Source organism: Haematobia irritans, chromosome 4 (genome assembly GCF_050003625.1).
Source record: "Haematobia irritans isolate KBUSLIRL chromosome 4, ASM5000362v1, whole genome shotgun sequence".
In the NCBI taxonomy this organism is placed as follows: domain Eukaryota; kingdom Metazoa; phylum Arthropoda; class Insecta; order Diptera; family Muscidae; genus Haematobia; species Haematobia irritans.
The window spans coordinates 151,312,164-151,456,342 of NC_134400.1; the positions used below are offsets into that span (position 1 = coordinate 151,312,164).

At 34.6% G+C, this 144,179-nt stretch overlaps 2 protein-coding genes and 1 long non-coding RNA gene across 3 annotated transcripts; 1 reads left to right on the forward strand and 2 right to left on the reverse strand.

Annotated features, from left to right (window-relative positions):
* Positions 1-10,173: 10,173 nt before the first annotated feature.
* On the reverse strand, positions 10,174-21,191 carry LOC142235812 (cytochrome P450 4d8-like). Its single transcript, XM_075307071.1, has 4 exons — positions 21,026-21,191; positions 18,422-18,878; positions 10,591-11,159; positions 10,174-10,523 (listed from the first exon to the last, which is right to left on the reverse strand). The coding sequence occupies exons 1-4, from the start codon at positions 21,189-21,191 to the stop codon at positions 10,174-10,176; spliced, it is 1,542 nt and encodes a 513-aa protein (XP_075163186.1).
* A 13,252-nt stretch (positions 21,192-34,443) lies between these two features.
* On the reverse strand, positions 34,444-77,754 carry LOC142235815 (uncharacterized). The gene is made up of 9 exons (XM_075307072.1): positions 77,562-77,754; positions 77,051-77,507; positions 68,809-69,380; positions 68,403-68,742; positions 49,299-49,305; positions 46,211-46,391; positions 45,681-46,137; positions 35,001-35,569; positions 34,444-34,931 (listed from the first exon to the last, which is right to left on the reverse strand). Exons 1-9 carry the CDS (start codon positions 77,722-77,724, stop codon positions 34,585-34,587), a joined length of 3,093 nt encoding a protein of 1,030 aa, XP_075163187.1. The 5' UTR covers positions 77,725-77,754; the 3' UTR covers positions 34,444-34,584.
* Positions 53,092-53,485, forward strand: LOC142234707 (uncharacterized). The gene is made up of 2 exons (XR_012721690.1): positions 53,092-53,227; positions 53,290-53,485. It is a non-coding gene; the product is annotated as an uncharacterized LOC142234707 (long non-coding RNA).
* Positions 77,755-144,179: the final 66,425 nt, after the last annotated feature.

Consider the following 144,179-nt stretch of genomic DNA (forward strand, 5'->3'; position numbering starts at 1 on the left):
TGTTAAAAAATTTGAGTTCCAAACATATAATTTTTACACCCAAACATATGAAACCCAGTCTTTTTCGTCCGTGTATGCTCAAATGATAATTAACACGAAATTTCTGATGTTATGAGATTGCTTTCCATTAAACCCAAATCACAAGTTCAATGACTCTATTCGTACCAAGCGTCAGCTTTCGTTGAACCGTTTAATTAGAGAATATCAGATTGGTCAGTGAATGTGGCGGCAAGTCACTGAGTTTATTGTTACTCGTATAGTATTCTGATTGGTAAGATAACCAAATGAGAGGGGCTATTACATGTCATTTGGATTAAACATGGTTTCTCCAATGTTGTTGAGATTAGATGAGTCCACCGTGATTTGGTAATGATGCGGGTACACCCAGAAAAAAGTGCTTTCGAAACTAAAGGAAACCATTTTCATCAATTTAGTTAAGTCATTTTATTTCCATTAATTTAATTTCTGTGTTAATAATAAAATTAACATGTTTCAGTAAAAAAATCATTAACAGAAAGTTAGAAATCGCTCATTAACTAGAATAATGTATGGAATTTGACTAGTCCTGATTTTTTCTCGGGGTATAAAAATTTACAAACTGAACAAGAAAGTTTTATTCGCTGATAACAATGCATTCATAGAAATGAACAAAAACTTTTTTCAAAATTGGTTCATATCAACTTTTCACGTTTTTCTGGGTGTATATGCACAGAGATAATATGTTTGGATATGTTTTCACTGCAGGCATTTAAAGCTCATTTAGACCATTTACAGAATGGATGATATGTAGTGCAACAAACTTCAGGGAGCTATCGTTTTTGAACCTCTCGTCTGATAGATAATAGACTGAGTGTTAAGTTCATAATAACCACATACACAGAATGAAAAAATAGTTTTATATGATTAAACAATACGAAGATCCAAATGAAATATTATTCCATTTTCCTGCATGGAATAATATTTCTCTTTTATAGAGATTCAACGTCCAGAGTTGTAGGTGTTTTATCGAAAACATTTTCTACTTTGAACTGATAAAAAATCCACTATTCAACAAAAATAACGTAGGCATTTTATTATTTACAAAGCCGATAAAGAAATCCACTATTCAACAATTATGTCGTAGAAGATAAAAATCCACTATTTGATAAATAAATATGGTAAATGATTTATCAACATTTAAGTTGATTAAAAACAAACACTATTTGATAAACAAAAAAAAAAACAAGTATATACCCCCGTAAGTTCGACCAGGCCGAATCTTATGTACTCTCCACCATGGATTGCGTAGAAACTTCTACTAAAGACTTCATCCACTTGACAGATTTGCAGTAACACTTGACGATGACAAGGTATCTTAAAACTTCTTACCACCGTCTTCTCAATTGTAAGTTAGTCCCTACGGGGTATATATTAAACAAAAAAAAACCGATTAAATACCTATATAATTCAGTTTGAAAAAATTTTCCATAGTAATAATATTTTGAAAAAATTTTCTACAGAAATAAAATTTTGGTAGATTATTTCTGGGGATCGGCTATATATAACTATAGACCGATATGGACCAAATGTTGCATGGTTGTTAGTGGCCATATACCAGCCGATCGGGTGAATTTTGCTCCTTCAATAGGCTCCGGAGGTCAAATATGGGAATCGGTTTATATGGGGGCTACATATAATTATGAACCGATGTGGACCAATTTTTGCGTAGTTGTTAGATACCATATACTTACACTATGTACCAAATTTCAGCCGGATCGGGTAGAATTTGCTTCTCCTAGAAGCTCCGCAAGCTAAATCTGGGGATCGGTTTATATGGGGGCTATATATAATTATGGACCGATATGGACCAATTTTCGCATGGTTGTTAAAAACCATATACTAACACCATGCACCAAATTTCAACCGGATCGGATGAAATTTGCTCCTCCGAGAATCTCCGGAGATCAAATCTGGCGATCGGTTTATATGGGGGCTATATATAATTATAGACCGATATGGACCAAGTTTTGCATGGTTGTTAGGGACAACATACTAATACCACGTACCAAATTTCAACCGGATCGGATGAATTTTGCTCCTTCAAAAGGCTCCGGAGGTCAAATCTGGGGATCGGTTTATATGGGGCTATATATAATTATGCACCGATATGGACCAATTTTTGCATGGTTATTAAAGACCGTATACTAACCTTATGTACCATTATTCAGCCGGATCGGATGAAATTTGCTTCTGTTAGAGGCGCCGTAAGCCAAATCGGGGGATCGGTTTATATGGCGGCTACATGTAATTATGAACCGATATGGACCAATTTTTGCATGGGTGTTAGAGACCATATACCAACACCATGTACCAAATTTCAACCGGATCGAAGGAATTGTGCTCCTCCAAGAGGCTCCGCAAGCCAAATCTGAGCGTCGGTTTATATGGGACCTATACGTAAAAGTGGTCCATTTGCAATAACATCCGACCTACATCAATAACAACTACTTGTGCCAAGTTTCAAGTCGATAGCTTGATTCGTTCGGAAGTTAGCGTGATTTCAACAGACGGACGGACGGACATGCTTAGATCGACTCAGAATTTCACCACGACCCATAATATATATGCTTAATGGGGTCTTAGAGCAATATTTCGATGTGTTACAAACGGAATGACAAAATTAATATGCCCCCCAACCTATGGTGGAGGGTATAAAAAAAGACCGATTAAATACGTATATATTTCAGTTTGACAAAATTTTTTATAGAAATAAAATTTTGACAATATTTCTATAGAAATAAAATTTTGACAAAATTTTCTATAGAAATAAAATTTTGACAAAATGTTCTATAGAAATAAAATTTTGACAAAATTTTCTATAGAAATAAAATTTTGACAACATTTTCTATAGAAATAAAATTTGACAAAATTTTCTATAGAAATAAAATTTTGACACAACTTTCTACAGTAATAAATTTTTGACAACATTTTCTATAGAAATAAAATTTTGGTAGATTATTTTTGGCGATTTGGAGCAATTTTTGTGTGATAGACCATCGGCTATATAGAACTATAGACCGATATGGACCAATTTTGGCTATACCAAATATTTCTATACCAATATTTCTATAGAAATAAAATTTTGACAAAATTTTCTATAGAAATAAAATTTTGACAACATTTTCTATAGAAATAAAATTTTGACAACATTTTCTATAGAAATAAAATTTGACAAAATTTTCTATAGAAATAAAATTTTGACACAACTTTCTACAGTAATAAATTTTTGACAACATTTCCTATAGAAATAAAATTTTGGCGATTTGGAGCAATTTTTGTGTGATAGACCATCGGCTATATAGAACTATAGACCGATATGGACCAATTTTGGTACAGCCGTTAACGGCCCTATACTAGCGCAACGTACCAAATTTTAACCGAATCGGATGAATTTTGCTCCTCCAAGAGGTTCCGGAGGTCAAATCTGGGTATCGATTTATATGGGGGCTATATATAAATACGGATCAATTTTTGCATGGTTGTTAGAGACCATATACTAACACCACGTACCAAATTTCAACCGGATCGGATGAATTTAGCTCCTCCAAGAATCTCCGGAGGTCAAATCTGTGGATCGGTGTATATGGGGCTATATATAATTATGGACCGATATGGACTAATTTGTGCGTGGTTATTAGAGAACATATACTTACACTACGTACCAAATTTCAACCGCTTCGGCTGAAGTTGCTCCTTCGAGAGGCTCCGGACGTCAAATCTGGGGATCGGTTTATATGGGGGCTATATATAATTATGGATCGATATGGACCAATTTTTGCATGGTTGTTAGATATCATATACTAATACCACGTACCAAATTGGAATTTGGTAATATACCTCCATCCTATGGTGGAGGGTATAAAAATATCGTGATTTTTCCTTAACCTTAAATCGTTAAAAAAAATCCTTTATATCAATTTTTTCTTAATTTTACACTAAAAAAATGAACCCTTTATTTCACTTAGGCCGATTTAATTCTCTTTAGTTCATGGAATTATTGCCATGTCTTTAATAATTTTTTGTTGGTTAAATTAACGTTGGTTAAATTAGTTAAAACAGAGGAAAAAGTTATACACGAATAAAGTTTAAAGAATAAGTAAATTCATGTCACCCACAAAATAGTTCAGAATTTCTTACATTTTGTAAATTTTACCAATAATGCGCCCATCTTGAATTTCTTATGACACTAAAGACAATTTTGCAATTGTGAACTGTAATTTTTTCATACAAATTACGAAAATTTTTCTATTAAGCGAAAAACAATAATTTTGTCTAATAAATTTTCTTGAATTTGTCGAAAATTATTTACTTACGAGTATTTTTGTGAAATCGATGTGACATCTGCGTTTTTAATACAGTTTAGATAACATTTTCTACATTAAATCCATTTTTTTCAAAAATATGCTAAAATTTTCTTTTCTGATAGGTTGACTTTTTTTTACAGTGTAATTAATGAATATAACCGCCATGTGATAAAACTGTCGTAGTCAGTTAATCAATATTCAACAACACAATGTGTTTGACAGTTTTATTATGTATGTGCGCAACAACTGAAAACAGAAAAAACAGATAAAACACATACGATATTTTTATCAATCAGCGCTGATTCTGTTGTTTTGTAAGCACACGCTCACAAAAAATCGCTTCTGTAACATATACTCCCAAACATATTTTGCTTCAAGCATATACATTTTTGGGTATTGCCCAAACATTTATATGTTTGATCTCTTCCAATATATAATATGTTTGAAAGCATATTGGTCTAAACAATATATGTTTGGGTAGTCTAAGTTCCAAACATTTTGTATTTTTGCATCCAAATTCAATAATGTTGTCGTCCAAAAAACAATATGTTATTATGTGAACATATAATATGTTTGGAAGCATTTTGCACCCAAAAATATTATATGCTTAAAAAAAATTCTCCCAAACAATATTGTGCTCAAAATTTTATTTATTTATATATTTACAATCATAATGAATTATGAAAATAAACAGGTAATATAGGTGCTAACAACATAGGTTTTCGACCTGAATGCTCAAAATTTTGTTTCTGCCTAATTGTATATTCCCCCACATCTTTCTCACTTCCACGAGATTTTTTAGTTCTTAGCACCTTTTTCTGTAATACAAACATTGGAGAAGAAATTATTCAATTTTATGATTTTTTTTATTTTTTTTTTGTTCGAACAGCGGACCACACAGTTTGTAAGGATCAAAGAAGTAGCTGATCAATTGCCCAAGGAAAAATAAAATGTTAATTTTGGAATAACAAGCAACAACCACCAACTTAATTCAATATCGCTCCCTGTTAAATAGCGCTCCAAGCTACTAAACACATATATGTTTATAGGCTATTTCTAAATTAATATATGTTTGCATCCAAGCATATTATATTTACAAACATTTTATGTCCCAAACATAATATGTTCTAACATATTAACATATATGTCCCAAACATGTTATGCTAGTTTATGAACATTATATGCTTGCATTCAAAAATATTGTGTTTAAAAATTTGTGTTCCAAACATATAATGTTTATAGCCAAACATATGAAAAACAGTCTTTTTCATCCGTGCAGTTGGTACTGCCTCTCTCCCTTACAGTTGTGCTGTAATAGTGCTCCATTTTTATACCCTCCACCATAGGATGGGGGGTATATTAACTTTGTACTTCCGTTTGTAACACATCGAAATATTGCTCTAAGACCCCCATAAAGTATATATATTCTGGGTCGTGGTGAAATTCTGAGTCGATCTGAGTATGTCCGTCCGTCCGTCTGTTGAAATCACGTTAACTCCCGAACGAAACAAGCTATCGACTTGAAACTTTGCACTAGTAGTTGTTATTGATGTAGGTCGGATGGTATTGCAAATGGGCCATATCGGTCCACTTTTACGTATAGCCCCCATATAAACGGACCCCCAAATTTGGCTTGCGAATCCTCTAAGAGAAGCAAATTTCATCCGATCCGGCTGAAATTTAGTACATGGTGTAAGTATATGGTCTCTAACAGCCACGCAAAAATTGGTCCACATCGGTCCACTTTTACGTATAGCCCCCATATAAACGGACCCGAAATTTGGCTTGCGAATCCTCTAAGAGAAGCAAATTTCATCCGATCCGGCTGAAATTTGGTACATGGTGCTAATATATGGTCTCTAATGACCATGCAAAAATTGGTCCACATCGGTCCATAATTATATATAGCCCCCATATAAACCGATCACCAGATTTGACCTCCGGAGCCCCTTGAAGAGCAAAATTTATCCGATTCGGTTGAAATTTGGTACGTGATGTTAGCATATGGTATCCAACAACCATGCAAAAATTGGTCGAAATCGGTCCATAATCATATATAGCCATTAGTGTAGCTAGACAATTTTCCTAGGGGGGGGGGAGGGGGTCTATAGCCCCCCTAGCTAAAATTTATAGACTGAACCTATAGGTTCAATTAATGTTTTATTTCATAAAATTGAATAAAAAATTAGACATCAAAATAACTCGACAAACAATTTATAATAAAGCAACTACAAATAGTTCCACACTTTTCCCACCAAAAAATTTGTGAGTTGTTCTAAAGGCACAACTTTAAAAGTACTTCCAAAAATGTCCTCAATTATTTTAACTACACAGGAAGTTTTTTTACTTAATTTTTTTCATATTTTAATGTGTAATTTTTTGTTTTTTTTTTTTTTTTTTTCAAATAGTTTAAAAAAAGAGTAAGAATAAATAAATTGGTACAAATTATTCAAATTTTGCCACAAAACTGCTAAATCCATTATAGAAAAATCGATAATTTTGGAAATTATTCAAGGAAAAACGTTTCAAACAAGCGTCAGAATGCATTAAAAATCATAAAAACAATATAAAAATTATTTATTTGGAAAACAAATTTTTAATTCACATTCAAAACACTGAATTCGGATCTCACCTTAAGAAGTGATGCAAATTCATTGCAACGGCTGTTGAAACGGTGGACATTTGTCCTATGACAAGCTCATATTACATTCATTGCTTCTCCGCCAATTTTGCACCACTTCTAGACCCAAAAAGAACATTTTCACTACTTTTTTGGAAACGCTTTTTCGCAGCATTATTAAGATATTAATTTATCAAAGAATAGTTTTAATATCAATTACTATTTTTATACCCACCACCATAGAATGGTGACGGGGGTATAATAAGTTTGTCATTCCGTTTGTAACGCATCGAAATATCGATTTCCGACTATATAAAGTATATATATTCTTGATCAGGGAGAAATTCTAAGACGATATAACGATGTCCGTCTGTCCGTCTGTCTGTCTGTCTGTCTGTCTGTCTGTCTGTCTGTTGTAATCACGCTACAGACTTCAATAATGAAGCAATCGTGCTGAAATTTTGCACAAGCTCGTCTTTTGTCTGCAGGCAGGTCAAGTTCGAAGATGGGCTATATCGGTCCAGGTTTTGATATAGTCCCCATATAAACCGACCTCCCGATTTGGGGTCTTGGGCTTATAGAAATCGTATTTTTTATCCAATTTGCCTGAAATTTGAAATCTGGAGGTATTTTATGACCATAAAGAGATGTGCCAAAAATGGTGAGTATCGGTCCACGTTTTGGTATAGCCCCCATATAGACCGATCTCCCGATTTTACTTCTTGGGCTTATAGAAACCGCAGTTTTTATTCAATTTACCTGAAATTGGAAATCTAGAGGTATTGTAGGACCACAAATATGTGTGCCAAAAATTGTGAGTATCGGTCCATATTTTGGTATAGCCCCCATATAGACCGATCTCCCGATTTTACTTGTTGGGCTTATAGAAACCGCAGTTTTTATTCAATTTATCTGAAATTGGAAATCTAGAGGTATTGTAGGACCACAAATATGTGTGCCAAAAATTGTGAGTATCGGTCCATATTTTGGTATAGCCCCCATATAGACCGATCTCCCGATTTTACTTCTTGGGCTTATAGAAACCGCAGTTTTTATTCAATTTACCTGAAATTGGAAATCTAGAGGTATTGTAGGACCACAAATACGTGTGCCAAAAATTGTGAGTATCGAGCCATATTTTGGTATAGCCCCCATATAGACCGATCTCCCGATTTGGGGTCTTGGGCTTATAGAAACTGTAGTTTTTATCCAATTTGTCTGAAATTGGAAATCTAGAGGTATTTTAGGACCATAAAGAGGTGTGCCGAAAATGGTGAGTATCGATCCATATTTTGGTATAGCCCCCATATAGACCGATTCCCCAATTTTACTTCTTGGGCTTCTAGAATCCGAAGTTTTTATCCTATTTGCCTGAAATTGGAAATCTAAAGGTATTTTCGGGTCACAAAGAGGTGTGCCGAAAATGGTGAGTATCGGTCCATATTTTAGTATAGCCCCCATAAGAACGATCTCCCGATTTAACTCCTTGGGTTTCTAGAAACCGTAGTTTTTATCTGATATGCCTGAAATTGTAAATATTCTGGTATTTTAGGCTCACAAAAACGTGTATCGGATTAAGTTTATATCGGTCCATTTGGTAATGCCTCCATATAGACCAACTTCACTTCTTGAGGGTGTAGAAGGCGCACTGATCATGAAAATTGCTTGAAACTCAATGTAAAATTTCCAGATTTTACTTCTACAGATTTAAGATTTCAAATCAAGACGTTATTTTATAATTTTCTTGCACACTTACAAGAGATGTTAATGATTCCTCTAAACCTCAAACAAAAATGGTTCTTATAAATCCAGATTGTGATATAGTCCTCATAGGTGAAATCTTTATATTTATCTTCGGTTTGTGTCCTCAAGTCCTCAAGCCCTCCTGAAATTTCAAAAGGAAACCCTAATATTTGGTTCATGGTGGTGGGTATTTAAGATTCGGCCCGGCCGAACTTACTGCTGTATATACTTGTTTTAATTAAATTGACTAAACTAAATCAATCATAAGTTCAACCACAGCTTTATTTCATAAATATCTGACTTCAAACATTGCCATCGGCAACTGCTACCACAACCCAAGTAATTCGTTTGTTCATAAAAGTCTTTAGCGGAAATTTGTGCGATTGTATATACTTGTTTAATTTTTATAAAAATTAAAAAAACTATTGACATTTATTGAAAAATGGAAAATCATAAATAGAGTTTCAAATTCTGGGGGGGCTAAAATTTTTCTGGGGGGGTCTAAGCCCCCTCCCCAGAGGCCTTCCTACGCTTATGTATATAGCCCCCATATAAACCGATCCCGAGATTTGGTTTTGGAGCCTCTTGGAGGAGCAAATTTCATACGAGTCAGTTGAAATTTGGTACATTGTGGTAGTATATGGCCGTTAACAACCATGCTTAACTAGGTCCATATCGGTCTATAGTTATATATAGCCATCAGTTAAATCGATCCCCAATCACACAAAAATTGGTCCATATCAAGTTCATAATTGTATATAGGCCCCATGTAAGCGACCCCCATATTTCAATTCTGGCTCTCTACGTATTGTCTAATACATACCACGTATGGACTAACTCACAATTTAGAAAACGATGTTAAGAAGTTTTAAGATACCACAACCCAAGTAATTCGATTGTCGATGACAGTCTTTCGTAGAAGTTTCTACGCAATCCATGGTGGAGGGTACATAAGATTCGGCCTGGCCGAACTTACGGCCGTATATACTTGTTTTTTTTTTTTTTTTGTTGGGTTAGGTCTTCTGTACATTTGAAGTAAATCGGACCAGTTAAGAGTTTTAAATTTACTTTAAGAAAGCATGGCGCAAAGGATGTGTCAAATCGGACAAATTAGATCCAAGTTTGAAAAGGTCGGGCAAAGGTGACCATATATATAAAAAAAGGGATATCCTTTTTTCACCACATGATAACTCTAAACGTTCCCCAAAATTTCAAGTAAGTTGGGTCGGTCGTTTCGGAGCTTAACCGGGACGTAGAAACATAATTCGAATTTTATATAATTCTGTGGTTGATCCTATAATTTTCGTAACTAAAGGAATATTAAAATTAAATAATTCACTGAAACAATCAATTGATTTCGTGATTGAATCAGAAAACTTGTCTTTCTCTGTATCCGATAAAAAAAAAAAAAAAAAAAAAAAAAAAACATTTCAATTTTAGAAATATTTATTAGGTTTTCTGTAAATTTCAAAGTATATTTCTCTTTCGTAGACCTAGTTGCATGCCGTTCTTCGAACGTAGAACAATACCCAAAGCTGGTTGGACAGCCTCACCCAATGGTAACAATTCATAGGAACGAACAATGTGACATAGGGTAACTTTCAGTTCAAGCATAGCAAATTTCTGTCCTATACAATTACGTGGTCCAGCACTAAATGGCAGATAATGAAAACCCATATTGGCATTGGGATCCTCATGGCGTTCTGGCAAAAATTCCGAAGGATTTTCATACGCCTCTGTATCTCCTGCCATAAAGGCAATAGCAATCATCATTTCAGTTCCGGCCGGTATAATACCTTCTCCCAGCTTAGAATGGTCTGTGGATGGAAAAAGGAGTTAGTGGTGAATAATTATGCACTTTGGAATTATTTACTGCATTCTTACTGTATCTTAAGTCATGTTTAATCTGTCGACCTATTATGGGAACTGGTGGATACTTGCGTAGGGACTCCCTTATAACACAATCTAAATATTTCAATTCATTCAAACTTGATATGGTACAATCTTCGAGTTCACCAGTACCATATACCTGATGAATTTCCGTCAATAGTTTACTCTGGACATTTGGATGCCTTGACAAGAGGTAGAGGGTATAAGCCAAAGCCGTTGCTGTGGTATCATGACCCTCGAACATAAATGTATCGACTTCCTCTCGTATATCTTCATCGGATAAAGGTTCACCATTTACAGTGGACTGTAGGAGAACATCGAGTAAAGCCATTCTCTTCTTGGAGCCAATATCATCTTGATCTGGCGTAGCGATGCCAGAATTGTCTTTCAGAATTTTTTCCTTCAAATATTCTCGTCTCTCTCGAATAACACCTTTTGTAAGTTCATGCATAATGCGTAGATTTTGTACCAGTCTCCACTTTTTGAATGGATGAAGAATGGAGAACACCACATCATTTTGCAAATGTGGTCGCAAAAATCGCCATGTCATTATTCTTGTTGTTCTGAAAAAGAAAAACGAATAACGAAATTTGAATATTATGCGACATTTTTGAAATTCCATAATTGCGAAACAAATTAAATATGGAAAATATTCAACATTCAATCTTTTGCATCCTTGCGTACAAAGTTCTACTACATATCTACATCCAATTAAATAACTTAACCTACCATTGCGATGTCCGTCCGTCTATTGAACTAATTTCCGTACGAAACAAACTATCCACTTGAAGTTTCGCACAATTAGTTGATCGGACCACTTTTAGATATAGCACCGTATAATGGTAAGACCAGATTTGATTTACAGAGCCATAATTTTAATAAGCGAAAATTTTACCAATTAAAATCTTAATTGAGTTTTAAAAAATATTCAATTAAGATTTTAATTGATTCAACAAATTTTTTAATTGAAATAAAAATCAATCGCAAAAATTAATTGTATTAATTTATTATACCCTTCACCACTACTGTGGTACAGGGTATAATAAGTTTGTGCATTTGTATGTAACGCCAAGAAGGAATAATCATAGACCAACCGTTTAGTATACGGATCGGCTTAGAATTAATTTCTGAGTCGATTTAGCGATTTCCGTCTGTCTGTCTGTCTGTCCGTCTGTTTGGCTGTTGGTGTATGTTTGTGTGCAAAGTACAGCTCGCAGTTTTAGTCCGATTGTCCTAAAATTTAGTATAGGGTCCTGTTTCGGCTCAAAGACGATCCCTATTGATTTTGGAAAAAATCGGTTCAGATTTAGATATAGCTGCCATATATATTTTTCACCGATCTGGTCATAATTTGCGTGTATATCAACCGATCTTCCTCAAATTCCGTACATCCGAATATTTTATGAGTCTCGCAAAACTTGCAAAATATCAGCCAAATCGGTTCAGATTTAGATATAGCTCCCATATATAGCTTTCGCCCGATTTACACTCATTTGCCCACAGAGGCCAATTTTTTGCTCCGATTTAGTTGAAATTTTGCATAGGGAGTAGAATTAGCATTGTAACTATGCGTGCCAAATTTGGTTGAAATCGGTTCAAATTTGGATATATCTCCCATATATAACATTCGCCCGATTTACACTCACATGACCACAGAGGCCAATTTTTTGCTCCGATTTAGTTGAAATTTTGCACAGGGAGTAGAATTAGCATTGTAGCTATGCGTGCCAAATTTGGTTGAAATCGGTTCAGATTTAGATATATCTCCAATATATAGCTTTCGCCCGATTACACTCATATGACCACAGAGGCCAATTTTTAACTCCAAATTAGTTGAAATTTTGCACAGAGAGTAGAATTAGCATTGTTGCTATGCCTGCCAAATTCGGTTGAAATCGGTTTAGATTTAGATATAGCTCCCATATATATGTTTTTCTCATTTCGACAAAAATGGTCAAAATACCAACATTTTCCTTGTAAAATCGCCACTGCTTAGTCGAAAAGTTGTAAAAATGACTCTAATTTTCCTAAACTTCTAATACATGTATATCGAGCGATAAATCATAAATAAACGTTTGCGAAGTTTCCTTAAAATTGCTTCAGATTTAAATGTTTCACATATTTATACCCTTAACCACTACTGTGGTACTGGGTATAATAAGTTTGTGCATTTGTATGTAACGCCAAGAAGGAAAAGTCTGAGACCCATCGTTTAGTATACCGATCGTCTTAGAATTAAATTCTGAGTCGATTTAGCGATGTCCGTCTGTCTGTCCGTCCGTCTGTCTGTCTGTCTGTTCATGTATTTTTGTGCGCAAAGTACAGGTCGCAGCTTAAGTCCGATCGTCCTCAAATTTGGCATAGGGTCATTTTTTGGGACAAAGACAATCGCTATTTGGGACAAAGGCACTCGCTATTTTGGAAAAAATCGGTTCAGATTTAGATATAGCTGCCATATATATTTATCCCCGATCTGGTCATAATTGGCGTATTGATCAACCGATGTTCTTCAAATTCAGTAGATCCGAATATTTTATGAGTCTCGAAAAACTTGCAAAATATCAGCCAAATCGGTCCAGATTTAGGTATATCTCCCATATATATCTTTCGTCCGATTCAGACTCATATGACCACAGAGGCCAAAGGTTACTACCGATTTTCGTGAAATTTTGCATAAAGAGAAGAATTGACATTTTACCAATGCTTGGTAATTTTGATTGAAATCGGTTCAGATTTTGATATAGCTCCCATATATATCTTTCGTCCGATTTGCACTTATATGGCCTCAAAAGCCAGAGTTTTGCCGTGATTTAGTTCAAATTTTGCACAAGGAGTACGTTTAATAGTATCGATAAGTGTACCAAATTTGGTTGAAATCGGTTCAAATTTAGATATATCTCCCATATATATCTTTCGTCCGATTTGAACTTACATGGTCTCAAAAGCCAGAGTTTTGCCGTGATTTGGTTCAAATTTTGCATAAGGAGTACGTTTAAGAGTATCGGTAAGTGTGCCAAATTTGGTTGAAATCGGTTCAGATTTAGATATAGCTTCCATATATATCTTTCGCCCGATTTATACTCAAATGACTACGGGGGCCAAAGTTAAACTCCCATTTACGTGAAATTTTGCAGAGATTGCAGAATTATTATTCTAACTATGCATGTCAAATTTAGTCGAAATCGGTTCAGATTATATATAGCTCCCGTTATATGTACACCAGAGTTGGGAAAATATGGTAGACTATTTCATATTTTAGACCCATTTTCAATGGGATTTTCCTCCAATTGACTGCACAGTTTCCACGGAGAATATATTTAATATGATATTTAAGTGTGTCAAGTTTGATCTAATTTGGTTCAGAATTAGATAATATATGGAGGATATATTCGTGTTTCCGGTTTATACATATGGTCAAATGGTATATATATATGAATATATATATATATATATATATATATATATATATATATATATATATATATATATATATATATATATATATATATATATATATATATATATATATATATATATATATATATATATATATATATATATATATATATATATATATATATATATATATATATATATATATATATATATATATATATATATATATATATATATATATATATATATATATATATATATATATATATATATATATATATATATATATATATATATATATATATATATATGTGATAATTTCCCCATATCTTAGTCATATCCTACACACTGTAATGCCAGACTTGCCACAGAACGGTTGAGTTTTAAATGAGGCTCCAAGTCGCCCGACTTGACCAAATAATATATCACAACCCACACTTGACCACATATCTAGGTAAGATCTAACCAATATCCTTGTAAAATCGTCACTGCTGAGTAGCAAAAATTGTAAATGTTACTCAAATTGTCCTATATCTCGAATACATAAGTATCGCCTGATAAATCGCAAATGCTCTTTTGTACAATTGCCTAAAAATTTCTCTCGCTTCACATATCCCATATTTTTATACCCTTCACCACTACTGTGGTACAGGGTATAATAAGTTTGAGCATTTGTATGTAACGCCAAGAAGGAGTAATCATAGACCAACCTTTTAGTATACGGATCGGCTTAGAATTAAATTCTGAGTCGATTTAGCGATGTCCGTCTGTCTGTCTGTCTGTCCGTCTGTCTGTCTGTCTGTTGATGTATTTTTGTGTGCAAAGTACAGCTCGCAGTTTTAGTCCGATTGTCCTAAAATTTGGTATAGGGTCCTGTTTCGGCTCAAAGACGATCCCTATTGATTTTGGAAAAAATCGGTTCAGATTTAGATGTAGCTGCCATATATATTTTTCACCGATCTGGTCATAATTGACATGTATATCAACCGATATTCCTCAAATTCCGTACATCCGAATATTTTATGGGTCTCGAAAAACTTGCAAAATATCAGCCAAATCGGTTCACATTTAGATATAGCTCCCATATATAGCTTTCGCCCGATTTACACTCATTTGCCCACAGAGGCCAATTTTTTGCTCCGTTTTAGTTGAAATTTTGCATAGGGAGTAGAATTAGCATTGTAACTATGCGTGCCAAATTTGGTTGAAATCGGTTCAGATTTGGATATATCTCCCATATATAGCTTTCGCCCGATTTACACTCATATGACCACAGAGGCCAATTTTTAACTCCGATTTAGTTGAAATTTTTCACAGAGAGTAGAATTACCGTTGTTACTATGCGTGCCAAAATTGGTTTAAATCGGTTCAGATTTAGATATATATCCCATATATAGCTTTCGCCCGATTTACACTCATATGACCACAGAGGCCAATTTTCAACTCCGATTTAGTTGAAATTTTGTACAGGTAGTAGAATTAGCATTGTAACTATGCGTGCCAAATTTGGTTGAAATCGGTTCAGATTTAGATATAGCTCCCATATATATGTTTTTCGGATTTCGACAAAAATGGTCAAAATACCAACATTTTCCTTGTAAAATCGCCACTGCTTAGTCCAAAAGTTGTAAAACTGATTCTAATTTTCCTAAACTTCTAATACATATATATCGAGCGATAAATCATAAATAAACTTTTGCGAAGTTTCCTTAAAATTGCTTCAGATTTAAATGTTTCCCATATTTATACCCTTCACCACTACTGTGGTACAGGGTATAATAAGTTTGTGCATTTGTATGTAACGCCAAGAAGGAGTAATCATAGACCAACCTTTAAGTATACGGATCGGCTTAGAATTAAATTCTGAGTCGATTTAGCGATGTCCGTCTGCCTGTCTGTCCGTCTGTCTGTCCGTCTGTCTGTCCGTCTGTCTGTCCGTCTGTCTGTCCGTCTGTCTGTCCGTCTGTCTGTCCGTCTGTCTGTCCGTCTGTCTGTCCGTCTGTCTGTCTGTCTGTTGATGTATTTTTGTGTGCAAAGTACAGCTAGCAATTTTAGTCCGATTGTCCTAAAATTTGGTATAGGGTCCTGTTTCGGCTCAAAGACGATCCCTATTGATTTTGGAAAAAATCGGTTCAGATTTAGATATAGCTGCCATATATATTTTTCGCCGATCTGGTCATAATTGGCGTGTATATCAACCGATCTTCCTCAAATTCCGTACATCCGAATATTTTATGGGCCTCGAAAAACTTGCAAAATACCAGCCAAATCGGTTCAGATTTAGATATAGCTCTCATATATAGCTTTCGCCCGATTTACACTCATTTGCCCAAAGAGGCCAATTTTTAACTCCGATTTGGTTGAAATTTTGCACAGGGAGTAGAATTAGCATTGTAACTATGCGTGCCAAATTTGGTTGAAATCGGTTCAGATTTGGATATATCTCCCATATATAGCTTTCGCCCGATTTACACTCATATGACCACAGAGGCCAATTTTTAACTCCGATTTAGTTGAAATTTTGCACAGTGAGTAGAATTAGCATTGAAACTATGCGTGCCAAATATGGTTGAAATCGGTTCAGATTTGGATATATCTCCCATATATAGCTTTCGCCCGATTTACACTCATATGACCACAGAGGCCAATTTTTTGCTCCGATTTAGTTGAAAATTTTCACAGGGAGTAGAATTAGCATTGTAGCTATGCGTGCCAAATTTGGTTGAAATCGGTTCAGATTTAGATATATCTCCCATATATAGCTTTCGCCCGATTTGCACTCATATGACCACAGAGGCCAATTTTTAACTCCGATTTAGTTGAAATTTTGCACAGGGTGTAGAATTAGCATTGTAGCTATGCGTGCCAAATTTGGTTGAAATCGGTTCAGATTTACATATAGCTCCCATATATATGTTTTTCGGATTTCGACAAAAATGGTCAAAATACCAACATTTTCCTTGTAAAATCGCCACTGCTTAGTCGAAAAGTTGTAAAAATGACTCTAATTTTCCTAAACTTCTAATACATATATATCGAGCGATAAATCATAAATAAACTTTTTGAAGTTTCCTTAAAATTGCTTCAGATTTAAACGTTTCCCATATTTTTTTACTAACATTGTGTTCAACCCTAGTGCATTAACCGACTTAAATTTTGAGTCTATAGATTTTGTAGAAGTCTATCAAATTCTTCCAGATCGAGTGATATTTAAATGTATGTATTTGGGACAAACCTTTATATATAGCCCCCAACACATTTGACGGATGTGATATGGTAGCGAAAATTTAGATCTACAAAGTGGTGCAGGGTATAATATAGTCGGCCCCGCCCGACTTTAGACTTTCCTTACTGGTTTTTTACTAAAATTGTGTTCCACCCTAGTGCATTAGCCAACATAAATTTTGAGTCTATAGATTTTGTAAAAGTCTATCAAATTCTGTCCAGGTCAAGTGATATTTAAATGTATGTATTTGGGACAAACCTTTATATATATGATATGGTATCGAAAATTTAGATCTACAAAGTGGTGCAGGGTATAATATAGTCGGCCCCGCCCGACTTTAGACTTTCCTTACTTGTTTTTTACTAAAATTGTGTTCCACCCTAGTGCATTAGCCAACTTAAATTTTGAGTCTATAGATTTGTAGAAGTCTATCAAATTCTGTCCAGATCGAGTGATATTTAAATGTGTGTATTTGGGACAAACCTTTATATATAGCCCCCAACACATTTGACGGATGTGATATGTTATCGAAAATTTAGATCTACAAAGTGGTGCAGGGTATAATATAGTCGGTCCCGCCCGACTTTAGACTTTCCTTACTGGTTTTTATTAACATTGTGTTTCATTCCAGGGCGTTAGCCGATTTCAATTTTAATTCTAGAGATTTTGTAGAAGTACAAAAAATTGTCTCCATTATAAGTATTTGTATCTGGAAATGCAAACCTTTATATAGCTCCCAGCAAATCTGAAGTAGTTGAGATGGTAACACAAATGTTGGTCTACATAGTGGTGAAGGGTATAATATAGTCGGCCCCGCCCGAATTTAGACTTTACTTACTTGTTTCTTACTATATTTTTATAAGAAAATGCATTCTCAAATAAATTGTCAAAAACTAAGTATTTTACGAAGGTTTACGACGTTTTTGACGTATGGTAAAATACGTCGTGAATGTATGTCAAATACTTTACAGTTTACGACAGATCATCTCCGCTCCTTATGGACTAACTTAAATTTTAGAAAACTATGTTAAGAAGTTTTAATATACCGCAACCCAAGTAATTCTATTGTGAAGGACAGTAAAACTTTCTACGCAATCCATGGTGGATGGTACATAAGATTCGACCTTGCCGAATTTACATCCGCGCACATGATTGTTCTTCAGTGAATTGTTTTCCCAAACAAAATATAAAAGTTACGCTCACTCTTCAACAGCAGATGTATAATCCAACTTTGAACCGGCTTGGGCTCCCAACTTAGTACCCATGGCCGTTTCAGCTATAATATCCAATGCGGCCGAACACACATATGGATAGATATCACAGACCGTCATACCATCAGCTTTAGCCTCCAAACGGTCCACAAGAATTTTCGACTGGTGATTAAAAATCTGAACAAATTCTTCCAAAATTTTAAAATGAAATGTTGGCGTTATTATCTTACGACGAGTATGCCATTTGGCCCCATCACTAAATAGCAGGCCAGATCCTAGCCAATAGTGCAGAACATCGTACAGGTGATGTTTGCTTATGTGAGTGCTACTGGTGAGTAGATATTCGTTAATTTCTGCATCACCACATACCACAATTAGTCGGTTAAACACCCACATTTTAAACAAATTGCCATAACGATCATTTAAAACGGATCCTTTGCTGAAAATGTCTGAAATGAGAAATAAAAGTTAAATAATAATAATAAAATAACGTGAGCAAATAATTTTTAAAATGTCTCCTTTTGCCAGTGCCTTCATCAAAAAATATGTCGTTTTTATACCCTCCACCATAGGATGGGGGTATATTAACTTTGTCATTCCGTTTGAAATTCTGAGTCGATCTGAGCATGTCCGTCCGTCCGTCCGTCTGTTGAAATCACGCTAACTTCCGAACGAAACAAGCTATCGCCTTGAAACTTGGCACAAGTAGATGTTATTGATGTAGGTCGAATGGTAGTGCAAATGGGCCATATCGGTCCACTTTTACGTATAGCCCCCATATAAACGGACGCCCAAATTTGGCTTGCGATTGCTCTAGGAGAAGCAAATTTCATCCGATCCGGCTGACATTTGGTACATGGTGTTAGTATATGGTCTCTAACAACCATGCGAAAATTGGTCAATATCGGTCCACTTTTACGTATAGGCCCCATATAAACGGACGCCCAAATTTGGCTTGCGATTGCTCTAAGAGAAGCAAATTTCATCCGATCCGGCTGAAATTTGGTACATGGTGTTAGTATATGGTCTCTAACAACCATGCAAAAATTGGTCCATATCGGTCCACTTTTACGTATAGCCCCCATATAAACCGATCCCCAAATTTGAACTCCGGAGCCTCTTAGAGGAGAAAAATTCGTCCGATCCGGTTGAAATTTGGTATGTGGTGTTAGTATAAGGTCTATAATAACCATGCAAAAATTGGTCCATATCGGTCCATAATTATATATAGCCCCCATATACACCGATTCCCAGATTTGGTTTGCGGATCCTCTAAGAGAAGCAAATTTCATCCGATCCGGCTGAAATTTGGTACATTGTATTAGTATATAGTCTCTTAAAACCATTCAAAAATTGGTCCATATCAGTTCATAATTATATATAGCCCCTATATAAACCGATCCCCAGATTTGAAGTCCGGAGCCACTTGGACGAGCAAAATTCATCCGATCCGGTTGAAATTTGCAACGTGGTGTTAATATATGGCCGATAATAACCATGCCAAAATTGGTCCATATCGGTCTATAGTTATATATAGCCGATCCCCAATCACACAAAAATTGGTCCTTATCGGTTCATAATCATGGTTGCCACTCGAGCCAAAAATAATCTACCAAAATTTTATTTCTACACGCAGAGAAGGAATATGTTCACCTCAAACATGTTTCAAGAGCAAAATGTTATTTTTGTATGGTGACCATATAACATGTTTGTCACTAAAATGTTATTTTCTCGTCAAATATAACCTGCTTGCCGAAATCAGACACATGATTTCCGAGAAAATAACATGGTTGCGAAAACCATGTTACATGGTCACCACCCTAAAATAACATTTTGCTCTTAAAACATGTTTGAGGTGATCATATTCCTTCTCTGGGTGTATAGAAAATTTTGTCAACATTTTATTTCTATAGAAAATTTTGTCGAAATTTTATTCCTATAGAAAATTTTGTCAAATTTTATTTCTATAGAAAAGTTTGGCAAAATTTTATTTCTATAGAAAATGTTGTCAAAATTTTATTTTTATAAAAATTTTGTCAAAATTTTATTCCATTTTGTTGTTTTTGATTTCAGCGTGAAACCATGCATTGACTAAACTACAAGTGTTGCGGAACCAACAGAGGAAAATAATTTTATCTCTATTTTGTCAAGATTTCAGTTTTTTTTCTATAGAGAATGTAGAATTTTAAATCTTTTTAAAATTGTGTAAAAATTTTATTTCTATAGAAAATTTTGTCAAAATGTTATTTCTGTAGAAAATTTTTTTAAAATCGTATTTCTATAGAAAATTTTGTCCAAATTTTACTTCTATAGAAAATGTTGTCAAAATTTTATTTCTATAGAAAATTTTGTCAAACTTAATTATATACGTATTTAATCTGCCATTTTAAGTTTAATATATACCACGTATGGACTACGTGGTATATATTACTGTATTAGGAAATTTTAAGATACCTTGTCATCGGCAAAAGATACCTCAACCCAAGTAATTCGATTGTGGATGACAGTCTTCAGTAGAAGTTTCTACGCAATCCATGGTGGAGGGTACATAAGCTTCGGCCTGGCCGAACTTACGGCCGTATATACTTGTTCTTACTCTGAGGATTCATTTGATATACCAAATGTACTGGTCCAATAAGCGGTATACAATAGGGCCCATTTATATTCTTAACGGCTTCTCGCATATGCTTTTTCGATGCATATTGAAAATACGCAGACACCAAAAGGGTAATGAATAAAATACCGATAGCTAAAATATACATGACCCGACAATTGTTTTTCAAGAACTGATTAGGAAATCCAATTTTAGCTTCCTACTTATTTACCACTCCAGTATGCATTCTGCTAATCTAATCTGGAGTTATGTAGTTATTTAAAACAACATCCAAATGTGTGTATTGTCGATGACATATACCCTCCATCATAGGATGGGAGTATACAAACTTTCTCATTCCATGGGTAACGTAAAAAGTTGGTCACCTATGATTTTGTTTTAGCTATCAAATCCCCAATTATGAACCGATGATTTTTTCTTTGCTGGATAGAACTTGTAAAACCCTACAAATAATTTTGCGTGTGTGTCTTTTAGACACCCAGAGCAGGAATATGATCACCCCAAACATGTTTCGAGAGCAAAATTGTATTTTTGGAGATTAACATGGAACATGTTTGTGGTAACCATGTTATTTTCTCGAAAATTATGTATCTGATTTGTCGAGAAACATGTTTTCGACAAAAATGTTCCATGTTCACTGTCACGAAAACTGATCAGGGACAAATTTTGAGACGATCAATAATGGCGCTATCATCCTGAAATTTGGCACAGATATGTCTTTTGTCTGCACGCAGGCTAAGTTCGATGATGGGCTATATTGGCACAGGTTTTGATATATCTCTCATAGAAACCGATCCGCCGGGTCTTGAGTACCTATACACCACATTTTTATACCCTCCACCATAGGGGGTATATTAACTTTGTCATTCCGTTTGTAATACATCGAAATAGTGCTCTAAGACCCCATAAAGTATATCTATTCTGGGTCGTGGTGGAATTCTGAGTCGATCTAAGCAAGTCCGTCAGTCCGTCCGTCTGTTGAAATCATGCTAACTTCAGAACGAAACAAACTCTCAACTTGAAGCTTGGCACAAGTAGTTGTTATTGATGTAGGTCGGATGGTATTGCAAATGGGCCATATCGGTCCACTTTTACGTATAGCCCCCATATAAACCGACGTTCAGATTTGCATTGCGGAGCTTCTTGGAGGAGCACAATTCATCCGATCTGGTTGAAATTTGGTACATGATGTTAGTATATGGTGGTTTAACGAACATGCAAGAATTGGTCCATATCGGTATATAATTATATATAGCCCCCATATACACCGATCCCCAGATTTGGCTTGCGGAGCCTCTAAGAGAAGCAAATTTCATCCGATCCGGCTGAAATTTGGTACATGGTGTAAGTATGTGGTCTTTAACAACTACGCAAAAATTGGTCCATACCGTTCTTAATTATATATAACCCCCATTTAAACCGATCCCCAGATATGAGCTCCGGAGCTCTTGTAAAGGGTGGTCAAATTGTAAGGGCCGATGTTGAATGTGAAACACACCTAAACGCCAAGTTTTTTTCCGAATTTTATTTGACATTTCTCTATTTCAGACTTACTCAATTTGAACCATGGACATCGTGAATGGGAAGAATGGTACCAAGAAATGGCAACAGTGGATGATCAATTTTCGAAGAAAATCATCTTCAGTGATGAGGCACATTTTCACCTCAGTGGATTCGTCAATAAACAGAATTGCCGCATTTGGGCGAATAAGAATCCAAGAGTGATTGTCGAAAAACCAATGCACCCACAAAGAGTGAGTGTTTGGTGCACTTTATGGGCTGGCGGCATCATCGGGCCGTATTTTTTCCAAAATGAGGCCGGTCAGGCAGTTACTGTGAATGGTGTTCGCTATCGTGAGATGATAACGAACTTTTTATGGCCCGAATTGGAAGATATGGATGTGGACGATATGTGGTTTCAGCAGGACGGTGCCACTTGCCACACAGCTAACGAAACAATGGCTCTTTTGCACAACAAATTCAATGGCCGTGTTATCTCACGTAATGGCGATGTTAATTGGCCGCCAAGATCATGTGATTTGACACCGTTGGACTTTTTTCTTTGGGGTTATTTGAAAGAAAAGGTGTACGTCGATAAGCCAGCAACAATTCAAGAGCTAAACGATGAGATAATTCGGCACATTAACGGCATAGAACCTCCATTATGCCTCAGCGTCATCGAAAATTTGGACCATCGGATGAAGGTGTGCCACCGAGGTCGCGGCGCCCATTTGGCCGATATTTTGTTCCATACATAATTGAGTAATACCAATATATCATAATAAAATAAAATTACAATAATTTCCTAAATAGTTTGTGTTTTATTCAAAATCAACATCGGCCCTCGAAATTTTAACCACCCTTTATATGACCGCTAACAATCATGCCAAAATAGGTCCATATCGGTCTATAGTTATATATAGCCGATTCCCAAAATAATCTACCAAAATTTTATTTCTATAGAAAATTTTGTCAAAGTTATATTACTATAACAAATATTGTCAAAATTTAATTACTATACAAAATTTTGTCAACATTTTATTACTATAGAAAATGTTGTCAAAATTTTATTTCCATAGAAAATTTTGTCAAAATTTTATTTCTATAATCGGCCTTTTTTGTTTAATATATACCCCGTATGGACTAACTTACAATTGAGAAGACGGTGTTAAGAAGTTTTAAGATACCTTGCCATCGGCAAGAGTTACCAAGTAATTCGATTGTGGATGACAGTCTTTAGTTTCTATGAAATCCATGGTGGAGGGTTCATAAGTTTCGGCCTGGCCAAACTTACGGCCGTATATACTTTTCATGCTGTTTTCTTAAAATAGGAAATCTTGCAATATTTTATGTCCACAAAGCGGTGTGCCGAATATGGTGTATATCGGTCCAGGTTTTGGTGTAGGCCCCACATAGGTCGATCTGGCGATTTGATTTCTTTTGGATTCTACACACCGCAATTTTTATCAGATTTGCTCGAAATTCAAAATGTAAAGGTACTTTAGGTATTGGTCCATTGGTCCATTTTTTATACCCTCCACCATAGGATGGGGGGTATATTAACTTTGTCATTCCGTTTGTAACACATCGAAATATTGATCTAAGACCCCATAAAGTATATATATTCTGGGTCGTGGTGAAATTCTGAGTCGATCTGAGCATGTCCGTCCGTCCGTCTGTTGAAATCACGCTAACTTCCGAACGAAATAAGCTATCGACTTGAAACTTAGCACAAGTAGTTGTTATTGATGTTGGTCGGATGGTATTGCAAATGGGCCATATCGGTCCACTTTTACGTATAGCCCCCATATAAACGGACCCCCAAATTTGGCTTGCGAGGCCTCTAAGAGAAGCAAATTTCATCCGCTCCGGCAGAAATTTGGTACATGGTGTAAGTATATGGTCTCTAACAACCATGCAAAAATTGGTCCATATCGGTCCATAATTATATATAGCCCCCATATAAACCGATCCCCCGATTTGGCTTGCAGAGCCTCTAAGAGAAGCAAATTTTATCCGATCCGGCTAAAATTTGGTACATGGTGTTAGTACACGGATGAAAAAGACTGTTTTTCATATGTTTGGCTATAAACATTATATGTTTGGAACACACATTTTTAAACACAATATTTTTGAGTGCAAGCATATAATGTTCATAAACTAGCATAACATGTTTGGGACATATATGTTAATATGTTAGAACATATTATGTTTGGGACATAAAATGTTTGTAAATATAATATGCTTGGATGCAAACATATATTAATTTAGAAATAGCCTATAAACATATATGTGTCTAGTAGCTTGGAGCGCTATTTAACAGGGAGCGATATTGAATTAAGTTGGTGGTTGTTGCTTGTTATTACAAAATTAACATTTTATTTTTCCTTGAGCAATTGATCAGCTACTTCTTTGATCCTTACAAACTGTGTGGTCCGCTGTTCGAATCCCCGTCCGGCAAAAGGTAAAATTAAAATAAAAAAATCATAAAATTGAATAATTTCTTCTACAATGTTTGTATTACAGAAAAAGGTGCTAAGAATTAAAAAATCTCGTGGAAGTGAGAAAGATGTGAGGGAATATACAATTAGGCAGAAACAAAATTTTGAGCATTCAGGTCGAAAACCTATGTTGTTAGCACCTATATTACCTGTTTATTTCCATAATTCATTATGATTGTAAATATACAAATAAATAATTAAAATTTTGAGCACAATATTGTTTGGGAGATTTTTTTAAGCATATAATATTTTTGGGTGCAAAATTATATGTTCACATAATAACATATTGTTTTTTGGAAGACGACATTATTGAATTTGGATGCAAAAATACAAATATTAGACTACCCAAACATATATTGTTTAGACCAATATGCTTTCAAACATATTATATATTGGAAGAGATCAAACATATAAATGTTTGGGCAATACCCAAAAATGTATATGCTTGAAGCAAAATATGTTTGGGAGTATATGTTACAGAAGCGATTTTTTGTGAGGGTGTATATGGTCTCTAACAACCATGCAAAAATTGGTTCACATCGGTCCATAATTATATATAGCCCCCATATAAACCGATCCCCAGATTTGGCTTGCAGAGCCTCTAAGAGAAACAAATTTCATCCGATCCGGCTGAAATTTGGTACATGATGTTAGTATATGCTATCTAATGACCATGCAAAAATTGGTCCATATCGGTCCATAATTATATATAGCCCCCATATAAACCGATCACCAGATTTGACCTCCGGAGCCTCTTGGAAGACCAAAATTCATCTGATTCAGTTGAAATTTTGTACGTGATGTTAATATATGTCCTCAAACACCCATGCAAAAATTGGTCGAAATCGGTCCATAATTATATGTAGACCCCATATAAACCGATCCACAGATTTGACCTCCGTAGCATCTTGGAAGAGCAAAATTGTATATATGGTATCCAACAACCATGCAGGAATTGGTTCCTATCAGTCCATAATTATATATAGCTCCCATATAAAACGATCGCCAGATTTGACCTCCGGTGCCTTTTGGAGAAGCAAAATTCATCCGATCTGGTTGAAATTTGGTACGTGGTGGTAGTATATGATATTTAACAACCATGCCAAAAGTGGTCCATATCAGTCCATAATCATTTATAGCCCCCATATAAACCGATCCCGAGATTTGGTTTTGGAGCCTCTTGGAGGAGCAAAGAACTACAGATGAAAAAAGCTTTCTGCAAGATGGGTGCCGCATTTGTTAACAGTCGATCAAAAACGCATAAGAATGAACATTTCTCACGCTTGTTTGGATCGTTTTAAGCGAAATAAAATGGATTTTAAGCGTCGTTTCTTAACTGTTGATGAGATATGAATCCACAACTATACTCTATAGACAAAAGAACATTCCAAACAATGGACTGAAGCTGGAGCAAGTGCCCCAAAGAAGGCAAAAACAATTCAATCGGCTGGTAAGGTTATGGCAACGGTTTTTTGGGAATTCAATAGTATTTTATTGATTGACTATCTGCAAAAGTATAAAACAATAAATTCAGAGTACTATTGCAACCTTTTGGATCAATTAAATGTAAAAATTCGAGAAAACATCCTGGCTTACAACAAAAAAAAATAATTTTTCCTTAAGACAACGCACCAGCGCACAAAAGTGTTTTAACAATGGCTAAAAGCATCGAATTGAAGTACGAGTTGCTTGACCACCCATCTTATTCTCCCGATTTAGCTCCCAGTGACTTTTACTTGTTCCCAAATCTAGAAAAATTCCTTGCTGCCAAGCGTTTTAACTCAAATGATGATGCAATTACAGTTGTAAACCACTATTTTGAAGACCTTGAGGAAAACTATTTTAATCAAGGGATAGAATTGCTAGAAAAGCGTATTGAAGTTTCAGGAGATTATATTGAAAAATAAAAATATTTTTGAAAAACTAGCTATTCTCTTTCATTGATAGGCTAAGAAGTTCCCGAATCGCCCTCGTAGTTACCATAATTGTATCACTGTTCAACTTCACCACTCTAAACAAGTAAGTAAAGTCTAAAGTCGGTCGGAGCCGACTATATTATATCCTTCAGCACTATGTAGACAAACATTTGTCTCACATCTCAACTACTTCAAATTTGCTGGGAGCTACATAAATTCTCTGTGGAAACTATCCAGTCAATTGGACGAAAATCCCATTGAAAATGGGTTTAAAATATGAAACAGTCTACGATATTTCCCCAACTTTGGGGAAATATGGAGCTATATATAATAATTTTGACTAAATTTGACATGCATAGTTAGAATAATAATTCTGCAATCTCTGCAAAATTCTACGTAAAATGGAGAATAACTTTGGCCACCGGGCGCAAGATATATATGGAAGCTATATCTAAATCTGAACCGATTTCAACCAAATTTGGCACACATAACTACACCGTACAACGTACCTCTCGCGCAAAATTTTAAGCAAGTCAGGGCAAAACTCTTGCTTTTGAGACCATATAAGTGCAAATCGGACGAAATATATATATATATGGGAGCTATATCTAAATCTGAACCGATTTTAATCAAATTTACCAAGCATTGGTAGAATGTCAAATTTTACTCTTTGTGCAAAATTTCACGAAAATCGGTAGTAAACTTTGGCCTCTGTTGCCATATGAGTCCAAATCGGACGAAAGATATATATGGGAGCTATATCTAAATCTGAACCGATTTGGCTGATATTTTGCAAGTTTTCGAGACTCAAAGAATATTCGGATGTACGGAATTTGAAGAACATGGGTTGATAAACACGCCAATTATGACCAGATCGGGGATAAATATATATGACAGATATATCTAAATCTGAACCGATTTTTTCCAAAATCAATTGCGATTGTCTTTGTTCCAAAACACGACCCTATGCCAAATTTGAGGACGATCGGACTTAAACTGCGACCTGTACTTTGCGCACAAAAATACATGAACAGACAGACAGACAGACGGACATCGTTAAACCGACTCAGAATTTAATTCTAAGATGATCGGTATACTAAACGATGGGTCTCAGATTTTTGCACAAACTTATTATACCCTGTACCACAGTAGTGGTATAAAAATACCAAAAAGAATATGTATTGTCTTCGTTACAGTCAGAGCGGTCAGATTTCTCCGATTTACCTGAAATTGAAAATCTAGAGGTATTTTATGACCACAAATAGGTGTGCCAGAAATGGAATGTATCGGTCCATGTTTTGGTATAGTCCCCATATATACCGATCCCCCGATTTTGTTTCTTGTGCGTCTACAAACTGTATTTTCTATCCGATTTGCCTGAAATTGAAAATCTAGAAGTAATTTAGGACCACAAATATGTCAACCAAATATGGTGTGTATCGACCCATGTTTTGGTATAGCCCCCACTAAAGGGTGATTCTTTTGAGGTTAGGATTTTCATGCATTAGTATTTGACAGATCACGTGGGATTTCAGACATGGTGTCAAAGAGAAAGATGCTCAGTATGCTTTGACATTTCATCATGAATAGACTTACTAACGAGCAACGCTTGCAAATCATTGAATTTTATTACCAAAATCAGTGGCAGAAAATCCGCTTTTTTATCGACAAATTTTGTTCAGCGATGAGGCTCATTTCTGGTTGAATGGCTACGTAAATAAGCAAAATTGCCGCATTTGGAGTGAAGAGCAACCAGAAGCCGTTCAAGAACTGCCCATGCATCCCGAAAAATGCAATGTTTGGTGTGGTTTGTACGCTGGTGGAATCATTGGACCGTATTTTTTCAAAGATGCTGTTGGACGCAACGTTACGGTGAATGGCGATCGCTATCGTTCGATGCTAACAAACTTTTTGTTGCCAAAAATGGAAGAACTGAACTTGGTTGACATGTGGTTTCAACAAGATGGCGCTACATGCCACACAGCTCGCGATTCTATGGCCATTTTGAGGGAAAACTTCGGAGAACAATTCATCTCAAGAAATGGACCGGTAAGTTGGCCACCAAGATCATGCGATTTGACGCCTTTAGACTATTTTTTGTGGGGCTACGTCAAGTCTAAAGTCTACAGAAATAAGCCAGCAACTATTCCAGCTTTGGAAGACAACATTTCCGAAAAAATTCGGGCTATTCCGGCCGAAATGCTCGAAAAAGTTGCCCAAAATTGGACTTTCCGAATGGACCACCTAAGACGCAGCCGCGGTCAACATTTAAATGAAATTATCTTCAAAAAGTAAATGTCATGGACCAATCTAACGTTTCAAATAAAGAACCGATGAGATTTTGCAAATTTTATGCGTTTTTTTTAAAAAAAAAGTTATCAAGCTCTTAACAAATCACCCTTTACACTTTTTCAAAATGGAAAAATGGGTTTAGATTTAAAAATTTCCCATATCTTGCCACTACCATTGTGCTCTGCCCAGGGCATTAACCGATTTTCAGTCTAAAGCTTTTGTAGATTTGTATTAGTACAAATCGTTTCAGTTTTCAATATATGGGAATATAAACCTCTATATATAGTTTATAAGCCCATGAAAAATTCATTGCTTCAGAGTCAATTGTGCATTGTACTTCCGTATGCAAAGATATCTTTTTATACCCTCCACCATAGGATGGGGGTATATTAACTTTGTCATTCTGTTTGTAACACATCGAAATATTGCTCTAAGACCCCATAAAGTATATATATTCTGGGTCGTGGTGAAATTCAAAGTCGATCTGAGCATGTCCGTCCGTCCGTCCGTTTGTTGAAATCACGCTAACTTCCGAACGAAACAAGCTATCGACTTGAAACTTAGCACAACTAGTTGCTATTGATGTAGGTCGGATGGTATTGCAAATGGGCCATATCGGTCCACTTTTACGTATAGCCCCCATATAAACGGACCCCCAAATTTGGCTTGCAGACTATCTAAGAGAAGCAAATTTCATCCGATCCGGCTGAAAGTTGCTACATGGTGTTAGTATGTGGTCTCTAACAACTATGCAAAAATTGGTTCACATCGGTCAATAATTATATATAGCCCCCATATAAACCGATCCCCCGATTTGGCTTGCGGAGCCTCTAAGAGAATCAAATTTCATCCGATCCGGCTGAAATTTGGTACATGGTGTTAGGTTAGGTTAAGTTAAAGTGGCAGCCCGATTAAGATTCAGGCTCACTTAGACTATTCAGTCCATTGTGATACCACATTAACTAAAAGTACCTATTACATATGGGCACTTCTAGTTTTAACCGTTGAACCTTCTCGATTATTTTCTTCTGTTGAACCAACCAGATTGTTCCAAAAACATTAGCAGACTGCATAAGTTAACGTTTTCCAGGTCCGCTAGTAATCTGAAGCTATATGCCCCTAAAATTTGCTTACGCCTTACACAAAATGCAGGACACTCACACAAGAGGTGTTTTATTGATTCCTTTTCCTCCGCATCATGACAGCTCATACAATAGTCATTATACTTCGCATCAATAGTTTTTGCAAAATCGCCTATCAGGCAGCGACCCGTTATAGCAGATATCAGGAGTGATATCGCGTCTCGAGAACACTAGCATATCTAGTGTGCGGTTTAAGTTTAAATGGGGTCATATTTGCTTGGTGTCGTTACAACCCTTACAATTCTCCCATCGAACATTTGCCATCATGACAGCCTTCTCACGCAGTAAGAGCTTGCAGGTAGCCAGAGGCACACCAACAGATTCTAGTTCCCCTGGAATATGTAAGGTAGTTCCTAGCCTTGCTAGCTCATCTGCTTCGCAGTTCCCCGGTATGTGCCTGTGGCCAGGCACCCTTTTCGCTATTCGAAGTTCCAGATCTTTAGAATATACTTCGAAACCCACTTGGCCATCCAATTTGGAGCCATCAGTGTAGAAAAACTATATATCTTTTATTCCCCGGGGTCCGTGTACACCACGCCTCACTGTTGGGAATTAGAGTCTCAAACTTTTTGTCGAAAAGTGGACTCGCCAAAGTGTAATCCACTACGTTGGGCACATCTGGCATTATTTTGAGGACCGAACTGTGACCGTACATTTTTTCCGGCCACAGCGATAGCTCGCGCAACCGCACAGCCGTTGTTGCAGCTGACTGTTTGGCCAAAATGTCTAAAGGCAATAGATGCAGTATGCCATTAAGGGAGTTTGGTCCTGTCTTGCTGAATGCACCTGAGATACACAAGCACGCCATACGCTGAACTTTGTCTAAACTTGTCGGCTGGTGAAGTGCCGGCCACCAGACTACAACACCATATAACATTATAGGTCTAACCACTGCCGTGTATAGCCAATGTACAATTTTGGTTTTAGTCCCCACTTTTTCCCTATTGCCTTTTTGCACGAGTATAAAGCTACCGTTGCTTTCCTCGCCCTTTCTTCAATATTAAGCTTAAAGTTCAGCTTCCTGTCCAAAATAACGCCAAGGTATTTTGCACACTCCCTAAAGGGAATTTCAATACCCCCTAAGGAAATGGGCCTAACCGTGGGAGTTTTGCGATCTTTGCAGTACATGACTAGTTCTGTCTTTGCAGGATTTACCCCAAGACCATTATATTTCGCCCATTTCTCAGTCATCCGGAGGGCTCTCTGTATAATATCTCTAACTGTTGATGGGAATTTTCCCCTGACTGCTAGCGCCACATCATCTGCGTATGCCACCACTTGTATCCTTTATTTTTCTAGGGAAATCAGAAGGTCGTTTATAGCAACATTCCAAAGAAGAGGTGATAGAACTCCTCCTTGAGGAGTGCCTCTGTTCACATACCTTTGTATGTTTGCTTGTCCTAGTGTGGCTGAAATGCGTCTCTTCCTTAGAAGTTCGTCTAACAGCCTAAGTATACCTGGATCAACATTCAGAGTTGTCAGTCCATTTAATATCGAGCTCGGATGGACGTTATTGAACGCCCCTTCGATGTCTAGAAATGCCACGATTGTGTATTCTTTGACAGATAGTGAGCTTTCAATAAAGCTGACTAGTTCATGTAATGCGGTCTCAGTAGACCTGCCTTTCGAGTATGCATGTTGTCGTTTCGAGAGCAAACTTGAATCGACTCAAGTTCTAAGATAAATATCTATCATCCTCTCCAGAGTCTTAAGTAGGAATGATGATAAGCTGATTGGTCGGAAATCCTTCGCATTCGAGTGAGAGGCTTTTCCCGCTTTAGGTATGAAAACGACTTTTGATTCTCTCCACTTTCGTGGAATATATGCTAAGTTGATACATCCTATATATATCGCCGACAACCAGGGGATAATTCTGTCAGCCACCGCTTTTAACTCCGCCGGAGTAATTCCATCAGGTCCGGGGGATTTGAATGATCCAAAGCTATTTAACGCCCATTTTATTCTAGATTCTGATACAATTTCCCCGATAGGAAACGACCGCTGAGCCACTGTGGCACCGCCAGTGCATGGTTCAACCGTCTGATTTCCGGGAAAATGTGTGTCCAATTGTACCTCCAGCGTCTCCTCACTGGACGTTGTCCAATTGCCCTCCGATGTTTTAATGAAACCTGGAGCGGAGCTCGTGGATGCTAGCACCTTCCGTAGTCTGGAAGCCTCGGACGTATTCTCAATACTGCAGCAGTAATCATTCCAAGAGTTATGCTGAGCCTTTCTCAGTTCTCGCTTGTATCCTCTCAGATTCTTCTTGTAAGCGTCCCAATCCACAGGAGCTCTGGTGGACTTTGCTTTGTTAAAGAGCTTCCTGCACGATTTCCTCATATTACCTAACTCCGTGGTGGTCTACTAACTCCGTGGTGGTCGATTTTTCCCCCTTGGCTTCCCTTTAGGGCATGCAGCTTTCAGTGAAATGTTGAAGGCCTTAGTAATCCTCTCCACTGCGTGTTCGATAACTTGCACAGTGCTCATATTTGTCTCTGGTATTCCCGGTATCATCATATTGAACGATTCCCTATACCTATTCCAGTCAGCTTTCCTAACATTTGGCGGAAATATGGTCTTGGTGGTATGAACATCAAATTTGAAACTGATGTAGCGATGATCTGAGAAGCTGTGTTTACTTAAAACATGCCACTCAGATACCATTTCATTCAGTTCTTGCGAGGCCAAGGTGATGTCCAAAACCTCTTGCATGTTTTTAGTGACAAAGGTTGGGGCATCTCCCTTGTTGCAAACTACCAGATTAGTACGCAAAATAAACTCTATTAGCGACTCTCCCCTTGCATTAGTATCACTACTTCCCCAAATACTATGATGCGCATTCGCATCGCATCCCATAATGAGTTTCGTCTTTGTTTTCAGTGACTCCTCAACTAAGGTCTTAACGGCACATGGAGGCATCTCCCTGTCATGTCCCATATAGACCGAAGATACCCAATATATAGTGTTAGTATATGGTCTCTAGCAACTATGCAAAAATTGGTTCACATCGGTCAATAATAATATATAGCCCCCATATAAACCGATCCCCCGATTTGGCTTGCGGAGCCTCTAAGAGAAGCAAATTTCATCCGATCCGGCTGAAATTTTCTACATGGTGTTAGTATATGGTCTCTAATGACCATGCAAAAATTGGTCCATATCGGTCCATAATTATATATAGCCCCCATATAAACCGATCCACAGATTTGACCTCCGGAGCCCCTTGGAAGAGCAAAATTCGTCCGATTCGGTTGAAATTTGGTACGTGATGTTAGTATATGGTATCCAACAACTATGCAGGAATTGGTTCATATCAGTCCATAATTATATATAACCCCCATATAGACCGATCCCCAGATTTGACCTCCGGTGCCTTCTGGAGAAGCAAAATTCATCCGATCTGGTTGAAATTTGGTACGTGGTGATAGTATGTTAGTATGTCCATATCAGCCCCGATCCCGAGATTTGGTTTTGGACCCTCTTGGAGGAGCAAATTTCATCCGAGTCAGTTGAAATTTTGTACATTGTGCCAGTATATGGCCGTTAACAACCATGCCTAACTAGGTCCATATCGGTCTATAGTTATATATAGCCCTCAGATAAATCAATCCCCAATCACACAAAAATTGGTCCATATCAAGTTTATAATGGTATATAGTCCCCATATAAGCGACCCCTATATTTCAATTCTGGCTCCCTACGTACCGTGCAAAAGTCCATATTGATTCGTAATTATTTGTAGACTTACCTACACCTTTTTTGTCTAATATATACCACGTATGGACTAACTCACAATTTAGAAAACGATTTAAGATACCACAACCCAAGTAATTCGATTATAGATGACAGTCTTTCGTAGAAGTTTCTACGCTACCCATGGTGGAGGGTACATAAGATTCGGCCTGACCGAACTTACGGCCATATATACTTGTTAATTTTTTTTTTTGCTGGGAATGTCACAGCCTAGCTAAGAGAAAAGAAATTTCGACACCTTAAAATCATTTGGTAGTTGTTGAAATAAATAAAATTTTGCAAAAGAGTCAACAACATTTTGTTCTAATAATTCATTATCGTTTAAAAAATTTTAAATAAATAAATAAATAATAAAATTTTGCGAAATTTACTACTATTATTTAGCACAACCAGATTTATCTTAGACAGCATTGCAAGGTGGCTTATCAAAGAATACATTACGTTGTTCTCCTCCTCATACCCAATTGCATGCCATTGACGGAACGTAAAACCAATCCTAAAGTGGGTTGAATATTCTCTCCCAGGGGCAATAGTTCATAAGCTTGAATAATGTGACTCAGGACAACCTTCATTTCAAGCATGGCAAACTTTTGACCAATACAATTTCGTGGACCAGCACTGAATGGAATGTAATGGAAGTTGGTGTTGGAGTTCACATCCTCATGACGTTCTGGTATGAATTCTTTAGGATTCTCATATATATAACTAAACTCAGCCATGGCAAATATGAAAAGAACAACTTCAGATCCTGCCGGTATAACTCCATCACCCAGAGTTGAATGTTCTATAAAAAAACAAAACATCAGTAGACTTAAATTATCCGAAACTTAGAAGAGCCAAATCGTATACTCACTATAGCTAAAATCCTCATTCATCCTTCGAGCTATGATTGGAACAGGAGGATACAAACGTAAAGATTCCTTAATGACACATTCTAAATATTTCATCTCATGTAGGGTCATCATGGATGCCGAAGCCACATTATCATCTCCATACACTTGACGAATTTCCGCCAGAAGTTTATTCTGCACTCTAGGATTTCGTGCCAGGAGGTATAGAGTAAAGGCCAGAGCCGATGCTGTGGTATCATGTCCTTCAAACATGAAGGTATCAACTTCTTCTCTGATATCTTCATCCGTCAGGGGTTGGCCATCAATATTCGATTGTAGAAGTACATCAAGCAAAGCCATACGTTTCTTAAGGCCAATGTCATTATGGTCATCTGTATTTTTTTGCTCGGGCACTCCGTTTAGTTTTTGTTCCAATGCCTTACGCCTTTCCTTTATTACTTTGTGTGTAAATTCTCGTAGAATTCGAAAATTTTTCATCATGCGGATTTTTTGGAATGGATGAAGAATTGAGAATAGCAAGTCATTGTGTAAGTGCATGTTTAGGAATCGCCATGCCATAACTTGTGTCATTCTGGAAGAAACAAATTGAAATATTCCATTAGAACAATATTAGGGTGGCGATTAACAAATATTAGTAGAGAAAAATATCAGGCAATGCAAGGGTGGATATTTGTGTGTATGTATCAAAGGTTGTCTAAGTGGTTTTACCATAATGTAAAATGCAGTCCGCTTAGCAAAAGTTTTCCGGTGTGACTAAGGCTATGGTCACACCGTAATTTTCTATAGAAATAAACTTTTAACATATGTTCTATAGGAATAAAATTTTCTTTAAAAATAAAATGTTGACAATTTCTATAGAATTCTACCAAAAATTATAGATTTTTTACGGTTTGGTAAAATTTTGACAAAGTTGTCTATGGAAACAAAATCTATATAAATAAAATTTTAAGAAAACTTTCTATAGAATTAAAAATTTGACAAAATTTTCTATAGAAATAAAATATTGACAAAATTTTCAACAGAAATAAAATGTTGACAAATTTTTCTATAAAAATAAAATTTTGACAAAATTTTCTGTAGAACTAACATTTTGAAAAAAAAAAATCCATAAAAATATAATTTTAAGAAAATGTTCTATAGAAATAAAATTTTGACAAACTTTTCTATAGAAATAAAATTTTGACAAACTTTTCTATAGAAATAAAATTTTGACAAACTTTTTTTTGAAATAAAATTTTGACAAATTTTTCAAAAAAAAACTAAAATCTTGACAAAATAGAGATAAAATTATTTTCCTCTGTTGGTTCAGCAACACTTGTAGTTTAGTCAATGCATGGTTTCACGCTGAAATCAAAAACAACAAAATGGAATAAAATTTTGACAAAATTTTTATAAAAATAAAATTTTGACAAAATTTCTAAAGAAATAAAATTTTGGCAAAATTTTCTATAGAAACAAAATGTTGACAAAATTTTCAACAGAAATAAAATGTTGACAAATTTTTCTATAAAAATAAAATTTTGACAAAATTTCTATAGAAATAAAATTTTGACAAAATTTCTATAGAAATAAAATTTTGGTAAAATTTTCTATAGAAATAAAATATTGATAAAATTTTCAATAGAAATAAAATTTTCAAAAAAAACTAAAATTTTGAGAAAATTTTCTATAAAAATGAAATTTTGACAAAATTTCCTACAGAAATAAAATGTTGGTTGACAAAATTGTGAACAGAAATAAAATATTGACAAAATTTTTATAAAAATAAAATTTTGACAAAATTTCTAAAGAAATCAAATGTTGGCAAAATTTTCTATAGAAATAAAATGTTGACAAAATTTTCTACAGAAATAAAATGTTGACAAATTTTTCTATAAAAATAAAATTTTGGCAAAATTTCTATTGAAATAAAATTTTGACAAAATTTCTATAGGAATAAAATTTTGGTAAAATTTTCTATAGAAATAAAATATTGATAAAATTTTCAATAGAAATAAAATTTTCAAAAAAAAAAAAATTAAAATTTTGAGAAAATTTTCTATAAAAATGAAATTTTGAAAAAATTTCCTACAGAAATAAAAAAATTGTGAACAGAAATAAAATATTGACAAAATATTCTATAAAAATAAAATTTTGACAAAATTTTCTGTAGAAATAAAATTTTGACAAAATTTTCTGCAGAAATAAAATATAACAAAAAAAAAAATTCTATAGAAATATTATTTTGAGAAAATGTTCTATAGAAATAAAATTTTGACAAATTTGTCTATAGTAATAAAATTTCGTGAAAATATTCTTTAGGAATAAAATTTTGACAACATTTTCAATAGAAAAATTTTGACAAAATGTTCAATAGAAAAAAACTATTTACAAAATTTTCAATAGATTCAATATCTTTAAAATATTTTAGTTTCGTGTTAGGTCATACTATCAAAGTGCATTATGAGTAGGTTCACTCTTTTTGTAGAAGAAGTAACTTCCATTGTTGGTACAAGCTAAAATCGTTAAAACCTTTAAAATTCAACACATTTACAATTCAAAGGATATTTGTACATACATTTAAATATCACTCGATCTGGACAGAATTTTATAGACTTCTACAAAATCTATAGACTCAAAATTTAAGTCGGCTAATGCACTAGGGTGGAACACAATGTTAATAAAAAAAACAACAAGTAAGGAAAGCCTAAAGTCGGGCGGGGCCGACTATATTATACCCTTCACCACTATGTAGACAAACATTTGTGTTACCATCCCAACTACTTCAAATTTGCTGGGAGCTATAAAAGGTTTGCATTTCCAGATGCTTTTAATGGACACAATTTTTTGTACTTTTACAAAAACTCTAGAATTATAGTTTAAATCGGCTAATGCCCTGGGATGAAATACAGTGTTAGTAAAAACAAGTATATACAGTAGTAAGTTCGGCCGGGCCGAATCTTAAATACCAACCACCGTGAAACAAATATAATAGTTTCCTTTGAAAACTCTTCGTCGGTGCAGGTATCTTGACAATATATGTAGGATTTAAGGGGGTTAGATGACAGATATTGCCCCAAGCAGATCAATTCAACCAGTACACTTCCCGCATATAAATTTAAAGATTCTACCTATGAATACCAGATCAGATTCTGGATTTATAAGAACCAATTTTGTTTGAATTTTAGAGAAATCGTAAACATATGTTATCGTTTAAATGATCAAAAAAGCCTTGATTTGAAATCTTAAATCCGTAGATTTTTACCGCCATTATTTAAATGATAACGAGGAGTAAAATCTGGAAATTTTACTTTTAGTTTTAAGCAATTGATGTGATCCTGCTATACCCTCAAGAAATGAAATCGGTCGATCGATAAATGTCTTACATAATGGACCGATAGAAATAAATGCGATACAAATTTTTGAGGGTCAAAAATAACAGTATATTAATATTTTCAGGCAAAGTGGATAAAAAATACATATTCTAGCAGCATAAAAACTAAATCCGGGAGGTAGGTCTACATGGGGGAGGTAGGTCTATATAGGGAGTCACCGTGGTGCAATGGTTAGCATGCCCGCCTTGCATACACAAGGTCGTGGGTTCGATTCCTGCTACGACCGAACCCCAAAATTTTTTTCAACGGTGGATTATCTCACCTCAGTAATACTGGTGACATTTCTGAGGGTTTCAAAGCTTCTTTATGTGGTTTCACTGCAATGTGGAACGCCGTTCGGACTCAGCTATAAAAAGGAGGTCCCTTGTCATTGAGCTTAACATGGAATCGGGCAGCACTCAGTGATAAGAGAGAAGTTCACCACTGATACCACAATTGACTGAATAGTCTAAGTGAGCCTTATACATCGGGCTGCCACCTAACCTAACCTAACCATGTGGGCTATACCAAAACATGGACCAATACTCAAAATTTTCGGCACACCTCTTAATGTTCCTCAAATACCTCTAGAATTCAAATTTCCGACAAATTGGGTAAAAACTACGAAATCTAAAATCGGGCGATCAGTCTGCACAGCTATTTGTGGTCCTAAAATACATCTCCATTTCCCATTTTAAGCAAATCGAATAAAAACTACGGTTTCTAGAAGCTCAAGACCCCAAATCGGGGAATCGCTTTATATGGGAGATATATCAAAACTGGGACCGATACTCCCCATTTTCGATTTCGATTTGTGATCTTAAAATACCTCTAGATTTTCAATTTCAAGCAAATCGGATAGAAAATACAGTATCTAGACGCCCAAGAAGTAAAATCGGGAGATCGGTCTATATGGGGGCAATACCAAAACTTGGACCGATACTCCCCATTTTCGACACCCCTATTTGTGGTCTTAAAATACTTCTAGATTTTCAATTTCAAGCAAATCGGATAGAAAATACAGTTTATAGACGCCCAAGAAGTAAAATCGGGGGATTGGTCAATATGGGGGCTACACTAAAACATGAAACGATACTCCCCATTTTCAACTCCCCTACTTATGGTCATAAAATACCTCTAGATTTCAAATTTCATGCAAATCGCATAGTAAATACAGTTTCTAGAAGCCCAAGAAATAAAATCTGGAGATCGGTCTATATGGGGTCTATACCAAAACATGGACCGATACTCACCATTTTTGGCACAACTCTTTATGGTCCTAAAATACCTCTAGATTTCCAATTTCAGGCAAATTGGATAAAAACTACGGTTTCTATAAGTACGACAAGTAAAATCTGGAGATCGGTCTATATGGGGGCTATACCAAAATATGGACCGATACTTCCCATTTTTGGCACACGTCTTTATAGTCCTAAAATATCTCTAGATTTCCAATTTCAGACGAATTGGATAAAAACTACGGTTTCTATAAGCTCACGACCCCAAATCGGGAGGTCGGTTTATATGGGGACTATACCAAAATATGGACCGACACTCAAAATTTTTGACACACGTATTTGTGGTCCTACAATACCTCTAAATTTCCAATTTCTGGTAAATTGAATAAAAACTACGGTTTCTAGAAACCCAAGGAGTTAAATCTGGAGATCGGTCTATATGTGGGCTATACCAAAATATGGACCGATACTCACAATTTTTGACACACGTATTTGTGGTCCTACAATACCTCTAGATTTCCAATTTCTGGTAAATTGAATAAAAACTACGGTTTCTAGAAACCCAAGGAGTTAAATCTGGAGATCGGTCTATATGGGGGCTATACTAAAACATGGACCGATACTCACCATTTCTATATTTCCAATTTCAGACGAATTGGATAAAAACTATGGTTTCTATAAGCTAAGACCCCAAATCGGGAGGTCGGTTTATATGGGGACTATACCAAAACCTGGACCGATATAGTCCATCTTCGAACTTGACCTGTCTGCAGACAAAAGACGAGTTTGTGCAAAATTTCAGCACGATTGCTTCATTATTGAAGACTGTAGCGTGATTACAACAGACAGACAGGCAGACAGACGGACAGACAGACAGACAGACAGACGGACATGGTTATATCGTCTTAGAATTTCTCCCTGATCAAGAATATATATATACTTTATATAGTCGGAAATCGATATTTCAATGTGTTACAAACGGAATGACAAACTTATTATACCCCGTCACCATTCTATGGTGGTGGGTATAAAAATATGGGAAATATGAAGCGAGAACAATTTTAATGCAATTGTACAAAAGAGCATTTATGAATGACAATTAGAATAATATTTACAATTTTTGCTACTCAGCAGTGGCGATTTTACAAGGATATTGGTTAGATCTCGCCAAGATATGTGGTCAAGTCGGGCGACTTGGAACCTTATTTAAAACTCAATCGCTCTGTGGAAATGCTGACACTACAGTGTGTAGGATATAACTAAGATATGGGGAAATCATCACAAAATTTTGTGTAAAGTGTGGACATTTTGGCCATATTTGTATAAACCGGAAAAACGAATATATGGAGGCTTTATCTAAATCTGAACCAAATTAGATCAAACGTGACACACTTAAATATCATTTTAAATATATTCTCTGTGGAAACTATCCAGTCAACTGGAGGAAAATCCCATTGAAAATGGGTCTGAAATATGAAATAGTCTACCATATTTCACCAACTCTGGTATACATATATATGGGAGCCATATATAATCTGAACCGATTTTGACTAAATTTGACATGCATAGTTAGAATAATAATTCTGCAATCTCTGCAAAATTTCACGTAAATGGGAGAATAACTTTGGCCCCGTGGCCATATGAGTGTAAATCGGGCGAAGCTATATCTAAATCTGAACCGATTTTAACCAAATTTGGCACACTTACCGATACTATTAAACGTACTCCTTGTGCAAAATGTGAAGCAAGTCAGGGCACAACTCTGGCTTTTGAGGCCATATAAGTCCAAATCAGACGAAAGATATATATGGGAGCTATATCTAAATCTGAACCGATTTTAACCAAATTTGGCACACATAACGACACCGTTAAACATACCTCTCGTGCAAAATTTGAAGTAAGTCAGGTCAAAACTCTAGCTTTTGAGGCCATATAAGTCCAAATCGGCTATATCTAAATCTGAACCGATTCCAATCAAATTTACCAAGCATTGGTAGAATGTCAATTCTACTCTCAGTGCAAAATTTCACGAAAATCGGTAGTAAACGTTGGCCTCTGTTGCCATATGAGTCTAAATCGGACGAAAGATATATATATGGGAGCTATATCTAAATCTGAACCGATTTGGCTGATATTTTTCAAGTTTTTCGAGACTCATAAAATATTCGGATGTACGGAAGTTGAAGAAAGAATAGCGGTTGTCTTTGTTCCAAAAAACGACCCTATGCCTAATTTGAGGACGATCGGACTTAAACTGCGACCTGTACATTGCGCACAAAAATACATGAACAGACAGACGGACACACAGACGGGCATTGCTAAATCGACTCAGAATTTAATTCTAAGACGATCGGTATACCAAACGATGGGTCTCAGACTTTTCCTTCTTCGCGTTACATACAAATGCACAAACTTATTATACCCTGTACCACAGTAGTGGTGAAGGGCGATTTTACAAGGAAAATTTTGGTATTTTGATCATTTTTGTCGAAATGAGAAAAACATATATATGGGAGCTATATCTAAATCTGAACCGATTTCAACCAAATTTGGCACGCATAGCTAGAATGCTAATTCTACTCCCTGTGCAAAATTTCAACTAAATCGGAGTTAAAAATTGGCCTCTGTGGTCATATGAGTGTAAATCGGACGAACGATATATATGGGAGCTATATCTAAATCTGAACCGATTTCAATAAAATTTAGCACACTTGACTACGCTACTAATTGTACTCCTAGTGCAAATTTTCAACCAAACTGGGGTAAAACTGTGGCTTTTGGGTCCATATAAGTCCATATCGGGCGGAAGATATATATGGGAACTACATCTAAATCTGAACCGAAAATTTGTCGATTGGACTAAAACTGCGCCCTAGACTTTGATTACAAAAATGTGTTCACAGACAGACGGACATGGCCATATCGACTCAGGAGCCCACCCTGAGTATTTTTGCCAAAGACACCATGTGTCTATCTCGTCTCCTTCTGGGTGTTGCAAACATATGCACTAACTTATAATACCCCAGCAAAAAAATGGAGCAATGTTTCAGCAGGATTGTAAGGGAGAGAAGCAGTACCAACTGCTCAACAACTCTTACTGCTGAAGTATTTTTTCGAAGAAAAAATTTTGTTTTTTCATACTAACCACAAACATTTAATCAAAAACTTCAAAATAAGAGTATTTTAAATTTTGTAGATTTTTGGTAAAATTTTATTCAAATTTTGGTAGAATATTTTGCCACGAGTGACAACAGTGGTCTGAATTTGGAAATTTAGTTGTCTTTAGCTCGCATAAGCAATGTATCAAGACATTATTTAGGGAATCTGACACTTAACTCAAACAATTTACAATATTTTTAAGTGCAAACATATAATGTTCATAAACTAGCATAAAATGTTTGGGACATATATGTTAATATGTTAGACCATATTATGCATATATGCGTTTAGAAAAAGAGACCTAGAGAGTATGCTGCAAGTAAAAGAATGGAAGTAACCAATTGACGCCTTAAAAATATGTATATACAAAGAAAATTTCATTAAAAGTTTTTTCTAACAGTGTATACTTAAGGTGAAACATAATATGTTTGAACAATATAAATAATATTTCGACCAATCCTGAAGATATATATGCTTGAAGCAGAATGTTTTTGGGAGTATATGTTACAGAAGCGTTTTTTTGTTTCTTTTGAGGGTGTATGACACCTATTACAAAACATGGACCGATGCACACAATATTCATCACACCTATTTGTGGACCTAACACACCTTTAGATTCCTAATTTTAAGCAAGTCGGACAACAATTGCGGTGTCTACACCCTCAAAAAAATTGCTTCTCTAACATATGTTCCAAACATATTTTGCAGGAAGCACATACATTATTGGATACTGCCGAAACATTAATATGTTTGTTTTGTGTGAACAAATTATATGTTTGGAAGCATTTTGAGCCCAAAAATATTATATGCTTGGAAGAATTTTGCCCAAAGAAGATTGTGCTCATTCCCTCGCATAATTTTCACTTCCACGAAATTTTTTAGTTCTTGGCACCTTTTTCGGTAATACAAATAATGTTGAAGAAATTATTCACTTTTATAATTTTTTTTAAATTTTACCTTTCGCCTGCACTGAGAATCGAACCGAGGACCATACAGTTTGTAAGCCAACACACTATCCACTGGGCTACGTAGCTGTTATAGTCACCAGTAGAAAATTATGGTTATAAGTTACATTTATATAGCATAGTTTGCAGCGCCCACGAGCCCATGCAAACAACATTATTTAACAGAAACATACATTTGTTGGCCACGTGGAGCAGTGGTTACCATGTCTACCTTGCATGCAAAGGGTCGTGGGTTCAATCCCTGCTTCGGCCGAACACCAATTTTTTTTTTTTTATTTACACATTTACAGAAGACGTTGTTTCGTTAAAAGAAATCGTACGTTCCGATTTCTTTTAACGAACCAAGTAAAAAATGTTGCCCATAATACCAAAATGATGAACAAAACACATGTCCACACATACATAAAATGCTGCTCTCAAGGCGAAAATACATGCTGTTTTTTTTCAAATGTCTATTCTCTTGGTTCCGAATGTCTATTCTCTTTACTCCAAATACTCATTCTAATATTCAAATTAAATAATATTTAGACTTAAGCATATCAATTTATTGGCCTTATCATAAAACAGTTTTCCGAAACAACATACAAGCGGTTTCACAGAAATTGCTCTCTTTTGATTCTTTCGCTGTGTTATGTTGATATCTTTCGTCAACTCTCCCGGTTTCCATCTCTATTTCGTTCTCTGTACTCTCTCTCTCTCTCTGTCGCTCTCTTAATAAAATAGCACAACATATATATGTTTACTCGAAATTTGTAAATTTATATATGTTTACATTCACACATATTATTTCTATGAAACATTCATGCCCCAAACATAATATATTCTAACATATTAACATTGTGTCCCAAACATTTATTGTTAGTTTGAGAACATTACATGTTTGCACTTAAATATATTGTGTTTAAAAATTGTGCCCGAAACACATTTTGTTTATATCGGAACATATGAAAAACATATTTTTCTAACAGTGTAGGACCCGAGAACACAAATCGGAAGATTGAACCATATGACGGCTATATGAAAACATGGACCGACGCACACCTTATTCGCAACACCTATTTGTGGACCTAACACACCTCTAGATTTCAGGCAAATCGGATGGAAATTTTGCCTTCAGTATCAAGCAATTTATATGATTAGTGCGCCTTCCATACCCTCAAGAAATGAAATCGGTCTATATGGAGGATCTAGAATATAGACCCCAAAATGGAGAGCCGGTTTATAAGAAGGCTATATCAAAACCAATGTATTCACCACACCTATTTATAACCCTAAAAAACTCCAGACTTTCATTTTCAGGCAAATTGGGTAAAAACTATGGTTTCTAGAAGCACAAGACCCCAAATCGGGAGGTCGGTTTATATGAGGACTATATAAAAACCTGGGCCAATATAGCCCATCTTCGAACTTGACCTGCCTGCAAACAAAAAACGAATCTGTGCCAAATTTCAGGACAATAGCCCCATTATTGAAGGCTGTAGCGTGATTACAACAGACAGACAGACAGACGGACATGCTTATATCGTCTTAGAATTTCTCCCTTATCAAGAATATATATATATATATATATATATATATATATATATATATATATATATATATATATATATATATATATATATATATATATATATATATATATATATATATATATATATATATATATATATATATATATATATATATATATATATATATATATATATATATATATATATATATATATATATATATATATATATATATATATATATATATATATATATATATATATATATATATATATATATACTTTATATAGTCGGAAATCGATATTTCGATGTGTTACAAACGGAATGGCAAACTTATTATACCACCATCATCATTCTATGGTGGTGGGTATTAAAACTATTTTGCAGAATATTTCTTTTGCTGGGTATCTAAAATTTTGCCTTGCCGGCCAAGGTTCTATTAGTGCATGTACTTACTCATGTACAGCTTTGGTGTATTCCATATTTATATCGGTTTGAGCCATCACCTTAGTACCCATGGCAGTCTCTGCTATAATATCCAATGTGGCAGCACAAACATAAGGATACACATTAAATACTGTGACACCATCTGCCTTCGATGCTAAACAGTTGACGAAAACTTCGGATTGTTGATGGAATACATCGAGAAACTGTTCCAATATCTTAAAATGAAATGTTGGCGTTATAATCTTACGACGCGAATGCCATTTATGACCATCACTAATGAGAAGACCATTACCCAGCCATTGATGGAGAACACCATACAAATGATGTTTGCTTATATGTGTTGTACTCGACAAGATTTGTTCGTTCATTTCTGGATCAGCACTGACAACGATCAGACGATGTAACATCCAAAGCTTGAGCATATAGCCATACTTGACACTTGTTTCAAAGGCCCTTTTGAAAATATCTGCAAATCAAATCAAAATATCTATGGGAGAGGGTATTCTTAGTAGTAAGTCATGATCATATTTACTACTTACTTTGAGGTGTTATGCCAAGTACGAAATGTACCGAACCCAGCAATGGGATATGTAAAGGGCCCGCGATATTTTTGACAGCATCGCGCATTGGTTTCTTGGACACATGAAACCAATAGCCTGCCACACAAAGGCCTATCACAAATAAACTCAAGATGTACATTGTCCAGTTCTTTTTGCCGCACTAATTCATGTTTTCATTGATACAGTTGTCGTTTGGAGTTTAATCAGCTTTAGAACATAATTTTGTTTTTGTTAAATTTATTAAATGTATGTTTGCATTAGTGATGTGAGCGTGAGTAGAGTTTTACTCAAGCTCAGAAAAAAACAAGTAAGGAAAGTCTGCACCCTGCACCACTTTGTAGATTTAAATTTCGATAGCATATCACATCCGTCAAATGTGTAGGGGGCTATATATAAAGGTTTGTCCCAAATACATATATTAAATATCACTCGATCTGGAAAGAATTTGATAGACTTCTAGAAAATCTATAGACTCAAAATTTATGTCGGCTAATGTACTAGGGTGGAACACATTGTTAGTAAAAAACAAGTAAGTAAAGTCTAAAGTCGGGCGGGGCCGACTATATTATACCCTTCACACCCCTATGTAGGCCAAAACTTGTGTTACCATCTCAACTACTTCACATTTGCTGGAAGCTATATAAAGGAGAACATTTTTTTACTTCTACAAAATCTTTGGAATTAAAATCTAAATCGGCTAACGCTATCCAGTTAATTGGAGGAAACTTCCATTGAAAATGGGTCTAAAATGTGTAACAGTCCCCAACTCTGTGTACGTCTGAACCGATTTTGACTAAATTTGACATATAGTTAGAATAATAATTCTTCTATCTATGCGAAATTTCACGTAAATGGGAGTACAACTTTGGCCCCACCTGGTCATATGAGTGCAAATCGGACAGAAGATATATATGGGAACCATATCTAAATCTGAACCGATTTCAACCAAATTTGGCACAATTACCGATACTACTAAACGTACTCCTTGTGCGAAATTTGAAGCAAATTACAGCAAAACCCTGGATTTTAAGGCCATATAAGTTCAAATCGGACGAAAGATATATATGGGAGCTATATCTAAATCTGAATCGATTGTGACCATATTTGGCACATACAATAGTATCGTTAAAAGTACCGCTTGTGCAAAATTTGAAGTAAGTCTGGGCAAAATTCTGGCTTTTGAGACCATATAAGTCCAAATCGGGCGAAAGATATATATGTTAGCTATATCTAAATCTAAACCGATTTTAACAAAATTTGACACACTTAACGATACTATTAAACGAACCCCTTGTGCAAAATTTGAAGCAAATCACGGCAAAACTCTGGCTTTTGTGGCCATATAAGTTCAAATCGGACGAAAGATATATATGGGAGCTATATCTAAATTTGAACCGATTTCAATCAAATTTACCAAGCACTGGTAGAATGTGAATTCTACCCTCTTTGCAAAATTTCACGAAGATCGGTAGTAAACTTTGGCCTCTGTGGTCATATGAGTCTAAATCGGACGAAAGATATATATGGCAGCTATATCTAAATCTGAACCGATTTTTTCTAAAACCAATAGCGACTGTCTCTGTCCCAAGAAACGGTCCTATGCCAAATTTGAGGACGATCGGACTTAAATTGCGAGCTGCACTTTGTGCACAAAATTACATATACAGACAGACGGACGGACATACAGACAGACGGACATCGCTAAATCGACTCAGAATTTAATTCTAAGCCGATCGGTATACTAAAAGATGGGTCTATGACAATTATTTCTTGGCGGTACATACAAATGTACAAACTTATTTTACCCTGTACCACAGTAGTGGTGAAGGGTATAAAAATATGGGAAACATTTAAATCTGAAGCAATTTTAAGGAAACTTCGCAAAAGTTTATTTATGATTTATCGCTCGATATATATGTATTAGAAGTTTAGGAAAATTAGAGTCATTTTTTAACTTTTCGACTAAGCAGTGGCGATTTTACAAGGAAAATGTTGGTATTTTGACTATTTTTTTCGAAATCAGAAAAACATATATATGGGAGCTATATCTCAATCTGAACCGATTTCAATCAAATTTGGCACACATGACTATATTACTAATTGTACTCCTAGTGCAAAATTTCAACCAAATTGGGCCAAAACTCTGGCTTCTGGGGTCATATAAGTCCATATCGGGCGAAATATATATATATGGGAGCTATATCTAAATCTGAACCGATTTCTTCCAAAATCAATAGGGATCTATTCTGAGTCAAAACACATACTTGTACCAATTTTGAAGTCTATTGGACTAAAACTGCGACCTAGACTTTAATTACAAAAATGTTTTCACGGACGGACAGACGAACATGGCTATATCGACTCAGGAGCCCACCCTGAGCATTTTTGCCAATGACACCATGTGTCTATCTCGTCTCCTTGTTGGTACAATCCAAAAATAGTTAAAACTTCGACACGTTTACAATTCATAGGGTATTTATACACCCAAATAAATTGTCGCTATTGGAAGTGATCATAAAATAATAAACCTCCAAAATAAAATATTAAAACATTTCTTTCGAAGAAACAATTTTTTTAATAATAACCACAAAAGTTCGATCAATTACTGCAAAATAAACTTTATTTATTTGATTGTTTTATGGTACAAATTCTTTCGAATTTTTGGTAGCTTATGTTTGGCTCGAGTTGCAACAACGCGTCATGAATCCTCTTATATTTTTTCACCTACTCATCTCTAATCTAAACCATAACAAATACAATCGATAAGGTGGGGTAAGTGGAAATGCTGATAAAAAATACAAAAATAACAACATTCACTAGAAGTCAAAACGATAACAAGCTAATCTAGACGTAATATTAAAATACTAAATACGATTAAATCGTTGAGTGCAATTAACCTCCCATATTAGGGTAAAGTTCTTGCAGATTCCCACACTGCCAAAGAAATAATGGAAAGTTCCCACAATTGGCGAGTTCTCTAGGCATGGGATGGGGGTATACTAATTTTGTCATTTTGTTTGTAAAACAAAAAAATATTGATCTCCCGCCATATAAGGTTCTTGCTTACGTTAAATCTACAAATATATTGACAATTCTTTTAATTAAGCTTTCATTATTTTAAAGAAATTTTTCCTTAACATTGTGCAAATTGTCCTTTAATTTAGTTTACATTATATTTCATAGGCCTTTTTTCAGTATGTTTCTGTTAAATAAAGTTTGTTTAATCGGCTCGATGGCGCCGCAAGCTATGCTATATAAATATAACTTATATGGATAATTGTCTATTGACGACAATAGCAGCTATATAGCTCAGTAGATAGTGTGTTGGCTTACAAATTGCATGGTCCGCGGTTCGATTCTCCGTCCAGGCGAAAGATAAAATTTTAGAAAATTTTAAAATCAAATAATTTCTTCTACATTGTTTGTATTACAGAAAAAGGTGCTAAGAACTAAAAAACCTCGTGGAAGTGAGAAAGATGTGAGGGAAAATTCAATTAGCCAGAAAGGATTATTATTATTATTATACCCTCCATCATAGGATGGGGGTATATTAACTTTGTCATTCCGTTTGTAACACATCGAAATATTGCTCTAAGACCCCATAAAGTATATATATTCTGGGTCGTGGTGAAATTCTGAGTCGATCTAAGCGTGTCCGTCCGTCCGTCAGTCCGTCCGTCCGTCCGTCTGTTGAAATCACGCTAACTTCCGAACGAAACAAGCTATCGACTTGAAACTTGGCACAAGTAGTTGTTATCGATGTAGGTCGGATGGTATTGAAAATGGGCCATATCGGTCCACTTTTACGTATAGCCCCCATATAAAGGGACCCTCAGATTTGGCTTGTGGAGCCTCTAACAGAAGCATATTTCATCCGATCCGGCTGAAATTTGGTACATGGTGTTGGTATATAGTCTCTAACAACCATGCTAAAATTGGTCCACATCGGTCCATAATTATATATAGCCCCCATATAAACCGATCCCCAGATTTGGCTTGCGGAGCCTAAAAGAGAAGCAAATTTCATCCGATCCGGCTGAAATTTGGTACATGGTGTTAGTATATGGTCTCTAACAACCATGCAAAAATTGGTCCACATCGGTCCATAATTATATATAGCCCCCATATAAACCGATCCCCAGATTTGGCTTGCGGAGCCTAAAAGAGAAGCAAATTTCATCCGATCCGGTTGAAATTTGGTACATGGTGTTAGTATATGGTCTCTAACAACCATGCAAAAATTGGTCCACATCGGTCCATAATTATATATAGCCCCCATATAAACCGATCCCCAGATTTGGCTTGCGGAGCCTAAAAGAGAAGCAAATTTCATCCGATCCGGCTGAAATTTGGTACATGGTGTTAGTATATGGTCTCTAACAACCATGCAAAAAGTGGTTCATATCGGTCCTTAATTATATATAGCCCCCATATAAACCGATCCCCAGATTTGGCTTGTGGAACCTCTAAGAGAAGCATAGTTCATCCGATCCGGCTGAAATTTGGTACATGGTGTTGGTATATGGTCTCTAACAATCATGCAAAAATTGGTCCACATCGTTCCATAATTATATATAGACCCATATAAACCGATCTCCAGATTTGGCTTGCGAAGCCTCAAAGAGAAGCAAATTTCACCCAATCCGGTTGTAATTTGGAACATGGTGTTAGTATATGATCTTTAACAAGCGTGCCAGAATTGGTCCATATCGGTCCATAATTATATATAGCCCCCATATAAAACGTTCTCCAGATTTGACCTCCGGAGCCTCTTGGAGGAGCAAAATTCATCCGATCCGGTTCAAATTGGGAACGTGGTGTTAGTATATGGTCGCTAACAACCATACCAAAATTGGTCCAATCACACAAAAATTGGTCCATATCGGTTCATAATCATGGTTGCCACTAGAGCCAAAAATAGTCTATCAAAATTTTATTTCTATAGAAAATTTTGTCAAAATTTTATTTCTATAGAAAATTTTGTCAAAATTTTATTTCTATAGAAAATTTTATTTCTAGAGAAAATTTTGTTAAAATTTTATTCGGTTCATAATAAAATTTTCATCATTGTCAAAATTTTATTTCTATAGAAAATTTTGTTCAAATTTTATTCGGTTCATAATCATGGTTGCCACTCGAGCCAAAAATAATCTACCAAGATTTTATTTTTATAGAAAATTTTGTCAAAAGTTTATTTCTATATAAAATTTTGTGAAAATTTTATTTCTATAGAAAATTTTGTTAAAATTTTATCTCTTTACTTTGTCAAACTGAATTATATACGTATTGGATCGATCTTTTTGATTTAATATATACCACGTATAGACTTACATACAATTTAGAAGATGGTGTTAGGAGGTTTTAAGATACCTTGCCATCGGCAAGCGTTACCGCAACTTAAGTAATTCGCTTGTGGATGGCAGTGTTTAGAAGAAGTTTCTACGCAATCCATGATGGAGGGTACATAAGCTTCGGCCTGGCCGAACTTACGGCCGTTTATACTTGTTATTATTTTTTTTTTTTTTTTTGAGTTAATCTTTATCAAATTGTTTTTACATACTGGAAAAGAATAAACGTTTATCACAAAAAGTATATACTTTTCTTCCAAATAAACTTCCTTAAATCAAACAGCAAATGAGAAACGATCTTTGTTTGTCTAAAATATCATTTGGAAGGAAAGAATTATTTTTTTGCGTGGGCTACCACTTTAATCAAACATTTTAAAATTTGAGTTTTTTATTTGATGGTAACTTGAGCTTCCCGGTGTTTATTGTATGGAAAAGATCTATTTGCTACAAAATAAGAGGAGAGGCAATTAATTTAATGCAAAGTCGCCAACTACAGGAAAAAAGAATCTATTTTTAAAATAATAAACCAATTTTGGTTTATTATACCCACAACCATAGGATGGGGGGTATATTAACTTTGTCATTCCGTTTGTAACGCATCGAAATATTGCTCTAAGACCCCATAAAGTATATATATTCTGGGTCGTGGTGAAATTCTGAGTCGATCTGAGCATGTCCGTCCGTCCGTCCGTCCGTCTGTTGAAATCACGCTAACTTCCGAACGAAACAAGCCATCGACTTGAACCTTGGCACAAGTAGTTGTTATTGCTGTAGGTCGGATGGTATTGCAAATGGGCCATATCGGTCCACTTTTACGTATAGCCCCCATACACCCAGAAAAAAGTGCCTTCGAAACTAAAGGAAAAAATTTTCATCAATATAGTTTATCCATTTTATTTCCATTAAGGTAAATTTTTGTGAAAAATAATAAAATTTACTCGTTTCAGTAAAAAAATCCTAAACTGTAAGCAGTTAGGAATAGTTCATTAACTAGAATAAGGCATGGAATTTTACTCATACTATTTTCTTCGCTGGGTATAAGAATTTACTACTGAAAAAGAAAATTTTATTCACCGATAACAAAGCATTCGTAAAAATAAACAAAAACCGAACTAAAACCAAGTTTTCTCAAAATTAGTAAAATTTCTTATAAAATGATAATTGCGACTTCCTTTATAATAGAAAGTTTTTCATACATACGAACAACACTTGGCATAGAAAAATATTTTAGTTCATTCGTACTAAGAAGTATTCAATCCTTTCAAAACTTAAGGAAACACACTTGTTAGAATATAGGAAATTTTCCTAAATTTCTATTGTCTACCTGTAATCGATACCTGTCATCGTAATCGATGTGTTTGCGCGTGGGTGTAATCGATATATTTGCGCGTCGGTTGTTTTTTTAGTTGGAATCGCGTTGTTTTGGTATACGGAGAGATTGTTAAAAAATAATATGGTAAAATAATATAATAAATAACAAATAAAATATATAAAATATATAAAATATTTGTTATTTTAAATTAGTGAGAAAAATTTTCGTTTTTTTTAAATAAATCTATCAATGTTCGTGATAGTGTATAAAGAAAGAAAACACCAGCAGAATAACAACCCTTTCATTTGTCTTCATTTTGGAATCTTCAATTATCAGGTAATATTCAGTGACGCTAACCTTTTGCAACAAAAATGTTTTATGATTTTTTATATTTGTAGGTATTGAAATTGTAAAAGGAGGACAAAATCGATAGGCAGCAACTTATTAAAAGTGAAAAGTACAAGAAGAAGAAAAAGTGCGTTTTACAGTTGATAATATCACACGGAAATTGGAAATAGTGGAATAATAAACTAATATTTCAAAGAGATTCGATGCTGTTGATTCTTAATAAATATATTCAATATATTAATAAAACATGTCTTTTATTGAAGATAAAATTGCTTATAGAAATAAATAAAATTGTATTTAAAAACGAAGGTAAGCAGTTCTAATTATGAAGTAAAAGTTTTATCACAAATGTGTAAGATTTGTCGAAATGAATGAAAAAATTTCAATAAAATTATTCCATATATGAATTCAAATTAGTTAAATTTTTTCATTCTGTAGTATAGTGGTATATAAATATAGGAAAATGTTAACTAATATATGGAATGCATTATTCCTAATTTCTACGAAAATCACATCGTTCAAACAAATAAAAATGTCTTTGGCGCCATACGAAGTTCAACTTTCTTCACAATGAGTTCATTTTAACTTAAAGAAGGGGTCACTTTTTTCTGGGTGTATAAACGGACCCCAAAATTTGGCTTGCGGAGCCTCTAAGAGAAGCAAATTTTATCCGATCCGCCTGAAATTTGGTACATAGTGTTAGTATATGGTCTCTAACAACCATGCAAAAACTGGTCCACATCGGTCCATAATTATATATAGCCCCCATATAAACCGATCCCCCGATTTGGCTTGCAGAGCCTCTAAGAGAAGCAAATTTTATCCGATCCGGCAGACATTTGATACGTGGTGTTAATATATGGTCTCTAACAACCATGCAAAAATCGGTCCATAATTATATATAGCCCCCATATAAACCGATCCCCCGATTTGGCTTGCGGAGCCTCTAAGAGAAGCAAATTTTATCCGATCCGGCTGAAATTTGGTACATGGTGTTAGTATGTGGTCTCTAACAACCATGCAAAAATTGGTCCACATCGGTCCATAATTATATATAGCCCCCATATAAACCGATCCCCCGATTTGGCTTGCGAGGCCCCTAAGAGAAGCAAATTTCATCCGATCCGACTGAAATTTGGTACGTGGTGTCAGTATACGGTCTCTAGCAACCATGCAGAAATTGGTCCACATCGGTCCATAATTATATATAGCCCCCATATAAACCGATCCCCCGATTTGGCTTGCGAGGCCTCTCAGAGAAGCAAATTTCATCCGATCCGGCTGAAATTTGGTACATGGTGTTAGTATATGGTCTCTAACAACCATGCAAAAATTGGTCGACATCGGTCCATAATTATATATAGCCCCCATATAAACCGATCCCCCGATTTGGCTTGCGAGGCCGCTAAGAGAAGCAAATTTCATCCGATCCGGCCGAAATTTTGTACGTGATGTTAGTATATGGTCTATAGCAACCATGCAAAAATTGGTCCACATCGGTTCATAATTATATATAGCCCCCATATAAACCGATCACCAGATTTGACCTCCGGAACCTCTTGGAAGACCAAAATTCATCTGATTCAGTTGAAATTTGGTATGTGGTGTTAATATATGGCCTCAAACTCCTATGCAAAAATTGATCGATATCGGTCCATAATTATATATAGGCCCCATATAAACCGATCCCCAGATTTGACCTCCAGAGCCCCTTGGAAGAGCAAAATGCTTGCCATTCGGTTGAAATTTGGTACGTGATGTTAGTATATGGTATCCAACAACCATGCAGGAATTGGTTCCTATCAGTCCATAATTATATATAGCTCCCATATAAACCGATCCCCAGATTTGACCTCCGGTGCCTTTTGGATAAGCAAAATTCATCGTGGTGGTGGTAGTAGTATATGATATTTAACAACCATGCCAAAAGTGGTACATATCAGTCCATAATCGTACATAGCCCCATATAAACCGATCCCGAGATTTGGTTTTGGAACCTCTTGGAGTAGCAAATTTCATCCGAGTGAGTTGAAATTTGGTACATTGTGCTAGTATATGGTCGTTAACAACCATGCCTAACTAGGTCCATATCGGTCTATAGTTATAAATGGCCCTCAGATAAATCGATCCCCAATCACACAAAAATTGGTCCATATCAAGTTCATAATTGTATATAGCCCCCATATAAGCGACCCCCATATTTCAATTCTGCCTCTCTACGTACAAAAAGTCGATTCGTAATTATTTGTAGACTTAACTATACATAACTTTTTTGTTTAATATATACCATGTATGGACTAAATCACAGTCTTTCGTAGAAGTTTCTACGCAATCCATGGTGGTGGGTACATAAGATTCAGCGTGGCCGAACTTGCGGCCGTATGTACTTGTTTTTACCTACATTAGTACATAGCATCGCCGGCATTTTTTAGTGATATGGAGTTTGTAACGGCTCTCACAGTAGATCCTAACTTCTACCGACCGTTGCTATCGAATGTTCCGACCTTGCTCAGTGGGGGTGTTCCTGTCGCCGAAGTTAGATCCCAGCCTCTTACACAAACAATACAATTTTAATGGTAGCATACACATTTGCTTCTCATAATGACAGAACTATTTAAAAGAAAACGGAACCGGACCCGGAAAATGGATATCTAGGTGTCATTGATATTCGATCGGTTGTCCCATCTTGCCTTGTCGACCATGGTGTTTATCAGCCCTAATGACACTCTACACGCTCAAACCTTCAATTTCGAACATTAAACACTAATACTTTAGTGGTGCATATTTTTAAACATCAATACAATTATTTCTAGATAACCAAAAAATTACATACAACAAGTATATACGGCCGTAAGTTCGACCAGGCCGAATCTTATGTAGCTTCCACCATGGATTGCGTAGAGACTTCTACTAAAGACTGTCATCGAATCGAATTACTTGGGTTGCGGTAACACTTGCCGATGGCAAGGTATCTTAAAACTTCTTAATACCGTCTTCTAAATTATTAGTCCATAGTTCGTCCATACGGGGTATAATTACACACAACAAAAAAGCCAATTAAATACGTATATAATTCAGTTTGTTAAAATTTTCTATAAAAATAAAATTTTCACAAAATTTTCTATAGAAATAAAATTTTGACAAAATTTTCTATAGAAATAAAATTTTGATCAAATTTGTTATAGAAATAAAATTTTGCCAAAATTTTCTATAGAAATAAAATGTTGACAAAATTTTCTATAGAAATAACATTTTGACAATATTTTCTATTGAAATAAAATTTTGACAAAATTCTCTATTGAAATAAAATGTTGACGAAATAAAGCTGAAAGCAAAACAACAAATAAAATTTTCTATAGAAATACAATTTTGACAAAATTTTCTATTGAAATAAAATGTTGACTACATATACTAACACCACATTCCAAATTTCAACCAGATCGGATGAATTTTGCTCTTCCAAGAGGCTCCGGAGGTCATATCTACCCAGAACATATATACTTTATGGGGTCTTAGAGCAATATTTCGATGTGTTACAAACCGAATGACAAAGTTAATATACCCCCATCTTATGGTGCAGGGTATAACAAGATAAAAGTGTAATTAAAAGTTACGAAATTAAAATTGAAGCTAATTTGCAATAAATGATCTATCTCTGAATGTTAAAATTAAGTCACACAAAAATAAACACAATATAGGAAATGCCTTAAATAATGAAATATCCACATATATCAATATAATAAGAAAGGATTTAATAATACTCACAAAGTTAGTTGAATTTGCTAAGCCAACAAGCGCATATGGACCAATATATGAGAGTTTCTTACTAAATTATTGTAAAGGAAAATTTAAATTAAAACAAGTAAGGAAAGTCTAAAGTCGGGCGGAGTCGACTATATTATACCCTTCACCACTATGTAGACAAACATTTGTATTACCCTCTCAACTACACGGACGAAAAAGACTGTTTTTCATATGTTTGGGTATAAACATTATATGTTTGGAACTCAAAATTTTAAACACAATATTTTTGAGTGCAAACATATAATGTTCATAACTAGCATAATATGTTTGGGACATATATGTTAATATGTTAGAACATATTATGTTTGGGATATAAAATGTTTGTAAATATAATATGCTTGGATGCAAACATATATTAATTTAGAAATAGCCCATAAAAAAGAGAGACAAAGTGTATGCTGGAAGTAAAATAATGAAAGTAACCAATTGGCGCATTAAAAATATATATACACAAAGAAAATTTCATTAAATATAGGAAAAATACTACGTGTGAATATAAACAAGTATAAATTTACATATTATGAGTAAACATATATATGTTGTGATATAAGACTTCGCCAAAAATTGTATATCCTTAAGTAAAATATTAAAATGAGTATTCGGAGAGAAAATTCATTCGGAACCAAGATAAAAATATATTTGAAAAAAAGAGCATGAGTTTTGTTTATCATTTTCGCATTACGGGCACAATTTTTTTGTTTCGTCAAAACAAATCAGAACGTAGGACGAGTAAGTCAAAATATTCAAACAAAGGTAATTAAAGGGATCTTCATAAAAACTAACGAAAGGGCACTATACACTGAACAAAAAGCATGTCCGGTTCCAAAGATTGTGTCTCCACTTTAACAATTTTTGTATTGATTCCGAACCAAAGAAGCGGAGAATACAAGTAAGGATGCTTTTAAGACACAATTCTCTTTTAAATGGGGTTTTGTGTACTTGACTCTACGAAGCACATTTAAATTTTTCGCTTTTTCAGTTTTTTTTTGATATGCTATAAAATGTCCGTTAAAAACAAGACTTCCAGTAGAAATTATGCTATGTTTCAAGTAAAAAATGTCTTTAAAATAAAGTATTGAAGAACATATCCTATTTTTTAATGATTTTTGCCTTGTGGTCAAGATGCAAAAAGGCAACATTCATTTCATTAATGTTAAAGAATTTTTCTGAATTATTAAAGTCAAGTTGACCTTAGTCCAAAAATTTGTTCTTTCATGTTATGATACCCATTTTTAAGTCAAATCACTTAATTATAACGACAACACGACTTCATTGAAAGTATCGACCTTTGAACATCGAAAAAACTTTATATTAGAGAAATGCGTCTTCTAAGCTAAGCAAAAGTTGTATTCTTATTTTAAGGACACGAACTCTTTGGCCTCACGACAATATTTTTTCAGTGCACTCTTTTTAGTGCTGTAGTAAAATTACTGTTTAGAATTTAAATATAATGTGCTTTTGAATGGTTATCGTTAACCTTAGGATTCGATGGAAAAATATTTTTATATACTCGAATTCACGTTCTTCTTTTGTAAGAGTTTTTGAATTTCTTCGAAAATTTTAAACTTGTATACAAAAGCCTTTATTTGTTACACAATTTTTATTTTTGCAATAAAAAAAATAATATTTGATTTGAACACAGTCCATTTCGTTTATATCAAGCATTTTTCTTTTCTGACTTTAAGTCTTTTATAAAACACACTTTACAATTTCGTAGTAAAAATTTAATATAATAGTATGTAATGCTGAACACCTTTTCGGGAACTTCCGAACGAATCTGGAATATATGTTAAAAAATATATTTAAAAAAAAAAATGGTGTTGGTCGAAGCAGGGATCGAACCCAGGACCCCTGTCACGCAAGGCGGACGACCAACCACTGCTCCACGCTGCCAACAAATGTATGTTTAACAATGTTATGTTGTTAAACAATGTTATGTTTGCATCGGCTCGTGGGCGCCGCAAGCTATGCTATATAAATATAACTTATAACGATAATTATCTCTTGATGACCATAACAGCTACGTAGCCCAGAGGTTAGTGTGCTGGCTTACAAACTGTGTGGTCCGCTGTTCGAATCCCCGTCCGGCAAAAGGTAAAATTGAAAAAAAGTATAAAATTTAATAATTTCTTCTACAATGTTTGTATTACAGAAAAAGGTGCTAAGAACTAAAAAAACTCATGGAAGTGAAAAAAATGTGAGGCAATATACAATTAGGCAGAAAAAAAATTTTGAGCACAATATTCTTTGGGAGAAAATTCTTCTCAGCATATAATATTTTTGGGTCCAAAATGCCTCCAAACATATTATATGTTCACATAATAACATATAGTTTTTTGGAAGACAACATTATTGAATTTGGATGGAAGAATACAAAATGTTTGGAACTTAGACTACCCAAACATATTATATTTTTAGACCAATATGCTTTCAAACATATTATATATTGGAAGAAATCAAACATACAAATGTTTGGGCAATACCCAAAAATGTATATGCTTGAAGCAAAATATGTTTGGGAGTATATGTTACAGAAGCGATTTTTTTTTCAGGGTGTACTTCAAATTTGCTTGAAGCTATATAAAGGTTTGCGTTTCCAGATACCATGGAAACAATTTTTTGTACTTCTTCAAAATCTCTAGAATTAAAATTGAAATCGGCTAACGCCCTGGGATGAAACACAATGTTAGTAAAAAAACAAGTATATACAGCAGTAAATTCGGCCGGGCCGAATTTTAAATACCCACCACCATGAATCAAATATGATAGTTTTCTTTGAAAACTCTTCGTCGTAGTGGGTACCATTTGCTACTCACGTATTTGTTATCTTAAAATACCTCTAGAATTTCAAACAAAGCGGCTAGAAAACATAGTCTCTAGACGCCCAAGAATTAAAAATCGAGAGATCAGTCTATATGAGGGTTATACCAAAAAATGGACCGATATACCTAAATTTCGGCACACTTATTTGTTGTCTAAAAATACCTCTAGATTTCGAATTTCAGGCAAATCGGGTAATAAATACAGTTTATAGAAGGTCAAGAAATTCAGGCAAAGCAAATCGGGAGATCGGTCTATATGGGGGCTATACCAAAAAATTGACCAATAGGCACCATTTTCGGCACACCTTTTTATGGTTCCAAAAAAACTGTAGATTTTCAATTTCAGGAAAATTGGATAGAAAATATAGTTTCTAGAAGCCCAAGAAGCAAAATCGGGAGATCAGTCTCTATGGGGGCTATATCAAAACATGGACCGATGAGCACCATTTTCGGCACACCTTTTTATGGTCCTCAAATACCTCTAGATTTCCAATTTCAGGCAAATCGGATGGTAAATATAGTTTCTAGAAGCCCTAGAAGCAAAATCGGGATATCGGTCTATATGGGGGCTATACCAAAACATGGACCGATGGGCACCATTTTCGGCACACCTTTTTATGGTCCTCAAATACCTCTATATTTCCAATTTCAGCAAATTGGATAAAAACTACGGTTTTTATAGGCCCAAGACTCCAAATCGGAAGGTTGGTTTATATGGGGCTATATCAAAACATGGACCGATACGGACCATTTTCGACTCACCTCTTTATGATCCCAAAATACCTCTAGATTTTCAATTTCATACAAATCGGATAGAAAATACTGTTTCTAGACGCGCAAGAAGCAAAATCGGGAGATCGGTCTATATGGGGGCTATACCAAAACATGGACCGATACGGACCATCTTCGACACACCTCCTTATGGTCCTAAAATACCTCTAGATTTTCAATTTCAGACAAATCGGCTAGAAAATACTGTTTCTAGACGCCTAAGAAGCAAAATCGGGAGATCGGTCTATATTGGGGCTATACCAAAACATGGACCGATACGGACCATTTTCGAGACATCTCTTTATGGTCCCAAAATACCTCTAGATTTCCAATTTGAGTTAAATGGGATGGTAAATATAGTTTCTAGACGCCCAAGAAGCAAAATCGGTAGATCGGTCTATATGGGGGCTATATCAAAACATGGACCGATACGGACCATTTTCGACACACCTTCTTATGGTCCTAAAATACCTCTAGATTTTCAATTTCAGACAAATCGGATAGAAAATACTGTTTCTAGACGCCTAAGAAGCAAAATCGGGAGATCGGTCTATATGGGGGCTATACCAAAACATGGACCGATACGGACCATTTTCGACACACCTCTTCATGGTCCAAAAATACCTCTGGATTTCCAATTTGAGGCAAATCTGATAAAAACTACGGTTTTTATAGGCCCAAGACCCCAAATCGGGAGGTCGTTTTATATGGGGACTATATCAAAACTTGGACCGATATAGCCCATCTTCGAACTTGACCTGCCTGCAAACAAAAAACTAATCTGTGCCAAATTTGGGGACGATAGGGCCATTATTGAAGGCTGTAGCGTGATTACAACAGACAGACAGACAGACAGACAGACAGACGGACAGACGGACATGCTTATATCGTCTTAGAATTTCTCCCTGATCAAGAATATATATACTTTATATAGTCGGAAATCGATATTTCGATGTGTTACAAACGGAATGACAAACTTATTATACCCCCGTCACCATTTTATGGTGATGGGTATAACAAGTAAGGAAAGTCTAAAGTCGGGCGGGGCCGACTATATTATACCCTGCACCACTTTGTAGATCTAAATTTTCGATACCATATCATATATATAAAGGTTTGTCCCAAATACATACATTTAAATATCACTTGACCTGGACAGAATTTGATAGACTTTTACAAAATCTATAGACTCAAAATTTATGTTGGCTAATGCACTAGGGTGGAACACAATTTTAGTAAAAAAATATGGGACACATTTAAATCTGAAGCAATTTTAAGGAAACTTCGCAAAAGTTTATTTATGATTTATCGCTCGATATATATGCAATAGAAGTTTAGGAAAATTAGAGTCATTTTTACAACTTTTCGACTAAGCAGTGGCGATTTAACAAGGAAAATGTTGGTATTTTGACCATTTTTGTCGAAATCAGAAAAACATATATATGGGAGCTATATCTAAATCTGAACCGATGTCCGCCAAATTTGGCACGCATATCTACAATGCTAATTCTACTCCCTGTGCAAAATTTCAACTAAATCGGAGTTAAAAATTGGCCTCTGTGGTCATATGAGTGTAAATCGGGCGAAAGCTATATATGGGAGATATATCTAAATCTGAACCGATTTCAACCAATTTTGGCACGCATAGCTACAATGCTAATTCTACTCCCTGTGCAAAATTTCAATTAAATCGTAGCAAAAAATTGGCCTCTATGGTCATATGAGTGTAAATCGGGCGAAAGCTATATATGGGAGCTATATCTAAATCTGAACCGATTTGGCTGATATTTTGCAAGTTTTTCGAGACTCATAAAATATTCGGATATAAGGAACTTGAGGAAGATCGGTTGATATACACGCCAATTATGACCAGATCGGTAAAAATATATATGGCAGCTATATCTAAATCTGAACCGATTTTTTCCAATATCAATAGGGATCGCCTTTGAGCCGAAACAGGGCCCTATACCAAATTTTGGGACAATCGGACTAAAACTGCGAGCTGTACTTTGCACACAAAAATACACCAACAGACAGACAGACGGACAGACAGACAGACGGACAGACGGACATCGCTAAATCGACTCAGAATTTAATTCTAAGACGATCGGTATACTAAACGATGGGTCTCAGACTTTTCCTTCTTGGCGTTACATACAAATGCACAAACTTATTATACCCTGCACCACAGTAGTGGTGAAGGGTATAACAAGTAAGGAAAGTCTAAAGTCGGGCGGGGCTGACTATATTATACCCTGCACCACTTTGTAGATATAAATTTTCGATTCCATATCACATCCAAATGTGTTGGGGGCTATATATAAAGGTTTGCCTCGAATACACACATTTAAATATCACTCGATCTGGCCAGAATTTGATAGACTTCTACAAAATCTATAGACTCAAAATTTAAGTCGGCTAATGCACTAGGGTGGAACACAATGTTAGTAACAAAACAAGTAAGGAAAGTCTAAAGTCGGGCGGGGCCGACTATATTATACCCTTCACCCCTATGTAGGCCAAAATTTGTGTTACCATCTCAACTACTTCACATTTGCTGGAAGATATATAAAGGAGAAAATTTTTTTACTTCTACAAAATCTTTAGAATTAAAATTTAAATCGGCTAACGCTTAATTGGAGGAAACTTCCATTAAAAATGGGTCTAAAATGTGTAACAGTCTACCACATTTCCCCAACTCTGGTGTACGTATATATGGGAGCTATATATAATCTGAACCGATTTTGACTAAATTTGACATGTATAGTTAGAATAATAATTCTTCTATCTATGCGAAATTTCACGTAAATGGGAGTATAACTTTGGCCCCCCTGGTCATATGAGTGCAAATTGGACAGAAGATATATATGGGAGTCATATCTAAATCTGAACCGATTTCAACCAAATTTTGCACAATTAGCGATACTACTAAACGTACACCTTGTGCGAGATTTGAAGCAAATCACAGCAAAACCCTGGATTTTGAGGCCATATAAGTTCAAATCGGACGAAAGATATATATGGGAGCTATATCTAAATCTGAATCGATTTTGACCATATTTGGCGCATACAATAGTATCGTTAAAAGTACCGTTTGTGCAAAATTTGAAGTAAGTCAGGGCAAAACTCGGGCTTTTGAGACCATATAAGTCCAAATCGGGCGAAAGATATATATGTGAGCTATATCTAAATCTGAACCGATTTTAACAAAATTTGACACACTTAACGATACTATTAAACGAACCCCTTGTGCAAAATTTGAAGCAAATCACGGCAAAACTCCGGCTTTTGTGTCCATATAAGTACAAATCGGACGAAAGATATATATGGTAGCTATATCTAAATCTGAACCGATTTCAATCAAATTTACCAAGCATTGGTAGAATATCATTTCTACCCTCTGTGCAAATTTCACGAAGATCGGTACTAAACTTTGGCCTCTGTGGTCATATGAGTCTAAATCGCACGAAAGATATATATGGGAGCTATATCTAACTCTGAACCGATTTGGCTGATATTTAGCAAGATTTTCGAGATTCATAAAATATTTGGATATACGCTATTTCAAGAAAATCGGTTGTGAAACACGCTAACTATGACCAAATCGGGGATAAATATATATGGCAGCTATATCTAAATCTGAACCGATTTTTTCCAAAACCAATAGCGATTGTCTCTGTCCCAAAAAACGGCCCTATGCCAAATTTGAGGACGATCCGACTTAAATTGCGACTAAATCGACTCAGAATTTAATTCTAAGCCGATCGGTATACTAAAAGATGGGACTATGACCACTATTTCTTGGCGTTACATACAAATGCACAAATTTATACCCTGTACCACAGTAGTGGTGAAGGGTATAAAATTTGGCCCCTGTGGTCATATGAGTGTAAATCGGGCGAAAGCTATATATGGGAGATATATCTAAATCTGAACCGATTTCAACCAAATTTGGCACGCATAGCTACAATGCTAATTCTACTCCCTGTGCAAAATTTCAATTAAATTGGAGTAAAAGATTGGCCACTGTGGTCATATGAGTGTAAATCGGGGAGCTATATGTAAATCTGAACCGATTTCAATAAAATTTGGCACACTTGACTTCACTATTAATTGTACTCCTAGTGCAAAATTTCAACCAAATTGGGGTAAAACTCTGGCTTCTGAGACCGTATTACTCCATATTGGTCGAAAGATATATATGGGAGCTATATCTAAATCTAAACCGATTTCAATAAAATTTGGCACACTTGACTATAGTACTAATTGTTCTTCTTGTGCAAAATTTTAAGCAAATTAGGGTACAACTCTGGCTTTTGGGGCCATATAAGTGCATATCGGGCGAAATATATATATGAGCTATATCTAAATCTGAACCGATTTCTACCAAAATCAATAGGGTTCTGTTCTGAGTCAAAACACATACTTGTGCCAAATTTGAATTCGATTGGACTAAAACTGCGACCTAGACTTTTATTACAAAAATGTGTTCACGGACAGATGGACATGGCTATATCGACTCAGGAGCCCACCCTGACCATTTTTGCCAAAGACACCATGTGTCTATCTCGTCTCCTTCTGGGTGTTGCAAACATATGCACTAACTTATAATACCTTGTTCCACAGTGTGGCGCAGGGTATAAAAATATGGGACATATGAAGCGAGAGAAATTTTAATGCAATTGTACAAAAGAGCATTTATGATTTATAAGGCGATACATATGTATTCGAGATATAGGACAATTTTAGTAATATTCACAATTTTTGCTACTCATCAGTGGCGATTTTACAAGGATATTGGTTCGATCTCGCCAAGATATGTGGTCAAGTGTGGGTTGTGATATATTATTTGGTCAAGTCGGGCGACTTGGAGCCTTATTTAAAACTCAACCGTTCTGTGGAAAGTCTGGCATTACAGTGTATAGGATATGACTAAGATATGGGGAAATCATCACAGAATTTTGTGTAAAGTGTGGGAATTTTGGCCATATTTGTATAAACCGAAAAAAAAAACGAATATATGGAGGCTTTATCTAAATCTGAACCAAATTATTTAGATCAAACTTGACACACTTAAATATCACATTAAATATATTCTCTGTGGAAACTATCCAGTCAGTTGGAGGAAATACCCATTAAAAATGGGTCTAAAATATGAAATAGTCTACAATAATTTTCCAATTCTGGTGTACATATATATGGGAGCTATATTGATCTGACATGCATAGTTAGAATAATAATTCTGCCATCTCTAAAAAAGTTCACGTAAATTGGAGTATAACTCTGGCCCCGTGGTCATTTGAGTGTAATGATATATATGGGAGCTATATCTAACTCTGAACCGATTTCAGCCAAATTTGGCACACTTGCCAATACTGCTACACGTACTTTTTGTGGAAAAATTGAACCAAATCAGGGCAAAACTCTAGCTTTTGAGGCCATATAAGTGCAAATCGGACGAAAGATATATGTGGGACCTATATTTAAATCTAAACCGATTTCAATGAAATTTACCAAGCATTGGTAGAATGTCAATTCTACTCTCTATGCAAAATTTCGCATAAATCGGTAGTAAACTTTGGCCTCTGTGGTAATATGAGTCTAAATCGGACGAAAGATATATATGGCGGTGTCCATAATATTTTCCAAAATTGGAGGGTACATAAGATTCGGCCTGGCCGAACTTACGGCCGTATATACTTTTTATGTTTTATATTATAACAAGTATATACGGCCGTAAGTTCGGCCAGGCCGTATCTTATGTACCCTCCACCATGGATTGTGTAGAAACTTCTACGAAAGATTGTCATCCACAATCGAATTACTTGGGTTGTGGTATCTTAAAACTTCTTAACATCGTTTTCTAAATTGTGAGTTAGTCCATACGTGGTATATATTAGATAAAAAATTATGTATAGGTAAGTCTACAAATAATTACGAATCGACATGGACTTTTGCACGGTACGTAGAGATCCAGAATTGAAATATGGAGGTCGCTTATATGGGGGCTATACAATTATGAACTTGATATGGACCAATTTTTGTGTGATTGGGGATCGAATTATCTGAGGGCTATATATAACTATAGACCGATATGGACCTAGTTAGGCATGGTTGTTAACGGCCATATACTAGCCCAATGTACCAAATTTCAGCTGACTCGGATGAATTTTCCTCCTCCAAGAGGCTCCAAAACTAAATCTCGGGATGGGTTTATATTGGGGCTATATATGATTACGGACTGATATGAACCAATTCCTGCATGGTTGTTAAATATTATATACTACCACCACGTACCAAATTTGAATCAGATCGGATGAATTTTGCTTCTCCAAAAGGTACCGGAGGTCAAATCTGGGGATCGGTTTATATGGGGGCTATATATAATTATGGACTGATATGAACCAATTCCTGCATGGTTGTTGGATACCATATATTAACATCACATACCAAATTTCAACCGAATTGGATGGATTTTGCTCTTCCAAGGGGCTCCGGAGGTCAAATCTGGGGATTTGTTTGTATGGGGGCTATATATAATTATGGACCGATTTCGACCGATTTTTGCATGGGTATTTGAGGCCATATATTAACCCCACGTTCCAAATTTCAACTGAATCAGATAAATTTTGGTCTTCCAAGACCCCGAAGGTCAAATCTGGTGATCGGTTTATATGGGGGCTATATATAATTATGGACCGATGTAACACCATGTACCAAACTTCAGATGAAATTTGCTTCTCTTAGAGGCTACGCAAGCCAAATCGGGGGATCGGTTTATATGGGGGCTATATATAATTAAGGATCGATGTGGACCAATTTTTGCATGGTTGTTAGAGATCATATGGTGACACCATATATCAAATTTCAGCCGGATCGGATGAAATTTGCTTCTCTTAGAGGATTCGCAAGCCAAATTTGATGGTCCGTTTATATGGGGGCTATACGTAAAAGTGGACTGACATGGCCCATTTGCAATTCCGTCCGACCTACATCAATAGCAACTACTTGTACCAAGTTTCAAGTCGATAGCTTGTTTCGTGCGGAAGTTTGCGTGATTTCAACAGACGGACGGACGGACATGCTCAGATCGACTCAGAATTTCACCACGACCCAGAATATATGTACTTGATGGGGTCTTAGAGCAATATTTGGATGTGTTAGGATGACCCCATCCTATGATGGACTGTATAAAAACATGCAAGAAAATAACAACATTTGCCATACGGGTTTTCCCAACGTTTTGTGTTTCTTTGTGTCTATTTGGATTTTTCTTTGTACTTGAGACAAAATTGTCAATTATGTTATAATTTGGAAATTTATTTAAAATGTTAATATAGATAATTAATCGTTATATTATATTTATTGTTTGAATAAATTCACTTTACACAATAATTTAATAGTTACATTTTAAGAGTTCAGTTACATATCACAACTTTTCAACTTAAACATAATTTTTGGTAGCTAAATAACAAATGAAACGGGGAAAAGTAATAAACGAAAAACCCCGCGAATCTTCCAGAACTAGATAATTAATGTTTTAACATTAAATTTTTCAATCATTTTCTTAACCGACTTTATTTTTTAATTTAATTAAAAAGTTAACTGTATCAGTTAATGTTTTATTAGAGTACTTCAATCAACCTTTTAACTGAAAATATTTAAAAATAGTTTATTGCATTTGTTCTATTGTGTGATTATGATTGCAAGATTATAGATTTGTTTTAAAGATTTGTTTTTACCCCTTAAAAAAAAAAAATTAACACCTTTTCTTAATACCTAATTGCATACCGGTTGTAGAACGTAATACTATACCATGTGCTTCTTCTATAGCCATTCCCAGTGGAAGCAATTCATAAGCACGAAGAATATGAATCAGAACAACTTTCAATTCGAGCTGGGCGAATTTTTGTCCAATACAATTTCGGGGACCTGCACTAAATGGTATATAGTGGAAAACCTTTTTCGGATCATTTAATTCCTCATGACGTTCGGGTAAAAACTCCGATGGATTCTCGAATAGATGGCTGCTGGATCCCATTGCAAAGAGATTAAAAACCATTTCTGTACCGGCTGGTATGACTCCCTCACCATAAATGGAATGTTCTAAAAAAATGTGAAATATTTTAGTAGCTTTTAAAACCACAAATCAAAGTGATTCCCTTATATTACTATAATGAAAGTCTTCTGTAAACATTCTTCCGATTATTGGAGCCGGGGGATATAAGCGTAATGACTCCTTTATTACACAATCCAGATATTTCATTTCATTTAAATTGGCCATAGTACACGCCGTATTGGTTTCATAACCATAGACCTGCTCTATTTCAGCCAATAGTTTCTTTTGGACCCGAGGAGATCTAGCCAGAATATACAATGTAAAGGCTAGAGAAGTAGCTGTGGTATCATGTCCCTCAAACATAAACGTTTCCACTTCTTCTCGTATATCTTCATCCGATAAGGGTTGATCATTGATCTGGGATTGCAGCAATACATCCAACAAAGCCATTTTTCTTTTTACTCCCACATCATTGTTAATCTCCGGATCAATGTCCGATATCCGAACCTCAGATAAATTTCTCTTTAACGTTTCACGTCTCTCTCTTATAACGCCATTGGTAAACTCGTACATAATTCGAAGGCATTTCATTACACGCAAACTTTTGAAAGGATGAAGAATGGCAAAGACTACGTCGTTGTGAATGTGATAACGAAGAAAACGCCAAGACATAATTTTCGTCATTCTGTAAAACAAACCAAAACGAATAAATTATCATCATTCAGGAAATATGCATTTATACTCTAAGGGAATAGGGGTTTAGAATAAACTTTACGAACACTGAAAGATAATTTTTCTTTTCTGAGCAACGACATTTTAGACAATCTAAATTTTCTTTTGAGACTAAAAAATTTTCTTTTTGCCGGATATTGAAAAAATATTAGAGATAATAGTTGACTCAGTTATCATTAATTCGAGTTCCTTTGCTCCTACACTCAAAACATGGATCCAAAAGACCTTCCCTTGAGGATTTCGGTATTGATTCCGTGCCACCGATGCAGCTTCTTTAAAATTAAAATTTTTTAGGGACATATCTAGACTTAAATCTGTAGAGAGCGAAGAGTTTTCCTTTCCGAGGAACGAAATTTCAGGCAAGCAAAGTTTTCTTTAAAAGCAAATAAAAAAGTTTAGAGACAACCGTTGAGTTATTTATCATAAATAAACCAGTAAGTAAAGTAGAAAGTCGGGCGGGGCCGACTATATCATACCCTAAACCACCCTTACTGAATTAGTAAACATAAGCATTTGTGGGGTAACATTGATATAGGTATGGGAGAAAAACCACATTTGCATATTTAAGAAAATTAAGGGGTACATGTTTATGGGTGCTTTGTATCAATCTGACTATAGCTCATAGTCAGTGTTGCCAGGGTAAATGTTCGGTTTACCCTACAAGGACAAAAAAAGTTCCCTACTTTCCCATACATTCCCAAACAATTTTCCCTACTATATTTTTCGTTAAATTTAAACAAATTTTACAAAACAAAAATGGTTCTTTATTATCTTAAAACATGAATATGCAACGTATATAACTTAGAATATAAATTTGTATTACCACCACGGTTGCCACAGTTGGTAGAATTCTACCCAAAATAGTAATCTTTTTTGTTAAATCTCTATAAAAATAAAATTTTGAAAAAAGTTTCTATAAACAAATTTTTGTGAGAAATTTTTCTATAGAAATAAAATTTTGACAATAAATTCTATAGAAATAAAATTTTGAGAAAAAATTCCACAGAGATAAAATTTTGAGAAAAAATTTTATAGAAATAATATTTTGAAAAAAATTTCTATAGAAATACAATTTTGACAAAATGTTCTATAGAAATAAAATGTTGACAAAATTCTCTACTGGAATAAAGTTTACCACACATTGTTAAAGATCAAGCCTTGTCGGCTTCTAATTTCCTCCTCTAGAGCCACCAAAATGTAAAAATTATTACAAATTGTGTTGAGTGAAAATGTCCTACATTGTGGCCCTACGTCCCTACAAGACGCTAAATATTAGAAAAACCCTACATATAGGGAATTTCCCCTACTTCTAGCAATACTGGCTGTGTTGTTATTGCGCCTACGGAGCTAGTATGCCACTAATATTGAGCCCATTATTAAACAAGTAAGTAAAGTCTAAAGTCGGGCGGGGCCGACTATATTATACCCTTCACCACTATGTAGACCAAAAATTTGTGTTACCATTTCAGCTCCTTCAAATTTGTTGGGAGTTATTATGAAGGTTTTTATTAGAAATATTTATATAATTTATATACAATATGGATACAATTTTTTATACTTCTATAAAATCTCTAGAATTAAAATTTAAATCGGCTAGCACCCTGGGATGAAACACAATGTTAGTTACAAAATATGGGAAATATAAAGCTAGCGCAATTTTAATGCAATTGTACGAAATAATATTTACGATTTATCGAGCGAGAAATACGTATTCGAGATAAAGGAAAGTGTGGTATTACAGTGTGAAATATGACTACGAAATCTGAACCAATTAGATCAAAAAGCATATTAAATATATTCTCTGTGGAAACTATCAAGTCAACTGAAGGAAACTCCCATTGAAAATGGGTCTAAAATATGAAACATTCTACTCAACTCTGGCGTATATTTACAAGATTTGAAGCAAATCAGGCTTCAACTCTGGCTTTTGTGCAAATCGGACGAAATATCTGAACCGAGTTCAAACAAATTTGGCACAGTTAACCATACTATTAAACGCACTTCTTTTGCAAAATTTGAAGCAAATCAGGGTAAAATTCTGGCCTTTGGGGCCATATAAGTTCAAATCGGACGAAAGGTATATATGGGAGCCATATCTAAATCTGAACCGATTTCAACCAAATTTGGCACAGTTAACCATATTATTAAACGTACACTTTGTGCAAATTTTGAATCAAATCAGAGCAAAATTCTGGCTTTTGAAGCCATATAAGTGCAAATCGGACGAAAGATATATATGGGAGCTATATCTAAATCTGAACCGATTTTAATCAAATTTGGCACAGTTAACAATATTATTAAACGTACTCCTTGTGCTAAGTTTGAAGCAAATCAGGGTAAAATTCTGGTTTTTGAAGCCATATAAGTCCAAATCGGACGAAAGGTATATATGGAAGCTATATCTAAATCTGAACCGATTTCAACCAAATTTGGCACAGTTAACCATATTACAAAACGTACACTTTGTGCAAATTTTAAATCAAATCAGGGCAAAATTATGGCTTTTGAAGCCATATAAGTGCAAATCGGACGAAAGATATATATGGGAGCTATATCTAAATCTGAACCGATTTAGCTGATGTTTTGCAGGTTTTACGTGACCGACAAAACATTCAGATGTACGAAATTTGAAGAAGATCGGTTCATAAATACGTGAATTATGATCAAATCAGTGATAAATATATATGGCAACTATATATAAATCTGAACCGATGTTTCCAAAATCAATAGCGATTGTATTTGACCCGAATTACATATACAGACAGACGGACAGACAGACAGACAGACAGACAGACAGACAGACAGACAGACATCGCTAAATCGACTCAGAGTTTAATTCTAAGCCGATCGGTATACTAAAAGATGGGTCTATGATTATTATTTCTTGGCGTTACATACAAATGCACAAACTTATTATAACCTGTACCACAGTAAATATGGGAAACATTTAAATCTGAAGCAATTTTAAGGAAATTTCGCAAAAGTTTATTTATGTGAATTATGATCAAATCAGTGATAAATATATATGGCAACTATATATAAATCTGAACCGATGTTTCCAAAATCAATAGCGATTGTATTTGACCCGAATTACATATACAGACAGACGGACAGACAGACAGACAGACAGACAGACAGACAGACAGACATCGCTAAATCGACTCAGAGTTTAATTCTAAGCCGATCGGTATACTAAAAGATGGGTCTATGATTATTATTTCTTGGCGTTACATACAAATGCACAAACTTATTATACCCTGTACCACAGTAGTGGTGAAGGGTACAAATATGGGAAACATTTAAATCTGAAGCAATTTTAAGGAAATTTCGCAAAAGTTTATTTATGATTTATCGCTCGATATATATGTATTAGAAGTTTAGGAAAATTAGAGTCAGTTTTACAACTTTTCGACTAAGCAGTGGCGATTTAACAAGGCAAATGTTGGTATTTGGACAATTTTTGTCGAAATCAGAAAAACATATATATGGGAGCTATATCTAAATCTGAACCGATTTCAATCAAATTTGCCACACATGACTATATTTTTAATTGTACTCCTAGTGCAAATTTCAACCAAATTGGGCCAAAACTCTGGCATCTGTGGCCATATAAGTCCACATCGGGCGAAAAATATATATGAAATAAATTTGAACCGATTTCAATCAAATTTGGCACACATGACTACACTACCAATTGTACTCCTTGTGCAAAATTTCAAGCTAATCGGGATAAAACTCTGGCTTCTGGGTCCATATAAGTGCATATCGGGCGAAAGATATATATGGGAGCTATATCTAAATCTGAATCGATTTCAACCAAATTTGGCACGCATAGCTGCAATGCCGTATCTACTCCCCGTGCAAAATTTCAATCAAATTGGGCCAAAACTCTGGCTTTTAGGACCATATTAGTCAATATCGGGCGAAAGATATATATGGGAGTTATATCTAAATCTGAACCGATTTCAATCAAATTTTGCACAATTGACTATACGACTAAGTGTTATGTTTGTACAAAATTCCAAGCAAATCGGTATAAAACTCTGGCTGCTGGGTCCATATTAGTGCATATCGGGCGAAAGATATATATGGGAGCTATATCTAAAGCTGAACCGATTTCTTCCAAAATCAATAGGGTTCTATTCTGACACAAATTAGGAACATGTGCCAAATTTGAAGGCGATTGGACTTAAATTGCGACCTAGACTTTGATCACAAAAATGTGTTCACAGACAGACGGACGGACGGACGGACGGACAGACAGACGGACATGGTTATATCGACTCAGGGACCCACCCTGAGCATTATTGCCAAAGACACCATGTGTCTATCTCGTCTCCTTCTGGGTGTCACAAACATATGCACTAACTTATAATACCCTGTTCCACAGTGTGGCGCAGGGTATAAAAAAGAGAAAATCGTTAAATTAGTGTGGGTAATAAATACAAATGTGTAAAAATCGAGCAATATTCTTATGTAAGAGCTACAAGTACGTATTAGTACGATCGGCTAGTACATAAAAATTTGAAATTTGAGTAACATTGGTTAATAAATTAGAGTACTATGGCCAAATTTGGGAAAATGGAGCGATGCATATATATGGAAGCTATATCTAAATCTGAACCAATTTGCATAATATTTTGCGGGTTTGATTAATACCACAAAAGTTTACCTTGTGCAAGATTTGAGTAAGATCGGTTAAGAAATGTGGACTGTATGGTCAAACATAAGGTTATTAGGGGTGAATTTTTCAAAATCGGGTGATACATATATGGGAGCTATATCTACATCTGAACAGATTTCGATGAAATTTTGCACATATAGTAAGTACTATAGAGGACTGGATTTAGCCAAATTTGGGTAAGATCGGTTGATAAATAAGAGTTTTATGGCCAAATTTAGAAAAATCGGGCGGTACATATATATGGGAGCTATAGCTAAATCTGAACCGATTTCGATGATTTTTTGCACATATAGTAAGTGCTATAGAAGATTATATTTAGCCAACTTTGAGTAAGATCGGTTGATAAATAAAGGTTTTGTGGCCAAATTTGGGAAAATCGTGCGATACATATATATGAGAGCTATATCTAAATCTGAACCGATTTGGATGAAATTTTGCAGACTTGAAGGGCGATGGAAAAGACTATCTCTTGCCAAATTTGGTGACGATCCGTTTGAAAAAACGCGCAACGTGACCCCATTTGTCGAAATCGAGCCATACATATATATGGGAGCTATATCTAAATTTGATCCGATTCCTTCCAAATTCAATAGCGTTCGTCCTGGTGCCCAAAAAACTCCCTGTACCAAGTTTCATCAAAATCGGTTAATAATTGCGACCGGAATCCTGTGAACAACAAATACATGGACAGACGGACGGACGGACGGACGGACGGACACCAAGCGCTAGATCGACTCAGGAGGTGATTCTGAGTCGATCGGTATATATTTTATGGGGTCTAAAATCAATATTTCTGGTAGGCACATTTTTTGGCCGATCAAACCTATTATACCCTGACCACTATGTGGCTTAGGGTATAAAAAGCGTCGCCAAAAAAGTTGTGAAAAAAATTTGTTTTTTTTTATCCGGAAGTGGTGCAAAATTGGCGCAGAAGCGATGAATTTAACACGGGCTTGTCATAGGGCCACCATATGAACAGCCGTTGCATTGAATTTGAATCACTTTGTATGGTGTGATCTGAATTCAGTGCTTTGGATGTTAATTAAAACATTTTGTGATATTTTGGCAAATAAATAATTTTTTATGAGTTTTAATGCATTCTAAGGCATGTCTGAAACGTTTGACCTCAAATATTTTCAAAAATTCGCAATTTTTCTAAATGGATTTAGATATAGACAAAATTTGAATAATTTGTCCCATTTTATAAATTCTTACTCTGTTTTCCGGAAGTGTTTGAAACAAAAGTTAAAATTACACCCCAGCAAAAAAAGCGTCGCCAAAAAAGTAGTGAAAAAAAGTGTGCACCATTTCAACAGCCGTTGAACTGAATTCGCATCACTTCTAAAGGTGTGATCCCAATTCGGTGTTTTGGATGAGAATTAGGATATTTTGTGATATTTTGACAAATAAATAATTTTTATTTTTTTTATGATTTTTAATGCATTTAACGCATGTCTGGAATGTTTAACATCAAATATTTGCAAAAATTCGCAATTTTTCTAGAAAGTATTTAGCATTTTTTTTTTGCAAAATTTTAATAATTTGTACCATTTTATTAATTCTTAATCTGTTTTTAACCCATTTGAAACAAAACAAGTATGTACGGCCGTAAATTTGGCCAGGCCGAATCTTATGTACCCTCCACCATGGATTGCGTAGAAACTTCTACGAAAGACTGTCATCGACAATCGAATTAATTGGGTTGTGGTATCTTAAAACTTCTTAACATCGTTTTCTAAATTGTGAGTTAGTCCATACGTGGTAGAGAGCCAGAATTGAAATATGGGGGTCGCTTATATGGGGGCTATATACAATTATGAACTTGATATGGACCAATTTTTGTGTGATTGGGGATCGATTTATCTGAGGGCTATATAACTATAGACCGATATGGACCTAGTTAAGCATGGTTGTTAACGGCCACATACTAGCACAATGTACCAAATTTCAACTGACTCGGATGAAACTTGCTACTCCAAGAGGCTCCAAAACCAAATCTCGGGATCGGTTTATATGGGTGCTATATATGATGGACTGATATGGACCACTTTTGGCATTGCTGTTAAATATAATATACTACCATCACGTACCAAATTTCAACCAGATCGGATGAATTTTGCTTCTCCAAAAGACACCGGAGGTCAAATCTGGGGATCGATTTATATGGGGGCTATATATAATTATGGACTGATATGAACCAATTCCTGCATAGTTGTTGGATACCATATACTAACATCACGTACCAAATTTCAACTGAATCAGATGAATTTTGGTCTTCCAAGAAGCTCCGGAGTTCAAATATGGGGATCGGTTTATATGGGGCTATATATAATTATTAACCGATCTGGACCAATTTTTGCATAGTTGCTAAAACCACATACCAAATTTCAACCGGATCGGATGAAATTTGCTTCTCTTAGAGTCTCCGCAAGCCAAATCGGGGAATAGGTTTATATGGGGGCTATATATAATTATGGACCGATGTGGACCAATTCCTGCATGGTGGTTAGAGACCATATACTCACACCATGTACCGAATTTCAACCGGATCGGATGAAATTTGCTTCTCTTAGAGCAATCGCAAGCCAAATTTGGGGGTCGGTTTATATGGGGCTTAACGTAAAAGTGGACCGATATGGTCCATTTACAATACCATCCGACCTACATCAATAACAACTACTTGTACGAAGTTTCAAGTCGATAGCTTGTTTCGTTCGGAAGTTAGCCTGATTTCAACAGACGGACCGACATGCTCAGATCGACTCAGAATTTCACCACGACCCAGAATATATATACTTTATATATGACAAAGTTAATATACCCCCATCCTATGGTGGAGGGTATAAAAATACACTTGTTTAAGAAATTGATTGATTTCGTTGGCACTTTCCATCCGGCATTGCTGAAATATATTTTAAATAATAATCACTCATACTTACTCATCTACAGCCCGGGTATATTGATTCGAAGAATCTGTCTGAGCGTTGATTTTGGTACCCATGGCTGTTTCCGCAATTATATCCAATGTGGCTGAACACACGTAGGGGTAAATATCGAAAGCTTTTCTTCCATCAGCCTCGTTTGCCAAACAATTGACCGCAATTTCCGACTGTTGATTGAAAATCTCAATGAATTCCTCCAAGATCTTAAAATGAAATGCTGGAGTGATAATTTTTCGACGAGCATGCCATTTAGCTCCATCGCTTGATAACAATCCTGTACCCAGCCAATGACGTAGAATTCTGTAGACGGGATTTTTTGTCAAAGGAATGGGGCTGCTTAGAATTTGTTCATTCATTTCTACATCGGCACATGAAAGAACTAGCCGGTTGAAAACCCATATTCGAAAAATTTTTCCATACTTCTTATGATATTGCGGTACTCTTTTGAAGATGTCTAAATTGAAAAAGATTGTATTAAATGTTATGGACTTATTCATCGTTTATTCACTTTGAGGAGTTAGCCCATAGGCAATATGCAAAGCTCCTAAAAGAGGAAAACAATAGGGTCCATTTAGAAGTTTAACTGCATCTCGCATTGGTTTCTTAGAGGCATGCAATACATAGCCCCATGCCAAAAGGCCCAATATAATGAAGATCACAATGTAGTACATTTTGTTGTGGTTGCTGTTGACACACTAAAAAATTATCGCATATTTTGTTTTATTTGTTCACAATTAATTCTTGAGGTCTGAAAACAATGGAATATTATCTGAATTTTGTACATTCTATTTTCGATTATCTGGGAAAGAATGAAAGCATATACGAGTGGGTCGAGTCGTACAATCACAAAAAAGTTCCCTGAAAATGAAGGAAAAAATTCTTCAATTTAGTTTAGTCACTTTGTATCCATTAAATAAAAATGTTGTTCAAAATAATAGCAATAATAATAAGCTCGATTAAGTCATTAACTAAAATACAGAATGAAATTGTTGACCAACATTGATTTCTTCCCAGAGGATACGAATTTACAATAATACAAAAAATAAAACAATAAACAAAAACGTAACCAAAACCAGTTTTCTGAAACTTAAAAATTTCGGTGCGCAAATTAGTAATACGGGATTGACGGGTGATATCATCATCAGGCAATACTGAAACAACTACCAAGTTGTTCAACAAATATTTCTTTTAAAGCGCATACCGGGATCCCCTTTGGATTTTCTTCCACATCCGATGCAGTCCTTTTGGACAAGTCTTTGAAAGTGCGGATAATTAAATTTCGCAAAAAAGAATTGGAAATCAATAAATAAACAAGTATATACGGCCGTAAGTTCGGCCAGGTCGAATCTTATGTACCCTCCACCATGGATGGCGTAGAAACTTCTACGAAAGGCTGTCATCCACAAATTTCAACTCACTCGGATGAAATTTGCTCCTCCAAGAGGCTCCAAAACCAAATCTAGGGATCGGTTTATATGGGGGCTATAAATGATTATGGACTGATATGGACCACTTTTGGCATGGTTGTTAAATATCATATACTACCACCACGTACCAATTTTCAACCAGATCGGATGAATTTTGCTTCTCCAAAAGGCACCGGAGGTCAAATCTGGCGATCGGTTTATATGGGACCTATATATAATTATGGACTGATAGGAACCAATCCCTACATGGTTGTTGGATACCATCTACAAACATCACGTACCAAATTTCAACCGAATGGGAAGAATTTTGCTCTTCCAAGATGCTCCGGAGCTCAAATCTGGGGAGCAGTTTATATGGGGCATACATATAATTATGGACCGATTTCGACCAATTTTTGCATGGGTGTTTGAGGACATATATTAACATCACGTACCAAATTTCAACTGAATCAGATGAATTTTGGTCTTCCAAGAGGCTCCGGAGGTCAAATCTGGTGATCGGTTTATATGGGGGCTATATATAATTATAGACCGATATGGACCAATTTTTGCATGGTCATTAGAGAGCATATACTAACATCATGTACCAAATTTCAGCCGGATCGGATGAAACTTGTTTCTCTTAGAGGCTCTGCAAGCCAAATTTGGTGATCAATTTATATGGGGGCTATATATAATTATGGACCGATGTGGACCAATTTTTGCATGGTTGTTAGACCACGTATCAAATGACAGCCGGATCGGATAAAATTTGCTTCTCTTAGAGGCTCTGCAAGCCAAATCGGGGGATCGGTTTATATGGGGGCTATATATAATTATGGACCGATGTGGACCAATTTTTGCATGGTTGTTAGAGACCATATACTAACATCATGTACCAAATTTCAGCCGGATCGGATAAAATTTGCTTCTCTTAGAGGCTCCGGAGGTCAAATCTGGTGATCGGTTTATAAGGGGGCTATATATAATTATGGACCGATATGGACCAATTTTTGCATGGTCATTAGAGACCATATACTAACATCATGTACCGAATTTCAGCCGGATCGGATGAAATTTGTTTCTCTTATAGGCTCCGCAAGCCAAATCGGGGGATCGGTTTATATGGGGGCTATATATAATTATGGACCGATGTGAACCAATTTTTGCATGGTTGTTAGAGACCATATACTAACACCATGTACCAAATTTCAGCAGGATCGGATGAAATTAGCTTCTCTTAGAGGCCTCGCAAGCCAAATTTGGGGATCCGTTTATATGGGGGCTATACGTAAAAGTGGGCCGATATGGCCCATTTGCAATACCATCCGACCTACATCAATAACAACTACTTGTGCCAAGTTTCAAGTCGATAGCTTGTTTCATTCGGAAGTTAGCGTGATTTCAACAGACGGACGGACGGACATGCTCAGATCGACTCAGAATTTCACCACGACCCAGAATATATATACTTTATGGGGTCTTAGATCAATATTTCGATGTGTTACAAACGGAATGACAAAGTTAATATACCCCCCATCCTATGGTGGAGGGTATAAAAAAAAACAATAAAAATAAAATTAAAAATTTCATCGCCGCTGGGATTTGAAACTGTGCCGTTTGACTTTTTCACTTCCATGGAAGTGAAAATTGCGAGGATTTTTATTTTTAATTGTTTGTTTCTTTTTATTGTGGATCCCCAATTTGTGATCGGGAAGTAGTGCAAACTTGGATCATCTCCAATGATTATTCTATAGAAATAAAATGTTGACAAAATTTTCTATAGAAAGAAAATTTTGGAAAAAAAAATCTATAAAAATAAAATTTTGGCAAAATTTTCTATAGAAATAAAACTTTAACAATTAAAAATTTTGACAAAATTTTCTACAAATATAAAATTTTGAGAAAAATTTCTATAGAAATAAAATCTTGACATATTCTCAATAGAAATAAAATTTTGATAAAATATTCTATAGAATTAACATTTTGACAAAATATCCTATAGAAATAATATTTTGACAAAATTTCCTATAGAAATAAAATTTTGACAAAATTTTCTATAGCAATAAAATTTTGACAAAATATTCTATAGAATTAAAATTTTGACAAAATTTCTATAGAAATAAAATTTTGACAAAATTTCTATAGAAATAAAATTTTGACAAATTTTTCTACAGAAATAAAATTTTCACAAAATTTCTATAGAAATAAAATTTTGACAAATTTTTCTATAGAAATAAAATTTTCACAAAATTTCCTATAAAAAATTTGACAAATTTTCTATAGAAATAAAGTTTTGACAAATACTCTATAGAAATAAAATTTTAACAAAATGTTCTTTAGAAATTAAATATTGACAAAATATTTTATAAAAATAAAATATTCCATAGATTTAAATTTTGACATTTTCTAAAGAAACAAAATTTTGACAACATTTTCTATAGAAATAAATTTCCATTCGTTTTGTTTTGTTATTGTTGGTTTTTTTCATTAATCATTGTTGTTGTTTTTGATTTCAGCTTAAAACCATGCATTGACTAAACTCAAAATAAACCCAGCCAACTGCACTCAAATCGATGATTTGATGGTGGCAAAGGAAAAGAGAAATGTTTGTATGAATTTATTTCGGCATAAGCCGGCTATCATAAACCTTTTTTCGGAAGGTTCAAGTGTGGTTCACCTTGGGTTTATTGAACTGCCTGAATTTATTCTGATAATTGGTTGATAGTTTTGCTGCAATTAGAGGATGCTGATGAGGAATGTGGTAATTCCGAAACGTGCGTCCATCCAACCATCTTGCAGTCTATAGGGCTTTGTCCAAATAAATTTGACAAACATTATTTTCCTCTGTTGGTTAAGCTACACTTGTAGTTTAGTCAATGCATGGTTTTAAGCTGAAATCAAAAACAACAACAAATACAATTTTGACAATATATTCTATAGAAATAAAATTTTGACAATATTTTCTATAGAAATAAAATTTTGACAAAATGTTCTATAGAAATAAAATTTTGACAAAAATAAAAAATTTGGTAGACATGTGATAAAATTGTCTTCAAATTATAGTTCATTATTTTTGGCACGAGTGGTAACCGTGGTTTGTAGAAAGATATGCTCCAAAAATACAATCGCGGTGCTTCGAAACGGGTCTATGACATCGTGAATCTACATGTATAAGCCCGAAAGTAAACAGAAGTCGACTGAGCGAGATAAGCCAAATCCCACAAAAGTTGGAGAGTTGCAAAAATGCTTCCACAATCGACTCAAACGCATGCTAAAATGCATAGATCTTAATGGGGAATATTTTGTAAAATAATAAAACGTTTTTCGCTTAAGGCAACCTTCGTATTCGATTCGTAATTGTGTAAAAATACGCATAAATTGGCGATTTATTTTCCAAATATATTTTCCTTTGAAATGGATTTTGCATTGTCAATTGTTTTTATACCCTCCATCATAGGATGGGGGTATATTAACTTTGTCATTCCGTTTGTAACACATTGAAATCTTGCTCTAAGTCCCCATAAAGTATATATATTCTGGGTCGTGGTGAAATTCTGTGTCGATCTGAGCATGTCCGTCCGTCCGTCCGTCCGTCTGTTGAAATCACGCTAACTTCCGAACGAAACAAGCTATCGACTTGAAACTTGGCACAAGTAGTTGTTATCGATGTAGGTCGGATGGTATTGAAAATGGGCCATATCGGTCTACTTTTACGTATAGCCCCCATATAAAGGGACCCTCAGATTTGGCTTGTGGAGCCTCTAACAGAAGCATATTTAATCCGATCCGGCTGAAATTTGGTATACGTTGTTGGTATATGGTATCTAACAACCGTGCACAAATTGGTCCACATCGGTCCATAATTATATATAGCCCCCATATAAACCGATCCCCAGATTTGGTTTGCGGAGCCTAAAAGAGAAGCAAATTTCATCATGGTGAAATTTGGTACATGGTGTTGGTATATGGTCTCTAACAATCATGCAAAAATTGGTCCACATCGGTCCATAATTATATATAGCCCCCATATAAACCGATCCCCAGATTTGGGTTGCGGAGCCTCAAAGAGAAGCAAATTTCATCCGATCCGGCTGAAATTTGGTACATGATGTTGGTATATGGTCTCTAACAACCATGCAAAAATTGGTCCACATCGGTCCATAATTACATATAGACCCCATATAAACCGATCTCCAGATTTGGCTTGCGAAGCCTCAAAGAGGAGCAAATTGCATTCGATCCGGCTAAAATTTAGTACATGGTATTGGTATATGGTCTCTAATAACCGTGCAAAAATTGGTCCACATCGGTCCATAATTATATATAGACCCCATATAAACCGATCCCCAGATTTGGTTTGCGGAGCCTAAAAGAGAAGCAAATTTCATCATGGTGAAATTTGGTACATGGTGTTGGTATATGGTCTCTAACAACCGTGCAAAAATTGGTCCACATCGGTCCATAATTATATATAGCCCCCATATAAACCGATCCCCAGATTTGGGTTGCGGAGCCTCAAAGATAAGCAAATTTCATCCGATCCGGCTGAAATTTGGTACATGATGTTGGTATATGGTCTCTAACAACCATGCAAAAATTGGTCCACATCGGTCCATAATTATATATAGCCCCCATATAAACCGATCCCCAGATTTGGCTTGCGAAGTCTCCAAGAGAAGCAAATTTCATCCAATCCGGTTGTAATTTGGAATATGGTGTTAGTATATGATCTTTAACAACCGTGCCAGAATTGGTCCATATCGGTCCATAATTATATATAGCCCCCATATAAAACATTCTCCAGATTTGACCTCCGGAGCCTCTTGGAGGAGCAAAATTCATCCGATCCGGTTCAAATTAGGCACGTGGTGTTAGTATATGGTCGCTAACAACCATACCAAAATTGGTCCAATCACACAAAAATTGGTCCATATCGGTTCATAATCATGGTTGCCACTAGAGTCAAAAATAATCTAAAAATTTTATTTCTATAGAAAATTTTGTCAAAATTTTATTTCTATAGAAAATTTTGTCAAAATTTTATTTCTATAGAAAATTTTGTTCAAATTTTATTCGGTTCATAATCATGGTTGCCACTCGAGCCAAAAATAATCTACCAAGATTTTATTTCTATAGAAAATTTTGTCAAAAGTTTATTTCTATAGAAAATTTTGTTAAAATTTTATTTCTGTAGAAATTTTTGTCAAAATTTTCTTTCTATAGAAAATTTTGTCAAAATTTTTATTTCTATAGAAAATTTTGTGAAAATATTATTTCTATAGAAAATTTTGTTAAATTTTATTTCTGTAGAAAATTGTGTCAAAATTTTATGTCTACTTTGTCAAACTGAATTATATATGTATTGGATCGATCTTTTTTGATTTAATATATACCACGTATGGACTTACATACAATTTAGAGATGGTGTTAGGAGGTTTTAAGATACCTTGCCATCGGCAAGCGTTACCGCAACTTAAGTAATTCGATTGTGGGTGGCAGTGTTTAGATGAAGGTTCTACGCAATCCATGATGGAGGGTACATAAACTTCGGCCTGGCCGAACTTACGGCCGTATATACTTGTTATGCTTTTCTCATTCAGTTGGTATTTTGCTTTACTGCGAAAAGGTTTGATTATAAACAAAATGCCCATATAAGCTGAGAAAAATAATTAAATTAAATTGTATGCGAAACAAGAATGTTTTAAATGTTTATTGAGATTCTTTTAGGTGATTGTGGCGGTAATGGCATTTGCGGTGGGCTTGGCAAAGTTCAACGTAAGACCCTGACTGACATAATGCCTGCTAATGGGTGTCCATAAATCGAAAAATCAAACCAATACATTTGGGTAATTGGCGCAAAAATTATTTCCATTTTTTTTTTGTCACAAATGAAAAACCAAACTTGTCACATGGGGCATTTTTCAGTTACCTTTAGTAAGAAGTTCACAACTATGAACAATGAAGAAAAACAAAACACCGACGTTGACAATTACTCACGACATATAAGGGAATTCCATTATTGGCTATGCGAAATACGTTTGCTTTTACACCCCCCCCCCTCCTTAGAGCGAAATAAATGTTGACCGATTTAAATGAAATTATGATCTGGTTTATGATCAACGTCAGATAATCAATTTATAAAAACAAAACAAAAAAAATATTGTCTAGATGATTCAGACCATTCACATAAAAAACAAGTAGGTAAAGAGAAAGTCGGGCGGGGACGACTACATCATACCCTAAACCACCCCTACTGAATTAGTAGGGGTGGTTTGGGCGATAAAGCGTAGTTCCATATTTATGAAAATTAAGGGCACGTGTTTATGGGAGCTTTATCTCAATTTGAATAGAAATGCCTAATATTAGGAACTATACTTGATTTTGTACCTACAGAGTTACCCCCATATTCACAAAAGTTAACGTAAACTTTAAATCTACTATTACCATAAAAATCGCTCAATTAGTGTGGGTAATGTAACCAAATTTGTGAAAACATATTTATGTAAGAACAATATGTAAGTCTGAATAAGATTTAGTGGATCTCTAAATTTGAAATGTGAGTATCATTGGTTAATAAATAAGGATATTATGATCAAAATCGGGCGATACATATATATGGGAGCTATATCTAAATCTCAACCGATTTGGATGATATTTTGTAGGTTTGGTACACGCACAGAAAAAACATGTTTGGACATGGTTGCCGCATCCATTTAATGCTTATCTACACCGAAAGAATTCTCTTCGTTAATTTTACGAAGAATTCTTCATTAACTATTCTTCGTGAGTTCTTCATTAAAATAACGAAATTTTCATTAATTTTCGTAAATTTTACGAAGAACATTTTACGAATATACGAAACTTCTACGAAATATTCTACATTAACGTTTCTTCGTAAAAAGTTCGTACTTTTAACGAAACTTTCTTCAAATTTCATGAATTTTGTGAAGATGATTTTACGAATATTTTACGAAACATTCTGCGTTAAAATTTCTTCATACAAAGTACGAAACATTTTCTTTGAAATAACGAAGAAGTTTCATTGAAGTTGTAAAATTTCCGTTCGCGGCATTAAATTGTTTTTTATAATGTGCTTGAGTGTATTCCTTTATTCTATTTTTTATGCAAGTCTATGCTACTTCTCATTTGGGTGATAGCGCGCTATGAATAAAAGTGAAGCAATAAAACTAAAAATTATTCAAAAACTTAAAATGTAAAGTAGTGATGTCATCTTTCACACTTGTAACTACAACCAAATGCACTTTCGACTATATTTTTTTTTTCTAAAAATTCGAAAATTTTTGAAAAAAAAGTAAGAAAGTTTTTCATAAAAAGGACGAACATTTTTCATAAAAACTACGAAAATTTTTCATAAAAAGTACGAAACATTTTCATAAAAAGAACGAAATTGTTTCATAAAAAGTACGAAGATTTTTCATAAAAAGTACGAAGATTCTTCATAAAAAGTACGAATTTTTTTCTTACAAACTACGAATATTTTGGAAGAACTTTTCTTCGTAAAAAGTACGAAATATTTCGTACTTTTAATGAAAAGTTTCTTTGGTTGTAAAACAATGACAAATTTCGTACTTTTAACGAAACTTTTCGTTCTTTTTACGAAGAAAATTCTTTCGGTGTAGAGTAGGTAATTGTCGCGAAAACCATGTATTTTGTCTTTGTAAAAATAATTTTCGAACTAAGAAAAATATATGTTGGCATTTAAGCATTTAAATGGTTCTCAAATGCCGCAAACATGTTCTATTATTTAAATTATAGAATTTGAGACCATTACATGGTCGGGAAAATTATGTTCCTGATCATTGAATTTGTTTACTTTTTTGCAGAGAAAAAAGTATTTTTATAGGTTACGTATAGACATGTCTAGAACCATTACATGACCATATAGACCATGTACATTGTTTTCGTGACCATTTACTTTTTTAATTTTTTTGCAGCGAAAAGAATTTTATAAAAACATTGCGCAGGTACACACGATTTTAATTTTTCGCGTCAGTCGTGTGTTGATTGTTTCTTGGAATGGACGGAGAATAAGGAATTACTGTGTTTTGTGTTAATTTATTTATTCAGAAGTGGCACTTGGTTTTATGTGACCACAAAAAAGGAAAGTGTAATTGAAAACAAGTATATACGGCCGTAAGTTCGGCCAGGCCGAAGCTTATGTACTCTCCATCATGGATTGCGTAGAAACTTCATCTAAACACTGCCATCCACAATCGAATTACTTAAGTTGCGGTAACGCTTGTCGATGGCAAGGTATCTTAAAACCTCCTAACACCATCTTCTAAATTGTATGTAAGTCCATACGTGGTATATATTAAATCAAAAAAGATCGATCCAATACGTATATAATTCAGTTTGACAAAGTAGACATAAAATTTTGACAAAATTTTCTACAGAAATAAAATTTTAACAAAATTTTCTATAGAAATAAAATTTTCACAAAAATTTCTACAGAAATAAAATTTTAACAAAATTTTCTATAGAAATAAACTTTTGACAAAATTTTCTATAGAAATAAAATCTTGGTAGATTATTTTTGGCTCGAGTGGCAACCATGATTATGAACCGAATAAAATTTGAACAAAATTTTCTATAGAAATAAAATTTTGACAAAATTTTCTATAGAAATAAAATTTTGACAAAATTTTCTATAGAAATAAACTTTTGACAACGATGGAAATTTTATTATGAACCGAATAAAATTTTAACAAAATTTTCTCTAGAAATAAAATTTTGACAAAATTTTCTATAGAAATAAAATTTTGGTAGATTATTTTTGGCTCTAGTGGCAACCATGATTATGAACCGATATGGACCAATTTTTGTGTGATTGGACTAATTTTGGTATGGTTGTTAGCGACCATATACTAACACCACGTTCATATTTGAACCGGATCGGATCAATTTTGCTCCTCCAAGAGGCTCCGGAGGTCAAATCTGGAGAATGTTTTATATGGGGGCTATATATAATTATGGACCGATATGGACCAATTCTGGCACGGTTGTTAAAGATCATATACTAACACCATGTTCCAAATTTCTGCCCGATCGGATGCAATTTGCTCCTCTTTGAGGCTCCACAAGCCAAATCTGGGGATCGGTTTATATGGGGTCTATATATAATTATGGACCGATGTGGACCAATTTTTGCATGGTTGTTAGAGACCATATACCAACATCATGTACCAAATTTCAGCCGGATCGGATGAAATTTTCTTCTCTTTGAGGCTCCGCAAACCAAATCTGGGGATCGGTTTATATGGGGGCTATATATAATTATGGACCGATGTGAACCAATTTTTGCATGGTTGTTAGAGACCATATACCAACATCATGTACCAAATTTCAGCCGGATCGGATGAAATTTTCTTCTCTTTGAGGCTCCACAAGCCAAATCTGGGGATCGGTTTATATGGGGTCTATATATAATTATGGACCGATGTGGACCAATTTTTGCATGGTTGTTAGAGACCATATACCAACATCATGTACCAAATTTCAGCCGGATCGGATGAAATTTTCTTCTCTTTGAGGCTCCGCAAACCAAATCTGGGGATCGGTTTATATGGGGGCTATATATAATTATGGACCGATGTGAACCAATTTTTGCATGGTTGTTAGAGACCATATACCAACATCATGTACCAAATTTCAGCCGGATCGGATGAAATTTTCTTCTCTTTGAGGCTCCGCAAACCAAATCTGGGGATCGGTTTATATGGGGGCTATATATAATTATGGACCGATGTGAACCAATTTTTGCTTGGTTGTCAGAGACCATATACCAACACCATGTACCAAATTTCACCATGATGAAATTTGCTTCTCTTTTAGGCTCCGCAAGCCAAATCTGGGGATCGGTTTATATGGGGGCTATATATAATTATGGACCGATGTGAACCAATTTTTGCATGGTTGTTAGAGACCATATACCAACACCATATACCAAATTTCAGCCGGATCGGATGAAATATGCTTCTGTTAGAGGCTCCACAAGCCAAATCTGAGGGTCCCTTTATATGGGGGCTATACGTAAAAGTGGACCGATATGGCCCATTTTCAATACCGTCCGACCTACATCGATAACAACTACTTGTGCCAAGTTTCAAGTCGATAGCTTGTTTCGTTCGGAAGTTAGCGTGATTTCAACAGACGGACGGACGGACGGACATGCTTAGATCGACTCAGAATTTCACCACGACCCAGAATATATATACTTTATGGGGTCTTAGAGCAATATTTCGATGTGTTACAAACGGAATGACAAAGTTAATATACCCCCATCCTATGATGGAGGGTATAAAAATGTTTTTTTTTCTGTAATGTTTTTTGTTCTGCATTTTGATATATGGTATAATTTATTTTTATTTGCAGTTACATGATGTCTGCGTTGGTACATTTGTTGGGCACGAGGTAAATATGGAATGATTACTTATTGTTGATATTGAACCAAAATAGAGTGTGTAAAAATATGTGATGTTTGCTTGCACGACATTGTAAATACAAATAAACAATGATTTAATTTATAAATAAATAAAAACCAATAAATAAAATTAATTTTGTGTTTTCTTTTCTCAAGTGGCGTCCTTTTTTCGATGATGAAAAAAGTTTTTTCAAAACATTTTAGGTTGTGACCATGTTATTTCAACTGGAAGAAAAACATTTCTGACTAATACCATAACATTGTCTTTTAATGGAAACAAAATTCTTTTTATCAATATAATAACATTTTAGATGAGGACAATTTTATTTTTCTTAGAACCATGTTCACTGAGCCAACATGGTTGCAGGTGAAAATGTTACATGGTCGCCGCAAAAATAGCTCCTATCATATTATTTTGCTCTTCGAATATGATTGTGATGTTTCTTCTCTGCGTGTAGACACCACAGAAGGTTACCTTGTGCTAATTTCGTCCTAGTGCCAAGAAAATGCCGCGTATCAAATTTCATCAGAATCGGTTAATAAATGCGACCGGAATCCTGCGAATAATAAAAACATGGACAGATAGACGGACACCAAGGGCTAGATAGACTCAGGAAGTGATTCTGAGTCGATCGGTATATATTTTATGGGGTCTAAAATCACGGTTGCCACAGTTGGTCGATTTTACAAAAGGTTCCTCTCCAACTAAGAGGAACTCCAATTGTTTACAAAAATATTTTTTTAAAAAATTTTCTATATGTTAGAACTATTTTTTGACAAAATTTTCTATGCAAGTAAAATATTGGAAACATTTTCTATCAAAATAAAATGTTGACAAAATTTCCTATAGGAATAAACATGGAGAACATGTCTTTCCCAACCTCTATGTTGCTTGTCAATTTCATGTAAATTTGAGTTTTTTACTAAAAAAAGTCTGGGAGAAGTCTGTGCAAAAATCATCAAATTATGCACCGAGTTACCATTTATGGACAACCCTCTACTTTCAATTTAAAACAAGTATATACGGCCGTAAGTTCGGCCAGGCCGAATCTTATGTACCCTCCACCATGGATTGCGTAGAAACTTCTACGAAAGACTGCCATCCACAAATTTCAACTCAAATGGTTGTTAAATAGCATATATTACCACCACGTACCAAATTTCAACCAGACCGGATGAATTTTGCTTCTCCAAAAGGCACCGCAGGTCAAATCTGGGGATCGGTTTATATGGGAGCTATATATAATTAAGAACTGATAGGAACCAATTAATGCATGGTTGTTGGATACCATATACTAACATCACGTACCAAATTTCAACCGAATGGGAAGAATTTTGCTCTTCCAAGGTGCTCCGGAGGTAAAATCTGGGGATAGGTTTATATGGGGCCTATATATAATTATGGACAGATATCGACCAATTTTTGCATGCTGTCATATATATTTATCCCCGATCTGGTCATATCAACCGATTTTCTTCAAATTCCGTACATCCGAATATTTTATGACCCTCGAAAAACTTGCAAAATATCAGCCAAATCGGTTCAGATTTAGATATACCTCCCATATATATGCTTCGTACGATTTAGACGCATATGGCAACAAAGGCCAAAGTTTACTACCGATTTTCGTTAAATTTTGCACAGAGAGTAGAATTGGCATTCTACCATTGCTTGGTAAATTTGATTGAAATCGGTTCAGATTTAGAATTAGCTCCTATATATATATTTCGTCCGATTCGCACTCATAGGGCCTCAAAAGCCTGAGATTTGTCCTGACTTGCTTCAAATTTTGCACATGGAGTACGTTTAATAGTATCGGTAAGTGTGCCAAATTTGGTTGAAATCGGTTCAGATGTAGATATAAGTTTGTGCATTTGTATGTAACACCAAGAAGGAAAAGTCTGAGACCCACCGTTTAGTACACCGATCGTGCTAGAATTAAATTCTGAGTCGATTTAGCGATGTCCGTCTGTCTGTCTGTCCGTCTGTCTGTCTGTCTGTTCATGTATTTTTGTACGCAAAGTACAGATCGCAGTTTAAGTCCGATCGTCCTCAAGTTTGGCATAAGGTCGTTTTTTGGGACAAAGACAATCGCTATTGATTTTGGAAAAAATCGGTTCAGATTTAGATATAGCTGCCATATATATTTATCCCCGATCTGGTCATATTTGGCGTGTTTATCAACCGATGTTCTTCAAATTCAGTACATCCGACTATTTTATTAGTCTCGCAAAACTTGCAAAATATCAGCCAAATCGGTTCATATTTAGATATAGCTCCCATATATATCTTTCGTCCGATTTGAACTTATATGGCCTCAGAAGCCATAGTTTTGCAGTGATTTGCTTAAAATTTTGCATATGGAGTACGTTTAATAGTATCCGTAAGTTTGCCAAATTTGGTTGAAATCGGTTCAGATTTAGATATAGCTCCCATATATATATTTCGCCCGACTCATATGACCACGGAGGCCAAAGTTATACTCCCATTTTCGTGAAATTTTGCAGAGATAGCAGAATTATTACTCCAACTATGCATGTCAAATTTAGTCAAAATCGGTTCAGATTATATATAGCTCCCATATATACGTACATCAGTTGGGGAAATATGGTAGACTGTTTCATATTTTATACACATTTTCTATGGGATTTTCCTCCAACTAACTGGATAGCGTTAGCCAATTTAAATTTTAATTCTAGAGATTTTCTAGAAGTACAAAAAATTGTCTCAATTATAAGTATTTGTATCTGAAAATGCAAACATTTATATAGCCCCCAGCAAATTTGAAGTAGTTGTGATGATAACACAAATGTTGGTTTACATAGTTGTGAAGGGTATAATACCCAGCAAAAAAAATTGGAAGTTCTTCTAAAGGCACAACTTTAAAAGCACTTCCAGAAGATGCACTCCCAAAGATGTTCTTTATTTTAACTACCCAGGAAGTTCTTTTCATTCAATTTTTTATAACTTGGTTTTGTTTTAATGGTTTTAATGGGTAATTTAAACTTTTTTTATACGCTCCACCATAGGATGGGGGTATATTAACTTTGTCATTCCGTTTGTAACACATCGAAATATTGCTCTAAGACCCCATAAAGTATATATATTCTGGGTCGTGGTGAAATTCTGAGTCGATCTGAGCATGTCCGTCCGTCCGTCCGTCCGTCTGTTGAAATCACGCTAACTTCCGAACGAAACAAGCTATCGACTTGAAACCAGAGATGGTCTGTATCAAACTGTTTTAGGTTTGCGACTGTCGCAAAGTTGTAAACGTCGTAAACGTCACATACGCGTCGTAAATGTAGAAAAAGTAACAAAAGTCGCAAACTGAAAATACTTTAGTCGCGTCAGCTAGGCAGCGAATTCGATGATATCCAAGACGATGGTATGTGCGAAGAAGTTTCAATTCTTAGGAATGTTCACAATTTTCGGTTTTAGTCCCCACATTTTCCCTATTGCCTTTTGCACGAGTTCAGGGTAACCGTGGATTTTCTCGTCCTTTCTTAGCTTTAAGTTCAGTCTCCACACTCACCAACGGGAATTTCGATACCACCTAAGAAAATAGGCTTGATCATGGGAAAACTTTCACAAATTTCGGCAGAAACTCACAGCGAATGCTGTCACACTAAATTAAAAAATGTTCAGGATTTCTTCTATTCAAAATTTGGTTTTCTACAGCAGGTTTACGACTTTTGCGACATACGTATTATACCGTCGCAAATGTATGTCGCAAAAGTCACAGTTTGTGACAGGCCAACCCTGCTTGAAACTTGGCACAAGTAGTTGTTATTGATGTAGGTCGGACGGTATTGCAAATGGGCCATATAGATCCACTTTTACGTATAGCCCCCATATAAACCGACCCCCAAATTTGGCTTGTAGACCCTCTAAGAGAAGCAAATTTCATCCGATCCGGCTGAAATTTGGTACATGGTGTCTAACAACCATGCAAAAATTGGTCCATATCGGTTCACTTTTACGTATAGCCCCCATATAAAAGGACCCCCAAATTTGGCTTGCGATTGCTCTAAGAGAAGCAAATTTCATCCGATCCGGCTGAAATTTGGTACAGGGTATTGGTATATGGTCTCTAACAACCATGCAAAACTTGGTGCACATCGGTCCATAATTATATATAGCCCCCATATAAACCGATCCCCCGATTTGGCTTGCGGAGCCTCTAAGAGATCCGGCTGAAATTTGCTACGTGGTATTGGTATATGTTCTCTAATGACCATGAAAAAATTGGTCCACATTGAAATTTGGTACGTTGTGTTAGTATATTGTCTCTAACAACCATGCCAAAATTGGTCCATAATTATATATAGCCCCCATACACCGAAAGAATTCTCTTCGTTAATTTTAAGAAGAATTCTTCATTAACTATTCTTCGTGAATTCTTCATTAAAATAACGAAATTTTCATTCATTTTCGTAAATTTTACGAAGAACATTTTACGAATATACGAAATGTTCTACATTAACTTTTCTTCGTAAAAAGTTCGTACTTTTAACGAAACTTTCTTCAAATTTCATGACTTTTGTGAAGAAGTTTTTACGAATATTTTACGAAACATTCTGCATTAAAATTTCTTCATAAAAAGTACGAAACATTTTCTTAGAAATAACGAAGAAGTTTCATTGAAGTTGTAAAATTTCCGTTCGCAGCATTAAATTGTCTTTTATAATGTGCTTGAGTGTATTACTTTATTCTGTTTTTTGTTTATGCAAGTCTATGCTACTTCTCATTTGGGTGATAGCGCGCTGTGAATAAAAGTGAAGCAATAAAACAAAAAATTATTAAAAACCTTAAGATGTAAAGTAGTGATGTCATTTTTCACACTTGTAACTATAACCAAATGCACTTTCGACTATAATTTTTTTTCTAAAAGTTCAAACATTTTTGAAAAGAAAAGTACGAAAGTTTTTCATAAAAAGTACGAAAATTTTTCATAAAAAGTACGAAAATTTTTCATAAAAAGTACGAAACATTTGCATAAAAAGAACGAAATTGTTTCATAAAAGTACGAAGATTTTTCATAAAAATTACGAAGATTATTCATAAAAAGTACGAATTTTTTTCGTACAAACTACGAAAATTTTGGAAGAACTTTTCTTCGTAGAAAGTACGTAATATTTCGTACTTTTAATGAAAAGTTTCTTTGGTTGTAAAACAATGACAAATTTCGTACTTTTAACGAAATTTTTCGTTCTTTTTACGAAGAAAATTCTTTCGGTGTATAAACCGATCCCCAGATTTGACCTCCGGAGCCTCTTAGATGAGCAAAATTCATCCGATCCGGTTGAAATTTGGTACGTGGTGTCAGTATATGGTCTCTAACAACCATGCAAGAATTGGTCCATATCGGTCCATAATTATATATAGCCCCCATATAAATCGATCCCCAGATTTGTCCTCCGGAGCCTCTTGGAGGAGCAAAATTCTTCCGATCCGGTTGAAATTTGGAACATGGTGTTAGAATGTGGTCTCTAACAAACACGCAAGAATTGGTCCATATCGGTCCATAATTATATATAGCCCCCATATAAACCGTTCCCCAGATTTGATCTCCGGATCCTCTTGGAGGAGCAAAATTCATCCGATCCGGTTGAAATTTGCAACGTGGTGTTAGTATAAGGTCGCTAATAACCATGCCAAAATTGGTCCATATCGGTCTATAGTTATATATAGCCGATCCCCAATCACACAAAAATTGGTCCATATCGGTTCATAATCATGGTTGCCACTCGAGCCAAAAATAATCTACCAAAATTTTATTTTTATAGAAAACATTATCAAAATGTTATTTCTATAGAAAATTTTGTCAAAATTTTATTTCTATAAAAAATTTTGTCAAAATTTTATTTCTATAGAAAATTTTTTTCCAAATTTTACTTCTATAGAAAATGTTGTCCAAATGTTATTTTGTCAAAATTTTATTTTGTCAAAATTTTATTTCTATAGAAACTTTAAACTTAATTATATACGTATTTAATCGGCCTTTTTTAGTTTAATATATACCACGTATGGACTATGTGGTATATATTACGGTATTAGGAAGTTTTAAGATACCTTGGAAGAATGCTTACTTATCACTTTGTGGAAGATGAGTAATGGTTGTGTGAGCTTCCGGCATATAAGTGATCGATTTAACGTAGGAATGGGCACGGCCCACAGCATTTTCTATAAAACAGTAAAAATCATCTGTTGCTTGAAGAAAGAAATAGCATGGCCATCTGTATCCCAACAAGAACTTGTTATGGAAAGGTTTCAAAACAGTAGGGAAAATCCTTTTCCTTATGTTGTTGGATGTGTCGACGGCACACATTTAAAAATACAACAACCAAAACTGGACGCAATTAGTTACTACAATAGGAAAGGATTTTACTCCATCAACATGCAAGTGAGTTTCATGAATTTTATAAATTATATAAATGCTTCTTACATACACATTTTTAAATTGCAAGCTATATGCGATAGCCAATTTCGCTTTTTAGACGTTTTCATTGGTTACCCAGGAAGTTGTCACGATGCCAATGTGTGGACAAACAGTCCAATATACAAGTCCATAGTAGGTGGACAAGTGAAACTTGCTAAAAATTCCGTAATCTTGGGAGATTCTGCATACCCTATTTCAAAGTTCTTATTGACTCCATATAGGGATGATGGGCATCTTTCACGCGAACAAAGGAAGTTTAATTATTGCCTAAGTTCTACTCGTGTATTTATAGAACAATCCTATGGAATTTTAAAAAACAAATTTCGCATATTGGATCGCTTGGACACAGCTTGTCTGAAGAACGTTTCAGAGATTGTACTTGCATGTACAATCCTCCACAATTTCATTGTAAATAATGGAAATCCATCGGAATACTTACCACAGGATTTTGATTTACTACACAATGGTGAATCCGAAAACTCGCCCACACTTGAAATGTCACCAGCCACAGATGAAGATGGCATTTCATTGCGAAATAATTTAACAACATTATTTTCATGTTAAAACACAAGTGTGTTTAATAGTTTAATTATAACAACAAAACTTATAAAACTAAATAATTATTCAAAGAAAATAAAAAAATTCATGTTAAAACACATGTGTGTTTAATTATATAACAGTTGAATAAAAAAACAAAACTTATAAAACTATAATTATTAAAACAAAATAAAAAATCAGTCCATTCATTTGGTTGTACTACAATAAGGCACTAACAAAGGTAATTAGGTTTAGTCGTGGACAAATACTCTCTCCAAGACGTCTTTCAGCTGACTCATGGTATTTATTCTTTGCTGTTCCATGAGTAGCTTTCTCTCCTCCATTGCCATAAGTTCCTCATGGCGCTTTTGCTCATTCAAGGCTTCATTTTCTAGATACTGCAGAATATCATTACTACGTTTCTTCTTTTTTGGTTGTGGTTCACCCTCATTAGATTCGTTCAAACTTAGATATTCATCTAGGAAATCTTCACCGTTTCCTGATGTCTGGGGTTGATCTAATGACGCAATAAGATTGCCGACAGGTGGATCAATAGAATGTCTTGTACCATACACTTGGTCAAAATCATCGAAAAACTCCCATTTAGTAGCGTTTCTTCCAGTCTCCTTGTTTCTCTTTTTTATTCTTTTATAGGTCGTTTGCATATTTATAAATTTCCTATTTGTCTGCTCCTTCGTGAGCGTGAAATCAGGTTTATTTTCCTTAATTTTGTCGACCACTTTGCTCCATAACACTGATTTTTTTTTTCGGCCTGACGCAAAGTCGCCCTCCATATCCAAACGTGCTCTTACTATTAATTTAGTTGTCTTGGAATCATCCTCTACCCTAAAAAATTATAAAAATATAATAAAAATATTATAAACATATAATATAATATATAAAAAACAAAAATAAATTGAAAATTTTAATACTTACTCGTTCTCTGCATCAGCCATTTTTATACTGCGTGTTTTTTACTACGTTTGCGCAACATATGCTACATTGTTGCATTTTAGAACATATGACGCTTGCAGTGTTGCCGGATGTTGCAATTATGAATGTGATGCGCAGCAGTTGCAGCGCAACACTGCGTTTCCGAAAAGGCCCACCATGTGTCTATCTCGTCTCCTTCTGCGTGTTGCAAACATATGCACTAACTTATAATACCCTGTTCCACAGTGTGGAGCAGGGTATAAAAATATGGGAAACATTTAAATCTGAAGCAATTTTAAGGAAACTTCGCAAAAATTTATTTATGATTTATCACTCGATATATATGTATTAGAAGTTTAGGAAAATTAGAGTAATTTTTACAACTTTTCGACTACGAAGTGGCGATTTTACAAGGAAAATATTGGTATTTTGACCATTTTTGTCGAAATCAGAAAAACACATATATGGGAGCTATATCTAAATCAGAACCGATTTCTACCAAATTTGGCACGCATAGCAACAATGCTAATTCTACTCCCTGTGCAAAATTTGAACAAAATCGGAGTTAAAAATTGGCCTCTGTGGTCATATGAGTGTAAATCGGGCGAAAGCTATATATGGGAGCTATATCTAAATCAGAACCGATTGCAACCAAATTTGGCACGCATAGCAACAATGCTAATTCTACTCCCTGTGCAAAATTTCAACTAAATCGGAGTTAAAAATTGGCCTCTGTGGTCATACGAGTGTAAATCGGGCGAAAGTTATATATGGGAGCTATGTCTAAATCTGAACCAATTTCAACCAAATTTGGCACGCATAGCAACAATGCTAATTCTACTCTCTGTGCAAAATTTCAACCAAATTGGAGGAAAACTCTGGCTTCTGGGACCGTATTAGTCCATATCGGGCGAAAGATATATATGGGAGCTATATCTAAATCTGAACCGATTTCAATAAAATTTTGCACATTTGACTATACTACCAATTGTACTCCCTGTGCAAAATTTAAACCAAATTGGGGTAATACTCAGGCTTCTAGGGCCGTATAAGTGCATATCGGGCGAAAGATATATATGGGAGCTATATCTAAATCTGAACCGATTTCTTCCAAAATCAATAGGGTTCTATTTTGACCCAAAACACATACTTGTGCCAAATTCAAAGTCGATTGGGCTTAAATTACTACCTAATCCCTTGGTTACAAAAATGTGTTCACGGACAGACGGACAGACGGACAGACGGACATGGCTATATCGACTCAGGAGCCCACCCTAAGCATTTTTGTCAAAGACACCATGTGTCTATCTCGTCTCCTTCTGGGTGTTGGAAACATATGCACTAACTTATAATACCCTGTTCCACAGTGTGGCGCAGGGTATAATTATAAAAAATTATTTATTTGACAAAATATTACAGACTTTTTTAATTTACATTCAAAACATTGAATTCGGATCACACATAAAGAAGTGATGCAAATTCAGTGCAACGGCTGTTGAAATGAAGGACTCGTCCTATGACAAGCCCATGTTAAATTCATCGCTTCTGCGTCTATTTTGCACCACTTCCGGATCCAAAAAAAAAACATTTTCATTACTTTTTTGGCGACGCTTTTTTTTGCTGGGTATAGTCGGCCCCGCCCGACTTTAGACTTTACTTACTTGTTATACCCTGTGCCACACTGTGGAACAGGGTATTATAAGTTAGTGCATATGTTTGCAACACCCAGAAGGAGACGAGATAGACACATGGTATCTTTGGTAAAAATGATCAGGGTGGGCTCCTAGTCGATATAGCCATGTCCGTCTGTCCGTGAACACATTTTTGTAATCAAAGTCTAGGTCGCAGTTTTAGTCCAATCGACTTCAAATTTGGCACAAGTATGTTTTGTGGCTCAGAATAGAACCCTATTGATTTTGGATTGAACCCTATTGATATATATATTTCGCCCAAAATGGACTTATATGGCCCAAGAAGCCAGAGTTTTACCCTAATTTGCTTAAAATTTTGCACTAGAAGAAAAATTAGTGCTATAGTCAAGTGTGCCAAATTTTATTGAAATCGTTCAGATTTAGATATAGCTCCCATATATATCGTTCGCCCGATTTACACTCATAGGACAACTCCGATTTAATTGAAATTTTGCACAGGGAGTAGAATTAGCATTGTAGCTATGCGTGTCAAATTTGGTTGAAATCGGTTCAGATTTAGATATAGCTCCCATATATAGCTTTCGCCCGATTTACACTCATATGACCACAGAGGCCAATTTTTAACTACGATTTAGGAGAAATTTTGCACAGGGAATGGAATTAGAATTGTAGCTATGCGTGCCAAATTTGGTTGAAATCGGTTCAGATTTAGATATATCTCCCATATATAGCTTTCGCCCGATTTACACTCATATGACCACAGAGGCCACTTTTTAACTACGATTTAGGAGAAATTTTGCACAGGGAGTGGAATTAGAATTGTAGCTATGCGTGCCAAATTTGGTTGAAATCGGTTCAGATTTAGATATAGCTCCCATATATATGTTTTCTGATTTCGACAAAAATGGTCAAAATACCAAAATTTTCCTTGTAAAATCGCCACTGCTTAGTCGAAAAATTGTAAAAATGACTCTAATTTTCCTAAGCTTCTAATACATATATATCGAGCGATAAATCATAAATAAACTTTTGCGAAGTTTCCTAAAAATTGCTTCAGTTCTAAATGTTTCCCATATTTATACCCTTCACCACTACTGTGGTACAGGGTATAATAAGTTTGTGCATTTGTATGTAACGCCAAGAAGGAAAAGTCTGAGACCCGTCGTTTAGTATACCGATCGTCTTAGAATTATATTCTGAGTCGATTTAGCGATGTACGTCTGTCTGTCTGTCTGTCCGTCCGTCTGTCTGTATATGTAATTTTGTGCACAAAGTACAGCTCGCAATTTAAGTCCGATCGTCCTTAAATTTGGCTATTGGTTTTGGAAAAAATTGGTTCAGATTTAGATATAGCTGCCATATATATTTATCATCGATCTAGTCATAATTGGCGAGTTTATCAACCGATGTTCTTCAAATTCAGTAGATCCGAATATTTTATGAGTCTCGAAAAACTTGCAAAATATCAGCCAAATCGGTCCAGATTTAGGTATATCTCCCATATATATCTTTCGTCCGATTTAGAATCATATGACCACAGAGGCCAAAGTTTACTATCGATTTACGTGAAATTTTGCATAAAGTGTATAATTGACATTCTACCAATGCTTGGTAAATTTTATTGAAATCGGTTCAGATTTAGATATAGCTCCCATATATATCTTTCGTCCGATTTGCACTTATATGGCCTCAAAAGCCACAGTTTTGTCGTGATTTGCTTCAAATTTTGCACAAGGGGTACGTTTAGTAGTATCGTTAAGTGTGTCAAATTTTGTTAAAATCGGTTCAGATTTAGATATAGCTCACATATATATCTTTCGCCCGATTTGGACTTATATGGTCTCAAAAGCCAGAGTTTTGCCTGACTTACTTCAAATTTTGCACAAGGAGTACGTTTAGTAGTATAGGTAATTGTTGCAAATTTGGTTGAAATCGGTTCAGATTTAGATAAGGCTCCCATATGTATCTCCCGTCCGATTTGCACTCATGTGACCACGGGAGCCAAAGTTATACTCCCATTTACGTGAAATTTTGCATAGATAGCAGAATTATTATTCTAACTATGCATGTCAAATTTAGTCGAAATTGGTTCAGATTGTATATAACTCCCATATATACGTACGCCAGAGTTGGGGAAATAGGGTAGACTGTTTCATTTTTTAGACCCATTTTCAATGGGATTTTCCTGCAATCGAGTGGATAGTTTCCTCAGAGAATACAAATATGGCCAAAATTCTCACACTTTACACAAAATTCTGTGATGATTTCCCAATGTCTTAGCCATATCCTACACAGTGCAATGCCAAAATTTCCACAGAACGTATGAGTTTTAAATAAGGCTCCAAGTCGCCCGACTAGACCAAATAATATATCACAACCCACACTTGACCACTTATCTTGGCGAGATCTAATCAATATCCTTGTAAAAACGCCGCTGCTGAGTAGCAAAAATTTTAAATATTACTCTAAATGTCCTATATCTCGAATACATATGTATCGCCTGAAAAATCATAAATCTCTTTTGTACAATTGCATTGAAATTTCTCTCGCTTCATATTAGCCATATTTTTTACTAACATTGTGTTTCATCCCAGGGCGTTAGCCGATTTAAATTTTAATTCTACACTGTTAGAAAAATATGTTTTTCATATGTTCCGATATAAACAAAATGTGTGTTCGGGCACAATTTTTAAACACAATATATTTAAGTGCAAACATGTAATGTTCCTAAACTAACACAAAATGTTTGGGACACATATGTTAATATGTTCGAATATATTATGTTTGGGGCATGAATGTTTCATAAAAATAATATGCGTGAATGTAAACATATATAAATTTACAAATTTCGAGTAAACATATATATGTTGTGATACTTTATTCAGAGAGCGACAGAGAGAGAGAGAGAGTTAGTATAGAGAAAGAAATAGAGATGGAAACCGGGAGGGTTGAATAAAAAGATATCAACATAACACAGCGAGAGAATGAAATGAGAGCAATTTCTGTGAAACCGCTTGTATGTTGTTTCGGAAAACTGTTTTATAATATGGCCAAAAATTTGGTATGCTTAAGTCTAAATATTATTTAATTTGAATAGTAGATTGAGTATTCGGAATAAAGAGAATAGACATTCGGAACCAAGAAAACAGACATTTGAAAAAAAAACAGCGTATTTGTATTACAGAAAAAGATGCGAAGAACTCAAAAATTTCGTGGAAGTTAAAAATATGTGAGGGAATGAACACAATCTTCTTTGGGGAATTCTTCCAAGCATATACTATTTTTGGACTCAAAATGCTTCCAAACATATAATATGCTCACATAAAACAAACATATTAATGTTTCGGCGGTATCCAGTAATATATGTGCTTCCTGCAAAATATGTTTGGAACATATGTTAGAGAAGCGATTTTTTTGAGGGTGTAGAGTTTTTGTAAAAGTACAAAAAATTGTTTCCATTAAAAGTATTTGTATCTGGAAATGCAAACTTTTATATAGCTCCCAGCAAATTTTAAATAGTTGAGATGGTAACACAAATGTTTGTCTACACACAAAAAATTATCACCAACATTTTTTCAATTAAGCACTTAATTGAATTTGGAAACGGATTCAATTAATATGTTAATTGATTCAATTAATTATTTAATCAAATCCGAATAAAAACCAATTAAAAAATGATTGATATTTGTTACGTTTCCAATTAAAATATTAATTGATTCAATCAATTTGTTAATCAATTCGGAAATAATTTTCAATTACAAACGTGATTGAAATTTTTTCCGTTTCCAATTACACATGTGATTGATCCAATCACCTTTGTGATTGAAATTGAATAATTTTGAGCAATGGAAAGAGCGAAAAGAGAACAAGAGAATGGGTATTTATTCAACAATGTATGATGGAGAGATCAGTTTGTGGAAGTAACTCGTAACGAACGGCTGGTTTTTTGTTTTTCGCGTAAATTGAAAAACATGATTGGCGACATTCTGTCTGCTGCATTCAATATGTGTGCATAAATATTTTGAACGCAACAACAAATCATAGCAAAGGGTTGAAATAAATAAAGTGTGCAACAACAAACGACCACGTGGTAAAGGTTTGAAAAAAATATATGAGAGAACGCATTTGAAATTACCTGTGTTTGTGTTTTGTGGTATTGTAAAAATGGAAAACAATCTACGTTTATTGAAGGTAAGAAATTGTGAAATGTGAATACGGGTTTCCATTGAAGCCTGTTTACATTAAACGGACTAAAATAATATATTTTTTTTATTCATTTCTTTTAGTGACCAATTTTATTTTGTGAAATTGACCAATCACTTGACCATCAACTCCATCATTTTATCAAATATATAAGAATATGTTTGCAACAAAAAAGTGGGTACCGTCTTGATCTTTTAAACTTATAAATCTTTTTCACTCTTAGTTTTCTTAAAACCAAGAGCGGTATGGGTTTGTTGAAAGATTCACCTTGAAGTTGGGAAGTGGCGTTGGCATTAAATTGCATTTTTGCTTTACCTGCCTTTTTCAGTTTGAACCCAAGAAGAGAGCAGTATATCTGATATATAAACTAATGAGCTGAATTATGTAATGGTAAAAAAGTTCTTTCTTTTGGATTTAAAAACATGAAAAATATCCGAAAATAATAAAAATATGTATTTTCCATTTATATTTTTTTCTATTTCCAGAATTTACAAAGTATCATCAATATAATACCAAATACTACATTGTTTTCCCATTATTTTTGTCTTTCATTGGTTCAAATTTTAATAGACGATTTCAATGTGTGGATTTTGGAAAGGAATTGTTACTAAAATTAAATTACCGAGCTCCTTAATACACCTTTTTATGCTAAAAGACTACAACTACAAAAGAAGATTATAAATCTGTAACCTGGAACTAAGAATTGAACTTGATATTCTATGCAGGTAATGTTTAACAAAATTAATTTTTATTTGAACAAAATTAAATTCAAATTATTCTAATTTAGCTTACAGGCTGCTGAATTATTGGAAATCTAGGCGCATCTACATATTAGAAGGAACATGCTAACATGGTTATTATTATAAGGAAGATAATGATTTATATAATTTATTTTTTCACCCTATAGTTGTTATTGATAGGAATTGTATTAGTACGTTATGTTAGAACAAAACACAAATAACAAGAACCAAATTTATTTGTCTATTGCATAATTCAAAAAATAATAAAATATTGAATATGTTTTATAAGAAACACATATTTTCTTTTATTTCAAATAAAACTAAATACGATTTTGGGGTCGCAATATATAAATTTTTTGATCGAAATTTATAGCCAATTTCAATTAATTATTTAATTGAATGAATCAAATAGTTGATTGATTTTTGTCGCGAAATTAATTAAAATTTTAATTGATTCAATTAAAACTGTGATTGAATTTTATGTTAAAAATCAATCACGTTTTTAATTGATTCAATCACACAATTAATTGATTCCGTGACAAAAGTCAATTAAATTTTTAATTGAAAATCGTGTTGGTTTTTAATCAAAATGGGTGATTGATACTATCATTTTCGTGAAGACATTTCAATTAAAAAAATGATTGAATCCGCGATTTTCGTGATTGAAATCAAAAAAATTTTTTTTATGTGTACATAGTGGTGAAGGGTATAATATAGTCGGCTCCGCCCGACTTTAGACTTTACTTACTTGTTATACCCTCCACCATAGGATGGGGGTATATTAACTTTGTCATTCCGTTTGTAACACATCGAAATATTGCTCTAAGACCCCATAAAGTATATATATTCTGGGTCGTGGTGAAATTCTGAGTCGATCTAAGCATGTCCGTCCGTCCGTCCGTCTGTCCGTCTGTCCGTCCGTCCGTCTGTCCGTCTGTCCGGCTGTCCGTCCGTCTGTGGAAATCACGCTAACTTCCGAACGAAACAAGCTATCGACTTGAAACTTGGCACAAGTAGTTGTTATTGATGTAGGTCGGATGGTATTGAAAATGGGCCATATCGGACCACGTTTACGTATAGCCCCCATATAAACCGATCCCCAAATTTGGCTTGGGGAGCCTCCCGGAGCAGCAAAATTCATCCGATCCTGTTGAAATGTGGTACGTGGTCTTAGTATACGGTCTCTAACAACCATGCAAAAATTGGTCCATATCGGTCCATAATTATATATAGCCCCCATATAAACCGATCCCCAGATTTGACCTCCGGAGACTTTTGGAGGGGCAAAATTCATCCGATCCGGTTGAAATTTAGTACGTGGTCTTAGTATACGGTTTTTAACAACCATGCAAAAATTGGTCCATATCGGTCCACAATTATATATAGCCCCATATAAACCGATCCCCAGATTTGACCTCCGGAGCCTCTTGGAGGGGCAAAATTCATCCGATCCGGTTGAAATTTGGTACCTGATGTTAGTTTACGGCCTCTAATAACCATGCAAAATTTGGTCCATATCGGTCCATAATTATATAGCCCCCATATAAACCGATCCCCAGATTTGACCTCCGGAGCCTCTTGGAAGAGCAAAATTCATCCGATCCAGTTGAAATTTGGTACATGGTGTTAGTATATGGTCTCTAACAACCATGCAAAAATTGGTCCATATCGGTCCATAATTATATATAGTTCCCATATAAACCGTCCCCAGATTTGACGTCCGGAACCTCTTGGAGGAGCAAAAGTCATCCGATACGGTTGAAATTTGGTACATTTTGTCAATATATGGCCTCTAACAGCCATGTAAAAATTGGTCCATATCGGTCTTTAGTTATATATAGCCGATGACTTATTACACAAAAATTGGTCCATATCGCCAAAAATAATCTACCAAAACTTTATTTCCATAGAAAATTTTGTCAAATTTTATTACTATAGAAAGTTTTGTCAAAATTTCATTTCTATAGAAAGTTTTGTCAAAAGTTTATTTCTATACAAATGTTTGTCAAAATTTTATTTCCATAGAAAATTTTGTCAAAATTTTATTTCTATAGAAAATTTTGTAATCTACCAAAACGTTATTTCCATAGAAAATTTTGTCAAATTTTATTACTATAGAAAGTTTTGTTAAAATTTCATTTCTATAGAAAGTTTTGTCAAAAGTTTATTTCTATAGAAATGTTTGTCAAAATTTTATTTCTATAGAAAATTTTGTAAAAAATTTATTTTTGTAGAAAATTTTGTCAACATTTTATTTCTATACAAAATTTTGTCAAAATTTCATTTCTATACAAAATTTTGTCAACCTTTTTTTTCTATAGAAATTTTTGTCAAAATTGTATTGCTATAGAAAATTTTGTCAAAATTTTATTTCTATAGAAAATTTTGTCAAGGTTTCATTTCTATAGAAAATTTTGTCAAAATTTTATTTCTATAGAAAATGTTGTCAAACTAGATTATATACGATTTAATCGGCCTTTTTTTGTTTAATATATACCCCGTATGGGCTAACTTACAATTTAGAAGACAGTGTTAAAAAGTTTTACGATACCTTGCCATCGGCAAGTGTTATCGCAACCCAAGTAATTCGATTGTGGATGACAGCCTTTAGTAGAAGTTCCTACGCAATCCATGGTGGAGGGTACATAAGATTCGGCCTGGCCGAACTTACGGCCGTATATACTTGTTTTTTTCTAACATTGTGTTCCACCCTAGTGCATTAGCCGACTTAAATTTTGAGTCTATAGATTTTGTAGAAGTACAAAAAATTGTCTCCAAATCGTTTCAGATATAAATCAGATATGGTAACAAATTTTGGTCTACATAATGGTGAAGGATATAATATAGTCGGCCCCGCCCGACTTTAGACTTTACACTGAATTTAAATTTTAATTCTAGAGTTTTTGTAGAAGTACAAAAAATTGTTTCCATTAAAAGTATTTGTATCTGGAAATGAGGAAAGAGTTTTCTTTTCTGAGAAACGAAATTTCAGACAAGCAAAGTTTTCATTTGACGCTAAAAAATTTTCTTTAAAAACAAATAAAATAGATTACAGACAAACGTTGAATCATTTATCATAAATTCGAGTTTATCTGCTCTATTAGAAAATACTTTATAAGAAAGGGGAATTTCGTTTGTCTAAATTTTCGTTCCTGAGAAAAGTATTTTTGCTTTGCGTGTACTTACTTGTTGATTTTACGTTTGGTCAATGTATGTTGTTGGGAAACATTTAATTAGATTATAGGCATTATTAGCTAAAGGAATAACATCAAAAAAATGTTCCCATTGGCCATCATCATTTAGGAAAAAATTATATTGTTTTGAAATGACCTCGAAGGGATACAAAATAAATACAAAAGCCATTTGTTGAAGAATTTAGTCATTGATAATTTTCAGTCTGTTCTTAAAACTTTTTAAATACAATCATGTACCTATGATATCAACTATTGAATATAAATTTCCCAATTCCAGTTTATGAAGAAAACAAAACAGAAAAAAACTAGACATCAATTTTAAATCTTCTCACAATATGGCCCACCCCAGACTGACTCACTCACTGCGAAAGCCAACATTTATTGACGATGATAATTGTAATAAATTGAAAAGCTGAAGATTGAATGGGAAAACTGGTTTGGGAGATATTATGTCTTAATTGATTCATAATTTATCTGTGACTGTCATTTGACTACTTTGCACTTAAGATTGCATTTTCCACAATTTCCCCCAACATCTGTCTAATGATAGCAAGCCAATGTAAGGCCATCATCAGCTCCAACATGCACCGGGAGACAACAGCATGATCAATTCACTCTAAAACAAACAAAACACACTCAAAGTTGTCGAACAAATTGCTTTAAACTTATAGCATACAGCACAATGGGGAGAGTAAAAATAAAATTTGGATTTCTTAAATTTTGAGGCTTGAGAATAGACCACGTCCACACATATGGTTCTGAATGTGCTGCGTTGTTTTAGTGGTACGATTACGGCATATCCAATTTTTCCGAAAAACAAGTATATACAGTAGTAAGTTCGGAGGGCCGAATCTTAAATACCCACCACCATGAATCAAATATAATAGTTTCCTTTTCAAACTTCAGCGGGGTTTGATGACAGATATTTTTCCAAGCAGATTAGTTCAACCAGTACGCTTCCCACAGATAAATGTAAAGATTTAACTTATGAAGAATAGATCAGATTCTGAATTTATAAGAACCATTTTTTGTTTGAGTTTTAGAGGAATCATAAACATTTCTTGTAGGTGCAAGCAAGAAAATGATGAATGCATTCAGTTTCAAGCAATTTTCATGATCAGTGCGCCTCCTATACCCTCAATAAGTGAAATCGGTCCTTATATATGGAGGCCTTACCAAATGGACCGATAAAACAAAATCATATACACTTTGTTATAGGTCTAAATTGCCAGTATATTTTCAATTTGTGGCAAATCGTATAAAAGCTACGGATTCTAGAAGCCTAAGAAGTAAAATCGGGAGTTCTGTGTAACGTGGCTATACCACAACATGGAATGATACACACAGTATTCAGCACATTTAATTGTAGTTCTAGAATTTAGACCGGTTTATAAAAGGTCTATATCAAAAACTGTACCGATACTCAATATATTCGGCACCTCTTTATGGTCCTAGAATACCTCTAGATTTCCAATTTCAGGCAAATTGGGTAAAAACTACGAATTCTAGAAGCCCAAGAAGTAAAATCGGGAGATCGGTCTATATGGGGGCTATATCAAAACATAGTCCGATAATCACCATTTTCGGCACATCTCTTTATTTTCCTAGAATACCTATACATTTCTAATTTCAGGCAAATTGGATAGAAACTACGGATTCTGGAAGCCCAAGAAGTAAAATCGGGAGATCAATCTATATGGGGGCCATATCAAAACATCGACCGGTACTCACATTTCCTAGAATACCTCTACATTTCTAATTTCAGGCAAATTGGATAGAAACTACGGATTCTAGAAGCCCAAGAAGTAAAATCGGGAGATATGTTTATATGGGGGCTATATCAATACATGGACCGATACACCCCATTTTCGGCACACCTCTTTATGGTCCTAGAATACCTCCAGATTTTTAATTTTTAGGCAAATCGGATAGAAAATACACTTTCTAGACGCCCAAGAAGCAAAATTGGGAAATCGGTTCATATGAGGGATATACCAAAACCATTGGACCGTTAGGCACCATACTCTTTGATGGTCCTAAAATACCTCTAGATTTCCAATTTCAGGCAAATTGGATAAAAACTACAGTTTTTATAAGCCCAAGACCCCAAAATCGGGAGGTCGGTTTATATGGGGACTATATCAAAACTTAGACCGATATAGCACATCTTCGAACTTGACCTGCCTGCAAACAAAAGACGAATCTGTGCCAAATTTCAGGACGATAGTGCCATTATTGAAGGCTGTAGCGTGATTACACACAAAAAAAAAATTTTTCTGATTCAATCACGAAATTAATTGATCCAATTAATTTTTTAATTGAAATGCCTTCAATCACAGAAATGATAGTATCAATTAAAAAATGAATTGATCCAATTAAAAAATTAAGTGATACTATTAATTTTGTGATAATTTTTGCTTCATTAAAAAAAATTGTAGATTCAATTAAAATTTTAATTGAATATTTTTATACCCTCCACCATAGGATGGGGGGTATATTAACTTTGTCATTCCGTTTGTAACACATCGAAATATTGATCTAAGACCCCATAAAGTGAGCATGTACGTCCGTCCGTCCGTCAGTCTGTTGAAATCACGCTAACTTCCGAACGAAACAAGCTATCGACTTGAAACTTGGCACAAGTAGTCGTTATTGATGTAGGTCGGATGGTATTGCAAATGGGCCATATCGGCTCACTTTTACGTATAGCCCCCATATAAACGGACCCCCAAATTTGGCTTGCGAGGCCTCTAAGAGAAGCAAATTTCATCCGATCCAGCTGAAATTTGGTACATGGTGTTAGTATATGGTCTTTAACAACCATGCAAAAATTGGTCCATATCGGTCCATAATTATATATAGCCCCCATATAAACCGATCCCCTGATTTGGCTTGCAGAGCCTATAAGAGAAACAAATTTCATCTGATCCGGCTGAAATTTGGTACATGATGTTAGTATATAGTCTCTAATGACCATGCAAAAATTGGTCTATATCGGTCCATAATTACATATAGCCCCCTTATAAACCGATCACCAGATTTGGCCCCCGGAGCCTCTAAGAGAAGCAAATTTTATCCGATCCGGCTGAAATTTGGTACATGGTGTTAGTATATGGTCTCTAACAACCATGCAAAAATTGGTCCACATCGGTCCATAATTATATATAGCCCCCATATAAACCGATCCCCCGATTTGGCTTGCGGAGCCTCTAAGAGAAGCAAATTTTATCCGATCCGGCTGAAATTTGGTACATGATGTTAGTATATGCTCTCTAATGACCATGCAAAAATTGGTCCATATCGGTCCATAATTATATATAGCCCCCATATAAACCTATCACCAGATTTGACCTCCGGAGCCTCTTGGAAGACCAAAATTCATCTGATTCAGTTGAAATTTGGTACGTGATGTTAATATATGTCCTCAAACACCCATGCAAAATTGGTCGAAATCGGTCCATAATTATATGTATGCCCCATATAAACTGATCCCCAGATTTGACCTCCGGAGCATCTTGGAAGAGCAAAATTCTTCCCATTCGGTTGAAATTTAGTACGTGATGTTAGTATATGGTATCCAACAACCATGCAGGGATTGGTTCCTATCAGTCCATAATTATTTATAGCTCCCATATAAACCGATCGCCAGATTTGTCCTCCGGTGCCTTTTGGAGAAGCAAAATTCATCCGATCTGGTTGAAATTTGGTACGTGGTGGTAGTATATGATATTTAACAACCATGCCAAAAGTGGTCCATATCAGTCCATAATCATTTATAGCCCCCATATAAACCGATCCCGAGATTTGGTTTTGGAGCCTCTTGGAGGAGCAAATTTCATCCGAGTGAGTTGAAATTTGTGGATGACAGTCTTTCGTAGAAGTTTCTACGCCATCCATGGTGGAGGGTACATAAGATTCGGCCTGGCCGAACTTACGGCCGTATATACTTGTTTAAAACTCAATTAAAATTTTAATTGGAAAAATTTTCGTGAAATTTTTTTCTGTGTACAACAGACAGACAGATAGACGGACATGCTTATATCGTCTTAGAATTTCTCACTAATCAAGAATATATATACTTTATATAGTCGATATTTCGATGTGTTACAAACGGAATGACAAACGTATTATACCCCCGTCACCATTCTATGGTGGTGGGAATAAAAAACCGGCGATCATTTGTTTGAAAGTGTTTCGTGCCTGAGCAACTTTTGTTGCATTTCGCTCAGTTTGATACACCCATAACAAACAGTCGACTGCTGTTTACTTTAGGGCTCATACACATAAATCCACGGAGGTATTTTAGGTCCACAAAAACCTGTGTCGAATTTGTTTTATATCGGTCCATGTTTGAGTTGGAGACTATACCCAAACATGGACCGATATAAAACAAATTCGACACAGGTTTTTGTGGACCTAAAATACCTCCGTGGATTTATGTGTATGAGGCCTAAAGTAAACAGCAGTCGACTGTATGTTATGGGTGTATCAAACTGAGCGAAATGCGACAAAAGTTGCTCAGACACGAAACACTTTCAAACAAATGATCGCCGGTTTTTTATTCCCACCACGGGGTGGGAATATAATAAGTTTGTCATTCCGTTTGTAACACATCGAAATATATAGACCGATCTGCCTAAAAATGGCAATTTAGGCCCATTTGTTGTTCCGAATATTTTGTGCATAGGTGCAAAAAGATGACCTTTTTTGTCTTGTAGATTCCGCAATTTTTATCCGATTTGCCAAAAATTAATAATTTAGATATATGTATTTGAGGTCCATTTGAGCCGATATTCTTGAGGGAGTGGGTTCCATAAAATCCATGATATTCTATATACTATCGAATAAACTCGCTCAACGAGGCGTTTTCAAAGGAAAGCATCATATTTGATCCATGATAGTAGGTATATAGCCACGGTTGCCACTCGTGACGAAAAAAATCTAACAAAATTTTAAGAAAAATTTACCAAAAATCTACCAAATTTTAAAAGTGAAGTTTTTGATCAAATTTTACATTCTATAGAAAATGTTGGTAAAATTTTATTTCTACACCGAAAGAATTCTCTTCGTTAATTTTACGAAGAATTCTTCATTAACTATTCTTCGTGAAAACAACGAAATTTTTACGAAGAACATTTTACGAATATACGAAACGTCTACGAAATATTCTACAATAATTTTTCTTCGTAAAAGTTTCGTACTTTTAACGAAACTTTCTTCAAATTTCATGATTTTTGTCAAGAAGTTTTTACGAATTTATGAATATATTAAAAACATTCTGCGTTAAAATTTCTTTAAAAATTAAGAAACATTTTCTTTAAAATGACGAAGAAGTTTCATTGAAAATTTCCGTTCGCGACATAAAATTGCCTCTGATAATGTGCTTGAGTGTATTCCTTTATTCTAATTTTTAATGCATGTCTATATACTTTCCCATTTGGGTGATAGCGCGCTATGAATAGAAGTGAATCAATAAAACTAAAAATTATTCAAAAACTTAAAATGCAAAGTAGTGATGACATTATTCACACTTGTTACTACAACCAAATGCACATTCGACTAATAATTTTTTTTCTAAAAGTTCGAACATTTTTGAAAAAAAAAGTTGTTTCATAATAAGTACGAATAATTTTCATAAAAAGTACGAATATTCTTCATAAAAAGTACGAAACATTTTCATAAAAAGAACGAAATTGTTTCATAAAAAGTACGAAAGTTTTTCATAAAAAGTACAAAACATTCTCATAAAAAGAACGAAATTGTATAATAATAAGTACGAATATTTTTCATAAAAAGCACGAAGATTGTTCATAAAAAGTTCGAAACATTTTCAAAAAAGAACGAAATTGTTTCATAAAAAGTACGAAGATTTTTCATAAAAAATACGAAGATTCTTCATAAAAGGTACGAAACATTTTCATAAAAAGAACGAAATTGTATAAAAAGTACGAAGATTCTTCATAAAAAGTACGAATTTTTTTCTTACAAACTACGAAAATTTTGGATCCGGACCCCCATTGGAAACGGACCCCCAAATTTGGCTTGCGAGGCCTCTAAGAGAAGCAAATTTTATCCGATCCGGCTGAAATTTGGTACATGGTGTTAGTATATAGTCTCTAACAACCATGCAAAAATTGGTCCACATCGGTCCATAATTATATATAGCCCCCATATAAACCGATCCCCCGATTTGGCTTGCGGAGCCTCTAAGAGAAGCAAATTTTATCCGATCCGCCTGAAATTTGGTACATAGTGTTAGTATATGGTCTCTAACAACCATGCAAAAATTGGTCTACATCGGTCCATAATTATATATAGCCCCCATATAAACCGATCCCCCAAATTTGGCTTGCGAGGCCTCTAAGAGAAGCAAATTTCATCCGATCCGGCTGAAATTTGGTACATGGTGTTAGTATATGGTCTCTAGGTTAGGTTAGGTGGCAGCCCGATGTATCAGGCTCACTTAGACTATTCAGTCCATTGTGATACCACATTGGTGAACTTCTCTCTTATCACTGAGTGCTGCCCGATTCCATGTTAAGCTCAATGACAAGGGACCTCCTTTTTATAGCCGAGTCCGAACGGCGTTCCACATTGCTTTGAAACCCTCAGAAATGTCACCAGCATTACTGAGGTGGGATAATCCACCGCTGAAAAACTTTTTGGTGTTCGGTCGAAGCAGGAATCGAACCCACGACCTTGTGTATGCAAGGCGGGCATGCTAACCATTGCACCACGGTGGCTCCCGTGGTGGTCTCTAACAACCATGCAAAAATTGGTCCACATCGGTCCATAATTATATATAGCCCCCATATAAACCGATCCCCCGATTTGGCTTGCGGAGCCTCTAAGAGAAGCAAATTTTATCCGATCCGCCTGAAATTTGGTACATGGTGTTAGTATATGGTCTCTAACAACCACGCAAAAATTGGTCCACATCGGTCCATAATTATATATAGCCCCCATATAAACCGATCCCCCGATTTGGCTTGCGGAGCCTCTAGGAGAAGCAAATTTTATCCGATCCGGCTGAAATTTGGTGCATGATGTTAGTATATGCTCTCTAATGACCATGCAAAAATTGGTCCACATCGGTCCATAATTATATATAGCCCCCATATAAACCGATCCCCCGATTTGGCTTGCAGAGCCTCTAAGAGAAGCAAATTTTATCCGATCCGGCAGACATTTGATACGTGGTGTTAGTATATGGTCTCTAACAACCATGCAAAAATCGGTCCATAATTATATATAGCCCCTATATAAACCGATCCCCCGATTTGGCTTGCGGAGCCTCTAAGAGAAGCAAATTTTATCCGATCCGGCTGAAATTTGGTACATGGTGTTAGTATATGGTCTCTAACAACCATGCAAAAATTGGTCCACATCGGTCCATAATTATATATAGCCCCCATATAAACCGATCCCCCGATTTGGCTTGCAGAGCCTCTAAGAGAAGCAAATTTTATCCGATCCGGCTGAAATTTGGTACATGATGTTAGTATATGCTCTCTAATGACCATGCAAAAATTGGTCCATATCGGTCCATAATCATTTATAGCCCCAATATAAACCGATCCCGAGATTTGGTTTTGGAGCCTCTTGGAGGAGCAAATTTCATCCGAGTGAGTTGAAATTTGTGGATGACAGTCTTTCGTAGAAGTTTCTATCTGGCCGAACTTACGGCCGTATATACTTGTTTTTGTTTTAAGTATGTCTCAAATATTTTATGAACTAAACGTGAGCATAAAGTTCGATGACCGTACACATAAGTTCAATATGAACTTAAGTAAATGAAAATTTTCGTACGATTCCCAAAAATAGTAAGAATGAACTACTGTATGGTTAAAATGGTCATTATTTGGCGCCAATGATTTTCTTCTTAATTTCTAGTTAATATTTTCTTCTATTAGAGGGTGTAATTTCGTGAACTGTAGTTAAAATGTACAACAGGGCATTAAATATTCCTGGTTTTAGCAACGCTTTGTGGAAATCTCAAAATGTGGAGTAAAATTCAGTTCAATTTTCGTACGAGTTAGTTTATTCTTCCTACAAAGCAGTTTGCTTTTTTTTTCGGTGTAGACAATTTTATGAAAATTTTGTCAAAATTTTATTTCTATAGAAAATTTTGTGAAAATTTTATTTATTTATTTACAAGATATATTTGATATAATAAATTTATAAAATATAATTTAGATGCACCAGATAACACAGATCATTTATCATAATAGTGTTGTGTATTGAATAGCGTTTTATTCACCCTTAGATGGGCACGAAATATCCATTTCGATCTACTAAGGCGGGAGTTGTAGTTAGATCTACTTACAGTAGGGTCTATCAAGCTAAGAAACACATTGGAATCGCATCAATTGCGAGTGTTAATTTAGGCCTTTAAACAAAAAAGTTGTTATAACCTTATGGAAACAAGGGAGAGTGCATATTTGATTCCAATTCAAGGATCTCTTTGCAATCTCGTCCGCATATTCATTACCGCTTATATCGACGTGGGAAGGTATCCACATTATTATAATGTCGGCTCGAGAGAGTCAAAATTTTATTTCTATGGAAAATTTTGTAAAAATTTTATTTCTAAAAAAAAATTTCAAAATTTTTATTTTTATGGACAATTTTTGCAAAAAATTGTATCTCTATAAAAGATTTTGACAAATTGTATATCTATAAAAAATTGAAAATATACCAAAAATTCAAGGATTTTACCAATCTACCCAACACTAAACAATCTACCATTTTTGGTAGAATTGTACCAACTGTGTCAATCGTGCATATAAGACCTGACCGAATGTGATTGAAGAAATTAAAATTAAAAATTGCTTGGATCAATAAATTTTGTAATGGAAATTAAAAAATATTTTTAATGATTTTGGGCATAGTCCATTTTCCAAACATTCTAATTTGAAGAGTGCACAAGATTGAGATATTACTTTAATTTAAGCCTGGTTTGTCCCATGATGCATCAATGAATATGAAACATAACTGCTGACATGTTGTGATCTGAAATATATTTAAGACTCTACCATACATCAAAGATGAAGAACTTCAAGCAATGGACAAATCCAAATCGTTGATAAGACATCATCCAACATCTGAATAGTCTAATGGACAGGTGTGTGTCATGGCCACACTGAAGCTCTAATATTGGTCTTCAATTTTCATCTTCTATCAATGGTGTCATAGCCACACAGAGAACTCTGTCAGTGGTAAAATTAACCTGTATTTCAATCTATGATTTGCTCTCTAATCCAAAGTTCTTTTGATCATCAATCATATTTATCTTAATTTTAGAATAATTTCATATGAATAAGTGGGTTTTGTGTACATCCGCCCCTTACTTCTACAAACCACAATTAAAGAAACCACAGGAAGAACCGGCAACAAAATCAGTTTTGTGGGAGAGCAAAACAAAAAAAAGAATGAATTAGTATTGGAATTTCCTGTCTAAAAATTAAGCGCCCACATATGTAAAGGCCACAGTAGCCACTGGCTGCAGTGATTTGGTGTGGTTTGGTAATGGTGTTATAATAGCTGTCGATATAAATGGAGTTTAGTTTGGTTCATGTCAATATCCCCTCCATCATAGGACGTTATTCTAATATTAAGATGAATTCGAACGAGCCGAAACATAAATATTTAGATTTAATATAATGAATTATAACCTACAACATAGATGGTTGGTGTACTAAATTTGAAGTCGAGTCTGAATTTGGAAACTTAAGTTAACACATTTTTTTAACTGAAAAAACGAGGAACAAGCTGAAAAAACGAATCAAGTACACAAAGAGAATTGAGTCCTAAAATTATCCTTACTTCTATTCTCCGCTTCTTTGGATTGGAATCAATACAAACAAGTACATACGGCCGTAAATTCGGCCAGGCCGAATCTTATGTACCCTCCACCATGGATTGCATAGAAACTTATACCAAAGACTGTCATCCACAATCGACTTACTTGGGGTGCGGTAACAATTGCCGATGGCAAGGTATCTTAAAACTTCTTAACACCGTTTTCTAAATTATAAGTTAGTCCATACGGGGTATATATTACACACAAAAAAAGCCAATTAAATACGTATATAATTCAGTTTGTTAAAATTTTCTATAGAAATACAATTTTGATCAAATTTGCTATAAATATAAAATTTTGACAAAATTTTCTATAGAAATAAAATTTTGACAAAATTTTCTATTGAAATAAAATGTTGACGAAATTTTCTATAGAAATAAAATTTTGACAAAATTTTCTATAGAAATAAAATCTTGACAAAATTTTGTATAAAAATAAAATTTTGACGAAATAAAGCTGAAAGCAAAACAACAAATAAAATGTTCTATAGAAATACAATTTTGACAAAATTTTCTATTGAAATAAAATGCTGACGAAATTTTCTATAGAAATAAAATTTTTATCAAATTTTCTATAGAAATAAAATTTTGACAAAAATTTTCTATAGCAATACAATTTTGACAAAATTTTCTATAGAAATAAAATTTTGGTAGATAATTTTTGAGAATCGGCTATATATAACTATAGACCGATATGGACCAATTTTGGTATGGTTGTTAGCGGCCATATACTAGCGCAATATACCCAATTTCACCACGTACCAAATTTCAACCGGGTCGGATGAATTTTGCCCCTCCAATAGCTCCGGAGGTCAAATCTGGGGATCGGTTTATATGGGAGCTATATATAATTATGGACCGATATGAACCAATTTTTGCATGTTTGTTTGACACCATATACTAGCACCATGTACCAAATTTCAGCCTGATCGGTAAAAATTTGCTTCTCTTAGAGACGCCGCAAGCCAAATCTGGGGATCGGTTTATATGGGAGCTATATAGAATTATGCACCGATGTGGACCAAATTTTGCATGGTTGTGAGAGACCATATAAAAACACCATGTTCTAAATTTCACCTGGATCGGATGAATTTTGCTCCTCCAAGAGGCTCCGCAAGCCAAATCTGAGCGTCGTTTTATATGGGGGCTATACGTAAAAAAGGTCCGACAAGGCCCATTTTCAATACCATCCGACCTACATCAATAACAACTACTTGTGGCAAGTTTCAAGTCGATAGCTTGTTTCGTTGGGAAGTTAGCGTGATTTCAACAGACGGACGGATGGACGGACATGCTTAGATCGACTCAGAATTTCACCACGACCCAGAATATATATACTTTATGGGGTCTTAGAGCAATATTTCGATGTGTTACAAACGGAATGACAAAGTTAATATACATCCCCCCCACCCCATCCTATGGTGGAGGGTATAAAAATATTGGTGTAAATACAAAATTTTTGGTACCGTGCTTGTTTTTCTCAGTGCAATAAAAAAAAACATTGCCAGAAAATTAGTTAAATTTTTCACCCTCAACAAAAAAATTGCTTCTGTAACATATACCCCAAACACATTTTGATTCGAACATATATATATATATATATATATATATATATATATATATATATATATATATATATATATATATATATATATATATATATATATATATATATATATATATATATATATATATATATATATATATATATATATATATATATATATATATATATATATATATATATGTTCAAACAAACAAAATATTGTTTGTATTGTTCAAACATATTATGTTCCATCTTAGGTTAGGTTAGGTTAGGTTATGTGGCAGCCCGATGTATCAGGCTCACTTAGACTATTCAGTCCATTGTGATACCACAGTGGTGAACTTCTCTCTTATCACTGAGTGCTTCCCGATTCCATGTTAAACTCAATGACAAGGGACCTCCTTTTTATAGCCGAGTCCGAACGGCGTTCCACATTCTAGTGAAACCACTTAGAGAAGCTTCGAAACCCTCAGAAATGTCACCAGCATTACTGAGGTGGGATAATCCACCGCTGAAAAACTTTTTGGTGTTCGGTCGTAGCAGGAATCGAACCCACGACCTTGTCTATGCAAGGCGGGCATGCTAACCATTGCACCACGGTGGCTCCCGTGATGTTCCATCTTAGGCATACATTGGTAGAAAACAGAATTAATAACATTTTCTTTGTGTGGATATATTTTTAAGGCGCCAATTGGTTACTTCTATTATTTTACTTGCAGCATACTCTCTAGGCCTCTCTTTCTAAACACATATATTACATATTACATATTACTATATATGTCCCATACATGTTATGCTAGTTTGTGAACATTATATGCTTGCACTTAAAAATATTGTGTTAAAAAATTTGAGTTCTAAACATATAATTTTTACACCCAAACATATGAAAAACAGTCTTTTTCGTCCGTGTTCTTTTTCGATCATAGCATATTCGAGCATAATTCAACATGGGTTTGTCATAGGACGGCCGGCTTTGTCAACAGCCGTTGCACTGAATTTGCATCACTTCTTAAGATGTGATTCGAATTCAGTGTTTTGGATGTGAATTAAAACAAGTATATACGGCCGTAAGTTCGGCCAGGCCGAATCTTATGTACCCTCCACCATGGATTGCGTAGGAACTTCTACTAAAGGCTGTCATCCACAATCAAATTACTTGGGTTGCGATAACACTTGCCGATGGCAAGGTATCGTAAAACTTTTTAACACTGTCTTCTAAATTGTAAGTTAGTCCATAAGGGGTATATATTAAACAAAAAAAAGGCCGATTAAGTACGTATATAATTCAGTTTGACAAAATTTTCTATAGAAATAAAATTTTGACAAAATTTTCTATTGTTGTTGTTTTTTATTTCAGCTTAAAACCATACATCGACTAAACTACAAGAGTAGCTTAACCAACAGAGGAAAAGAATGTTTGTCAAATTTATTTGGGCAAAGCCCTATAGACTGCAAGATGGTTGGATGGACGCACGTTTCGGAATTACCACATTCCTCATCAGCATCCTCTACTTATAGAAATAAAAACTTGACAAAATTTTCTATAGAAATAAAATGTTGACAAAATTTTCTATAGAAATAAAATTTTGACAAAATTTTCTATGGTAATAAAATGTTGACAAACATTGCTATAGAAATAAACTTTTTATAAAACTTTCTATAGAAATGAAATTTTGACAAAACTTTCTATAGTAATAAAATTTGACAATTTTTACATGGCTGTTAGAGGCCATATACTAACGAAATGTACCAAATTTCAACCGCATCGGATGACTTTTGCTCCTCCAAGAGGCTCCGGAGGTCAAATCTGGGGATCGGTTTATATGGGAGCTATATATAATTATGGACCGATATGGACCAATTTTTGCATGGTTGTTAGAGACCATATACTAACACCGCGTACTAAATTTCAATTGGATCGGATGAATTTTGCTCATCCAAGAGGCTCCCGAGTTCAAATCTGGGGATCGGTTTATATGGGAGCTATATATAATTATGGACCGATATGGACCAATTTTTGCATGCTTGTTAGAGACCGTATACTAACATCAGGTACCCAATTTCAAACGGATCGGATGAATTTTGCCCCTCCAAGAGGCTCCGGAGGTCAAATCTGGGGATCGGTTTATATGGGAGCTATATATAATTATGGACCGATATGGACCAGTTTTTGCATGGTTGTTAGAGACCATATACTAACACCATGTGCCAAATTTCAATCGGGTAGGATGAAGTTTGCTCCTCCAAGAGGCTCCGGAGGTCAAATCTGGGGATCGGTTTATATGGGAGCTATATATAATTATGGACCGATATGGACCAATTTTTGCATGGTTGTTAGAGACCGTATACTAACATCAGGTACCAAATTTCAACCGGATCGGATGAATTTTGCCCCTCCAAGAGGCTCCGGAGGTCAAATCTGGGAATCGGTTTATATGGGGGCTATATATAATTATGGACCGATATGGACCAATTTTTGCATGGTTGTTAGAGACCGTATACTTAGACCACGTACCAAATTTCAACCGGATCGGATGAATTTTGCTGCTCCGGAAGGCTCCGCAAGCCAAATTTGGGGATCGGTTTATATGGGGGCTATACGTAAACGTGGGCCGATATGGCCCATTTTCAATACCATCCGACCTACATCAATAACAACTACTTGTGCCAAGTTTCAAGTCGATAGCTAGTTTCGTTCGGAAGTTAGCGTGATTTCCACAGACGGACGGACAGCCGGACAGACGGACAGACGGACAGACGGACGGACGGACGGACATGCTTAGATCGACTCAGAATTTCACCACGACCCAGAATATATATACTTTATGGGGTCTTAGAGCAATATTTCGATGTGTTACAAACGGAATGACAAAGTTAATATACCCCCATCCTATGGTGGAGGGTATAAAAAAGGTGTGATGTTTTGCCCAAAAAAAAATATTTTTTTAATTTGTCATGATTTTTAATTGATTCTAAAGGTAGAATTACATACCATGCGTTAATGCGTCCGTTGATTGAAGAGTTGAATTTGCTCTGTCAAAGCAACAGCTCGGTTAGAGTGCTTCAAACAGAAAAAATCAACCCTTCCAACAACGCACGGATTAACGCATGGTATGTAATTCAACCTTAAGGCTCGTATCACTCGTTTAAAATAAAGAAATTTTTTAGCGACATATCTGGCTTGAAATCTAGGACCAATAAAATTAAAATTAGGATACAGATCTAATTTATCAAATTTTTATTTCGTAGTGTATTAATAAAGGTACTCACGTACAAACAAACGCCAGTTTAAAAATCCAAATTATAATGTTTTCTTAATTCCAAAGAAGAAAAAAAACTTTAAACCAAAGACGCTAAATCCTCAAAATAGGTCGTAGCCTCTATTTGAAGCGTTTTTATCTTAAATCTAAAGTTTCAGTATTTCAGTTAACTTAAGTACAATTTCATTAAACCAAAAAAGTGTTTAAGGAAAATTTGCCTTCGTTCAAAGACATGCGACTTTAACGGAGGGACGCAAAACTTGTGTCCTAAATTTATTGAAAAACAAGTAAGGAAATTCTAAAGTCGGGCGGGGCCGACTATATTATATCCTGCACCACTTTGTAGATCTAAATTTTCGATACCATATCGCATCCGTCAAATGTGTTGGGGGCTATATATAAAGGTTTGTCCCAAATACATACATTTAAATGTCACTCGATTTGGACAGAATTTGATAGACTTTTACAAAATCTATAGACTCAAAATTTAAGTTGGCTAATGCACTAGGGTGGAACACAATTTTAGTAAAAAAAATATGGGAAACATTTAAATCTGGAGCAATTTTAAGAAAACTTCGCAAAAGTTTATTTATGATTTATCGCTCGATATATATGTATTAGAAGTTTAGGAAAATTAGAGTCATTTTTACAACTTTTCGACTAAGCAATGGCGATTTAACAAGGAAAATGTTGGTATTTTGACCATTTTTGTCGAAATCAGAAAAACATATATATGAGAGCTATATATAAATCTGAACCGATTTCAACCAAATTTGGCACGCATAGCTACAATGCTAATTCTACTCCCTGCGCAAAATTTCAACCAAATTGGGCCAAAACTCTGGCTATTAGAACCATTTTAGTCCATATCGGGCAAAAGATATATATGGAAGCTATATCTAAATCTGAACCGATTTCAATCAAATTTTGCACACTTGACTATACTACTAATTGTACTCCTAGTGCAAAATTTCAACCTAATTCGGCCAAAAATCTGGCTTCTGGGGCCATATAAGTCCATATCGGGCGAAAGATATATATGGGAGCTATATCTAAATCTGAACCGATTTCAATCAAATTTTGCACACTTGACTATACGACTAAGTGTTATGTTTGTACAAAATTTCAAGCAAATCGGTATAAAACTCTGGCGGCTGGATCCATATTAGTACATATCGGGCGAAAGATATATATGGGAGCTATATCTAAATCTGATCCGATTTCTTCCAAACTCAATAGGGATCTATTCTGACCTAAATTAGCAACATGTGCCAAATTTGAAGGCGATTGGACTTAAATTGCGATCTAGACTTTGATCACAAAAATGTGTTCACAGACAGACGGACGGACGGACAGACGGACAGCCGGACATGGTTATATCGACTCAGGGACCCACCCTGAGCATTATTGCCAAAGACACCATGTGTCTATCTCGTATCCTTCTGGGTGTTACAAACATATGCACTAACTTATAATACCCTGTTCCACAGTGTGGCGCAGGGTATAACAAGTATATACAGCACTAAGTTCGGCCGGGCCGAATCTTAAATACCCACCACCACACGCAAAGAAAAAAAACGTTTGGAAAACGCGTACCGAAAACGTTTTTCTTTTGTTAGAGTTTTTTGAATTGCTTCGAAAAGTATACAATTTTATCACCAAAAAAATTCGTTTGTTACACAATTTTTATTTTTTCAATAAAAAGAGTTATTTTTGAACCAACAACACAGCCCATTTCGTTTATATCAAACACTGTTCTTTTCTGACTTTAGGTCTTTAATAAGACACATTTTACAGTTCATAGTAAAAATTTAATATAGTAGAATGTAATGTTGAAAATTTTTTCGGAATCTTCCGACCATATCTGGAATATATGTAAAAAACAAAAAAAAAAAACTTTGGTCGAAGCAGGGATCGAACCCACGACCCTTGGCATGCAAGTCCGACGTAGCAACCACTGCTCCACGGTCCCAAACTAAATGTATTTTTCTGTTAAATAAACTTTGTTTAATCGGCTCGTGGGCGCCGCAAGCTATGCTATATTAATATAACTTATATGGATAATTAGCTATTGATGACAATAACAGCTACGTAGCTCAGTGGATAGTGTGCTGCCTTACAAATTGCATGGTCCGCGGTTCGATTCTCAGTCCAGGCGAAAGGTAAAAAAAATTTTAAAATTTATAAAATCGTATAATTTCTTCTACATTGTTTGTATTACAGAAAAAGGTGCTAAGAACTAAAAAACTTCGTGGAAGTGAGAAAGATGTGAGGGAAAATGGAGTTAGCCAGAAAAAAATTTTTTGAGTTAGTCTTTATGAAATTGCTTTTACATCCTGGAAAAGAATAAACGTTTATCACAAAAAGTATATACTTTTCTTCCAAATACACTTCCTTTCAACGAAAAGCAAATGAGAAACGAACTTTGTTTGTCTAAAATTTCGTTTGGGAGGAAAGAATTATTTTTTTGCGTGCATGAACCAAATATTAGGGTTTCCTTTGAAATTTCAGGAGGGCCTGAGGACACTTCCCGAAGATAAATTTAAAGATTTCACCTATGAGGAGTATATCAGATTCTGGATTTATAAGAACCATTTTTGTTTGAGTTTTAGAGGACTCATTAACATCTCTTGTAAGTGTGCAAGAAAATTATTATTTTATTATTATTAAATAAAATATCAGAATATAAAATATCAGAATATAAAATATCAGAATATTTACAATTTCAGGCAAATCAGACAAAAACTACGGTTTCTAGAAATCCATTTAAATCGGGAGATCGTTCTTATAGGGGCTATACTAAAATATGGACCGATACTCACCGTTTTCGGCACACCTATTTATGACCCGAAAATACCTCTAGATTTCCAATTTCAGGCAAATAGGATAAAAACTTCGGATTCTAGAAGCCCAAGAAGTAAAATCGGGAAATCGGTCTATATGGGGGCTATACCAAAATATGAACCGATACTCACCATTTTCGGCACACCTCTTTATGGTCCTAAAATACCTCTAGATTTCCAATTTCAGGTAAATTGGATAAAAACTGCGGTTTCTATAAGCCCAAGAAGTAAAATCGGGAGGTCGATTTATGTGGGGACCATACCAACACATGGACCGATACTCACAATTTTTGGCACACGTATTTGTGGTCCTACAATACCTCTAGATTTCTAACTTCAGGTAAATTGAATAAAAACTGCGGTTTCTATAAGCCCAAGAAGTAAAATCGGGAGATCGGTCTATATGGAGGCTATACCAAAATATGGACCGATACTCACAATTTTTGGCACACGTACACCGAAAGAATTCTCTTCGTTAATTTTACGAAGAATTCTTCATTAACTATTCTTCGTGAATTCTTCATTAAAATAACGAAATTTTCATTCATTTTCGTAAATTTTACGAAGAACATTTTACGAATATACGAAACTTCTACGAAATATTCTACATTAACTTTTCTTCGTAAAAAGTTCGTACTTTTAACGAAACTTTCTTAAAATTTCATGAATTTTGTGAAGAAGTTTTTACGAATATTTTACGAAACATTCTGCGTTAAAATTTTTTCTTAAAAAATACGAAACATTTTCTTTGAAATAACGAAGAAGTTTCATTGTAGTTGTAAAATTTCCGTTCGCGACATAAAATTGTCTTTTATAATGAGCTTGAGTGTATTCCTTTATTCTATTTTTTATGCAAGTCTATGCTACTTCTCATTTGGGTGATAGAGCGCTATGAATATAAGTGAAGCAATAAAACTAAAATTTATTAAAAAACTTAAGATGTAAAGTAGTGATGTCATTTTTCACACTTGTAACTACAACTATAATTTTTTTTCTAAAAGTTCGAACATTTTTGAAAAAAATTACGAAAGTTTTTCATAAAAAGTACGAACATTTTTCATAAAAACTACGAAAGTTTTTCATAAAAAGTACGAAACATTTTCATAAAAAGAACGAAATTGTTTCATAAAATGTACGAAGATTCTTCATAAAAAGTACGAATTTTTTTTCTTACAAACTACGAAAATTTTGCAAGAACTTTTCTTCGTAAAAAGTACGAAATATTTCGTACTTTTAATGAAAAGTTTCTTTGGTTGTAAAACAGTGACAAATTTCGTACTTTTAACGAAATTTTTCGTTCTTTTTACGAAGAAAATTCTTTCGGTGTAGTTGTGGTCCTACAATACCTCTATATTTCCAATTTCAGCTAAATTGAATAAAAACTGCGGTTTCTATAAGCCCAAGAAGTAAAATCGGGAGATCGGTCTATATGGGGGCTATACCAAAACATGGGCCGATACTCGCAATTTTTGGCACACCTCTTTATGGTCATAAAATACCTCTAGATTTCAAATTTCAGGCAAATTGGATAAAAACTTCGATTTCTATAATCCCAAGACCCCAAATCGGCAGGTCGGTTTATATGGGGACTATATCAAAACCTGGACCGATATAGCCCATCTTCGAGCTTGACCTGCCTGCAGACAAAAGACGAGTTTGTGCAAAATTTCAGCACGATTGCTTCAATATTGAAGACTGTAGAGTGATTACAACAGACAGACGGACATCGTTATATCGTCTTAGAATTTCTCCCTGATCAAGAATATATATACTGTATATAGTCGGAAATCGATATTTCTATGTGTTACAAACGGAATGACAAACTTATTATACCCCCGTCACCATTCTATGGTGGTGGGTATAAAAAAATTGGAAACACAGATTGTAATCTTTATTAAGATTTCATTATTTTAAAGAAATTTGTCCTTAATATTGTAAGACTTTTCTGGCCAAAGAAAAACGAATTCCGTTCATTAAATCGCCCGTGGACGATATCGTGAGTATTCCGTTTCGAGTTTTTGCGAACCTTTCCGTTTCATTTTGTCACCGCCCGTTCACGATAGAATGGTGATGGCGGTATAATAAGTTTCTCATTCCGTTTGTAACACATCAAAACATCGATTTTTTATCCGATTTAGCTGAAAATCAAAATGTAGAGGTACTTTAGGTCCACAAGGAGTTGTTGCGAATATGATGTGTATTGGTCCACGTTTTGTTATAGCCCCCATATATAACGATCTGCCTAAAAATTTCATCCGATCAGGCTGAAATTTGGTATATGGTGTTAGTATATGGTCTCTATTGACCACGCAAAAATTGGTCCACATCGGTCTATTATTATATATAGCCCCATATAAACCGATCAGCAGATTTGACCTCCGGAGCCTCTTGGAAGACCGAATCAGGTTGAAATTTGGTACGTGGTGTTAATATGTGGACTCAAACACCCATGCAAAAATTGGTCGAAATCGGTCAATAATTATATACACTGGTAGAAAAAGTTTCGTTATATTAATGAAATGTGTCATTAAAATTGAGCCAATGAAAAAAATTCATTGATATAACGAAATTTTTCGTTATTATAACGAACATTCTGTGAGTCAACGAAACGTTTCGTACTATTAACGAACATTTTCATTGTCTTAATGAAAATGTTTCGTTGTATCAATGAACAATTTTCGTTGGCTCAATTTTAATGAAATTTTCTTTGTGTGTATAGGCCCCATATAAACCGATCCCCAGATTTGACCTCCGGAGCCCCATCGAAGAGCAAAATTCATCCGATTCGGTTGAAATTTGGTACGTGATGTTAGTATATGGTACACAGAAAAAAAATTCAAGAACATTTTTCCAATTAAAATTTTAATTGAGTTTTAAAAAATATTCAATTACAAATTTAATTGAATCAACAAATTTTTTAATTGAAACAAAAATCAATCACAAAATTAATGGTATCAATTAATTTTTTAATTCGATCAATTAATTTTTAATTGATCGTCAATTAATTTTTTCATTGATACTATCATTTCTGTGATTGAAGACATTCCAATTAAAAAATTAATTGGATCAATTAATTTCGTGATTGAATCCGAAAAAAAATTTTTGTGTGTATCCACCAACCATGCAGGAATGGTTCATATCAGTCCATAATTATATACACTGTTAGAAAAATATGTTTTTCATATGTTCCGATATAAACAAAATGTGTTTCGGGCATAATTTTTAAACACAATATAATTAAGTGGAAACTTGTAATGTTCCTAAACTAACACAAAATGTTTGGGACACATATGTTAATATGTTAGAATATATTATGTTTGGGGCATGAATGTTTCATAAACATAATATGTGTGAATGTAAACATATATAAATTTACAAATTTCGAGTAAACATATATATGTTGTGATACTTTATTCAGAGAGCGACAGAGAGAGAGAGAGAGAGAGAGTTAGTATAGAGAAATAAATAGAGATGGAAACCGGGAGGGTTGAATAAAAAGATATCAACATAACACAGCGAGAGAATGAAATGAGAGCAATTTCTGTGAAACCGCTTGTATGTTGTTTCGGAAAACTGTTTCATGATAAGGCCAAAAAAATTGTATATGCTTAAGACTAATTACTATTTAATTTGAATATTAGAATTCGGAATAAAGAGAATAGACATTTGGAATCAAGAGAATATACATTTGAAAAAAACAGCATATTTGTATTACAGAAAAAGATGCGAAGAACTCAAAAATTTCGTGGAAGTGAAAATTATGTGAGGGAATGAGCACAATCTTCTTTGGGGAATTCTTCCAAGCATATACTATTTTTGGACTCAAAATGCTTCCAAACATATAATATGCTCACATAAAACAAACATATTAATGTTTCTGCAGTATCCAATAATATATGTGTTTCCTGCAAAATATGTTTGGAACATATGTTAGAGAAGCGATTTTTTTTGAGGGTGTATAGCCCCCATATAAACCGATCCCCAGATTTGACCTCCGGTGCCTTTTGGAGAAGCAAAATTCATCCGATCTGGTTGAAATTTGGTACGTGGTGGTAGTATATGATATTTAACAAACATGCCACAAGTGGTTCATATCAGTCCATAATTATTTATGTATAGCCCCCATATAAACCGATCCCGAGATTTGGTTTTGGATTCTCTTGGAGAAGCAAATTTTACCGAGTCAGTTGAAATTTGGTACATTGTGCTAGTATATGGCCATTAACAACCATGCCTTACTAGGTCCATATCGGTCTATAGTTATATATAGCCCTCAGTTAAATCGATCCCCAATCACACAAAAAGTGGTCCATATCAAGTTCATAATTATATATAGCCCCAATATAAGCGACCACCATATTTTAATTCTGGGTCTCTACTACCGTGCAAAAGTCCTTATCGATTCGTAATTATTTGTAGACTTACCTATACATAACTTTTTTGTCTAGTATATACCATGTATGGACTAACTCACAATTTAGAAAACGATGTTAAGAAGTTTTAAGATACCACAACCCAAGTAATTCGATTGTGGATGACAGTCTTTCGTAGAAGTTTCTACGCAATCCATGGTGGAGGGTACATAAGATTCGGCCTGGCCGAACTTACGGCCTATATATTTGTTTGGTATAACCCCCTTATAGACCTATCTCCCGATTTGACTTCTTGAGCGTCTTGAGACCCCAATCTTTATCCGATTTAGCTGAAATTCGAAATGTAAAGGTATTTTAGGTCCACAAAGAGTTGTGGCGAATATGATGTGTATTGGTCCACGTTTTGGTGTAGGCCCCATGTAGACCGCTCTTCATATTTGACTTTTTGAGCACCTATACACCGTCATTTTCGATTTGACGGAAATTGGAAATATAGTCATATTATAGGTCCACAAATAGACTTGCCCAATATTGTGTGTATCGGTCCATGTTTTTGTATAGAACCCATATAGGCCGCTCACCATTTAACTTTAACTTCTTGAACTTCTACACTGGTAGAAAAAACTTCGTTATATTAACGAAATGTGTCATTGAAATTGACCTAATGAAACAAATTCGTTGATATAACGACATTTTTCGTTATTATAATGAATTTTCTCTTAATCAACGAAACTTTTCGTTGGCTCAATTTTAATGACATTTTCTTTGTGTGTATAGACAACTGAAATTCGAAATCTACTGATAGCTTAGGTCCACAATAACACGTGAACCGGATTTGGTTTACAGCGGTCAATATACACCGATCTCCTGTTTTGAATTCTTGGGCAATTGTTATCCGATCGTCGTGAATTTGTAAATCTATGCCACTATTTAACTTCTTGAGGGCACTGGTCATCTAAATTGTACGAAACTAGTCTTGGGCAAAATCGTTCACCATAGTGATTCGGACTCGTCGTTTCTTTTGTACAAAGGAACTAGTTCCTTCAAATCGTTCCATCGTTCCTTTTTATATTTGTCATCACTGCCATCTACTAAAGGCAGAGATGACATTGTTTACTATGTGCAACGAAGTTCGTAATCAAATGATAGATACAAAAAATATTAAAAATTGAGTAAAATTACTTAAAATATTTTATAGAAATATGGGAAGGAAAAATAATGAATGGAAAATTTAAAGGAGTAACTAAATTTATTGCAAGAAATTAAGATTTTTTTTTTGTATATTGTAAAGAGCCTGAGATGGAACTAATGATTCTATTGAAAAGCAGCATACCAATCAATGATTTAATATACATACGCCCCAAGGGAGCCACCGTGGTGCAATGGTTAGCATGCCCGCCTTGCATACACAAGGTCGTGGGTTCGATTCCTGCTTCGACCGAACACCAAAAAGTTTTTCAGCGGTGGATTATCCCACCTCAGTAATGCTGGTGACATTTCTGAGCTTCTCTAAGTGGTTTCACTGCAATGTGGAACGCCATTCGGACTCGGCTATAAAAAAGAGGTCCCTTGTCATTGAGCTTAAACTGGAATAGGGCAGCACTCAGTGATAAGAGAGAAGTTCACCAATGTGGTATCACAATGGACTGACTAGTCTAAGTGAGCCTGATACATCGGGCTGCCACCTAACCTAACCTAGTAAATCTGCGGTGGAGGGTATATAAAATTCATCTTAGCCGAACTGAATACCTCCCTCATATTGCTCTCCTTCAAAGTAGTCACACAAAAAGCTTACAAAGCATGCGCGACAGTCTGCGGTTTTATCACAAAATTTTGCTGCCATCGCCTTACATATTTTGCATACTTGTCAAATATTGCGATAAATTCCTTTAGCGTAAACATGCATAAAAGTGTGTCCGTCTGTCTAGCCATTCATCCATTCATGGATTTATTAACTTGAATGTGGTGCAATATGAGCATTACCATTAACATGTTTAAGGCACTCGGTCCAACCATGGACCTCTTTGTTGTCGCCACATAACTGCTCCATTCATACTATTCATGAAATATGAACGCATTACAAAGTCTATTTTATTTGTATTTACTTTGTCGTTTTTATTTTTTGACAAATTGATATTTGTTATGAAATTGAAAAACGTACCTCAAAGATTAGACAAGACAGATTATATGATGAAATGTGACTAAAGTTTCTGCCAGTAGCTACTCCTTATGATAATCCTCTTAACGGGCGTGGGAACGAGCATAAAAATATCTTTAAGTTTTTACACGAGCTTATGGCTAGAAATTTATAGTTTTCTGGAAAATCAATGACAAAGCTCTTAAACAAATTGTAAATTGATTCATACAGTTAATGGTTTCTATGATGGAAGAGAAAAGTATGGCATGCTATGCATAATTTTTGATTTGGAGGAATTGGGCAACCCTAGTGTTGCAATCTGCCAACTGACAGTTCTATTGTGAACCTTGACATTTTTGTGGTTATATGTACTCAGAAAGTTTTGACATACAAGAGCTATTTGTGTTGTTTACAGCAATTTACAGAAATCGTGAACATATTCGTGCCATTTCTTTTTTTTACAACTTTCGACGTGGATTAACTCAACAACAGTGATGAACTTAATTCAATTTTTGGCGTGAAGCTTCGTCAAAAACCAGTGTTTATACAAGACTAATTTTATGAAGGTCGTCCAAACTCAGTTGTTGTTCCGGAAAGCATTAGTGCTGTGCCCCAACTGATTTTGCAAGATCCTCATGCGAGGATCGTGAGATTAAGGGCGTTCGTTCGTTTTGCAAAAATATGTTGCCCTGATGTTGCACTCACGGTTGCCACTCGATCTAAGAATAATCTACCAAAATTTTGAAGAAAATTTAACCAAATAAAAAAGCTTATTTTGCAGTTTTTGGTCAAATTTTTTTACTGCCATAGAAAATTTTGCCAAAATGTTATTTCTATAGAAAATTTTGTCGAAACTTTATTTCTTATTTGTTGTTTTGATCTCAGCTTTAAAGCCCTATAGATTGCAAGATGGTTGGATGGACGTACGTTTCGGAATTACCACATTCCTCATCAGCATCCTCTACATGCAGCAAAACTATCATCCAATTATCAGAATAAATTCAGGCAGTTCGCTAAACCCAAAGTGAACCACACTTGAACCTTCCGAAAAAAAGGTTTATGATAGCCGGCTTATGCCGAAATCCAACCATCTTGCAATCTATAGGGCTTTGCCCAAATAAATTTGAAAAACATTCTTTTCCTCTGTTGGTTAAGCTACTCTTGTAGTTTAGTCAACAAAATGGTTTTAAAGCTGAGATCAAAACAACAAATATGATTGAAGTACAAACCAACAATAAAAAACAAAACACGAATGAAATTTTATTTCTATAGAAATATTTCTCAAAGATTTTTTCTATAGAAAATTTCGTCGAAATTTTATTTTCAGAGAAACCCTTGTCAAAATTGAAAAATTTTGTCAAAATTTTAATTCTATAGAAAATTTTATTTCTATAGAAGATTTTGTTAAAATTCTACTTCTACACTGAAAAAAAAGCATATCCGGTTCCAAAGATTTTGTCTTTATTTTAAAAATTTTGGTATTGATTCCGAGTCAAAGAAGCGGAGAATACAAGTACACCCTCAAAAAAAATCGCTTCTCTAACATATGTTCCAAACATATTTTGCAGGAAACACATATATTATTGGATACTGCGAAACATTAATATGTTTGTTTTATGTGAGCATATTATATGTTTGGAAGCATTTTGAGTCCAAAAATAGTATATGCTTGGAAGAATCCTCAAAGAAGATTGTGCTCATTCCCTCACATAATTTTCACTTCCACGAAATTTTTGAGTTCTTCGCATCTTTTTCTGTAATACAAATATGCTGTTTTTTTCAAATGTCTATTCTCTTGGTTCCAAATGTCTATTCTCTTTATTCCGAATACTCATTCTAATATTCAAATTAAATAATATTTAGACTTAAGCATATTAAATTGTTGGCGTTATCATGAAACAGTTTTCCGAAACAACATATAAGCGGTTTCACAGAAATTGCTCTCATTTCATTCTCGCTGTGTTATGTTGATATCTTTTTATTCAACCCTCCCGGTTTCCATCTCTATTCCTTTCTCTATACTAACTCTCTCTCTCTCTCTGTCGCTCTCTGAATAAAGTATCACAACATATATATTTTTACTCGAAATGTGTAAATTTATATATGTATACATTCACACATATTATTTTTATGAAACATTCATGCCCCAAACATAATATATTGTAGCATATTAACATATGCGTCCCAAACATTTTGTGTTAGTTTAGGAACATTACATGTTTGCACTTAAATATATTGTGTTTAAAAATTGTGCCCGAAACACATTTTGTTTATATCGGAACATATGAAAAACATATTTTTCTAACAGTGTAAGGATACTTTTAAGACACAATTCTCTATTAAATTTGTGTTTTGTGTACTTGCTTCTAGGAAGCAAATTTTAATTTTTGGCTTTTTCAGCTTTTTTCTTCATATGCTATCAAAGTCCTATAAAAACGAGTTAACGACAACTTTATTTTCCAAATTAAAACTCGACTTCCAGTAGAAGTTGTGCTATATTTCAAATAAAAAACGTCTTTTAAATAAAGTGTTGAAAAACATGTCCTATTTTTGAACGATTTTTTGCTTTGTAGTCAAGATGCAAAAAGACAACAAATTTAAAGACAATTTCATTAAATTTAAAGAATTTTTCTGAATTATTAAAGTCAAGTTGACCTTAGCCCAAACATTTTTGCTTTCATGTTATGATATCAATTTTTAAGTGAAATCACTTAATTATAAGGACAGTACGACATCATTGAAAAGTTTATCGACTTTTGGACAAGGAAAATAACTTTATTTTAGAGAAATGCGTCTTCTATGCTAAGCAAAATTTGCATTCGTATTTGAAAGACATGAAATCTTTGACCTCTCGACAATATTTTTTTCAGTGTACAGACAATTTTGTCAAAATTCTATAGAAAATTTAGTAAAAAATCTATTTCCATAGAAAATGTTGTCAAAATTCTATAGAAAATTTTGTCAGGATTTTATTTATGTTATATTCGTTGTTTTGATCTCAGCTAAAACCATTGCGTTGACTAAACTACTAAAGTAGCTTAACCAACAGAGGAAAAAATAAAAACGAAAAATTTTGTTTCTATACAAAAATTTTGTCAACATTTTATTTCTAGAGAAAATTTTGTCAAAATTTATATTCTATAGAAAATTTGTGAAGTATCCCTTCGGAATAGTTTGCAAAATCTACCACAACATCAAGAAAAAATCTACACCCTCAAAAAATTGCTTCTGTAGCATATACGCCAAATACATTTTGCTTCAAGTATATAGATTTTCAGGATTGGTCCCAACAAAATATTGTTTGTATTTTTCAAACATATTATGTTTCACCTTAGACATACACTGGTAGAAAAAAATTTAATGAAATATTTAAGGCGCCAATTGGTTACTTCTACTTTACTTGCAGCTTACTCTCTAGATCTCTCTTTCCAAACAAATATATGTTTATAGGCTATTTCTAAATCAATATATGTTTGCATCCAAACATATTATATTTACAAACATGTTATGTCCCAAACATAATATGTTCTAACATATTAACATATATGTCGCAAACACGTTATGCTAGTTTATGAACATTATATGCTTGGACTTAAAAATAATATGTTAAAAAAAAATTGAGTTCCAAACATATTATTTTTACACCCAAACATATGAAAAACAGTCTTTTTCGTTCGTGTTCCCGTTTTGGTAGAATTCTACCAACAGTGGTCACCGTACTTGCACTACTTTGGTAGATTATTTTTGGCACAAATGGCATCCGTGTTCAGCTAGTTAAAGATACCACATATAGGCATTTAATATGTCTTTTTGATACACAGAAAACAATTCCGTTTTTAAACTAACGCTAAATTTAATTTATTTTTATACCCTCCATCATAGGATGGGGGTATATTAACTTTGTCATTCCGTTTGTAACACATCGTAATATTGCTCTAAGACCCCATAAAGTATATATATTTTGGGTCGTGGTGCAATTCTGAGTCGATCTAAGCATGTCCGTCCGTCCGTCCGTCTGTTGAAATCACGCTAACTTCCGAACGAAACAAGCTATCGACTTGAAACTTGGCACAAGTAGTTGTTATCGATGTAGGTCAGATGGTATTGAAAATGGTCCACTTATACGTATAGCCCCCATATAAAGGGACCCTCAGATTTGGCTTGTGGAGCCTCTAACAGAAGCATATTTCATCCGATCCGGCTGAAATTTGGTAGATGGTGTTGGTATATGGTCTCTAACAACCATGCAAAAATTGGTCCATATCAGTCCTTAATTATATATAGCCCCCATATAAACCGATCCCCAGATTTGGCTTGTGGAGCCTCTAAGAGAAGCATATTTCATCCGATCCAGCTGAAATTTGGTACATGGTGTTGGAATATGGTCTCTAACAACCATGCAAAAATTGGTCCATATCAGTCCTTAATTATATATAGCCCCCATATAAACCGATCCCCAGATTTGGCTTGCGGAGCCTCAAAGAGAAGCAAATTTCATCCGATCAGGCTGAAATTTGGTACATGATGTTGGTATATGGTCTCTAACAACCATGCAAAAATTGGTCCACATCGGTCCATAATTATATATAGATCCCATATAAACCGATCTCCAGATTTGGCTTGCGAAGCCTCAAAGAGAAGCAAATTGCATCCGATCCGGCTGAAATTTGGTACATGGTATTGGTATATGGTCTCTAACAACCATGCAGAAATTGGTCCACATCGGTTCATAATTATATATAGCCCCCATAAAAACCGATCCCCAGATTTGGCTTGCGAAGTCTCCAAGAGAAGCAAATTCCATCCAATCCGGTTGTAATTTGGAACATGGTGTTAGTATATGATCTTTAACAACCGTGCCGGAATTGGTCCATATCGGTCCAAAATTATATATAGCGCCCATATAAACCGATCCCCAGATTTGGGTTGCGGAGCCTCAAAGAGAAGCAAATTTCATCCGATCCGCCTGAAATTTGGTACATGATATTGGTATATGGTCTCTAATAACCATGCAAAAATTGGTCCACATCGGTTCATAATTATATATAGCCCCCATATAAACCGATCCCCAGATTTGGCTTGCGAAGTCTCCAAGAGAAGCAAATTTCATCCAATCCGGTTGTAATTTGGAACATGGTGTTAGTATATAATCTTTAAAAACCGTGCCGGAATTGGTCCATATCGGTCCATAATTATATATAGCCCCCATATAAAACGTTCTCCAGATTTGACCTCCGGAGCCTCTTGGAGGAGCAAAATTCATCCGATCCGGTTCAAATTAGGAACGTGGTGTTAGTATATGGTCGCTAACAACCATACCAAAATTGGTCCAATCACACAAAAATTGGTCCATATCGGTTCATAATCATGGTTGCCACTAGAGCCAAAAATAATCTACAAAAATTGTATTTCTATAGAAAATTTTGTTAAAATTTTATTCGGTTCATAATAAAATTTTCATCATTGTCAAAATTTTATTTCTATAGAAAATTTTGTCAAAATTTTATTTCTATAGAAAATTTTGTTCAAATTTTGTTCGGTTCATAATCATGGTTACCACTCGAGCCAAAAATAATCTACCAAGATTTTATTTCTATAGAAAATTTTGTCAAAAGTTTATTTCTGTAGAAAATTTTGTTAAAATTTTATTTCTGTAGAAATTTTTGTCAAAATTTTCTTTCTATAGAAAATTTTTTCAAAATTTTTATTTCTATAGAAAATTTTGTGAAAATTTTATTTCTATAGAAAATTTTGTTAAAATTTTATTTCTGTAGAAAATTCTGTCAAAATTTTATGTCTACTTTGTCAAACTGAATTATATACGTATTGGATCGATCTTTTTTGATTTAATATATACCACGTATGGACTTACATACAATTTAGAAGATGGTGTTAGGAGGTTTTAAGATACCTTGCCATTGGCAAGCGTTACCGCAACTTAAGTAATTCGATTCTGGATGGCAGTGTTTAGAAGAAGTTTCTACGCAATCCATGATGGAGGGTACATAAGCTTCCTGGCCTGGCCGAACTTACGGCCGTATATACTTGTTATTATATTTATACCCTGCGCCACACTGTGGAAAAGGGTATTATAAGTTAGTGCATATGTTTGCAACACCCAGAAGGAGACGAGATAGACACATCGTGTCTTTGACAAAAATGCTCAGGGTGGGCTCCTGAGTCGATATAGCCATGTCCGTCTGTCCGTGAACACATTTTTGTAATCAAAGGCTAGGTCGCAGTTTTAGTCCAATCGACTTCAAATTTGGCACAAGTATGTGTTTTGGCTCAGAATAGCGCCCTATTGATTTTGGAAGAAATCGGTTCAGATTTAGATATAGCTACCATATATATATTTCGCCCGATATGGACTTATATGGCCCCAGAAGCCAGAGTTTTATCCTAATTTGCTTAAAGTTTTGCACAAGAAGAACAATTAGCACTATAGTCAAGTGTGCCAAATTTTATTGAAATCGGTTCAGATTTAGATATAGCTCCCATATATATCGTTCGCCCGATTTACTCTCATATGACCACAGAGGCCAATCTTTTACTCCGATTTAATTGAAATTTTGCACAGGGAGTAGAATTAGCATTGTAGCTATGTGTGCCCAATTTGGTTCAAATCGGTTCAGATTTAGATATATCTCCCATATATATCGTTCGCCCGATTTACACTCAAATGACAGAGGCCAAATTTTAGCTGCGATTTAGTTGAAATTTTGCACAGGGAGTAGACTTAGCATTGGAGCTATGCGTGACAAATTTGGTTGAAATCGGTTCAGATTTAGATATAGCTCCCATATATATGTATTTCTGATTTCGACAAAAATGGTCAAAATACCAACATTTTCCTTGTAAAATCGCCACTGCTTAGTCGAAAAGTTGTAAAAATAACTTTAATTTTCCTAAACTTCTAATACATATATATCGAACGATAAATCTTAAATTAACTTTTGCGAAGTTTCCTTAAAATTGCTTCAGATTTAAATGTTTCCCATGTTTATACCATGCACCACACTGTGGAACAGGGTATTATAAGTTATTATACCCTAAACCACATAGTGGTCAGGGTATAATAAGTTTGATCGGCCAAAAAATGTGCCTACCAGAAATATTGATTTTAGACCCCATAAAATATATACCGATCGACTCAGAATCACCTCCTGAGTCGATCTAGCGCTTGGTGTCCGTCCGTCCGTCTGTCCATGTATTTGTTGTTCACAGGATTCCGGTCGCAATTATTAACCGATTTTGATGAAATTTGGTACAGGGAGTTTTTTGGGCACAAGGACGAACGCTATTGAATTTGGAAGAAATCGGATCAAATTTAGATATAGCTCCCATATATATGTATCGCCCGATTTCGACAAATGAGGTCACGTTGCGCGTTTTTTCAAACGGATTGTCACCAAATTTGGCAAAAGGTAGTCTTTTCCATCGCCCTTCAAGTCTGCAAAATTTTATCCAAATCGGTTCAGATTTAGATATAGCTCTCATATATATGTATCGCCCGATTTCCCAAATTTGGTCACAAAACCTTTATTTATCAACCGATCTTACTCAAAGTTGGCTAAATATAATTTTCTATAGCACTAACTATATGTACAAAAATCATCGAAATCGGTTCAGATTTAGCTATAGCTCCCATATATATGTACCGCCCGATTTTTCTAAATTTGGCCATAAAACCCTTATTTATCAACCGATCTTACCCAAATTTGGCTAGATCCAGTCCTCTATAGTACTAACTATATGTGCAAAATTTCATCGAAATCGGTTCAAATTTAGATGTAGCTTCCATATATGTGTCGCCCGATTTTGAAAAATTCGCCCTTATAACCTTATGTTTGACCATACAGGCCTCATTTCGTAACTGATCTTACTCAAATCTTGCACAAGGTAACCTTTTGTGGTATTAATGAAACCCGCAAAATATTATGCAAATTGGTTCATATTGAGATATAGCTACCATATATATGCATCGCTCGATTTTCCCAAATTTGGATATAGTACTCTTATTTATTAACCAATGTTACTAAAATTTCAAATTTTGATGTACTATCCGATCGTACTTATACGTACTTGTAGTTCTCACATAAGAATATTGCTCGATTTTTACAAATTTGTATTTATTACCCACACTAATTTAACGATTTTCTCTTTTTATACCCTTCACCACTACTGTGTTACAGGGTATAATAAGTTTGTGCATTTGTATGTAACGCCAAGAATGAAAAGTCGGAGACCCATCGTTTAGTATACCGATCGTCTTAGAATTAAATTCTGAATCGATTTAGCTATGTCCGTCTGTCTGCCCGTCTGTTCATGTATTTTTGTGCGCAAAGTACAGGTCGCAGTTTAAGTCCGATCGTCCTCAAATTTGGTATAGGGTCGTTTTTTGGGACAAAGACAATCGCTATTGATTTTGGAAAAAATCGGTTCAGATTTAGATATAGCTGCCATATATATTTATCCCCGATCTTCTCATAATTAGCGTGATTATCAACCGATATTCTTCAAATTCAGTAGATCCGAATATTTTATGGGTCTCGAAAAACCTGCAAAATATCAGCCAAATCGGTTCAGATTTAGATATAGCTCCCATATATATCTTTCGTCCGATTTAGACTCACATGACCACAGAGGCCAAAGTTTACCACCGATTTACGTGAAATTTTACATAAAGAATAGAATTGACATTCTACCAATGCTTGGTAAATTTGATTGAAATTGGTTCAGATTTAGATATAGCTTCCATATATATCTTTCGTCCGATTTAGACTCATATGACCACAGAGGCCAAAGTTTACTATCGATTTACGTGAAATTTTGCATAAAGAGGAGAATTCACATCCCAACAAAAAAATTTGGAAGTTTTTCTAAAGGCACAACTTTAAAAGCACTTCCAGAAGATGCACTCCCAAAGATGTTCTTTATTTTACTTACCCAGGAAGTTCTTTTAATTCAATTTTTTATAACTTGGTTTTGTTTTAATGGTTTTAATGGGTAATTTTAACTTTTTTTTTTTGTTTCAAATAGGTTAAAAACAGAGTAAGAATTCATAAAATGGTACAAAACATTTAAATTTTGTCGAAAAAAATGCTAAATTCAATCTGAAAAAATTGTGCATTTTTGAAAATATTTGAAGTCAAACGTTTCCGACAAACACTATAATCCATTAAAAATTGTAAAAAACAATAAAAATTATTTATTTGACAAAATATCACAGAATTTTTTAATTTACATCCAAAACATTGAATTCGGATCACATCTAAAGAAGTGATGCAAATTCAGTGAAAAAGCTATTGAAATGGAGGACTTCCGTCCTATGACAAGCCCATGTTAATTTCATCGCTTCTGCGTCAATTTTGCACCACTTCCGGATCCAAAAAGAACATTTTCATTACTTTTTTGGCGACGCTTTTTTTGCAAGGATCCTACCAATGCTTGGTAAATTTGATTGAAATCGGTTCAGATTTAGATATAGCTCCCCTATATATCTTTCGTCCGATTTGCACTTATATGGCCTCAAAAGCCAGAGTTTTGCCGTGATTTAGTTCAAATTTTGCACAAGGAGTACGTTTAATAGTATAGGTAAGTGAACCAAATTTGGTTGAAATCGGTTCAGATTTAGATATAGCTCCCATATATATCTTTCGCCCGATTTGCACTTATATGGCCTCAAAAGCCAGATTTTTGCCGTGATTTGCTTCAAATTTGCACGAGAGGTACGTTTTATGGTATCTTTATGTGTGCCCAATTTAGTTAAAATCGGTTCAGATTTAGATATAGCTCCCATATATATCTTTCGCCCAATTTGGACTTATATGGCCTCAAAAGCCATGACTTGCTTCAACTTTTGCACAAGGAGTACATTGAACAGTATCGGTAAATGCACTGAAAAAAAAAGCATACTCGGTTCCACTTTACTTTAAAAAATTTGGTATTGATTCCGAACCAAAGAAGCGGAGAATACAAGTAAGGATACTATTAAGACACAATTTTCTTTTAAATTTAGGTTTTGTGTACTTGCTTCTAGGAAGCAAATTTTAATTTTTGCTTTCTCAGATTTTTTCTTCATACGCTATCAAAGTCCTTTAAAAACGAGTTAAAGGCAACTTTATTTTCCAAATTAGGACTCGACTTCCAGTAGAAATTATGCTATGTTTGAAGTAAATAACTTCTTTAAAATAAAGTTTTGAAAAATATGTCTTATATTTGAACGATTTTTTGCTTTGTAGTCAAGATGCAAAAAGACAACAAATTTAAATACAATTTCATTAAATTTAAAGAATTTTTCTGAATTATTAAAGTCAAGTTGACCTTAGCCTATAAATTTTTTCTTTCATGTTAAGATACCCATTTTTAAGTCAAATCACTTAATTATAAGGACAATACGACTTCATTGAAAAGTTTATCGACTTTTGGACAAGGAAAATAACTTTATTTTAGAGAAATGCGTCTTCTATGCTAAGTAAAATTTGTATTCGTATTTTAAAGACATGAAATCTTTGACCTCACGACAATATTTTTTTCAGTGTGTGTCAAATTTGGTTATATATATATATATATATATATATATATATATATATATATATATATATATATATATATATATATATATATATATATATATATATATATATATATATATATATATATATATATATATATATATATATATATATATATATATATATATATATATATATATATATATATATATATATATATATATATATATATATATATATATATATATATATATATATATATATATATATATATATATATATATATATATATATATATATATATATATATATATATATATATATATATATATATATATATATATATATATATATATATATATATATATATATATATATATATATATATATATATATATATATATATATATATATATATATATATATATATATATATATATATTTCGCTCGGGGCCAGAGTTATACTCCCATTTTCGTGAAATTTTGCAGAGATAGCAGAGTTATTATTCTAACTATGCATGTTAAATTTAATCAATCGGTTCAGATTATATAGCTCCCATATATATGTACACCAGAGTTGGGACCCACATTTGACCACATATCTTGGCAAGATATAACCAATATCCTTGTAAAATCGTCACTGCTGAGTAGCAAAAATTTTAAATGTTACTCAAATTGTCCTATATCTCGAATACATAAGTATCGCCTGATAAATCGCAAATGCTCTTTTGTACAATTGCCTCAAAATTTCTCTCGGTTCATATTTCCCATACTTTTTATTAACATTGTGTTTCATTCCAGGGCGTTAGCCGATTTCAATTTTAATTCTAGAGATTTTGTAGAAGTACAACAAATTGTCTCCATCATAAGTATGTAATTTGTATCTGGAAATGCAAACCTTTATATAGCTCCCAGCAAATTTGAAGTAGTTGAGATGGTAACACAAATATTGGTCTACATGGTGGTGAAGGGTATAATATAGTCGACCCCGCCCGACTTTAGACTTTACTTACTTGTTTAATAATGGGCTCAATATTAGTGGCATACTAGCTCCGTAGGCGCAATATCAACACAGCCAGTGTTGCTAGAAGTAGGGGAAATTCCCTATATGTAGGGCTTTTCTAATATTTAGCGTCTTGTAGGGACTTAGGGCCACAATGTAGGATATTTTCACTCAACACAATTTGTAATAATTTTTACATTTTGGTGGCTCTAGAGGAGGAAATTAGAAGCCGGCAAGGCTTGATCTTTAACAATGTGATGTAAACTTTATTCCTGTAGAAAATTTTGTCAACATTTTATTTCTATAGAACATTTTGTCAAAATTGTATTTCTATAGAATTTTTTTTTCAAAATATTATTTCTATAAAAAATTTTCTCAAAATTTTATTTCTGTGGAATTTTTTCGCAAAATTTTATTTCTATAGAATTTATTGTCAAAATTTTATTTCTATAGAAAAATTAATCACAAAAATTTGTTTATAGAAACTTTTTCCACAATTTTATTTTTATAGAGATTTAACAAAAAAGATTACTAATTTGGGTAAAATTCTACCAACTGTTGCAACCGTGGTGCACTGTTAGAAAAATATGTTTTTCATATGTTCCGATATAAACAAAATGTGTTTCGGGCACAATTTTTAAACACAATATATTTAAGTGCAAACATGTAATGTTCCTAAACTAACACTAAATGTTTGGGACATCTATGTTAATATGTTAGAATATATTATGTTTGTGGCATGAATGTTTCATAAAAATCATATGTGTGAATACAAACATATATAAATTTACAAATTTCGACTAAACATACATATGTTGTGATATTTTATTCAAAGGGACAGAGAGAGTATAGAGAGAAATAGAGATGGAAACCGGGAGAGTTGACGAAAGATATCAATATAACACAGCAAAAGAGTCAAAAGAGAACAATTTCTGTGAAACCGCTTGTATGTTGTTTCGGAAAACTGTTTTATGATAAGGCCAAAAATTTGATATGTTTAAGTCTAAATATTATTTAATTTGAATAAAGAGAATAGACATTAGGAACCAAGAGAATAGACATTTGAAAAACAAACAGCATATGTTTTCGCCTTGAGAGCAGCATTTTATGTATGTGTGGACGTGCGTTGGGTTTATCATTTTGGCAATATGGGCACAATTTTTTTCTTGGTTCGTTAAAAGAAATCAGGGGTCTTCATAAAAATAACGAAAGGACACTATACTCTTTTTAGAGTTGGGACAGTAAAATGAAATAAGGAGGAAATAGTGAAAAATTACACAGTAAAATGTAAAATAACAAACTTTAGTTCCTCTTTATTAAAAAGTAGTCCACGAGGAGTTGACGGACACCATCAAATATAAAAGCGGGCATTAAGTTCGAGTTTTACAGCTAAAACAATTTAAAAAGTTTATTTTCTTTAAAATGAATTATTAAAGAAAAATAAAAGGAATTTTAGAGCGATGGTGTTAAATGCTAGTAAAAAACTGTTCACTCCTAAATAAATTTATGATTATATTATAAAATTATGTATGTATGTTTATACTCGACTCCACGTTCTTCTTTTGTTAGTTTTTGAAGTCCTTCCAAATTTTAAAGTTTTGTACAAAAACAGTTTTTTATTACAAGATTGTTATTTTTGCAATAAAAAATAATATTTTATCCAAAAATCAGTCAATTTCGTTTATATCAAGCACTGTTACTGACTATAAATCTTTAATAACGCACATTTCGAAGTTTCATTTAAAAAAAATTAATATAGTATAAATATAAATGTGTAAATTAAAAAAAAAAAAAAAAAAAAAAAAAAATGTTCGGTCGGAGCAGGGGTTGAACCCACGACCCTTTGCATGCAAGGCAGACATGCTAACCACTGCTCCACGTGGCAAACAAATGTATGTTTCTGTTAAATAATGTTATGTTTGCATGGGCTCGTGGGCGCTGCAAACTATGCTATATAAATGTAACTTACAACGATAATTATCTACTGGTGACTATAACAGCTACGTAGCCCAGTGGATAGTGTGTTGGCTTATA

Coding starts and splice junctions, on each gene's coding strand:
- LOC142235812 (XM_075307071.1), bottom strand. CDS start 21,191: ATGTATATTTTAGCTATCGGTATTTTATTCATTACCCTTTTGGTGTCT. Junction 18,879..21,025: donor ATATCAAATGAATCCTCAGA/GTAAGAACAAGT, acceptor TTCTCATTTCAG/ACATTTTCAGCAAAGGATCC. Junction 11,160..18,421: donor TATACATCTGCTGTTGAAGA/GTGAGCGTAACT, acceptor TTTCTTTTTCAG/AACAACAAGAATAATGACAT.
- LOC142235815 (XM_075307072.1), bottom strand. CDS start 77,724: ATGTACTACATTGTGATCTTCATTATATTGGGCCTTTTGGCATGGGGC. Junction 77,508..77,561: donor CTATGGGCTAACTCCTCAAA/GTGAATAAACGA, acceptor TTTTCAATTTAG/ACATCTTCAAAAGAGTACCG. Junction 34,932..35,000: donor GAATGAGGATTTTAGCTATA/GTGAGTATACGA, acceptor GTTTTTTTATAG/AACATTCAACTCTGGGTGAT.